This window comes from Macaca nemestrina, chromosome X (assembly GCF_043159975.1).
Source record: "Macaca nemestrina isolate mMacNem1 chromosome X, mMacNem.hap1, whole genome shotgun sequence".
NCBI classification, from domain to species: Eukaryota; Metazoa; Chordata; class Mammalia; order Primates; family Cercopithecidae; genus Macaca; species Macaca nemestrina.
Window position 1 is genome coordinate 34,783,830 of NC_092145.1, and position 144,179 is coordinate 34,928,008.

The 144,179-nt window shown below is 39.6% G+C and overlaps 3 protein-coding genes, 1 long non-coding RNA gene and 2 pseudogenes across 6 annotated transcripts; 4 read left to right on the forward strand and 2 right to left on the reverse strand.

Moving 5' to 3' along the window:
• Positions 1-28,210: 28,210 nt before the first annotated feature.
• On the reverse strand, positions 28,211-71,907 carry LOC139360859 (uncharacterized). Its single transcript, XR_011618410.1, has 3 exons — positions 71,850-71,907; positions 29,051-29,179; positions 28,211-28,294 (listed from the first exon to the last, which is right to left on the reverse strand). It is a non-coding gene; the product is annotated as an uncharacterized lncRNA (long non-coding RNA).
• An 8,457-nt stretch (positions 71,908-80,364) lies between these two features.
• Positions 80,365-83,869, forward strand: LOC105468555 (cancer/testis antigen family 47 member B1-like). The gene is made up of 3 exons (XM_071088482.1): positions 80,365-81,537; positions 82,420-82,575; positions 83,699-83,869. The coding sequence occupies exons 1-2, from the start codon at positions 80,628-80,630 to the stop codon at positions 82,542-82,544; spliced, it is 1,035 nt and encodes a 344-aa protein (XP_070944583.1). The 5' UTR covers positions 80,365-80,627; the 3' UTR covers positions 82,545-82,575; positions 83,699-83,869.
• A 1,490-nt stretch (positions 83,870-85,359) lies between these two features.
• LOC139360719 (cancer/testis antigen family 47 member B1-like) lies at positions 85,360-88,862 on the forward strand. 2 transcript variants are annotated; one of them, XM_071088576.1, is made up of 3 exons: positions 85,360-86,537; positions 87,418-87,573; positions 88,701-88,862. In XM_071088576.1, the coding sequence occupies exons 1-2, from the start codon at positions 85,619-85,621 to the stop codon at positions 87,540-87,542; spliced, it is 1,044 nt and encodes a 347-aa protein (XP_070944677.1). In that variant the 5' UTR covers positions 85,360-85,618; the 3' UTR covers positions 87,543-87,573; positions 88,701-88,862. The 2 variants fall into 2 exon arrangements, with proteins under 2 accessions (XP_070944677.1, XP_070944678.1); XM_071088577.1 differs by having other exon boundaries at positions 87,421-87,573.
• Positions 88,863-90,354: 1,492 nt separating this feature from the next.
• LOC139360621 (cancer/testis antigen family 47 member B1) lies at positions 90,355-93,766 on the forward strand. 2 transcript variants are annotated; one of them, XM_071088407.1, is made up of 3 exons: positions 90,355-91,424; positions 92,308-92,460; positions 93,592-93,766. In XM_071088407.1, the coding sequence occupies exons 1-2, from the start codon at positions 90,626-90,628 to the stop codon at positions 92,427-92,429; spliced, it is 921 nt and encodes a 306-aa protein (XP_070944508.1). In that variant the 5' UTR covers positions 90,355-90,625; the 3' UTR covers positions 92,430-92,460; positions 93,592-93,766. The 2 variants fall into 2 exon arrangements, with proteins under 2 accessions (XP_070944508.1, XP_070944507.1); XM_071088406.1 differs by having other exon boundaries at positions 90,360-91,424; positions 92,305-92,460.
• Positions 93,767-96,613: 2,847 nt separating this feature from the next.
• On the forward strand, positions 96,614-97,803 carry LOC105468420 (proliferation-associated protein 2G4 pseudogene; annotated as a pseudogene).
• A 34,347-nt stretch (positions 97,804-132,150) lies between these two features.
• On the reverse strand, positions 132,151-132,843 carry LOC105468419 (large ribosomal subunit protein eL14 pseudogene; annotated as a pseudogene).
• Positions 132,844-144,179: the final 11,336 nt, after the last annotated feature.

Consider the following 144,179-nt stretch of genomic DNA (forward strand, 5'->3'; position numbering starts at 1 on the left):
GGTTTCTGTTGAAATTGTATCAGTTCTTCTTTAAACATCTGGTAGAGGTTGGCTGTGAATCTATCCAGTTCTGGGCTTTTTCTGGTTGGTAGGCTCTTTATTACTGATTCAGTGTCAGAACTCATTATTAGTTTCTTCAGGGATTCTATGTCTTCCTGGTTCAATCTCTGGACATTGTATGCATCCAGAAATTTACCGATTTTTTTCTAGGTTTTCTAATTTATGTGCATAGAGCTGTTTGTAATAGTCTCGAAGGGTTTCTTTTATTTCTTTGGGGTTGGTGGTAATGTCCTCTTTCTCATATCTGAATATGTTTATTTCAATTTTTTCTCATTTTTCTTTATTATTCTAGTTAGCAGTCTACCAATCTTATCCTTTCAAATAAAAAACTCCTGGTTTCCTTTATCTCTTGAATTTTTTTTTTTAACATGTCAATTTCATTCAGTTCATCTCTGATTTTGGCTATATCTTGTTACTGCTAGCTTTGGGGTTAGTTTGCTCTTGTTTCCCTAGGATTTCTTTTTTATTTCTTTCTTTGTTTCTTTTTTTTTTTTTTTTTTTTTTTTTTGAGACAGAGTCTCACTCTGTCACACAGGCTGGAGTGCAAAAGCACAATCTCGGCTCACTGCAACCTCTGCCTCCTGGATTCAAGTGATTCTCCTGCCTCAGCCTCCCAAGTAGCTGGGACTACAGGTGCACGCCACCAGCCCAGCTAATTTTTTATTTCTAGTAGAGATGGGGTTTCACCATGTTGACCAGGCTAGTCTCGAACTCCTGACCTCAGGTGATCTGCCCGCCTCAGCCTCCCAAAGTTCTGGGATTACAGGAGTGAGCCACCACATCCAGCCTGTTTCTCTAGGTGTGTTTTGTTTTGTTTTGTTTTGTTTGAGACGGAGTCTCACTCTGTCACCCAGGCTGGAGTGCAGTGGCGCAATCTCGGCTCACTGCAAGCTCCGCCTCCTGGGTTCATGTCATTCTCCTGCCTCAGCCTCCCGAGTAGCTGGGACTACAGGCGCCCGCCACCACGCCCGGCTAGTTTTTTGTATTTTTAGTAGAGACGGGGTTTCACCATGTTAGCCAGGATAGTCTCGATCTCCTGACCTCGTGATCCGCCTGCCTTGGCCTCCCAAAGTGCTGGGATTACAGGCTTGAGCCACCGCGCCCGGCCCTCTCTAGGTTTTTTAAGGTGCAATGTTAGATTATCAATTTGAGATCTTTCTTAATTTTCTTTTTTAATTTCAATAGGTTTTTGGGGAATAGGTGTTTGGTTACATGAATAAGTTCTTTAGCAGTGATTTTGGATATATTGGTGCACCCATCACCCAAGCAGTGTACACTGTACCCAACATGTAGTCTTTTATCCCTCACCCTCCCGTCCTTTCCCCTGAGTCCCAAAAGTCTGTTTTATCATTTTTGTGCCTTTGCATCCTCATAACTTAGCTCCCAGTTATGAGTAAGGACATACAATGTATGGTTTTCCATTCCTGAGTTACTTCACTTAGAATAATAATCTCCAATTCCATCCAGGTTTCTGTGAAAGCCATTATTTTGTTCCTTTTAATGGCTGAGAAATATTCCATGGTGTATATACACACCACATTTTTTGTATCCACTAGTCAATTGATGGCCATTTGGACTGGTTCCATATTTTTGCAATTGTAAATTGTGCTGCTATAAACATGTGTGTGCAAGTATCTTTTTTGCATAATTACTTCTTTTCCTCTGGGTAGCTACCTAGTAGTGAGATTGTTGGATCAAATGGTAGATCTACTTTTAGTTCTTTAAGCAATCTCCACACCATTTTCCATAATGGTTGTGCTATGTCATTTTCACGATATTGATTCTACCCATCCATGAACATGGTATGTATTTTCTTTTGTTTGTGTCGTCTATGATTTTTTTCAAACTGTACTATAAGGCCATAGTCTCCAAAACAGCATGGTACAAGTATAAAAATAGGCACATAGGGTCAGACACAGTGGCTCACGCCTGTAATCCCAACACTTTGGGAGGCTGAGGTGGGCAGAGCACAAGGTCAGGAGATCAAAACCATCCTGGCTAACATGGTGAAACCCTATCTCTACTAAAACATACAAAAAATTAGCCAGGCATGGTGGCGGGTGCCCATAGTCCCAGCTCCTCGGGAGGCTGAGGCAGGAGAATGGTGTGAACTCAGGAGGTGGAGCTTGCAGTGAGCTGAGATTGCACCACTGCATTACAGCCTGGGTGACAGAGTGAGAATTCATTAAAAAAAATAAAAGTCAAAAAACAAAAGATGCCAGCAAGATTGTGGAGAAAAAGGAATGCTTATACACTGCTGGTAGGAATGTAAATTGGTTCAGCCTTTGTGAAAAGCAGTGTGGTGATTCCTGAAAGAACTTAAAATAGAATTACCATTTGACCCAGCAATTCCATTATTGGGTATCTACCCAAAGGAATATAAATCATTCTACCAAAAAGACACACATATATGTATGCTTATTGCAGCACTATTCACAATAGTAAAGATGTGAAATCAACATAAATGCCCATCAATGAAAGACTGGATAAAGAAAATGTGGCACAGGTCTTTGTGGGGTGTGAAACAAATAAACAAAAAAATGTGGTACAAATACACCATGGAATACTATACAACTGTAGGAGAAAATGAGATCATGTACTTTGCAGCAACATGGATGAAGCTGGAGGTGATTATCCTAAGCAAACTAATGCAGGAACAGAAAATCAAATACCACATGTTCTCATTTGTAAGTGAGAGCTAAACAATGAGAATACATGGATGCAAAGAGAGGAACTACAGATAGCAGGGCCTAGTTGAGGATGGAACTACAGACATCAGGGCCTAGTTGAGGATGCAGGGTGGGAGGAGGGAGAGGATACAAAAACTACCTTTGCATATATACATACTATGTACCCACAAAAATTTTTTAAAAATTTAGAAATGCTGTTCTTGAAAAAAAAAAAAAAACCACTACATATTGGGTGGTATGCCTATTACCTAGGTGATAAAAAAATCTGTAAACGGAATCCCTGTGACACTTATTTTATCTATATTACAAACCCATCCTTTCACCCATGAACCTAAAATGCTGGTTAAAAAAAAGAAATCATCTGAAGGTAGAAAACTCACTGGTAACAGTAAGTACACAGACAAATATAAAATGCTCTAACACTGTAATTGTGGTGTGTAAACCACTCATATCCTGAGTGGGAAACTTGAAAAGTATATCAACACACAAAAATTAAACGATATGTTCCTGAATGGCCAGTAAATCAATGAAGAAACTAAGAAGTAAATTTAAAAATTTATTGAAACTAATGAAAATGGAAATACAACCTACCAAATTCTATGGGATATAGCAAAAACAGTACTAAGGTGAAAGTTTATAGCAATGAGCACCCACATCAAAAAAGTAGAAATACTTCAAAAAACAACCTACTATTGCATCCTAAAAAACTAGAAAAGCAAGAGTAAACCAAACCCAAAATTTGTAGACTAAAAGAAATAATAAAGGTCAGAACAGAAATGCATAAAATTGAAACCAAAGAAACAATACTAAAAAACAAAATGAAAAGTATGTTTTGAAAAGATAAACAAAAGTGACAAATTGTTAACCACACTAATTTTAAAAAAAAAGAGAGAGAGAGAGAAGACCCAAATAAATACAATCAGAAATGAAAAAGGAAACATTACAACTGATACCACAAAAAGTCAAAGGATCATTAGAGGCTACTGTGAGCAACTATATGCCAATAAATTGGAAAACCTAGAAGAAATGAATAATTTCCTAGACACAAACAACCTACCAAGATTAAACCATGAATCCAAAACCCGAATAGACCAATAACCAGTAATTATATCAAAGCCATAATAGGTATCCCATTGGAGGTGGGGTGGAAAAGGTGGCTGAATAGAATGCTCTACTGATCATTCCCCCAACAGGAACACCAAATTTAACATCTACCCAAAAAAGCATTTTCATAAGAACCAAAAATGAGTTAACCACTCAGTACATGATTTTAACTTCATACTGGGGACAGAAACACTGAAAAGGTTAGGAAAGACGGTCTTGAATCACTGATGCCACTCTTCCTCTATCCCCCCAGCAGTGGCCACATGGCATGGAGACACAATCTGCACACTTGAGAAAGGAAAAGCACAGTGACTGTGAGACTTTGTAATAAACTCAGTGCTGCCCTGGCAGAGCGGAAGGCAAAATTGGGCTCAACTCAGCCAACATCCACCCATAGGGAAACCATTTAAATGAGTCCTAGCTTGAGAAGCATAGCTCATTCCAGCAGTTGGAACATTAGTTGTGGCAAGACTCAACACCACAGGCTACAGGGCTCTGGGGCTCTAAGTATACTTGAAAGGCAGTCTAGGCCACAAGTACTGCAACACCTAGCCAAGTCCTAGTGCTGGCCTGGTCTGAGAGCCAGTGGACTTGGGAGGCACGAGACCTGCTGAGACACTAGCAAGGGTGGCTAAAGGAGTGCCTGTGCCACCCCTTCTCCAACCCCAGGCTGCACAGCTCATGGCTCCAAAAGGGATCCCTTCCTTCAGCTTGAGGAGAGTAGAGGAAAGAGTAAAGAGGACATTGTCTTGCATCTTGAATACTAGCTCAGCCTGCCACAGTAGGATAGGACACCAGTCTGAGTCACAAGGCCCCCATTCCAGGATCTAGCTCCCACATAACATGTCTAGACACACCATGGGTCTGAAGGGAACCCTATGCCTTAAAGGGAAAGATGCAGTCCAGGCAGGACCCATCACCTTCTGGCTAAAGAGCACTTGGGCCCTGAATAAACAGCAATGACACCCAGGTAGTATGCCGTAGGCCTTGGGTGAGACTCTGAGACATGCTGACTTCAGGTGAGACCCAGCACATTCCCAACTGTGGTGGCTACCATGAGAATCCAAAAAGTAAGGAAGAGGGAAAAGTAAAGGGGACTTTGTCTTTCACCTTAGGTACCAGTTTGCCCACAGGGCAACATGAAGAACTCTCTTAGGGTCCCGAATTCTAGGACCTTGGCTCTTAAATGGCACTTCTGGACACTCCCTGGGCCAGAGAGGAGCCCACTGCCCTGAAGAGCGAGTCCCAGACATGACAGCATTCATGACAAGCTCATGAAAGAGTCCTTGGGCTTTAAGCAAATATCAGCATTAGCTTGGAAGTACTCCTTGTAGGCCTGTGGTGGTGGTGACCAAGGAGTGAGGTTCCTATGACTGTGGAAAGGGAAAAGAAAAGTGGAAAATACTGCATCTCAAGGTTTGAGTGCCAGCTCAGCTGCAGAACTTCAGAACAGCAGGTAGATTTCCAAGGACTTTTACTCCAACCTGACTCCCAGATGGCATCTATGACCCATCCCCCCACAAGGGCCTGAGGAAACATAAGCCTGGCTGGCTTTACCACATGCTGACTGTAGAGCCCTAGGGCATTGAGAGAACACAGGAGGTAGCCAGTTAGTGGTTACAGCAGGCCTCTGATAAAAATGAGAGCAAAAATAAATGACATTGAAATGAGAAAAACAATACAAAAAAATCAACAAAATTAAATAGTTGGTCCTTTAAAAGATAAGTAAAATTGACACATCTTTGGCAAGACTAAGAAAAAAAGAAAAACCCTAACAAATAAAATCAGAGATGATAAAGGAGACATTACAACTAATACTTCAGAAATTCAAAGGATCATTACTGGCTACCATAAAAAACTATATGCCAATAAATTGGAAAATCTAGAAGAAATTGATAAATTCCTAGACACATACAACCTGCCAAGATTGAACCATAAAAAAGTCCAAACCCTGAACAGACCAGTAATAAGTAACAATATCAAAGCCATAATAAAAAGTCTCCAGGTAAAGAAAAGCCCAGGATCTGATGGCTTCATTGCTGAAATTTGCCAACCATTCAAAGAAGAATTAAGACTAATCCTACTCAAACAATTCCAATAAATACAAAAGAAGGGAATACTTTCAAATTCTGAGACCACTATTACCCTGATACCAAAATCAGACAGACACATAAAAAAACTACAGTTCATATCCCTGATTAATATTGATGCAAAAACCCTCAACTAAATACTAGCTAACAAAATTAAACTACACATTAAAAAGATCACTCATCAGGACAAAGTGGGATTTATCCTAGGGATGCACGGATGGTTCAACATATGCAAAAGTCAATGTGATACAGCATATCAATTCAATGCAGGACAAAAATTATATGACCATTTCAACTGATGTTGAAAATGCATTTGATAAAAATCAACATCTCTTCATGATAGGAACCCTTAAAAAAATGGGTAGAGAAGGTACGTACCTCAATGAAATAAATGTAATATACCACAGACCCACAGCTAGTGTCATATTGAACGGTAAAAACTGAAAGTTTTTTTCCAAGATCTAGAACCTGACAAGGATGTCTACTTTCACCACTTTTATTCAACATAGTACTGGAAGCCCTAGCTAAAGCAATCAGACAAGAGAAAAATATAAAGGGTATTCAAATTAGAAAGGAAGAAGTCAAATTATCCTTATTATAAGATCGTATCGGTCTTATAATTGGAAAAACCTAAAGACTCCAACAAAAAACCATTAGAACTCATAAATTCAGTAATATTGCAGGATACAAAATCAACATACAAAAATCAGTAGCATTTCTGTATACCAACAGATTCACTGCAAAAAGGACATCGCTAAGGTATATAGTAATCAGGATATCTAAAGTCAACATGAAGGAAAGAATTCTAAGACCAGTGAGACAAAAGTATCAAATAACATATAAAGTAAAACCTATCAGATTAAGGGCATACTTCTCAGCAGAAACTTTACAAGTCATAAGGGATTAGGGTCTTATCTTTAGTCTCCTAAAAGAGAATAACTGCCAGCCAAGAATTTTATATTCTGCTAAACTAAGTTTCATAAATGAAGAAGAAATAAACTTTTTCTCAGGCAATCAAACATTTAGGAAATTTGCTGCCACTAGAACAGCACTACAAGAAATACTCAAAGGAATTTCAAATATCAAAATAAAAGGTCTATATACATCAATATAAAAACACTTGAAAGTATAAAACTCACAAGACTTGTAGAACAGTAACAGAATGGAAAAACAAGCAACTAGGTAACAATCAGCTTGGTGACGGGAACAGTATTTCAAATACCAATAGTAACTTTGAATGTAAGTGGTCTAAGTGTCCCACTGAAAGGATGTATATTGGCAGAATGTCTTACAAAAACACAATCCAAATATCTGCTACCTTCAAGAGACCCACTTAACTCATAAAGATCCTTATAGACTCATGGCAAAAAGATGGGGAAAATATTTCACACAAATGGAAACCAAAAATGAGCAGAAGTAGCTCTTCTTCTATCAGATAAAATAGATTTTAAATCAATAACAGTAAAAAAAAAAAGAAAAAGAATGTCATCGTATAATAATAAAGGGTTCAATTCAATAAAAAGATATAACAATCCTTAATATATGTGCACCCAACACAAGAGCGTCCAGATTAATAAAAGATCTACTACTAGACCCAAGAAAAGAGACTGACAGCAATATAATAATAGTTCTGGACCTCAACACTCCACTGGCAGCACTAGACAGATCACTGAGGCAGAAAGTCAACAAATAAACACTGGACCGAAACTGGATTCTAACAGATATTTACAGAATATCCTATAAAAAATTCAAAATATACATTCTTCTCATCAGCACATGGAATCTTTCCAAGATAGACCATATGAGAGGCTACAAAATAAGCCTACATAAATCCAAAAAAATCCAAATCATACAAGTACCTTCTCAGACCACAGGAAAATAAAACTAGAAACCAATGCCAAGGGAAACTCTCAAACCTATAAAAATACATGGAAATTAATCTGATCCTGAATAATCTTTGGATAAATGATGGAATCAAGAAGAAAATTAAAAATTTTTTCAAACAAATGATAACAGTAACCCAAGTTATAAAAATCTCTGGGATACAGAGAAAGCAGTGCTAAGATGATAGTTTATATTGCCAAATGTCTACATCAGAAAGAAAAATCACAAACCAACAACCTAACATAATACCTCAGGCAACTGGAAAACCAAGGACAAACCAAACCCAAAGGCAGCAGCAGAAAAGAAATAACAAAGATCTGAGCAAACCTAAATGAAATTGAACCCCTGACAAATACGAATGATCAATAAAAGGAAAAATTTGTTTTCGAAAAGATAAACAAAATTGATAGTTAGCTAGATTAACCAAGAAAAGAGAGAAGATTCAAATAAACTCAGTCAGAAATGAAAAGGGAAACATTACTACTGATAACATAGAAATACAAAAGATCATCTGAGACTACTATGAACACCTCTATGTGCACAAACCAGAAAATCTAGAGGAAATGGATAAACTCTTGGAAACCTACAATGCTTCAAGCCTGAATCAGGAAGAAATAAAAATTCTGAACAGACTAATTATAAGTAGTGAGATTGAATCAGTGATAAAAATATCCAAACAAAAAAATATGCCCAGGACCAGACAGATTCACAGCCAACTTCTACTAAATATTTGAAGAACTGGTAGCAATTCTACTGAAACTATTACTAAAGCTTGAGAAGTAGGTAATCCTCCCTAAGTCATTCTATGAAGCCAATAACACCCTGATACCAAAGCTAGAAAAGGACATAACAACAGCAAAAATAACTACAGACCAATATCCCTCATGAACACAAAAATCTAGCCAACCAAATCTAACAGTACATCAATAATTCACCAAGATCAAGGGGGTTTTATCCCAGGGATCCAAGGATGGTTCACCATAGAGAAATCAATAAATGTGATTAACCACATATTTTTTTTAAAATATGATCATTTCAATAGATGCAGAAAAAGCACCTTATCAAATGCAGCATCCTTTCATGATAAACATCCTTAACAAACTAGGCATCAAAGGAACATACTTAAAAATAATAAAAGCCATATATGACAAGCCCACAGTAAATATCATACTAAATGGGGAAAAGTTGAAAACACTGCCCCTGAGAACTAGAACAACACAAGGATGCCCACTTTCACTACTTTTATTCAACATAGTACTGGAAGTCCTAGCCAGAATATCAGGCAAAAGAAAGAAATGAAGGGCATCCAAATTGGAAAAAATAATGTCAAAGTATCTGTTTGCTGATATCATCTTCTATCTTAAAAATCCTGAAGACTCCTCGAAAAGCCTCCTAGATTTGACAAATGAATTCACTAAAGTCTCAGATTACAAAATTAACATACACAAATCAGTAGCTCTGCTATACACAAATAATGACCAAGGTGAAAATCAGATCAAATCAATTCCATTTACAATAGCTGCAAAAAAACCTAGGAATATATTTAATCAAGGAGGTAAAAAATCTCTACAAGGAGAACAAAAAAACACTGATGAAAGAAATCATAGATGACACAAACAAGTGGAAAAACATTCCATGCTCATGGATTGGAAAAATCAATACTGTGAAAATGACCATACCGCCCAAAGCAATCTACATATTCAATGCAATTCCTATCAAATTACCAATATTATCATGCACAGAATTAGAAAAAAATCTTAAAATTCATGTGGAACCGAAAAAGAGCCTAAATAGCCAAAGCAATCCTAAGCAAAAAGAACCAAGCCAGAGACATCACATTACCTAACTTCAAATTATACTACAAGGCTATAGTAGCCAAAACAGCATGGTACTGGTATAAAAGTAGACACACAGACCAATAGAACAGAATAGAGAACACAGAAATAAAGCCAAATACTTACAAACAGTTGATCTTTGACAAAGCAGACAAAAGCATGCACTGGAGAAAGGACACTCTTTTCAATAAATGATGCTGAGAATACTGCACAGCCAAGTGCAGAAGAATGAAACTGGACCCTTATCTCTTACCATATACAAAAATTAACTCAGGATGGATTAAAGACTTAAATATAAGACCTGAAACTATAAAAATTCTAGAAGAAAACCTAGGGAAAACTTTTCTGGACATTGGCCTAGAAAAGTAATTTATCAGTAAGGCCTCAAAAGCAAATGCAGCAAAAACAAAAATAAATAAATGGGACTCCATTAAACTAAAGAAGCTTCTACACAGCTAAAGAAATAATCAACAGAGTAAACAGAAAACCTACAGAATAGGGGAAAATATTTGCAAGCTATACATCCAACAAAAGGCTAATACCCAGAATATGCAAGGAAATCAAATCAGCAAGAAAAAGACAAATAATCCCATTAAAAAGTAGGGAAACAACATAAATAAACACTTCTCAAAAGAAAATATACAAATGGCCAAACAAACATATAAAAAATGCTCAACATCACTAATCGTCAAGGGAATGCAAATTAAAACACAAAATGAGATACCACCTTACTCCAGTCAGAATGGCCATTTTAAAAACATAATAAACAGTAGATATTGGTATATATGCAGTAAAAAGGGAATGCTTGTACACTGTTGGTAAGAATGTAAATTAGTACAGCCTTTATGGAAAACAGTATGGAGATTTCTCAAAGAACCAAAGTAAGTCTACCATTTGATCTAGGAATCCCACTACTAGGTATCCACCCAAAGGAAAATAAGTCATTATATTAAAAAGATACCTGCACTCATGTTTATCATAGCACAATTCACAATTATAAAGACATGGAATCAACCCAATTGCCAATCAACAGATGAGTGGATAATGAAAATGTGGCATATCTACACTATGGAATACTACCCAGTATAAAGAATGAAATAATGTCTTGTGCAGCAACTGGGATGAAACTGGAGACCATTACACTAAGTGACATAATGCAGGAATGGAAAACCAAATACCACATGTCCTCACTTATAAGTAGGAGCTAAGCTATGGGTATGCAAAGGCACACAGAGTGGTATAATGGATATTGGAGACTCAGAAGCGGGAAGGATGAGGAGAGAGATTTAAAAATCACCTACTGGGCATACTGCACACTATTTGGACGATGAGTGCACTAAAAGCTCAGACTTTACCATTATACAATTTATTCATGTAACAAAAAACCACTTGTACCCTCCTAAAACTATTGAAATAAAAATAAATTTTAAAAAATTTGCCAGGGTGTGGGCACTATTTAATCTAGTTCAGGCTATAATAGAAGTTAAGCAAGTTTTAGAAAAATAATGTCACTTGCCTTAAAAAATGATCTGAAAAGAATTTCTCAAAAGAAGACAAAAATGGAGAACAGGTATATGAAAAATGCTTATCATCATTAATCAAAGAAATGCAAATCAAAACAACAATGAGATATCATCTCACCCCAGTTAAAATGACTTTTATCCAAAAGACAGGCAATAATGACATCCTGGAGAGGATGTAGAGAAAAGGGAACCCTTGTATACTGTCTGTGAGAATGAGAATTAGTATAGTCACTATGGAGAACAGTTTGGAGGCTCCTCAAAAAACTAAAAATAGAACTATCATATAATGCAGCAATGTCACTACTAGGTATACATCCGAAAGAAAGGAAATCAGTATATTCAAAGAGTTTATATGCACTCTCATGTTTACTGCAGCACTATTCACAATAGCCAAGATTTGGGATCAACCTAAGTGTCCATCAACAGATAAACAGATAAAGAAAATGTGGTACATATACACAATGGAATATTATTTAGCCATAAATGAAGGAAATCCTGTCTTTTGTAACAACATGGATAGAATTAAACGACATTATGTTAAGTGAAATAAGCCAGGCATAGAAAGACAAATTTCACATGTTCTCTCTCATATGTGGGATCTAAAAATTAAAACAATTCATTTCATGGAGATAGAGAGTAGAATGATGGGTTACCAGTGTCTGTGAAGGGTAGAGGAGAGTGGTAGAAATTGGAAATGGTTAATGGCTGAAAATATATAGTTAGATAGAATGAACAAGATCTAGTATTTAATAGCACAACTTGATGACTGTAGTCAATAATAACTTATAGTATATTTTTAAATAAGAAAAAGAATGGAATCGGAATGTTCCTAACACAAAGAGATCACAACTTGATGACTATAGTCAATAATAACTTATAGTATATTTTTAAATAAGAAAAAGAATGAAATTGGAATGTTCCTAACACAAAGAAATGATAAATACTTGAGGTGATGGATACTGCAATAACCTTAAGGTAATTAATATATCATATTTTATGTCTATATAAAAACATCACATGAACCCCACAAATATATACACCTATCATGTACCCATACAATTAAAAAATTAAAAGCTTTTTAAAAGAGAGGAAATGAATAACCTATAGATATGTGCGACAACACAAAATGCTCTTGGAACATAATTCAGAGTGAGCAAAACATCTCCCAGAAAAATATATGCAGTATGATACAACTTTTATGAAGTTTGAAAATAAGCAAAAAATAACTAGTACATCATTTAGGGATATCTACATATATGTAAAGCTAGAAATCGTGAATGTAGAATTCAGGACAGTAGTTGCCTTTGAGACACAGCATTGGTATGAATCAGGGAAGAACACAGGAATTTCCATGGTATTAGTAACTTGCCAGTTCTAAGGTTCAGAGTTGTTTATTATTGCAATTAATAACTTCTATTTGTGTTACATATATTTTTGTGTGTGTGAATCAAATATTCCATAGGGAAAAAATGGAAAGAAGTTAATATGACCACATTTCATCACAGATTTGTGATGAACCCTAAACACATCCTAGGTAGACACAGCTTGGTTAATAGACTATTAGAAACTCTATTATTTTATACATTTAAAAACATGTTTATTTTCAGGTACATAGCATGCCACTAGGGGGGAAAGTCTACACAAAGTCTCCTAAGAGGTCTCACAGGAAGGTGCTTATTACTTATAGTGATTTTACCATAGTTCTGGGTTCTGCCCGCTGACTCACAACCTGTGAAAACAGATATTGTTAGCTCACCAAGAGCAAATCTACCTCTCAGCAATGCATGCACACTAATTAAGCTCCACAGGCTAAGACAGACACCGAAATGCCAATTCATTTACTGAAAAAGCAAAATATAATCCTCACATGGATGAAATAATCAAATCAATATGATGAGAGAATTCTCTCCCAGCAAGGTTGCAAGAACTATCTGTGGGACTTTTTAAATATTTAGATATATTTATTTTACAAGAATATCTTGTGCTCTTGTAGAAGAATACAAGAAACATAGTTCTTCATTAACATTCTAGATACTCAAAAGATTACTCAAAATAGCTTACTTGGGGAGAGGACAGTATTTAGGGGGCTTTTTGATAGAAGTTATCTGTGAGACTTTGGAAGACAAATTACCTAACTGGTCCCCACAAAGATAAAAATATTAGCCATGGCTTCATTAGACCCAAGGTGAGCAAACCACTGGCTGGCCATTAACTCACCTAAGCTCTACAGCAGTGAATCTCAGTTGAATACACCACCCAAGCGGACTCCACAGTTTTTAGGAGCCCACAGACAGTGAAGGTTTAGAAAAGCTCAGAGTTAGATGTAATGCACACTATTCGAGTGATGGGTACAGTAAAAGCCCAGACATCACCACTACACAATACATACCATGTGGGGGACCAAATCAAAAAGTTAAAAAAAATACACTGAGAATTAACTCAGGCACAAAATTATTCACGGTTTAAATGAACAGTGTATTGTTTTCCCCTGCAGTCATGGTGCATGGAAAGTCACATCATACACAGAAGGTGACATAGTTTGACTATGGGTCCCCACCCAAATCTCATATTGAATTGTAAACCCCAGTAATGAAGGTGGGGCCTGGTGGGAGTGATCGGATCATGGGGGTAATTTCTCATGAATGGATGGGTACTATCCCCTTTGTACTGTCCTGGAGATAGTAAGTGAGTTCTCACAAGATATGCTTGTTTAAATGTGTGTGGCGCCATCTGATCTTTGACAAACCTGAGAGAAACAAGAAATGGGGAAAGGATTCCCTATTTAATAAATGGTGCTGGGAAAATTGGCTAGCCATAAGTAAAAAGCTGAAACTGGATCCTTTCCTTACTCCTTATACGAAAATTAATTCAAGATGGATTAGAGACTTAAATGTTAGACCTAATACCATAAAAACCCTAGAAGAAAACCTAGGTAGTACCATTCAGGACATAGGCATGGGCAAAGACTTCATGTCTAAAACACCAAAAGCAACAGCAGCAAAAGCCAAAATTGACAAATGGGATCTCATTAAACTAAAGAGCTTCTGCACAGCAAAAGAAACTACCATCAGAGTGAACAGGCAACCTACAGAATGGGAGAAAATTTTTGCAATCTACTCATCTGACAAAGGGCTAATATCCAGACCCTACAAAGAACTCAAACAAATTTACAAGAAAAAAACAAACAACCCCATCAAAAAGTGGGCAAAGGATATGAACGGACATTTCTCAAAAGAAGACATTCATACAGCCAACAGACACATGAAAAAATGCTCATCATCACTGGCCATCAGAGAAATGCAAATCAAAACCACAATGAGATACCATCTCACACCAGAAATTCTCTGCCCTTCACATCCTCTCCAACCCCAGGACTGTCTCTACCCATGTGACCACAGCCTTCTTTCCTCCTATTGCTTTGCAGAGAGACGACTGTGTCAGACACAAAGTTGGAGGTGAGGGATAATGTGGCCACTGAGATTCCTTAAGTTTCAAGTGACAAAAGACCTGCTCAAAATGCAACTTTATTGGTTCACGTAAAAGGTAAAGTCTAAATTTTATTTTAGGAATGATTAGAGCTATGGGTTCAAATTATGTCATGAGGGCTTGATCTCAGTCTATAGTTCTGATCATTGTTCATCTTCTCATTGTCTCTATTCTCAGGCAGATCTCCCTTTGGAGTGCCAAGACAGCTACAAGCAGCTGCAAGTTACTCCCTGTCATCAGCATACCTACCAGAAACAGCACACTTTTATGCCCAGTAGATCAAGAAAAGTCCAAAAATTGAGACTCTAGCTATTTTGGCCTGGCTTGGGTTATATATCTATCACTAAACCAATTAGTTACTGAGGCCATGATAATGTGATGCTATGATTGATTGTAACTGGTTCACAAATTCTCCCCTAGGGCTGTTCTGCTGTTATCAGAAGAAGAAGGGATAGATACTGAGCAGTCAAAAAATTGTAAGATAAAAGAAGAAGGAGAGGAGGATTAATAAGATCTCAGGCTTTTGAAGTCACTACATCTTGTTCAAAGCAGAAATGCTTTATTCTGCAACCCAAATCGGTAGACTCCCAGCAATCTCTCTAAAATTACAATAAGAAGGTTTTCTATAACTCGTGGTGCTCCCTTTTACTTGAAATTATAAAATCGTTTCTTATGTTGAGCCAATATGCACCCTCATGACACATCCACACATTGGTCACATTCCCATCAGGAACAAAACAAACTTAATTTTTCCACATATCAGACCTTAACATTTTCAAAGATAATTATCACATGTGTCCAGAAATCTTTATTCCTTAAAATATATCTGGTTCCTTCACTTTTTGGCTCATCTCACATATTTTCCAGACTCATCAGTAAATTAAAAATTATATAGCAATATACATTTGATAAAGTTAATTCTTATTTATTTTCAATCCTCAAAATCCTGTTAGATATTGATATTATTACCCCCATTGTACAGATAAGGAAGCTGTGTCTCAAAGAAACTAATTGTCTAAGGTCATATAGGAGCTAAACAGCAGGGGCAAAACTTGAATTAAAGTCCTCTGATTTCAAATTTCACTTACTCTATGAAACACTGAAACCTGGAAATCCTACTCTGGATGAGTCTCAGGTTTTCTATGTCCTGCTTAAAGTACAGTTCCCAGAAGCTAATACAGTATTCTAATATGTGACTTATTTAATTTTCCCAAAAGTGTTCTTAGTATGTTCTACTTCCCAGGTAATATGCATTTCAAAGGAGTCTTCAATGCTTTAGCGGAATGTTTTCCAAATTGTGATTTGTGGAGATGCTTCAGCCAGAGAAGCTGTGTTTTCATCTGTTTTCTACATTGGGTTTCCATACAAGATTTCATCTGACAAATCAAACCATTTATCTGGTTAAAAATAAGTTTTAAAAGTACTGCCTAGACCAAAGGAATGATTAACAATTGGTGTTTCTTATGCTAGGAAAGACCAATAAAAAAAAATATTTCAGGATCTTTCTATGCCCCTTAAATCCCAGATTTCTTCCCTTTTCTCATTGGTCTGTTGCTGCTTCAGCATGCCTGGTGACTCACTCTTTAAGGGGTATGACTGTGACTTAGAGCAAGCAACTCTGAGATGAGTCCATTTACAGAGCAAACATGGTCCTTACTGAAATCTCTCATTGAAATCTCCCAATTTCTCAGAGAAGTTGACTGTGCTAAAACCTGAGTGAATAAACCAGTTTTATGATGTCTTTATACTTGTACACTACTTTTTTGGAACATATACTTCTGTTTACTGATTATTTCTTTCTTTCTTTCTTTCTTTTTTTTTTTTTTTTTTTGAGACAGAGTTCCACCTCCCGGGTTTAAGCAATTCTCTGCCTCAGCCTCCCAAGTAGCTGGGATTACAGGCGCCCACCACCACACCTGGCTAATTTTATTTATTTATTTATTTATTTTTATTTATTTATTTTTTTTTTTTAGTAGAGATGGGGTTTCACCATCTTAACCAGGTTGATCTTGAACTTCTGACCTCGTGATCCACCCACCTCGGCCTCCCAAAGTGCTGGGATTACAGGCATGAGCCACTGTGCCCAGCCTGTTTACTGATTATTTCTATATGAAAGAGTCCCTACCTATCCAGCTTTGAGAATTGCTGTGTTACTTTCTCACTTTGGGCTTCAAACTGCTTTTTCCTGGTTTCCCTTTTTTAAAAAAAAACAAAAAAATACCATTTACTTTTCTATTCCACTGAAGAATAGTTGATATGGTTTGCTCTTAAAATTCTGGCTGGCCAGGCATGGTGGCTCACGCCTGTAATCCCAGCACTTTGGGAGGCCGAGGCAGGTGGATCACGAGGTCAGAAGTTCGAGACCAGCCTGACCACATGGTGAAACCCCGTCTCTACTAAAAATACAAAAATTAGCCAGGCATGGTGGTGTGCACCTTTAATCCCAGCTACTCAGGAGGCTGAGGCAGGAGAATTGCTTGAACCCGGGAGGCGGAGGTTGCAGTGAGCCAAGATCGTGCCATTGCACTCCAGCCTAGGTGACAGAGCAAGACTACGTCTCAAAGAAAAAAAAAAAATCTCTGCCCAAGGTGGAGACCAAAAGGTAGTTGTTACCAAGCTAGGAGGGAGGTCAGGTTTCAGGAAAAGAACTAGAATAAACTTCTTGAAAGCTCTAACCATGATCCGCACCCTTCACTGCTTGTACACTAAAAAAAGAACAGAAGAGTGGGAGAAATAAAGCGAAGAAAGCCTGAGAAGAAGAGCAGAAGGAACTGGGGTTCTAAGGGATAATAAACCTGAAATCCAGCACCCAGACCAATTTATAATGTATAATATATTTATATTGACAAAGCACTATAACCAAAGGTTTACACACATGAATGAGCATGTGTAACATATTGGGACATTTTTCTCAAATATGCCAAGATTTATGAAGTCTGGCAACAATCCCTTTGCTTTTTCTTATAACAACAGCTGCTAATTCCCTCTGTGACTTCTAACTGCCCAATTTTGTGAAAGTTGGATCAGTTTAAATTTAGAAGACACTCTTTTCCAAGAAATAAAGTTCAAAAATGGAGTCATCTTTAAGTTAAATATGCCCAGGCCAAAATGTTGTCTTTCTGCTTCTGTTTCTTCTGCATTTCCTTCAGAAATGAAGAATTACCAGTTCACTCTAGGTTTTAGCACCAGCTTTGAAGTAAGTTGCTGTTTGAACTACAGCAAGCTACTGCTCCCTTCTCTTAGTCTTCTCCTGTGTAAAATAGGTAAATAAAACTAGATAATTTGCAAAGGTCAACCCAATGCTCCCATTATTTGTTCTATACTTCTAATGTTTAATAATTACCCAGAGCTTTGGATATATGCAATTCTGCAAAACAAATCAAAAGGAGTCAGAAGGCAATTTTATTTCCTAATAGACCCTTAGTTAGAAATTAACTTAAAAGCCATTTTTAACAGATGTAAACAATATCTCCCCTCCCCTCCATCAAAGTCTGACTGTGACAAATGAAAAGATTTTTTAGAAGAATAAAACTATATCAAGACAAAAAAAGAAAAACTAAGAAAAGGTACCATCAACAATCTTTACAGAACTTCTGGAAAGTAAAAAGCAAATGGTATTGGCCTGGGGAATAATCAAAGAAAATGAAACCTCCACCCAGGAGGCAAAGGTAAGTGCACTTCTTCCAAAGACAGCCCTGAGTGAAATTTTAAACAGGAGTGAACAAAACAAAACGCAGAGATTGGGCCCTAGAGTACTCATGGCCTTATTTCATTTAATAAATTGCATCCACAACAACTGGACCAGGGGGATCCTGCCCCCTCTCAGATAAAAAAGAGCAACTGCCAATGACAGCTTTTCCCCCTTGGACAATGGTTCTCAAACTTGAGCATGCAACAGAATCACCTGAAGCACTTATTAAAACACAGATTTCTGAGATTCACTTGCAAAATTCCTTATTCAGCAGTCATGGAATGATTCACCTAACAACATGAAAGCATCTTAGAAGCTTTGAGTTAAACTATCAAATTATTTGCAAGAAAAACAACAAAGCTACCAAAACATACAACATAATGCATATTAAAAATCACAGGATCTCTTATTATGAAGAACAAGGCAAAGATGTCTACTTTTACCATTTTTATTCAACATAGTATTAGAAGTTCTAGTCAGAGGAATTATGCAAGAAATAAAAAAAAAACAGAAAAAAAGTAAAATTACCTCTGTTCACATATGGCATGACCTTATGTGTAGCAAACTCCAAATATTATACAGAGAGAGAGAGAGAGAGAGAGAGAGAGAGAGAGACAAACACACACACAGAGGTAATAAACAAATTTAACAAAGTTGCTGAACACAAAATAAACACAAAAATATCAGCTACATTCCTATATGCTATGAATTAAATATCTAAAAAGTGAGCTAATAAAACAATTCAATTTACAATACTATCAAGAAAAGTACTTAGGAATAAATTTAACCAGTGAGGCAAAAGACTTGTACATTGAAAACTACAAAACATTGCTGAATGAAATTGAAGGAGGCATAAATAATGAGGAGACATTCCATGTTCATGAATTAGAAGACTTAAAATTATTAAAATGGATAATACTTCATAAAAGTGATCTATAGATTTAAAGCAATCCTGATAGGGATCCCAATGATGTTTTTGGTTTAATAAAAAAGTCTATTCTAAAATATATATGGAATTTCAAGGGGCTCAGAGTACTCGAAATAATTTTGAAAAAGAACAATGTTGGATGATCCAAATTTCCTGATTTCAAAACTTACAACAAACCTGAAGTAATCAAAATAGCTTGGCACCAGTGTAAGGACAGACATAAACAAATGAAATAGAATAGCCCAAAAATAAATATTAAACATATAATCAATTAAATTTTTTAAAACTTTTATTTATGTTCAGGGGTACATGTGTAAGTTTGTTATATAGGTAAACTCATGACATGGAAATTTGTTGTACAGATTTTTTAGACACCCAGGTACTAAGCCTAGTCCAATTGTTATATTTTCTGATCTTCTTCCTCCCACCCTCCCCACTCTGGTAGGTCCCAGTGTCTTTTGCTCCCTTCTTTGTGTCCATGAGTTCTCATCATTTAGTGCCCACTTATAAGTGAGAACATGCAGTATTTGGTTTTCTGTTCCTGCATAAATATGCTAAGAATAGTGGCCTGCAGCTCCACCCATGTTCCTGCAAATAATACAGTCTCAGTCTTTTTTATGGCTGCATACTATTTCAGGGTGTATATGTATCACATTTTCTTTGGACAATCTGTCATTGATGAGCATTTAGGTTGACTCCATGTCTTTGCTATTCTGAATAGTGCTGCAATGAACATTCGTGTGCATGTGGTTTTTGTTTTTGTTTTAATTTCAATAGGTTTTGGGAAAACGGGTGGTGTTTGGTTACATGAATAAGTTACCTAGTCATGATTTCTGAGATTTTGGTGCACCCATTACCTGAGCAGTATACCCTGTTCCCAATATGTAGTCTTTTAGTCCTTGCCACCACCCACCAGTTCCCCCATGTCCCCAAATTCCAGTGTATCATTCTTATGCCTTTGCATCCTCATAGCTTAGATCCCAATTACGAGCGAGAACATACAGCGTTTGACTTTCCATTTCCGAGTTACGTCACTTAGAATAATAGTTTCCAATTCCATCCAGGTTGCTGTGAATGCCACTATTTTGTTCCTTGGTATGGCTAAGTAATATTCTATGGGATATATATATATCTCACAATTTCTTTATCCACTCATTGATTGATGGGCATTTGGGCTGGTTCTATATTTTTGCAATTCTTTGAACTGTGTGATACAATAATTGTGACACAACCTATCAAAACCTCTGGGATACAGCAAAAACTGTGCTAAGACGAAAGTTCATAGCATTAAATACCTACATCAAAAAGTCTGAAAGAGCACAAATAGACAATCCAAGGTCACACCTCATGGAACTGGAGAAAGAAGAACAATCCAAACCCAAACTTAGCAGAATAAAAGATATAATAAAAATCAGAGAAGAACTAAATGAAATTGAAGCAAACAAAAAATACAAAAGATAAGTGAAACAAAAAGCTTGTTCTTGGTAAAGATAAATAAAATTGACAGATCATTAGTGAGATTAACCAAGAAAAAAAGAGAGAAGATCCAAATAAGCTCAATTAGAAATAAAACAGGAGATTACAACTGATACCACAGAAATAGCAAAGATCATTTAAGGCTACTATGAAAACACCTTTATGAGTATAAACTAGAAAACCTTGAAAAGATGGATGCATTCCTGGAAATACACAACTCTCCTACATTAAACTAGCAAGATATAGAATCTCTGAACAGATCAGTAACAAGCAGCAAGATTGAGATGGTAATCAAAAAATTGCCAACAAAAAAAGGGACCTGAGGACAGGCCTACTCAGCCTGATTCCACCCACTAGTGCTGAACATGCCATCAGGTGGTCTGGGAATCGTCCTGCCCCATAAACCACCATTAACACCAGAGCACTCTTTCCAGGGTCCTGGAAATGAGTCCACCCAACCTGATGCTAATACCACAGCAGGCATCCACTCACACATGCCACATGCAGGCCTGGGTACTAGCCCACCCAACCCACTGCAGTCACTGCCAACACTAGTGAGGGCCAATGCAAGGCAGAGGACTGTCCTGCCACTGTTACTGCCATCACCATGTCACACCCACTGCCAAGAGGACTGAGGATATGGCCACCCATTCAGCCCACTTCTGCCACTGCCAACACCTGAGCAAGCTACCTGAAGCCCCAGGAATCAGCCCACCTGGACCAACTAATGCCAATGCCAGCTTATGCCACCCAGAGGCCCAGTGACAGGCATGCTCAGCCTGATGTTTTCACCAATAAAGCCTGAGCACTGGCCAACCTGGTATACCTGTGACCAGGAAAATGTCACAGCCTGCACTAACAGCTGCACCCTATGCCACTGAGAAAATCACAGGCACCACTGACACTGCTTACAGCCAAAAAAAAAAAAAATCATATGGAGACTGCAATACTGCACATACACAAAATCAAAGTACCCAACCAATATCATAATATATCTTCAGGAAAAAGTTCTTTCCTACCAAAGCAAATTCAAAAAATTGGAAGAAGCAACTGTTACACCAGATGCACAGACATTGGTGAATGAGCACAAGAAACATGGAAAAGCAAGGGAAGATGACACTTCCAAAGGAGTATAATAATTCACCAGCAACAGATCCAATCAGAAAGAAATTAACAAAATGCTGAATAAATAATGGAAAATACAGACTTTTAAGAAGCTCAGTAAGACACATGAGAACTCTGAAGAACTATACAAAAAAATCAGAAAAACAACTTAGGATGTAAATGAGAAATTTACCAAACAGACAGATAACACTTTAAAAAAGAAGCAAATAAAGTCTAGAAGTGAAGAATTTATTGAATGAAATATAAAATACATTTGAAAGCATAAATAGGCTAAATCAAGCAAAAGAAAGAATTTCAGAACTTGAAGACTGCGTTTTTGAAATAAACCAGTGAGACAAAAATAAAGAAAAAAATAATAAAAAGAATGAGCAAAGCCCATGTGAAATATGGGACACCATACAGCAACCAAATATTTTGGATTTTTAGTGTCCCAGAAAATAGAAAGAAAATAAAAGGGATAGAAAACCTATTTAATAAAATAATAGCTGAAAACATCCCAAGTCTAAAAGGAGATTTAGACATGCGGATACAGGAAGCTCAGAGATCCTCAAATAGATATAATTCAAAAGGTTTTGTCTTTTTCCCCAAAATGAATGACTAGGGACATTGGATGCCAATTCTCCTCAGAAAGATCAGAGTTACTGGTGAATGCATGTTCCAAATAGAAAACTGTGGGAAGAGAGCCAGAGCCTGTCAAAAACTCCCAGAGGAAGAAGCTGGAGTGCAGAAACAGAAAGCAGCAAGATTCGGACAGAGATTGACCCCCAAGGAACTCAGATCCCTGCAGAAAGGGTAGGTAGGAGTGCTTCTCTGCTTCCCCCTCCCCTGTAACAATCTGCTGACTGCCAAACCATTAGAAAGCCCCTCTGCCCTTATGGCCCTGGGCAATACTGTTGGTGGTGATTTGGGAGCTTCCTAGGGACAGAGAACTGAAAGGTCATCTCATGTAAGCATGATTGCATACTGCTCAGACACAAACTGAGACAGTAGGTGCCATACCAGTTGTAGCTGTGGTGCGCCACTGCCCTGCCCAAGGAATCTCTGCCTTGAGTCACACCACCAGTTTCCCTTCAAACATACCCTACAACCCACTCTGATTTTGGCAAACACAGAAGACTGGTGCGTCACCAGGGAGTTATATAGGACTCCTAGAGATCTAACCCTCAGCGTGGGCCACCTCTAATGGAGGCGAGAGTGCAGCCTGCCCCAGAAGCCCTTGAGATAAAGAATACACAGGCACAGCACCAATTTCTGAAGGGAGTAGCACCAGTAGCCAGGGATGGATGCAGAGTCTGTCATCTCTTACCCTACTCCATCCACTGTTGCTGACAGAGCAGTTTCTCCCCTGCTGGGGGCCAGCACACATTCAATTGGAGAAAGCATTCTTTTTTAAAAATACTTTGATCTTTTTTAAAAAATGTTCTGGGATACATGTGCAGGTTTGTTACATAGGTATACATGTGCCATGGTGGTTTGCTGCATGTATCAACCCGTCATCTAGGTTTTAAGACCCACATGCATTAGGTGCTTGTCCTTATGCTCTCCCTCACTTTTTCCCCCACCCCCCGACAGGCCCCAGTGTGTGATGTTCCCCCCCCTCCCGTGTCCATGTGTTAACACTGTTCAACTCTCACTTGAGTGGGAACATGCGGTGTTTGGTTTTCTGTTCCTGTGCTAGTTCGCTCAGAATGATGGTTTCCAGTTTCATCCATAACCCTGCAAAGGACATGAACCCATTCTTTTTTATGGTTCCATAGTATTCCATGGTGTATATATGCCACATTTTCTTTATCCAGTTTGGGTTGGTTCCAAGTCTTTGCTATTGTAAACAGTGGTCCAATAAACATACATGTGTATGTGTCTTCATACTAGAATGATTTATAATCCTCTGGGTATATACCCAGTAATGGGATTGCTGGGTCAAATGGTATTTCTGGTTCTAGATCCTTGAGGAATCGCCACACTGTCTTCCACAATGGTTGAACTAATTTACACTCCCACCAACAGTGTAGAAGCATTCCTATTTCTCCATAGACTTGCCAGCATCTGTTGTTTCCTGACTTTTTAATGATCGCCGTTCTAACTGGCATTAGATAGCATCTCACTGTGGTTTTGATTTGTATTTCTCTAATGACCACTGATGATGAGTTTGTTTTTTTTTTTTTTCATGTTTCTTGGCCAAATAAACGTCTTCTTTTGAGAAATGTCTGCTCATATCCTTCACCCACTTTTTGATGGAGTTGTTTTTTTTTCTTGTAAATTTGTTTAACTTCCTTGTAGATTCTGGATATTAGACATTTGTCAGAGATAGATTGCAAAAAAAAATTTCTTCCATTCTGTAGGCTGCCTGTTCACTCTGATGATAGTTTCTTTTGCTGTGCAGAAGCTCTTTAGTTTAATTAGATCCCATTTGTCAATCTTGGCTTTTGTTGCAATTGCTTTTGGTGTTTTAGTCATGAAGCCTTTGCCCATGCCTATGTCCTGAATGGTACTGCCTAAGTTTTCTTCTAGGGTTTTCATGGTTTTAGGTTTTATGTTTAAGTCTTTAACCTATCTTGAGTTAATTTTTGTATAAGGTGTAAGGAAGGGGTCCAGTTTCTGTTTTCTGCATATGGCTATCCAGTTTTCCCAGCACCATTTGTTAAATAGGGAATCCTTTCCCTGTTGCTTGTTTTTGTCAGGTTTGTCAAAGATCAGATGGTTGTAGATGTATGGCATTATTTCTGAGGGCTCTGTTCTGTTCCATTGGTCTATATATCTGTTTTGGTATCAGTACCATGCTGTTTTGGTTACCGTAGCCTTGTAGTGTACTGTAGTATAGTTTGAAGTCAGGTAGCGTGGTGTTCCCCAGCTTTGTTCTTTTCACTTAGGATTGTCTTGGCTATACAAGCTCTTTTTTGGTACCATATGAAGTTTAAAGTTTTTTTTCTAATTTTGCAAATAAAGTCAATGAGAACTTGATGGGAATAGCATTGAATCTATAAATTACTTTTAGCAGTATGGCCATTTTCACGATATTGATTCTTCCTATCCATGAGCATGGAATGTTTTTCCATTTGTTTGTGTCCTCTCTTATTTCCTTGAGAAGTGGTTTATATTTATCCTTGAAGAAGTCTTTCACGTCCCTTGTACCTTGTATTCCTAGCTATTTTATTCTCTTTGTAGCAATTGTGAATGGGAGTTCACTCATGATTTGACTCTCTGCTTGTCTACTATTGGTATATAGGAATGCTTGTGATTGTTGCACATTGATTTTGTATCCTGAGACTTTGCTGAAGTTGCTTATCAGCTTAAGGAGTTTTGGGCTGAGACAATGGGGTTTTCTAAATATACAATCATGTCATCTGCAAAGAGAGACAATTTGACTTCCTGAGGATTGTTCTGAATGGAAAGTTTACTGTACTGAATAGTGCACATTATGTATGCAAGTAACAAGTGACAATTCAAAGGTCCCTTATGAGATTGTTTCACCCCAGCACATTCACAAATCTCCATACAAAAATGTGTTTAGTTATTCTCCATGGTCTGGATTTGCACATGGATGTATTTTAGCTCCTGACCCAAACTCTGTATGGTAAAATTAATCCTTGGAGCTACTGAATTATAAAGCTGGAAGTTTCCAACAGAGGTCCCAGTGTTGGTCACGGCTTCAGATTTATGAACTCATAAAATGTTAACTGCATTTCTCTGTGATTTGTGTCTCATTCTGTTTTTCACATATGATGTATAAGTGAAGTACGCTATCCCCAGATGACATCAGTGCCCTGATAAACTTATAAAATGCTCTTGTGTTTAACTGTCTTCATACCCTAGCAACATAAAAATTTAATGATATGAAGATGAATAGAACATCTATAGATTTCTTAAAGCTACTGATTTTACTGTCCTAAGCTGAAAAAGTATTAAGTGGGTCAAAGCCCAACATGAGCTAACTAGGCTCTATCAGCAGAAGTTCTGGTAGGATGATTGGGCTTCCTGGGTGATCTGCAAAAACTTTTATTTTCTCACATTTCTTTCAGGGACAGTGGTACACACTAAATTTCATGAAGCCTTATGCTATAGTCTGAGTGTTTGCGTCCGCCTAAAATTCATATGTTGAAACCTAATCACCAGTGTGATGGTATTAGGAGGTGGGGCTGGTATTAGTCTACTACTTGGATATGTCTGGGCACATATGGAAGGATTATGAATGAATAATAGGATTAGTGCCTTTATAAAAGAGGTTCCAGAGAGCTGCTTTGCTTCTTCTGCCATGTGAGGACACAGCTAGAAGGCTGTGAACCAGAAAGTGGGCTCTCACCAGACACTGAATCTGCTGGCACCTTGATCTTGTACTTCCCAGCATTCAGAAATATGATAAATACATTATTGTTGTTTATAAGCTACCCAGCTTATGGTATTTTGTTATAGCAACTCAAATGGGCTAAGAAACCTTAGTTCTAAAGACATTACATAACTGATGTGAAAGGCTGACCCTAATAGAATAGATAGGTGATTCCTCTTGTTTGGGCAATTGGCCATCAAATTCAAAAATGGCAAAAGGACATAAAAATGAACCAAACATCAGAGTCATTGCAGCTTGAAACAAAGCCAGTCTCAGGTTAGACAATCCCCATGGCCAAAAAAGGGCCACAGACATAAAGAACTTCCCAAGAGTATGAATGAGAAAAGAGAAAAAGGCAAAGAAGCACATGGAAAAAGAGAAGTTTAACAGAAAGGGAGTGGAGGATATTGGATGCCCTAGACAAGGTAAAGCAAGTGCCAGTTGAAGGACCAGCCAGCAGAGCAGCATCCAGAATTCAAAAGGACAAAGCAATCTCATCTAATCTCCTTGCGATATAATTTATGATACGAACCAGGAGACTTTTGGGAGTAAAAAGAGGGTGCTCTTAATAATTATGCCAGACGTACAGGTGCACGTTGGACTTTCCTCTGGCTGACTGGTCAACCTTTCCATAAGATCCTCTATGATCAGGCTCCTAGCTACCTGCCTTCTCACACTCTGAAGCAAAAGCCTGTTCTCAGGTACCTCTGCTATTCTAAGAGAAAAAGCCAACTTCTTTCTCACAGAGAAGCTCCTATTTATGTTTCATATGCCGCACACAAGAGCCCTAGCTGGTTAGCTCAAGTTCCTAGGCCCACTATACTAAAAAGACTAAAGTAAAATCAACAGACCTCACCACCACCTTCTCATAAGTTATTCTAATTCAAGGACAAACGACAAAGCTATCTCATTCTGGGCCCTAAGGTTTCATCCTGTGGATCAAGCCAGAGAGTACTTTGGTCACATGCATGCTTCTAGAAAGAGCACAGTGCAGAGGATTGTTAGAAGGACCCTGGAACTCAGTCCTCCAGTGTCTATCATTTCCTCTCTTGCCATAGCTCTCTACTTATCCCTCACAAGGTGATTTTTGTCTCTTATTTTTCCCTAAAATTCCAAAATAGGCTGTTCTGGCCTGCTCTTTAGACCAAAGTGCTCCAACTGTCTTTTTGCTTTGAGTTCTAAGGATCCTTTTCAAGGCTTTACCATTTATTTTACCATAGATTCCTAGCTCTCGTCCTGTGATAAGCTCATGTGCCTGAAACCTTTTGCTTAGTTAGGAGTTATCTTCCAGGAGGCTCTGTGGTCCTTTATAACAATGGACTCCTGACAAATCTGCCTCATAGTCCTTCCATATGTGCCCAGACATATCCAAGTAGTAGAGTAATATCAGCTTAGTTTCAAACTGGGACTATTAGCTACACTTACCAATAACCCTATGAGTGAGGAAAACCAAGTGTTATCCCTAATTTTATGAATTAGTTAACAGAAACGTAGAGGGTTTACCCAAAGACGCATATAAGAAAGTATACAGGCAGGATTGCAGTCTAAAGTTATTAGTTCAGGACACTCTGTACTCACCAATACAGAAACTGCAACAAATAACCAGTAAATCTTGCAAAAGAAACACAATAACAAAGTCAGTAAACCAGTTTTATGCAGACATAATCTAGATGTTTAACATTTTTATATCTTCACTCATACCCCACAGTATTAAATACAGTTAGTTGACCATTGAACAATGTGGAATTAGAGATGCCAACCCCCTATAGAGTCAAAAATCCACATATAACTTTTGACTCCCCATAAATTTAATTACTAATAGCCTACTGTTGACCAGAAGCCTCACTGATAACATAGTCAATTAACATATATTTAGTATGTTATATGTATTATCTATTATGTTCTTATAATAAAGTAAGATAGAGATAAGAAAATCATAAGGAAAAGAAAATGCATATACTATTCATTAAGTAGAAGCAGATCATCATAAAGGTCTTCATCCTTGTCTTCACATGGAGGAGTCTGAGGAGGAGGAGAAAGAGGAGGAGCTGGCCTTGCTGTCTTGGAGGCTGCAGAGGCTGAAAAGGTAGAGGAGGTGGAAGGAAGGCAAGAGAGGCAGGTACACAGAGTGACTAACTGAAAAAGAATTGCATATAAGTGGACCTGTGCTGTTTAAACTTGTGTTGTTCAAGGGTTAACTGTACTTAGTAGATGTGCAATACATATCTGTCAGCTGCTTTATGGGTATGTTGGCTACAGCAGGACTTTATCTCACTTTAAACACTTTGCAAAAGACACCACGGGGTGTGTCAGACTACACATCTTCCTTTAACTTTAGATAACTCCTATTAATGGTCAGAGATGCATTTAATGAATGAAAATGAGCTCATAAATAGAACATTTAAAAGAATATATTAGAAACATACCAGAGCTAAAAACCTCCAGAGCAAGCAAGGGAAGCAATGCACAAATTCAGCCCTCAAACAGCCAAAGCTTCACAGTCCAGTGCTAGTAAAAATTGGTCAGAGACTCTAGGATAATAGGAATTATCAGGCCTGTGTTAAGGCTATTAAAACATACTATCTTTTCCAAGAAAGCACTAGAAATCCAAGTCTCCACCAGCCTATGCCCATGGAAATAATTCTGCCTGCAGAAATTGTTCCACCAGAGAACAAGCTAGCACAAGTCCAAGTTGCTCCTTCGAGCAAACTGTAAAGTCAAAAATGACTTCTCCAGCCCTATGACTCATTAGTGTTCTATGATTTAAACATTTTCTTTTTTTCAATCACCTCCTTACCCAATCCCTAAGGAGAGGAAAAAATTAAACTTTAGACCTTCAAAGCAAGTCAAATGATAGGTGAGTCTAACCGAACAAACAAGTGGTGATTCATTGGCTGATATGTCTTCCCAAAGTGGCAGAGGGAGGAAATTTATTGCTTGTCTCACGCATCCTTCAATATTACCTGCAAAGCAAGCAGATTTAAAGTAACCTTAGCTTGGTGCTGAGGATTTTTTGGCCCAACTCCAAAGCTACTTCCATTATATGCATTTTGCACATACACATACTCATATATACAGAGACAAATGTCTTTGCCATACCAAGATCATTCAATATCAAGACAATTAAATACTCTCTAAAATAAAGCCCCATTTTTGACTAATTAAATAATGTCCAAACACACTGAACAGTGCCAATGCTTTAGAAATGCTTATTCACTGTTCTAGCACTCCTTAACAAAAAGATAGTTGTCAACAAGGAGAAGTAATTTGCATCATCAGGTTAAAACCTTTCCTCTCTCCTCCAGCCCTGCTATCACTTACACACCCACACCAACCACCACCACAAACTTAGATCCAGACAATTTTGGAAAGGCAATTTTAAAGTCTATCTAAGTGTTTATTTTTTTTTTTTTTTGCAGCCATTGGCATTTTAGCTTTAAAGTGCTTCTCTGTCATTTTCCAGCAGTCTCTCTGAGCCAAAGTCAGTTCCCATTCCACAGTTCCACAGGGCTGCATCATTATGCATGGCTTATAGTACATTAGGGAAAAGGAATGTAAACATTTCCATCCAAGCACACATTATCAAACTGAGCAGGCAGTGTAGGTGGGTGATGCACAACCTTAGACATGACATCAGTATTTAAGGCAGGAATTTCTCCCACAAAATATGGAATGGAAGGAGGAAGACAAGGAACTGTATATAATATCTCACAAATCCAAGGCTGGTTAAAGTCTCACTGCTGGTGCCACCATGCTAGTGTTAAATTTTCACAAGATAAAAGTATATTCATCTCCCTTATCCACAGTTTTGCTTTCTGTGGCCTCTCTTGGGCAATCTCAATCTGAAAATAGGTTAGCACAGAACAATAAGATATTCTGAGAGAGAGAGAGAGAGACCACAGTCACATAACCTTTATTACAGAATATTTTTATAATTGTTATATTTTATTTATTCGTTATAGTTGTTAATCTCTTCTTGTACCTAATTTATAAATTAAACCTTATCACAGGTAAATGTGTACAACTATATAGAATATGTAGAATATATATATAGTATATATAGGATTCAGTACATCCATACTTTCAGGCATTGACTGGGAATCTTGGATTATATGCCCCACAGTTAAGGGGGAACTACTGTAACTCCCTTCAAACAAATTTTTGAAGTCCAGGAAGGAGGCCTCTCTGCCTACCTAATGCCAATACAAGTAGGATTAGTCCATTTTCTTTCTATGACTTGATGATCTTAATATTCTATGGCTATAGTCTAAACAGGTTGATCCACCATATATTGCCTACAATGAAGAATATCAGTAATGCATTCTACTGTTCAGGTTTTCAGTGAATTCAGGTAAAATGAGAATACCATGACAAAAAAAAAAACAAAACAAACAAACAAAAAAAACAATCTCAGCCTCCAATTCTCTCCTACCCCACTACTCAAACAATTTTAATCCTTCACTATTTTATTAATGTCACAATTAGTCATAAAATGCCCCATAAATACCACCTTCATTCTGTGCCTTATTAATTCTGTTTCATGAGTCTCCTTTTCAAAAGTCCATCTTACTCTAGTATTTAGTTCATCTCACCTTCTACACGAAGTCTTTCACTACTCTTCGATAAACAATAATCCCTCATTTCCTGAACTTCTAGAGCAGTAGTTTTCAAACTTCAGCATGATCAGAATGCCCTAGAGAGCCTGTTAAAACAAAAATTACTAGGCCCCTCTGCCAGAGTTTCTAATTCAGTAAATCTGGGGCGGGGCCATAAAATTTGCATTTCTAACAAGTTTTCAGGCAATGTTGATGCTGCTGGCCTAGGAACCACACTTTAAAAACCAAAAATCTATAGTATTTATTTTTAGCATATCTAGCTCTTGATTATAGATTATCATTTATTATTCTTCAGTTGCTTTATGAATATATGTTTGTATCAGATAAGACTTTATGCTACAAAAAAAAAAAAATCCAGTGCGAACTGACTTAAATGAAAAGGACATTTATGGCCGGGCGCAGCGGCTCACGCCTGTAATCCCAGCACTTCAGGAGGCCAAGGCGGGCGGATCACAATGTCAGGAGATCGAGACCATCCTGGCTAACATGATGAAACCCCGTATCTACTAAAAATACAAAAAATTAGCCGGGCGTGGTGGTGGGCGCCTGTAGTCCCAGCTACTTGGGAGGCTGAGGCAGGAGAATGGCATGAACCCAGGAGGCAGAGCTGGCAGTGAGCCAAGATTGTACCACTGCACTCCAGCCTGGGCGTGAGAGGGAGACTCCATCTCAAAAAAAGAAAGAAAAAAAAAGGAGATTTATTTTCTCACTTAACTGAAACATGCAGGTACTAGTTGACGTAGCAGCTCAATGATATCTTCCAGGACTCAATATCCTTATATCCCTCTACTCCACTATCCCAGTGTCAACTTCGTCCTAAGACTGGTACATCTCTTGACAATCATATAACTGCTAGCCACAATCAAGACTACATTATTACAATATCCAAAGAGACACAGAACTTCTCACCAGCATTCCAAATAAGAGTACTGAAATTCACCCTGATTGGGTGGTCTGAAGCAAGTAACCTGTTAAGGAGAGGGGGGAATATCAGAAGGAAAGTCTAAATATAGTTAGAAAGAGGGTTAGAAAATGGATCCTGGAAAAACACTCTATATAAGCCTACTACCACACAACCCAACAAAAGTATAACATCAACTAGAGTAGCGACGGTATCATCTACCTCCCTTATATTACAGAGGGAGCACTCAATAAACACTGGATGATTCATTGCTTTTTTTTAAGAAAAAATTCTACCAATTGATTTAGATGTAGCCTTATAATATAGACTAGCTATCTATATAATATATATGTATCATTTAACTAATTAAATTTCATTTCCATTTGAATTTCATGCAGAAAATGTTGATAAGAGCTTTCTGTATTTTTCTTGTATACATCTAAATAAGCCAGCACCATTTTAGACTTTTATTTTTTGTGACCAACATGAAACATTATTTTTCCCATTTATCATGAGAATAATTAATTTTCTTTAAAATGAGCTTTTATCTGAAACATTCATGAGAAACTAGTTACACTGCCTCAAAAAAAAAATGTCTGGCGTATGAGTATCGAAACAGGTCTCACTGCCACAGACCATTGTGATTGTTAGAAAGCCTCATTTTATATATTGAGGTAAAAAATCAGTTTCCTTACAACTTTTACTCATAGATCCTAATTTTACTATTAGGGGCCACACAAAACAAGTCTTTCTTAGGATATTGACCATATTTTTGGCATATAATTGAATGTAGATGTCTTATACACTAGAAACTAACAAGACCATCTTTGATATGCTACTTCAAAGAAAAACCAAGTGGAAAAAAATACATGGCAAGATTTTGTATTAGTTTCCTAGGCTGCTGTAATAAAAATGCCGCAAATCAAGTGGCTTGGAACAATGGAAATTTGTTCTATCACAGTCCTAGATGTCCAAAATGAAGGTGTTGGCAGGGCCATGCTCCTTCTAAAGGCTCTAGGGAAGAATCTTTCCCTTGTCTCTTTCTAGCTTCTGGCGGCTGCCAGCAACCCTTGGCATTCCTTGACTTATAGCTGCATCACTTCACTCTCTGCTACCATCATCACATGGCCTTTTCCCTTGTGTTTCTCCACTGTGCCTCTGTGACAGAATCTGCCTTTTCTTTCTCTTATAAAGACACCAATCATTGAACTTAAGCCCACTTTAATCTAATATGACCTCACCCTAACTTTATTAATATATGCAAAGACTCTATTGCTAAAAAGGTCATATTCACAGGTACTAGGGGTTAGGATATGAACATATATTTGGGGGCAAGCACAATTCAACTCATTACAACTGTATAGGGCATCAATATTCTCGAAAATTATATAAGTCTGTATGCTTAAAATATTTCATGACTTCAAAAAATTTTAAAGAGGAATTATGTGAGTAGAAGGTAAGATAAGTTCACATAAAAATTCCGAAAACAGTAAAGGAGAAAACTCACATTTTGCGGCTAATAAGTAATTCAAATGTTAATAACACTCCAATTGAGTGTTTACTACATATCAGAACTATATTGAGCTCTTTACATGCATTAGCTCATGCATTCCTCACAACAGTCACATGGTAGGCATGGCAGATAGACAGAACAATAATGCTACCTTTCCATTCCCCAAAAAGATGTTCACATTTGTATCTTGGAACGTGTAAATACATTACTTTGCATGGCAAAAGGGCCATGTACAAATGAGATTAAAGTTACAGACCTTAAAATAGGGAAATTATTCTGAATTATCTGAATGGGCCCAATCTAATCACATGAGCCCTTAAAGTAGAGAACCTTTCCAGGCTAGAGAGAGAGAGAGAGACAGACAGACAGATACAGAGTGATGTGATGGAAGAAGCAGCAAGAGAGATTCAAAGAGTGAGAGGGATTCAATCCATCGTTGCTGAATTTGAAGATGAAGGACGGGGCCATGAGCCAAGGAATGAAGTTGGCCTCTGCAAACTGGGAAGATCCCAGTGGACAGCCAACAAGGAAATGGAGACCTTAGGCCTACAATCACAGAAAATTGATTTCTGCCAACAATCTGAATGAACAAGGAAACAGATTCTCCTCTAGAGAGTCCAAAAAAGCATGCAGCCCTGCCAATAACCTGATTTTAGTCCAGGAAGGACCCTGTCAGACTTTTAACCTATATAACTATAAGATAATAAGTTTATATTGTTTTAAACCACTAAGCTTATGGTAATTTGTTACAGCAGATAAAAAACTAACACAGTAGGTAAATATTATCACTGCCATTTACAGACCAAAAAGCAAGCAATTCATTTCAGAAATATTAAGTAATATGCCTAAGGTCACACAAATACTAAGTAGCAGAACAGAAATTTAAACAGAAATATTCCTCAAAGTAAAGCTCATGTTTTTTTTTTATCACAATGTTATACTGTTCGTCTCAAGAAATAAGATCCCTGAGAAGTTAGTTTTAAAAATAAAAGAAACAAAAATTATGTTGACCTCAGTGCCTTATGACTCAGTGACTAAGTGTCTTACCTTAACTTTATTGGCAAGTACTTTCACTCATGCCAATAAAGTTAAGCAGGCAACTTTTATGGCCTAAAAAATACTGGACTACAACAGCAGAGTTGACTTTCAGAATATTTATACGTGAGCAAATATATATTTGTAAACCTTTTTCTCTCCTCTTCTTTTCCCTCATCACTCCCTCATCCCTCCCCCTCCAATATCCCACCAATCTAAAACATTGTTATACCACAAACAGCCAAGGATAGCCAAGATGTTCCTGAAAAACAAGTTTGGGAGACTTGTTCCTCTCTTTAAAACCTCAAAACTTCATACAGCCACAGTAATTAAGATGGGAAAAGAAAACAGACCAATGGAATGAAACCGAGAATCCAGAAACAGATTTATGCATATATGAAAATTTGATAGGTTGCCATTGATAATCACAGGAGAAAGAGCAGACTATTTTAGAAATGGTTCTGGAATAATTGACTATTTATACGGAAGAAAAAAAATAAAATTGGATCACCATGTCACTCCATAAAAAATCAATAGCAGATCAATTAAATAAGACTCCATTTTATTTGTGAGTATTCTCAATGACAGTATAGTTATTTGCACACATGCAATAAGAAACTGTTTTCTTTTGTAACAGGACACAATTGAAGAAACTGGTTATGTCACCAATGCTTTGACTGGAATAGCATGCTTTCATTCTAGTTTTCAATCAAAGTTGACTTGTAGAGCCAATAAAAGCCCCTTGGGAAATGTGGCCTCATAACTTGTCTATGTCATCCCTGTACAAGATTCCCAACTTGTGGTAAGTAAAGAATGTCAACTTTCTAATAGGCCCAGGAGCCCCAAGCTATCTTGGAACCTCAAGAGGAGAAGAGAGAAATGTACCCAACTCATAGGTATTTGAGGGTACAAACCCATGGCTAGGCTCAGCTTTATAAAAGTCTTATCTAAGATTCCTTATGGAACAGAGTTCCATCAAAGCCAATTTTTAAAGCCTATGTGAAAAATCATTATTCTTGCTGTACTTTATGCAAACAATCAGGCCAAGTACAATAAAACTAAAGTATATGTTGTAAACAAATCAGCTATATCATCATGTGTTTTTAATAAACATGGGGACTGGAGAGAGAAAAATTAGGGTTCGAAAGAAAAACTATAGTATACCTGTTGTTAGCTGTTCTTGAGGTTTTTTTCCTGCAGTTTGGACTAAATCCTTGTGGGCTATAAGTCCCCAAACTAATACTTTCAAATCTTTACTTTTAAAACTGGGAATTGCACCCCTTACCCTAGTACTTAATATTTACCTTATAGTATGCTGTTCTCTTAAATGTGGTACTAAAACTATAGATGACAATACTAACATCTTTGCCATGCAAACCTTGGAACCCCAAGCAGGCCTGCATGAGTATGCTCAGACAGTTGCAAAGTGGTTCCACTCCTCTCACCTTGGGGTCAACACCTACCCCCACTATACCCCTGATCAGCAGGAAGAAATTAGAGTGGTCTTCACACTTTTTCCATCTTATTAGCCAACACCTTAAGATTAAGGTGTTATAAAATCCAAAGAGAAGGATTGAAGCGACCATTGCAAAATTATAACAGTGAAACAGATCTGGTCTAACCAATGCCATCTTCTAACCTCCAAACTGTCCTTGTTCATTTCTGGGCAAAGGCTGAACTAACTTTGGGAGGAACTTAGTTTATAGTTCAAAACAAAGACAATAACAGCCCTTTCCCAAAACAAACCTCCTTCTTGTCTGGCGACTAAACTGCCTTTGTAGGACTAACAAATTAGCCACAGGATTAAAAACTATGATTTAGGAGTCATGCAGCTAGAGGCCACAAGATTCTGACCCTCCCTAAACTGCTCCCAAGATCAGTGCTTGAGATATTTTGCAGACCCTGCATTTGATAGATCAGCTGGCACCACCCAAATCGATAAACTGACTCATCTGATCTTGTGGCTTCCACACAGGAACTGACTCAGTCCAAGAGAACAGCTTCAATTCCCTATTATTTCATCTTCGACCCAACCAATCAGCACTCTTGACTGACTGGCCTTCCCCCACCCACCAAATTATCCTTAAAAACTCTGATCCCCAAATGCTCGAGGAGACTGATTTGAGTAATAATAAAACTCCAGTCTCCTCCCAGCGAAAAAAAAAAAAAATACTCCACTTGAAAGTCCAAACCTAAAAATAAATAAGGGAAAGTATCCTTTTTGACTTCAGGTTAGGAAAAACATTTTAAGCATAGCAGAAAAACAGTAAAGAAAAAGATTGATACATTTAATCCATCAAATTTGAGAACGTCTGTTTATCAGAAGACACCATGAAGAAAATTAAGAGGCAACCTACAAACTTATGGAAGATAACTGAAAATCATATAACAAAGAATCAATATTGGGGGTATATAATGAACTCATACAAATCAATAAGGAAAAGACAAATTGTTCAACAGAAAAAATGGTCCAATAATATGAACGGGTATTTTTTTAAAGAGAAATTATTAATGGCCTATAAAACATGAAAAACTGCTCAATCTCATTTGTAATCAGAGAAACACAAAATTAAAAACATAATAATAAGAATTTTACAACCACCAAATTGGTAATAAATTGAAAGTCTATTAATATGAAGTATTGGTCAAGATGTGGAGCAAAAACTTTTATACTCTGCTGACAAATTGGTAGGAACACTTTGGAAATGTTGAATACGTTTATTCTCTATGATCTTGTAGTTCCAAACGCATATATACACCCTAGAAAAATTCTTGAACATGTACAACAGACATATACAAGAATGTTTCATTCTTTCTGTCTCTCCAAATCCCTAATATCAATAGTAGTGTCAACAGTAGCACCTGTAATTGCAAAACCTGGGAATAAACCAAATATTCCCCAACAAGACAATAGTTAAATTATAATATATTCATACAATGGAATACACTGCTGAAAATGAATTAAATACAGCTACATGCATTAACATAAAAAATCTCAGAAATATGTTAAGGGAATAAAGGAAGTCATGGTATCTTTTCATCCATAGAAATGTAAAAACATAAAACTAAACAAGATTTTGTATAAAGGTATATACACACAATTTTTAAAACTGAAAATAGCAAGATAATGAGGAACACAAAATTTAGCATAGTGCTTTTCTCTTGTTGGAGGTGATAACGAGTGAGGGGGTGCTGCAGGGCTTGCAAATGCACTGATAACACTCTATTTCTTAAGCTAGAGATGGGTACTCATCTATTATTCTTTTGCACATATGATATAGTTCACTATAAACAGTTTATACATCAGCATAGAAAATACATATTTTGAGGAGTGGTTTTCAAGCTGTGCTTCTCTGAGCTGCCTAAATAATCACTGGAAGAGAGAGTAATTGGGGTGGCCAGAGCAGTAGGAGTGTTAAGGAGGTAAGACTCTGGGCTCTCCCACTTCAATTTCACTCAGAGCAGCTGCATCCCTCTGAATATAGAGAAGGTTTGACAAGAACTTCAAGCAGGATTATTCTGCAGAAAGAAGCGTACACACTGAATTACAAGGTCCCCTTGTACAGTTAGGTATTTGTTTATATAGCATTAGCTATTTAGCAGAGGGCCAAATATATCAAAAACTCAAGCATCAGCAGCCATTGCCCAGTGATGACAAATTCAAACTTAAGGTAAAACAGTTGTGAAATGATATTATAGGTCAGGGTGAGAAAACTGCTACCTATTTACTTGCAACCTTTCAGGAACCCATCAACAATGAAATGGATAAAGAGGGATGGCTTTTCTCTAAGCTTCTATCCTTGGTTCCTTCTTCCAATCAGCTGTAAGTTTCATAATGATTTCCAACATCATAAAATGGTCTGTCTCATTCTTTTTCCCCCTACCTCAGCTGTTCCCTCTCTCTCATGCATTCTCTCCAATAAAATGTTCCATGTGACTATAAATTTTTTATTTTATAAAATATGTCAGCAAATGTGAAAAATTTTCAACTTCTCATTATTACAATCTCTCCAAATCCTTAACATCAATCATATGGTATTACTGCAAAAATATCCTAATCTAGCTGTATGATTCAGCAATTCCAGTATATAAATGGATACCATCAAAAATGTTTTTATGGCTTTTAATTTATTTTTTCTTTTCAATATAGCATTTTCAACCTGGTGCAACATCCCTGTTTTGTCTTTTTGTCTGGCAAAGGTCAGTTTTGACTGTGCCTTCGTGTTTCAGCAGAAATGAATAATCTGCTTCAGGAGGGCAGTTTTATGCTCTGAGTTACCCTTTAATTACTTTTTAATCATATATTTGGTATATTTTTGCATGGCAGTTCATCACTTTCTTTGCAAAGTTTCCTTGTAAGTGAGAATGAAAACACTTATTCTGAATAGTATTGAATGAAGCTATTACAGAGAAGGTACATCCTCACCTCACAATAGGCATAGGTTACCAAAAGGTGGGTACAGATGAAATTTCTGTAAATCCAGCCTTATCTTTCCATTAACAAATATGTTCATTTCTAATATGCTTTCTATTCATATTTGAGTCATTATCACTGATTATTTGCCCTTTAACTTATTATTTTATTTAGGTCTCTCCTCCAAGTTGTTAATATTCTATAAAGACACATCAAATGCACCAAGAGAATGTAATATTTAAAGAACCAAAAGGAGAAGTTTTGGGATATGGGAAGGCATTTTGTAATGCAACTAATCACCTTCCTAATTTGTTGAGGCTTTTAGCTTTCAACTTTCATTTACAGATAAATACTCTTATAAACGAATACCTATGTGAAGGATACTGTATAAAAAAGGATTTCTAAGTCCTAATGGAAGATCTTGTACTCAATAAAGGAGTTACTCTATGCACTGCATCACAAGCTAGTGTACCAGTACACAGACGGGAGATATAGCAGTGTTCTATAGAATTTGGCACACATCCTGGCACATCTTCCTAGGATTTCAATATTAGTCAGAGATTTCAGGAAAATACTAGTAAGTTAACTAAATAATTAAATGCAGTATTTTTCATTAAAACAGACATTCTGCAACAGAAAGTTATATTCATATGTGAAAGTAACATACAAGAATTCCAAAAATTGTTTTGCTTTAGAAAGTACTTAGAATGTTGCTCTCTCACCCTCACAGTTACAAAGTTAACTCTTCTCTGCCATTAGGGGTAATTTGCCAGAAAAGTTTGAGAGGCCAGATCTACAGCATTTCTGATAGGAAGGTATCCAGTCTCTATTTGAAAGTTTCATAGCGTGTGTGGGCTTTCACCACAAAAACATAGAGGATTCCACTGTTCAAAAAGCCTTTAAGGGCAGGCTGGCCACCTTACCTGCCTCCATGTTATTCCTTCAGGTACTAACATGCCTTTGTTCCCCATCTTCTTCCCCCATTCAAGGTTAGTTTCTTTTTCCACAGTTAAAGGCTACATTTTATTGAACCATAAGAAAAGCAGCCTTAGCAACCTCAATAACGAAGCTCGTCTCATGCCCGCTGTTTATCCCTCTGCCTGACTCCCTCTCTGGAATGGGGTAGGTAAGAAGATAACAGAGCAGAGGCGACCTGGTCAGACTCCAGCCTGCCGGGCTGGAGAAGGGAGGGCGAATGCGCTCCCTGGGATTCCAGTGCAGTACACTTCAGCTCCCACTGTGCCCTGCGAGCCAAATCACAGAGGACGCTGAAGGATTCGACCATAGCAAAGAACCGTATAATGACGGTAGAGGGGGAGAATCATTTAGGAATCAGCAAAGATGGCCAGGCGCGGTGGTTCGCGCCTGTAATCCCAGCACTTTGGGAGGCCGAGGTGGGTGGATCACTAAGTCAGGAGATCGAGACCATCCTGGCTAACACGGTGAAACCCTGTCTCTACTAAAAATACAAAAAAATTAGCCGGGCATGGTGGCACATGCCTCTAGTCCCAGCTACTCGGGAGGCTGAGGCAGGAGAATGGCGTGAACCCGGGAGGCGGAGGTTGCAGTGAGCTGAGATCGCGCCACTGCTCCCGAGCCTAGGGGACAGAGCGAGACTCTGTCAAAAAAAAAAAAAAAGAAAAAAAAAAAAAGAAAGAAAGAAAAAGAAAAAAAAGAAAGAAATCAGCAAAGATCTATTGAATAACTTTGGGGGGATGTTCAAGTAAACATCTTGGGTGAAAAAGATGATACACCAGTCCATTTATGCAACAAATGTGAATTATCAATTAAAATCTATGGACAGATGATTACATGTAAGCATGTTTTTTCGCTAGGTCGGTGCCATTTTATATGGAAAAGGAGGAGATAAGGGGTGTCCAGGCTGTAGCAATCCTGTGAAGCAAATTGACAAACATACACAAGGTTCTATCTTCCTAGCACGGTTCAAGGGTTCAAGAGGGACCTAGAGGCTCATATCAACTACTGTCATATGAGAGTGTAAAACCCTGTTGCTTGTGCCTGACTAGAAAATGTTCATCCTCCATGATATCCCATCACCAGTTGAAATCCCTAACCATTTTATGATGTGGTCAGACAAGCACCATGTGAGCCAATATTCCCCCAAAGCAGCATATGATGATACCTACCTTCTTTGCAGTATTTGCCACATGAGCTACATCATTAGCCCCAAGGATATTCATGCTCCTGCAGCAGAATTTTTCATGGCTTTACCTTCATCTCCTTCAGTAAGTCAAGGAACCTTTTTATTTTGATTTTTATTTCAACAAGAAAACATGGCAATTTCATAACTGTCCCTATTCAAAAGCACTCCAATTCAGGTGCTTGAGAACCACACCTACTTACTCCACATTTGGTCACCATCATCCTGAATATCAAGGTCAACCAGTAGTATTGAGTTCTTATAATACTCTGCCTCCACAGCTACATTCTGTACCATAGCACCTCTTCTGCCACCAACAAGCCATGCAATGCCACATCTTCCTTGGGCTACAGGTACTCCTCACTTGGTTCATAGCTAAGCTTCAAGTCCAGCAATGACCTCTACTCTACCACCCTCTTCACGGACATAGTATTGTCCAGATGCCACCTCATATAAGATATATTCTTCCAGGACCTGCCTCACAAAAACATGTAAAAACACACCCTTCTCACCATTATAATCATAACTCTTTACCCAAGTTCACTGAATATCAAGGAACTCTGAGTTCTCCATTTATACAACCAGGGGAAATGGTTCATGACATGTGGCCTGTACCTGGATGGCCACCCCTTCCTCTATGAATGCAGAATCTGCCTTCTCAAACCCTACTTCTTCGGGCACATCATCCAGGTCAGACAAGATACAGAACATATGACCAATGAAAATACTATTTTGAACAGACTATATGATAAGGGGAAAAAAGTAAATATTGTCAACCTTCTAATCATGCTTTTGACTGAGGAAGGCAAAGCATCTCTTACAAAGATGCCTGTAAAACACGACGTCTTATCTCTTAAAATAGTTTTAAACTATGATCTCGGGAATGATTACAAGTACTTTACTATAGTGTAGATAAATGGTTTAGTTGAGCATAGCTGTATTTTATCAACTTTGTTACCCTAATGTGGTAAATTGACCCAAAACTGACCATTTGCAATATTATTTTCTTAAAAATATGTGTGTTCTGCTTCAAAAGTATTGTTTCTGTTAAACCCAATGTTTAGTTGTTATTGTGACATATTTTGTTAACCTGGGTAAAAGGAGTAAATTTCATTATGGTGGTTAAAACAACAATATGAGCTTTATACACAAATCTCAGTGTAATTTAGAATGTCCTTGTTTCTAGGGCCAAATTGTTCTTTCTCAATGTAGCTAGGCTCTGTGGTCCAAATCATCTGCAGGCTGAGCACTGCCATGGATTTTAGAACCCATACAAATGAGGCCGGGCACAGTGTCTCACGCTTATAATCCCAGCACTTTGGGAGGCCAAGGCAGGTGGATCACCTGTGGTCAGGAGATCGAGACCAGCCTGGCCAAAATGGCAAACCCCATCTCTACTAAAAATACAAAAATGAGCTGGGCATGCTGGTGCATGCCTGTAATCCCAGCCACTCAGGAGGCTGAGGCAGGAGAATCACTTGAACCTGGGAGGCGGAGGTTGCAGTGAGCCAAGATCATGCCACTGTACTCCTGGGAGGCGGAGGTTGCAGTGAGCCAAGATCATGCCACTGTACTGCAGCCTGGGCCACAGAGCGAGACTCTCTCTCGAACAAACAAACAGAAACAAAATAAAACAAAACAAAACAGAACCTATGCAAATGAGAAGCATTTAAGCAGCTCTAGCCCAAACCTTTCAAACCCAGCATCAAATTCTTCTTGCTACTCCAACTCTGACCTTATGCCCTAGTTATAATGGGACACCTCTACTTTCTTGAGAGTCAGTGTTCACCTCATACTCTGGATACAGTTACTAAGGCAACGCCTTTTCTTCTTCCTATGCATGACTCTCTATCCAGGAAATTTATTAGGCAGTATTACCCCTCTAGGACTGTGACCTTGACTTGTCTTTGCCAGTATAAGGGTACATAAAATTCTAAAAATTAATCTAAAATTCTTTCTGGTATAAAAAAAGTGAAGATAACTTGCTCTGTTTTCTTTTAGTATTTCCTTCAGAAAACTTGAGATTATAGATGTTAGCTCTGTCTCTTTGAAATGTATATAAATTTTTTTCAGAGCTAATAAACCTCTTGCCAGTTTTGCAGCCAAGTGTGCCAATTCTTAGGTGTCATTCTTAGGTGCCAAGGAGCCCTTCGAACACCAAAGTGAACACCAAAAAGAATGATGCCCTATCTCCCTGCCTGTGGGAATCAGCTCCAAAATGTAACTTCTTACTTGTCAAAAACATGAGAAATCTTATTTTTCCTTTCACTAAATACAGTGAACATGTATGTAATGAATTAACATATACATAAAACATAAAAGGTTGAGAATGTTTTTGTCTTTGCAGTTGTTTTAATGCATTACCTGTGATGCATATGGTTTAGTGCTTATTCAATGACAAAACTATTTCGTTCTTTCCTATGTTTTATATATAGGTTGCATTGGGTTGGCAGGAGATGTTATGTTTAATTATTTCCCCAACAATTTAGCAATAAGGATAGGATCTTTCTGGCAATTACTGAATTGGGTAGATCATCTGAAAGACTTGTGGTCACACAACAGTCAGGTAAGAGACCTTGAATTGTAGAAAGTCTCCTTTCTAGCTCTTCACTTTTTGGAAGACTACCTGAGCCATCCACTCCAAATTCAAGATTTTATTATTGAGTGAGGGTGGCTGATACCAGATCTAAAATCCCATCAGGATCACTATTAGCTTTGATGGTAGAAAAATATGGGAAGCCAGAATTGTTGCCTGCAGGTCTTTCTTTTAAATCTCTTAAATTTGAATACCTTTTTGTCACATTTGGAATGAGCATACATGTAAGAATCTAGTTTTACAGTTTCTTTAATTTGGGCAAATTATAGTTGGCCCTCCATATCTGTGGGTTCTGTATCCAGAAATTCAACCAACCACAGATCAAAAATGTAGTGAAGCCTATGATGGTTGTGTCTGTGCTGAACATTTACAGACTTTTTTTCTTGTTATTCCCTAAACAATACAGTATAACAGCTGTTCATATACCATTTGCATTGTTTTAGGTATTAGTAATCTAGAGATGATTTAAAGTATACAGGAGGATGTGTATGGGTTATATGAAAATACTATACCATTTTATAGAAGAGACTTAGGTACTCAAGGATTTTGGTACTTTAAGGGATCCTGGAGCCAATCCCCCATGTATATAGAGGAACGACTGTAACGTATCTGGGGGGTTCTTATCTTAAAAATGCCTCACTTCAGCCATAAGAATTATTGGTAGTTATGAGATGACTGCCATTTTAAGGGGAAAATAAAATAAATGATTTAATAACAAGAAGGAAAGATTGAGGAAAATGGAAGAGGAAATACAAGAATTAAAGCGACTTTCTCTTTCACATAAACCTCTTCCTTTCTCTGCTGTCCCAACTATCTCTGATCCCCGTGCACTTCTCTCTTTCCCTGCATCAAATTGACTCCTGGCAAGAAGGAGGCACTGATCTTTTAGATAGCTGCTTGGGCTCCCCTGAGCTGTGGTAGCAGCCACCACTCTTATTGAAAAGGCTCAAGTCCTTACATTGGGTCACTAGATTTATTTGGGTATTCTACATACGATGATAGTTATAAGTACATAAAACAGCCTTTGTTGGTGTGCCATCAGAGTGACTATGAACAAGCATTGTTATCCAATTCTAATATCATGCCTGGGAGATGCAATTTCCTAGACCTTTGTACTCTTTTGCCAGATCTTAGTCAAAAATATCACAACCGTAAAATGATCATAGAGGCAAATGCTAGGCCCCAATCTGATTATCTTATACTCCTTTTCAAAATGCAGATTTCATAATGTTTACTGATGAACCATGTACTTGGGATAAAAGTGGCCAACTGAAGGTTTCTTATGCTGTGGTGACTGATCATGAGATCTTGGAAGCTTATGTTTTGTCTGTAATTAAGTTGGCACAAGTAGGTAAGTTAATAGCCATCACTAGTGCTAAAATTATTGGTCTGAACTTAGAGTGAATATATATGCCAGTGATAAATATATGTTTGGTGTATATTATGCAACAAGGCAAATTTGGAAAAATAGGAGATTCTTGACTTCAACAGGAACTACAACATCTCATGGATAATCAAGAGATTATTTGTTAGCACAGAATAGAATGATGAAATTACTGAAGGCAATGATTTTGCCGACAGCTGCAAAAGTCGTTGTTAAAACATGTCAGACTTCAAACTTAGAAGTCCCACTTTTAATACAAAGAACCTGTGTTTATTTTCAGAAAAATAAGATTCATGAAGGGAAACAGACAAATATTAAAAAGGGATTAAAAGAAATTCAACTAGTCTATAGGAATTATCCATAAAATAATTCCTATACCACAGTATTTGCTTCATTCGTTTTTGTTGCATTATCTAACAAAATGATTTAGGTAACAGAGGGATGTTAAAAACACTAGACTCTAGCCAGGTGTGGTGACTCACACCTGAAATCTCAGCTACTCTGGAAGATAGCTTGAACCCAGGAGTTCATGGCCTGCAGTGAGCTATTATCATCCCGCTGCTCTCCTATCTGGGCAACAGAGAAATACTCTATCTCTTAAATAAATACATGAAGAGGCACTAGACTCTTACTACACCAATCAAAAAGATGAAATTATTCAAAACATATTAAAGAGACTTGTTATTTGCGAGCAAAATACTTTACAGGCTATTTCCAAATACCGCAGAAAATTTTCCTCAATCAACTTTACGAGGAAAGTGATGGCACTTAGATTTCATAGAATTAGTGACTATAGAGGGAAATTGATTTCATAGAATTAGTGCCTACAGAAGAGATTTTGCCTGGTTATGGTGTATATGATATCTGAATGGCCTAAAGTCTTTCCTTCTTGAAACGCTTATGCTCAACCTTATGCTAAAGGTTCTCTTAATGCACATAACCTCGCTTTTGGTATCTCAGAGCTTATTCAGTCAGAAGAGGAAATAATTTTATGTGCACTGTTGTCCAGGAATTGTGCAGATATTTGCAGATTACTATAAGCTATCATCATACTCCAAGTAGAATAGATGATTCAAACAGTAACAAACTCATTGGCTATCATTCAACAATCCACTATGTTAAAATGGCCTGGATATTTACCAATGGCTTTGTTAAAATTGGTTTTGTTAAAAATTAGAGTGACTCTTGCAAGTAATAATGTTATCTCTCTCTTTGAACTTATGTTCGGCAAGCCTGTGAATTTAGGTCTGAAACCACTTACTCTGCTTGCTTTAACAATTCTCTCATAATCATGTTCAATAGCTAAAAGGGTTTCTCTCTTTTCTAGAAATCTTGAGACATAAAGTGAAAAGGACCTGGAAGGAACTACTGGAAGAAATGTCACCCCTATCAAACTGGGCAATTTTGTTTAAATATGAGTGTTCTAGAGGAAAGATGCATTGTCACCAGGCTGGATGGGACCGTTTCAAGTGTCACTGATCATTCATATGGGTATCAGAGTGAAAGAAAAACCAGATGGCTTCATGCTTTCCATGTGAAGTCAACTCCTCAGGAGGACTAGACTGCAGTTTCCACAAAGGATTTGAAGTTTAATTTCCTACTAATATTGATAATGAACTCAACTGAAAGGAGGTATTCTAAGGAATGTATTATTCTGACTACCTTGCTGTCCTAGTTGCAATAGTTTTTTGTTCAATTACTATAAGAATCACATTTTATTAGAAAAACATGTTATTTGTTACACCGTTTTTTCTTTCTGTATTCCCAATAATGGTCCCTACAGTCACATTTCCTCTCTCCTCTAAATTGTATTCCCAGTACAGAAATGCTGGGCCTGCATTTATGAATCCAACAATCTGATTATTGGCCAAATAAACACGAGACCATGTTCATTACTAGTTTTTATTATCAAAGCAAAAGTAACTACTATGCATCCAGAAACTGAAGCCCTAAATTTCACACAAAAAAATTTGTTAACTGGTTTGATTGGAAATATAGTATAGAAAAGAAATGCATCTAATTAAGTGTCTGGCATTTATGGATAGAGACCTCAGAAGACAGATCTAATGTCAATCGATTAACTTGAGGATAGAAGTTTTCTCCAGTCCTACTACGGATAGATAAACAAAGGTGGATATGCCTGTTATCTATGGATATTTACTTAACTGTTATAATAATATAACTACTAGTTTGGGCCGAAGTAAGAAATGGCCCAAAAGTTGGGTTTGTCCTCCAGACTTAAAACTATTAGAGCCATGTACACTAAACACTGAAAATTCAATGTGTCCCCTTCAACGGGTACTTCATAATAAGACTTGGATACTACATCATGGCCATGAGTGTCTTTGCGTTTTGCATCTGGGAGAAATTATTTGGGAAGATGGGATAATTACCAAAGGGCCTAGTTTATCCTATAAATGCAATATTACTCCTGTGACTGATGAGAATTCAGAGGAAATTCATTGGGCCTTACAAGAAAAACTCAGTTAAAAAATGTATATTATCAGGCTCCAGAGTTTAGCTATTAACTCGGCCAATAGGGATTTCTTTTGTTTGTTTGTTTGTTTGTTTGTTTGTTTGTTTTCTGAAGATAGAGTCTTGCTTGGTAGCCCAGGCTGGAGTGCAGTGGTGCGATCTCAGCTCACTGCAACCTCTGCCTCCCGGGTTCAAGTGATTCTCCTGCCTCGGCCTTCTGAGTAGCTGGGATTACAGGTGTGTGCCACCATGCCAGGCTAATTTTTGTATTTTTAGTAGAGACAGGGTTTCACCATGTTGGTCAGGCTGGTCTCAAACTCCTGACCTCATGATCTGCCCACCTTGGCCTTCCAAAGTACTGGGATTACAGGCATGAGCCACCGCGCCTAGCCGGATTTCATTTTTTAAAACTACAAAATAATACTCAAGTAGTTAATCATTTGAAAGCAGAAACAAAGACATGACCACAGTTTATGAAATTAATGTATGATTAGGATAATTTTTGTGTATGGCTAATCAAAAATCCGCTTTAACCATTCACAACTGGTATGTTATATTTAAAGATTCCCCCAAGAAAAATATTGTACTAATTTTTGATTCATCCTATTATAATTCTGATAATTGCTTTATTTTGTATTTTACCATGGACTTGCTGGATATAAATATCTCAAGACTGCTGCAAACTGCCCAGAGAAAGGTTAAAATGTCAAAGTAAATAACTGGAAAACTGTAGTTTCAGTAGAAAATAGTAACAAGGAAAATTGTAAGGATAAATACAAATCTAAAAATGAATTTTAATTTAAAATTTTCCTCAGTGCAAAAAGGAAAGAACTATTCCCCCTCCCTTTTCTTTCAGCATTTCCTTCAGAAAATGGGATTATAAATAAGCTTCTTGACAGTTTTGCATCCTGGGAATGTCATTCTTAATGGCCAAGGAGCCACCTCTTTTAAAAGTGAACACTAAAATAGGTGGTGCTCTCTTTCCCTGTGGAAATTTAGCTCCAAGATGTAACCTCCTGCTTATCAAAAAGATACGAGAGGTTGTATTTTTCCTTTGGATAAATACAATTAACATGTATATAATAGATTAACATATACATAAAACAAAAGGGCAGGAGTTCTTTTTTGTCTTTGCAATCTCTTTAGGGTATCGCCTGTGCATCATGGTCTGGTTTAATGCTTATTCATTGTATTTCATTCTGTGTTCTACATTCTGTGAAGATATTTTAGTGGATTGGCAAGAGATTTTATTTAGTCATTTTTCCCCACCACCAGTCACATACTATGGACAAAAGTTTTTCCCTAGACCTCCAGCCCAGTGACTAAAATCCTGAAACACAGTGATCTGTGGAATTCACTTGTTGCAGGCTGCTCAATAGCTGCCTAGATTTTCTAGCTAATTTAATCAAACTCTACTTAAGTGACACTAATGAGGTTAAGTGAAACCCTTAGTTTCATCTGGAAAACATACTAATACCCTCAGCATCCTAAAAGCACATCGATATGCTCTAGGATGCATTCACACTTCAGTTCCCACCAGTTCAATTGTATGCTTAAGAAGAGTCTAATGTTTTAGTTCCCAAATCTGTTGTATGCTGCTAGTGCTTATAATTATAATTATGAAATGTAATTGAAGCTTGCATAAAACAATGAAATACGACTACACAAAAAGTTGTTTCTATCAAAACTAATCTGTGTTGCGTTAGAAAGGCTTAGTGACATTTGGTGGTCCTTAATAAAAAGCCAGCTGTCACCCAATAGTGAGGCCCACAAAGAGATAAGCTCCATTTACCTATAAATAATTTCAAATCAGCATTGCTTTCTTTTTAAAATTAATTTTATTGGAGTATAATTCTCAGAGTAAAATGCACCCACTTAAGTGTAAAGTTAAAAAAGTCTTGACGGCCAGGCGCGGTGGCTCACGCCTATGATCCCAGCACTTTGGGAGGCCGAGGAGGGCAGATCACTTGAGGTAAGGAGTTCAAGACCAGCCTGGCCAACATGGTGAAACCCCGTCTCTAGTAAAAATACAAAAATTAGCCTGGTGTGGTGGCATGCACCTGTAATCCTAGCTACTCAGGAGGCTGAGGCAGGAGAATCGCTTGAACCCACGAGGCAGAGATTGCGGTGAGCTGAGATCCCGCCATTGCACTCCAGCCTGGGCAACAGAGCAAGACTCCATCTCAAAATAAATAAATAAATAAGTCTTGACAAATGTGGATACTAGCGTATATATCACAATCAAGATATAGAATATTTTGATACAACAAAAAGTTCCCTCTAGCAGCTTTGTAGTCATTCCCTAACTCATCACTGGCCTCAGACAACCACTGGTACTATAGATCAGTTTTGTTTGTTCCAGTAGTTCATCTTAATGGAATTATACAATATGTATTGTTTGGTGTCTGGTTTCTTTTGTTCGACGTGTTTTGAAATCAACCCATGTTGTTGCATGTAGTAGTTTGCTGCATTAGTAGTTTACTCCTTTTATTATGAAGTAATATTCCATTGGATTAATGTACTATATTTTTTGTTCTTTTAAATGTTGATAGCTATTTTTATTGACTTCCAGTTTGGGACAATAATAAATAAAGTTATTAAGAGCATTCATGTGTAAGTCATTTTGTGACCATATGTTTCCTTTTATTTGGAATGTATAAGCACGTAGAAGTCCAAAATTCTGGGTAATATAAAAGTACATTGACCTTTATAAAAAAACTGCCAAAAGTAGCTGACCGTACCATGTTACACACTCACCAACAATATATGAGTTCCAGTAGTTCCACATCTTCCTCAAAACCTGAGATTATCAGTCTTTTTTAGTTTTAGTCATTCCATTGGGTGTAGAGTGGTATCTCATCGTGTTTTTTATTTGCATCTTTCTGTTGACTAATGACGTTAAGCATCTTTTAGTGTGCTTAATGGCAATTCATATCTCCTTTTGTGAGGTGTCTGTTTAAATCTTTCTCCCATTAATATTGCATTGCTTGTCTTCTTACTAAGATATAATAGTCATTTATATATTATGGATAAAAGCCCTTTATCAGATGTACGTTTTGCAAAAATTTTCTCTCTGCCTGTGAATTGCCTTCTAATTTTCCTTTTGAAGAGCAGAATTTGTCTTTTTTTATGTTTAGTGCAAGGCTGTCAAGATTTTCTCCTGGCTGGGCACGGTGGCTCACGCCTGTAATCCCAGCACTTTGGGAGGCTGAGGTGGGCGGATCACGAGGTCAGGAGATCGAGACCATCCTGGCTAACATGGTGAAACCACGTCTCTACTAAAAAATTACAAAAAAATTAACTGGGCATGGTGGTGGGCACCTGTAGTCTCAGCTACTTGGGAGGCTGAGGCAGGAGAATGGCAGGAACCCAGGAGGCAGAGCTTGCAGTGAGCCAAGATCATGCCACTACACTCCAGCCTGGGCGACAGAGTGAGACACTATCTCAAAAAAAAAAAAAAAATCTCCTATGGATTATTTTAGAAATTTTTATAATTTTAGTTTTGTTTAATTCTACAATCAATTTAAAGTAAACATTGTATATGATGTGAGGCAATGGCCAGTGTCCATTTTTTCCCATATGGTTATCTATTTTCTCTAGTACCATTTGCTGAAAGGCTATCTTTTCTCCAGGAATTACTTTGGCAGTTTTGTCAAAAATAAATGGAACATATGAACATATATGTGCATTTTTAACTCTATTATTGGGCAAGTCCTAGTGGTGTGCTGGGCTCAGAGCCAGTGGATTTGGGGGAATGTGGCATAGTGAGATACCAGCCAGGACACCCAAGGGAGTGCTTGCACCACTCTTCCCCCAAAACCCGGAAGTACAGCTCATAGCTCTGGTAAAGACTCCCTCCCTCTGCTTGAGGAGAGGAGAGGGAAGAGCAAAGAGGACTTCATTTTGCAACTTGCTCAGCTACAGTATTTTGCTCAGCTACAGTAGGACAGGCCACTAGGAAGAGTCCTGAGGCCCCCATTTCAGGCCCTAGCACCTGGGCAACATTTCTAGACACACCCTGGGCCTGAAAGGAACCCATTGCCTTGAAGGGAAGGACCCAGGTCTGGCAACATTCATTACCTGCTAACTAAAGAGCCCTTGGGCCCTGAATAATGAGCAGCAATACCCAGGCCATGGGCCATGGGTGAGACTCTGAGACATGCTGGCTTCAGGTGTGACCCAGCATATTCCCAGCTATGGTGGGTATGGGTAGAGACTCCTGCTTGAGTAAAGGAGAGGGAAGAGTAAAGGGGACTTTGTGTTGCAGCTTGGGTACCAGCTCAGCTGCAGTGGAATACAGAACCAAGTAGAATCTTGGGGTCCCTGATTCTAAGCCTTGACTCTTAGATGGCATTTCTGGACCTTCCCTGGGCCAGAGGGGAGATCTCTGCCCTGATGAGAGAGTCCAAGACCTAGAAGCATTAACCACAAGCTGACTGAAGAGCCCTTAACCCTTGAATGAGCATTGCCAGTAGCTAGGCAGTACTCACCACAAGCCTGGGGCAGTGGTAGCCATGGGAAAGAGTGGTCTGCTTGTGAAAAGGGAAGAGAAGAGTGGGAAGAAACTTGTCTTGTGGCTTGGATGCCAGTGCAGCAGCAGTAGAATAGAGAACCAGGTAGATTCCTAAGGTTTCTGAATCTGGGCGCTGGCTCCTGGACAGCATTTCTGGATCCACCCAGACCTGGGGGAACTCACCACCTTGAAGGGAAGGAGACAAGCTTGACTGGCATGGCCACTTGCCTACTGTAGAGTCCTAGATCCTTCAGCAAATATAGGGAGTAGCCAGGCAGTGGAGACTGTGGGCCTTGCGCAAGACCCAGTACTGTGCTGGCTTCAGGTCCATAGTCCCAGTGGTAGTGGCCACAGGGGTGCTTGTGTCACCCCATCCACAGCTCCAGGCAGTGCAGCACAGAGAGAGAAAATCTGGGAGAAATAAGGGGAGAGAACAAGAGTCTCTGGCTGGTAACCCAGAGAATTCTTCCAGATCTTATCCAAGACCACAAAGGTGGGTAGATCTGTGAGTCTACAAGAGCCACAGCATTGCTGAGCTTGAGATGGCTCCCAATACAGATACAACTGCAGAGACCAGAAATTTAGATTACAACCACCAAAGTCCATTTCAGTACCTGGAAAGTCTTCCTAAGAAGAATAGGTACAAACTTGAAGATTTTGTCTTGAAGATTAAAATCAATACTTAAATCTTCAATGCCCAAACACTAACAAACATCCACATGCATCAAGATCATCCAGGAAAACATGACCTTACAAAATGAACGAAATAAGTCACCAGAGACCAATCATGGAGAGGCAGAGATACATAACTTTTCAGACAGATAATGTGAAATAGCTGTTTTGAGGAAACTCAAAGAAATTCAATATAACACAGAGTAGGAGTTGAGGAACCTATCAGTTAAATTTACCAGAGAGACTGAAAAAATTTAAAAGAATCAAACAGAAATTCTCGACTTGAGAAATGCAATTGACATACTGAAGAATGCATCAGAGTCTTATAAAAACGAAACTCATCAAGAAGAAGAAAGAATTAGTGGGCTCGAAGACAAGCTATTTGAAAATACATTCAGAGGAGACAAAAGAAAAAAGAATAAAAAAGAATGAAGCACACCTGCAAGATCCAGAAAATAGATTGAAAACAGCAACTCCAAGAGTTGTTGGACATAAAGAGGAGGTAGAGAGAAAGATAGGGGTAGAAAGTTTATTCAAAGGGGGCTGGGCACGGTGGCTCATGCCTGTAATCCCAGCACTTTTGGAGGCCGAGGCAGGCGGACCACGAGGTCAGGAGATCGAGACCATCCTGGCTAACACAGTGAAACCCTGTCTCTACTAAAAATACAAAAAACTAGCTGGACGTGGTGGCAGGCACCTGTAGTCCCAGCTACTTGGGAGGCTGAAGCAGGAGAATGGTGGGAACCCGGGAGGCAGATCTTGCAGTGAGCTGAGATCGCGCCACTGCACTCCAGCCTGGGCGACAGAGCAAGACTCCTTCTCAAAAAAAAAAAAAAAAAGAAAAAGAAACTTTGTTCGAAGGGATAATAACAGTAAATTTCCCAAACCTAGAGTAAGACATCAATATTCAAGTACAAGAACGTTATGGAACACCAAGCAGATTTAGCCCAAAGACCACCTAAAGATATTTAATAATTAGGGCCAGACGTGGTGACTCACACCCGTAATCCCAGCATTTGGGAGGCTGAGGAGGGCAGATTACCTGAGGTCGGGACCAGCCTCACCAACATGGAGAAACCCCGTCTCTACAAAAAAAAAAAAAAAAAAAAAAAAAAATTAGCTCACCATGGCGGCTCATGCCTGTAATCTCAGCTACTCAGGAGGCTGAGGCCGGAGAATCACTTGAACCGGAGAGACATTCAACAGGCTATAGTAACGAAAACAGCATGGTACTGGCACAAAAAATAGACACATAGACCAATGGAACAGAATAGAGAACCTAGAAACAAATCCATGCACCTACACTGAACTCATTTTCAACAAAGTGCCAAGAACATACATTGGGGAGAAGACAGTCCCTTCAATAAATGGTGCTGGGAAAACTGGGTATCCATATGCAGAAGGATGAAACTAGACCTTTGTCTCTTGCCATATATAAAAATAAATCAAAATGGGTTGAAAACATAAATCTAAGACCTTGATTTACAAAACTAATAAAAGAAAACATGGCAGAAACATTCAGAACATTAGACTGGGCAAAGATTTGTTGAGTAATACCCCCAAAAGCACAGGCAACCAAAGCAAAAATGGATAAATGGGATTACAAATATTTGCAAGCTATCCAGGTGACAAGGGATGAATAACCAGAATATATAAGAAGCTTGAGCAATTCTACAGAAAAAAAAATCTAAAAATCTAATTTTCAAATGGGCAAAATACTTGAATAGATATTTCTCAAAAGAAGACATACAAATGGCAAACAGGCATATGAAAAGGTGCTCGACATCATTGATCATCAGAGAAATGCAAATCAAAACTATGATGAGATATCATCTCATCCCAGTTAAAATGGCTTTTATCCAAAAGACAGGCAATAACAAATTCTGGTGAGAATCTGGAGAAAAGGGAACCCTCCTACATTCTTGGTGAGAATGTAAATTAGTACAACCACTATGGAGAACAGTTTCTTCAAAAAACTAAAAATAATCCAGTAATCCCACTACTAAGGATGTACCCAAAAGAAATGAAGTCAGTACATCTAAGTGATATCTGCACTTCCATGTCTATCACAGCACTATTCACAATTGCCAAGATTTGGAAGCAACCTAAGTGCCCATCAACAGATGAATGGATACTGAAAATGTGATATACACACACACACACACACACACACACACACACACACACACGTGTATATACACTACATGTATAGAGTATATATGTACTACTTATCCATAAAAAGAATGAGATCTTGTCATTTGCAATTGAAGCAGCCTCATTGTCTGAGGTGTTATCCAGAGTTCTTTGTGTCATGACCAAGAAAAATAAGGAGCGTATACACCAAGGGTGAGGTTGGAGCGAAAGTTTAATAAGCAAAAGAGGAAAGCTCTCCACAGCAGAGAGGGGGTCCAAGAGGGTTGCTGTTTTACAGTTGAACACAAAAGCTTTTATTAGAAAGTTCCCCTGTCTGTGTAGCTGCCTGTGTAATTGCCCTTATCTGTGCAGTCACAGGCATGTCTCAGGCAAGCCTCCGGCTACCTGTACAAGTTCGCATGGAACCCACCATGTACATGTCCACAGAAGGGGAGGAAACTTTCCTGGGTGCCTGCTGATTACACAAAGAACAAAGGCGTTTCTATGTTTGGACTTGCTCCCTTATCTGTGCAGCTGCAGCTTTATTTTTCAAGCTATTCCTCTGTTTAAAAGAATTCTACCAAGGACCTGCCTTAACCGTCTGTGTTTTTTTGTTTGTTTGTTTGTTTTTTCCTTTCTTCTCCCTCACAACAGCATGGATGGAACTGGAGGTTATTTTGTTAAGTGACATAAGCCATTCAGAGAAAAACAAACTTCACATGTTCTCATGTGTTTGTGGAAGCTAAAAATGAAAACACTTGAACTTATGGAGATAGAGAGTAGAACAATGGTTACCAGAGGCTGGGAAGGGTAATAGGAGGTTGGGATGGAGGTAAGAGTAGTTAATGAGTACCTAAAAATAGAAAGAATGAATGACATACTATTTGATAGCACAACAGGGTGACTATAGTCAATAATAACTTAATTGCACATTTTAAAATTACTAAGTGTAATTGGAGTGCTTGTAACACAAAGAAAGGATAAATGCTTGAGGTGATGGATACCCCATTTACCCTGATGTGAATATTACACACTCTATGCCTGCATCAAAATATCTTGTGTACCTTATAAATATACACACCTACTGCGCACCCACAAAAATTAAATATAAAAATTGTTAAATAAATAAAAAGGTAGTTGAAGGTCACTGAGTTTCACTGACTAACATGTGGTGGTTTCCTGACTAAAGCCCCTTAATTTGGAAACACTGCCTGCTCGCTTGCTTACTTGTTTGCCTGTTCTTTTATGTATGTGTGTCATCATACATAAATTAGGAAGAAATTTTCCCTTTGTATTCCAAAAAAGGTAAACAATTTGTCATTAGATTTCTTCATGGATACAGTGTTTCCTCTCTGGGGAACAGAGGGTACAACACTTGTCTAGTTAGAATTATCATCTAGAACTCCCCACAGAAGTTTGGCTCTGGACTGCAAACAAAACTGTTCTTTCATACTCAATCATATGAGTCATTCTAGCGGTGGTGTTCAGTACCATTGGGGCAGTTGAAGAGTCACACCTTCAGACAGAAGACAAGAAGTATGGCTAATATCAGGATATTTGGGGGCATTGTATTTAATAGAGAATAAATAGTATATAAAACTTGCAAATGAATGTTTTAAGTTAAAATTAGATATTTAAATATATGTATTTACAATTCCCTGATGTAATTGATTTTTTTTAGTTAAGTCTAGTCCTGATCATATAAGAGAGCCTTTATTGTATTGTTTACTACTAATTTGTTGCAATTGCCTCAATCCATCTCATAGACATAGAAACGCACATGCATGTACACTCATACACAGTAAACTACTGGCCTAGACTCTGACATACTGTCTGTTTCCATGTTTAGGGCTAACCTGCACTGTGTGTTCTGCTGTGAACTTCCTCCTAAACTCTGCAGCTGGATCTGTGCCTTCCTCAACCCAGTTAGGCCAATATAGTTGCAGATATCAGTCTTTTCAAGTGTGCCTCTTTTTTGTTTTAAGATATGATACTATTTATGACCTCTGGAGTGTCTCAGGCTCTTGAAGAGAGTAAAGCTCCTATCCACATTTTTTCTGCTTTGTTTTATGTGCAAATTCACTTCAGAAAAGCTGTATTTAACTTGGCTTTCTCTCCAAGAATGTAAGTAGTTACTAGATTCATTTTAGCCAAATGTCATTATAGCAAAATTAACTCGGTTTATCATGGGGTTTGAACTTACAATGCAATGATTTTCCGACTTTAGCGTACATAAAAATCTCCAGAGAAGTAGCTAAAAACATGTATTCCTGAGCCCATCCCCCCAGTCCAAGAGATTCTGAGTTAGTAGGTCTAGGGTGGAGTCCATGAATCTACCTTTTATATAAGCACTAAGGTGATGCTAATGTCAGGGGTGCTGTGGACCACACTTTGAAATGTCATGCTTATTAGCTTGTTAATAAAGCCCACATGAATCCACTCAAGTAATAGAAACACAAATCTTCCTTTCAGTACTTTCAAGAATATGCATCTGGAAGCCTGCATTTTCTCCTCTGATAGCATTAAATGCACAGAAGGAACTCAAGAGCTAAACTTCCAGCACTGTTCCTTTAAAGAGCATCATTATTCTAAAAATGGAATGTTTGCTTGCTTCCTTCACAAAGAAAACATTTTGTTTGCTGTGGGAGTAAAAGGTGTTATGACTGTGAAATTTTTCACAGTCAAATTCCAGTCACCAGACAAATTCCAGTCCTGTCACATGACTTTAGACAATGCTCTCTCTTAGCTGTTTGTATAGCACTTCAAAATCCTGAGAAGGTGGTTTCCATGTAGGCCAATGTCAGTGTTATTTAGAGGACACACAAACAGAATCAAGACTTAGAGCTACTTAAAGGGACACAACAGTGGCCTCCCCAGAAATAGGACTTGCACTTGCTGAAGTCACTGAGTCACCCTAGAGCACAGACCACCCACTTCTTTTAAAGGTGTGGGAAGTGAATTACTTCTCAAGCTCAAACTTCAGAGTCTGGCTCAAACACCCCTTGGGATGCCCTTTCCATACCTGGATGCCAAGCTCCTATAAGGCTTCAGGCAATGGCAGAAATATGAGGATTCTGTTTCAGCTCTGACACTTGACTAAGACCTTGAGCAAATCATTTCACTGTTACGGGCCTATAGAATTAGGATATCAATATTGACCTCAAAAGATGATTATAGAAGTTGAGTTTAGTTCATAAAAATATGTAGCATAGTACCTGGTAGTAAACCATTGCGACATTCGTTCTTTCATTTCCACCTCATAATTTGGTCTGGAGTCATTGCCACGCCAATCGCTCAGTAGCAGTGAGAGTGTCTCCAGCCACCAGCTAGCTCAGGGCAGCACCCTTTTGCAATTGACACTGTGTGCCATTTAATATGGTTGATTTCATGGGCTGGCAGTTATCTTAACAGTTGAGGTGCGGTCATCAGTTACCAGTATGACAGAGTAGCAAGCATGTTATGAGTTTTAATGCTAATTGAGGATATTTCTTTTTCTTAAAATCTCATTTTAATCTATTTATTTTCAGAGTACTTTCATGAAATTTAAAAAGTAAATACAGCACTATTTGGGTTTACCTAACAGATCAAGAAGGGAAGGACTCGCAGAGGTGCAAAGGAGGCTATGCAATTTTCTGAAAACCTGATGAATGCTATGAATGCTGTCTCCTGGGGAGAAAAACACACATACACATCATATTTTGCATTCACTTTATGAAGGTTCACAGACCCCCCCACAGATCATCAACAAAACCCAGACTAAGAAGCTCTTATATGAGTATTGTCATTTACCATTCTTTCTCAAGTAAACAAGGATTCTGGGTCAACTCTGAGCCCCTCCTATCCCTAATAATAACATATGAACTTCTTCTCCGTGAAGGCTATTAAAACCCCACAGAAAACTTTTGTGGACTTCTTTAACAAACACGTGGGTTCTCAAAAGGACTACATGCAGCATATGTCTAGGCAATGATGGGGTTGCCATGGTGAGGTGATTAGAAACTCAATTAGTTTAGAAAATATGTTTTCCAGCTTCTATAAATTTGGCAGAGACAGAAGGCAGGATGAGGGGAATAGTACAAGGAAGACTAAGTTTTCTCCAAAGGCCCCATTCAAATTTTAGGAGTCATGTTATCCACATTGCTCACATGATATTGCAACTATGTTGGGAAATGCTTCCGCTCCACTATCAAGCACTGCCTCCCACCTTCCCCATTCTGCTTTTTCTAGTGGGGATTTCAGAATATCAACTTGCCAATTCTCTGATTCTCAGATATAAAGGTCAAACAGTGAGAGATCTGTTTTTCAGGTGACAATCAGCTGGGAGAGGCAAGGATAAAACAGACTGCATACAGTAAATAACAGGAATTAGACATCAGGCAAAAAGCAAGTGGTAGCTATGTTCAATTAGCTTTTACTATTATATATATTTTAAAACTTTCAGTGTAGGCGTGGCATGGTTATTCATAACCCAGTTTCCTCCTACAAACAGAGACTATGTTTTAAGGGTCAGATTGTAGCAACATTCAGATATAAAGGTAACAATCCTGGCCTTGCTTCAACAAAATGTAAATGCAGAGTTGTTTTTCCATAACAATCATTCCCACTTTCCCTCAACCACTGTGATTAAAGATATGCTTTTGAGAGGAAGCTGCTCAAATCAGTAGTGCAAGCTGTGGCTAAAGAATAAGAGATGTTGTGGTTTACACGCACATCCTTGACTTCATTAGCACAGATCTTTGTCCTCCTCAGACCCATCTAAAGAATCACTAAGTGCAGAGAATTTGTTACTTTTTCTAGACAAACGATATTCAAGGAAAAAATTAAGGAAGTCAGTGAGAGGCTGGGAAGAAAATGATCTTGAAATTAATAGGCAAATAAAGACTTTTCAAGAAAACAAAGAAATTGAAAGAAATCTTCAGAAATGAAAAAATAGGACTCATCCCATTCTAATACTCAGCTAATACAGAAAAGCAGTTCTCACTACTTGAGAGAACCAGTGAGGACCAGTGAAGATACCCAAGTCACAAGTTATGTTGCCCATTCACAAGACTTAAGGGGAAAATTCAAAATTATCCATCAAAGGAAGGGTTATTTAAAGTTATCAGGGGTTGCTACTGCACCATCTGCTCTTCTCTGGCTATATTCTCCTTCAAAATACCTCATCTAGCCCCACAGATATAAATACCATGTATACACCAATTATTCTCAAATTTATTTCTCCAGCCCTGCCTTTCCCCAGATCTGTATGCTCCACTGACTATTTACTTGCAATTCTCAAAGTAACCAATTAAAAAATAACTAAAATAATACACAAAAGGAAACGACGAGGGCATCAAATGGTATAATAGGAAAAATACAGAAAAGAAGGCAGAATTAGAGAAATTGCAGAATAAAAGTTATATAAGAAATATAGAAAACAAATAGCAAAATAACAGAAATGAGTCCTTCCATATCAATAATCACTTTAAATGTAAATGAGTTAAACTCACCAATCAAAAGACACAGATTGGCAATGTGGATTAAGAAACATGATTCAATGACATGTTTTCATTCATATACAGGAGCTAGAAAAGTTGATCTCATGGAGGTAAAGGGTAAAATATTACCAGAGGTAAGGAAGCAGAGGAGGGATGAAGGGGGTTGGTTAATAGGTACAAACACACAGTTGAATAGAAGGAGTAATTTCTGCTGTTCAGTGGCACAATAGGGTGACTATAGCTGACAATAATTTATTGTATATTTCAAAATACCTAGAAGAAGAGATTGGAATATTCCCAACATAGAGAAATGATGAATGTTTCAGGTGATGAATATTGTAAATACTCTGATGGATCATTACACATTATGTGCCTTTATCAAAATATCATATGTACCTCATAAACATGTTCAATTACTGTGTATCAATTTAAAAAATAAAAAATACTCTCTCTCAAAAGAGAGAAATGATTCATTTGTATGCTGTCTAAAATAGACTCAGTTTAGACCCAAAGACACAAATAAGTGGAAAGTAAAAGAATGACAGCTACTCGGGAGGCTGAGACAGGAGAATGGCATGAACCCGGGAGGCAGAACTTGCAGTGAGCCAAGATCGTGCTACTACACTCCAGCCTGGGTAACAGAGCAAGACTCCATCTCAAAAAAAAAAAAAAAGAGAGAATGAAATAAAATATATTCCATGCAAACAGTAAATAAACAAAAGAGAGTTTAAGTGGCTATGTTAATAGACAAAAAGGATATTTAGCCAAAAACTGTTACAAGGGACAAAAAAGAGATGATATACCAATAAATGAATCAATTAAGAAGATATAACAATTATAGATATAAGTGTACCAACAAAAGGGCCCCAAAATATATGAAGCAATTATTGACAGAATTGAGAAGATAAACAGACGGTTCTACAATAATACTTGGAGGCTTCAATGTCCCATTTTCAATAATGGATAGAACATCTAGACAGAAGATCAATTAAAAAATACAGGACTTAAACAACACTATAGACCAAATATCCAACAGACACATAGACATTCTACCAAACAATGTAGAATATATATTCTTCTCTAGTGCATGCAAAATATTCTTCAAAATGTATTGCATGTTAGGATACAAAACAAATCCCAGTAAATTTTAAAATATTGTAACCATAAAAAGTATCTTGTCTGGCAGCAAAGAGATGACACCAGAAATCAATAACAGAAAGAAAATTGGAGAATTCATAAATGTGTGAAAGTTAAACAACATACTCTTAAACAACTGTGCAAGTTAATCATATAAATTGGATTATTCTTGTCATACCCAACTAAAACAGAGTTGAGAGGTCAAGGGGAAAAAAAGCACTAAGGGCACATAACATTGCTCCAAAAAATGTAATTCTTTGCAAGCCTGCTGTGACTTGAAATCAGTTTTATTTAATAGCTATTGAAAGAACACTTTGCAACTCTAGGACTGGTTTTACCCACTGCTGTCACTCACCAATCACAGTTTTCCAGCATCCCAAAACCTTAATACTGTCAATGAACTTTCCTGACAAGTAATACATAACATTTCTCTCTTTTTTTTTTAATAAAACCTCTAACCTTCTCTTTATTCTTCAGACATACCAGAGACCACGTGGTCAGCATGTATGCTCCAAATTGTGATTCCTTTTTCCCAAATAAAATGTTTTAATTTCAGATATTTATCTCATATTTTATTTGATTTTGACATACTTGACAGAAGTGGGGTCCAAAGCTGTCTAACCTTGGAGAAAAATCACCAGCCCTTGGAACTACAGCATAAGGAACCCACACTGGGGCCCTATGATCCCCCTACTTCTGCAGATTGCCTCTTTTCCACTTGGCAAGTCTCTCTTGGACTGAATTCCTGATTTGGGTTGAGTTCTGTTTTATTTAGGACTTGTTTATGCCTGATCTACTTGCGAGGAGCTACTATTCAAGAGTACTCTTCTCCTTGGAGACTCTGGCTTTGGAATCTGGGCTAAGGGATTTTTCCCCTTCAGGTTGAGACCTTGGTAAAGGGATCTTTCCTTTCCCTTTCAGTTGGAGAAGGCAACTTACCATTATTCTTGGTAAGCATATACTTTTCTGTCTGTGCTTGAGTTTATTTGCCCATTGAGTATTCAGCACTTGCATTTAATTGGCTTTTGTGTATTTGGCATTAAATCAGAGCACTCACAAAATGGGCTCTCAAAATTCAAAGGTATGCCAAGATATTTTCTGGGACTCATGTTCAATATTATAGGAATCATTCAGTCTGTTGTTCTTGACACTAAACCAAAAGACCATGTCTGTAAAAGCATATACTGCAAATAAGATATGCATATCTCACTGATATCTGATAAAAGAGAGAAAATCATTCAGAACTCAAAGATTGTCTCACTACAAAATATTGTCTCAAAGCTGGCTGAACTCTTTCCTCTCTGCAGTTTTCCCCTCCCCTTCTTAAAATTCCTCTTTATGCTTCTCTAAGATAAACTCTCTTTTTCCAAAACTCCTGAGCTATTCTGACATACTATTTAAGTAAAACACTTGAAAACCAGCAGGTATAAAAAAATCATTATGACCTTCATGCTGTTTCCTTTGCAATAAAAAAAAAAAAAGAAATTCCCCTGTGAAGACACACCTATCCTATACTAAGGGGAATGGCAACATTCTTATCTTCAAGGACAAAGAATTGAGACCAAAAAATAATACTGCATTGACTCTGTTAGAATAACTCCTATCTTTGGGGCCTCCTCCCATAATTCAGTCACATTTTCACAGTTAACTATTCTTTGTCCAATCCAGTATATTGTTAACTGATTCAAACTGCTTTACACAAATTTTGGTTCACAGCCTTTATAAGATTGCCATTTTAAAAAATCCTAGTTTAGCCTTGCCTCATTTCATCAGATAAATAATTTGGATCCAACAGATTTTCATAAACTGATGAGTCGACGTGTTTTACTATCTCATGACTAGAATTCTAAAATAAATGCTATGAGATTTTTATTTATATGTATATGTATTTAGGTGTGTTTATACATATATACATGCATTATGCTGTATGTTGTGTCTACATAATAAAATCTGGTGTAGTTAGCCAAAATCCCTAAAAGAATTTTATTCCAATTGGTTTAAATAAATGAGTACTCATAAAATATATAGTAATTAATCTAATTTTTTAAAGTTCACGTGACTTAAGTAAATCTTTAATAAATAGCTTGGATTTAAAATTATTGGTAAAATAGTCTTCAAAATTGTTAGCATATACTTTTGCCTGGGTTTACAATTCAGACAGTCTTATAAATGTTACGAGTAGATATTTTGAAGTGTCAGGGTTTGACATAAAGGTCATAAAGCTATAAAATCAGCCTAAAACAGAAGGATCTTTGCATAATTTTTTGATAAATATTATTAAATTTAATGTTGTTGATTTAATCTAAAAAGTTGCATCTTCAGAGATAATAAGATATCCACATATTTAACTCTAAAGTTTATAGCCTATTAAACCAGGCAAACACCTGATTAAATACATGGATAACCAAGTTTATAGCCTATTAAATCAGGTAATAGGCAATAAACTTGGTTAGTAAAAAAAACTTGAAATAAATACCTAGCTCCATCTAATATCTTAGTTTTCATAGGCAATCTATATATAATTGTTAAATTAGATAACTTTAAATGAAATAAATGTTTATAAATGGACTTTTCATGTAATTTAAAATCTTAAAGTTATGTTGTTTTAAATTGAAATATAATACTCATTAAATGTCTGGATCATTTACAATTAAGAAGGGAAATTTTATGTTATAATGAAACATGTTTCTAAAAATTATAAAATTGTTCTCATCTATAAAATACAAATGTGGCCGGGCACGGTGGCTCACGCCTGTAATCCCAGCACTTTGGGAGGCCGAGGCGGGCGGATCACAAGGTCAGGAGATCAAGACCACGGTGAAACCCCGTCTCTACTAAAAATACAAAAAAAAATGAGCCGGGCGCAGTGGCGGGCGCCTGTAGTCCCAGCTACTCGGGAGGCTGGGGCAGGAGAATGGCGTGAACCCAGGAGGCGGAGCTTGCAGTGAGCCAGGATCGCGCCACTGCACTCCAGCTTGGGCGACAGAGCAAGACTCCGTCTCAAAAATAAATAAATAAATAAATAAATAAATAAATAAATAAATAAATAAATAAAATAAAATAAAATAAAAATAAAATACAAATGTATGACAGATAACTCCAAATTTCTTACTTCCTAGGTTTTCACTAAAATTTAAAGTTACCAAGTGTCGAAAATTCTAATTAATATATATAATTCTGTATGTAAAGTGTGCCAAAAAGAGATGTTTTTAAATGAAAAAAATATGACAGGAATAAAAATGTTCATTATTGAGAGAAAGAAAATTTTGTATAAGAAAAAATCTTGTGGTAAATATTTTTGTGTGGAAATTAAATGACTGGTTATTTAAGGAAGAGGAAATATGAGACAGAGCAATCTGACCATGTTTTCAAAGTTCTGAGTAACATCCTAGTAAGATTTGTGTAAAGAAAATTTATAAAAAGAATTTTGTATGTGATCAAGTTGGCTATAATTAAGATAATGTATAAAGTCTTTCTTTTTTTTTTTTTTTTTTTTTTGAGACAGAGTCTCACTCTGTCTCCCAGGCTGGAGTGCAGTAGCACGTCCGCTCACTGCAAGCTCTGCCTCCCAGGTTCACGCCATTCTCCTGCCTCAGCCTCCCGAGTAGCTGGGACTACAGGTGCTGGCCACTATGCCCGGCTAATTTTTTTGTATTTTCAGTAGAGACAGGGTTTCACCGAGTTAGCCAGGATGGTCTCGATCTCCTGACCTCATGATCTGCCCGCCTCAACCTCCCAGTGCTGGGATTACAGGCATGAGCCACCACGCCCGGCCTGAAAATATGCATAAAATGCCTGACTTCAAGTATCCCCAGCCCTATAATAAATAAATAAATATTGTCACTTCCTGGAATGCTTGGGGACCTTAAGACTGTAAACAAAATCTAAAATCTGCATTGGTTTGGCTTCTTAGCCTCCAGACGCTTGTAAATCTGAGATTCCTATATGATTAATATAGGAAAAAGTTATGTTTCCAAAGAAAAACTATAATATACTTATTATTAGATTAAAACACTGTACATTGTTTTTGAGTTTTTGTTATATATCTATAGATTAGACTACATCCTAAATTTTTCTGGGTTACTCCAATCCAACATTCTTCCAAAGCATTACTGAAACGTAAACTGTTCTGTTTCTAAAGCCCTATAAGCTGAAATTAGATAAATTTTAAGGTGCTTGTCTTGTGCCTGATTTATAGGCCACACAAAAGGTTCACCAAGCTCCCAGAAGCCATATCAAGAGACATTCAAACTGAAAACAAGGATAAGAGGTTGATATTTTCCATGCTGTAAACAACTTTTCTTAAGACATCAGAACAAGACTCCATATCATAATGAGACTCTTACCCCTCTTAATGATGCCTATTTGACTTGGCAGAATAATTCTGTAGTTAAGATTTCACAGTCAGTAACCAATATAGGTAACTTGACAAAATCCAATCTAAGAAATCTTTTGAGTCCACCTAGTGGGTAACTGACAATATCGCTAACACAACTTTTTGTTCAAATTGTACTGGCGACTCCTTTTGCAAAGCTTGCATTCTCTGCTTTAATTCAACCCAATCATAAAATACCACAGGTCTCAATGGGTCTCACCCAGTTTCCCCAGTGGTCTACTGATTTTTTAGTTTGTTGTCCTCGGACTTGATGCTTAGTTCAAAATCACTGTACAAACTAAATTTTTTATATTGTTAATTGTTTACATTATGATTTTTAAACTTCATTCTCATTGCCTGACTAATCTGTGTAAAGCCAATTCTCCTAACAGGATAATGTTAGCTCAACACTTCAAGATGTTTGCTGATGCCTATAGAAACTGATAAGATGGAATTCAGTGCTGGACTCCAAACAAACCTACCCTGAGACTTTTTCTTCTGGCTTCTTTGTTACTTAAATACGTCCAAGATCCCTGACATACACCTCCCATACCTTCCCCCTGACATGGGATAGAGACAATCAGGATAGGCCCATCCCAGAGCCAAGGGACGATTAAAACTAACTGCAAAATTGTTGATCATCAATGTTTTCACAGAAAGATCTTGATCAAAAGGGGGAAATGTGAAAGTCAATTATACAAATTGGGTCATTCTTATCGTACCCAACTAAAACAGAGTTGAGAAGTCTGGGGAAGAAAGCACTCAGGGCACATAACATTGTTTGAAAAATATAATTATCTGCAAGTTGGCTGTTGAAACTGCCTGCTGTAACTTGAAACCAGTTTTATCTAACGGCTGCTGAAAAACCTTCTGCAACATAAGACTTGGTTTGCTCATTGCCATCACTCCCAATCACAGCTTGTCAGCTCCCCCAAACCTTACCAATTGCAATGAACTTTCTTGAAGAGCAATATATAACATTGATCCTTTTTATAAAACCTCTAACCTTCTCTTTGTTCTTCAGATATACCAAAGACCATCCAATTTGTGAGTGTGCCCCAAATTGCAATTATTTCTCCCAAATAAAATGTTTTAATTTCTCCATATTTTATTTGACTGTGACACAACCAATGGGTCAAGTAAGGAACCACAGGGAAATCAGAGAATACTTTTATAGAAATGAAAATGAAAACACAGCACACCAAAAACTTGTAGAAGGAAGTAAAAGCAGTGCTATATATAGCTCTAAACGTTACAATAGAATACATTACAATAGAAGCTGTATCTCAAAATCAGTTACCTAACGTTACATATTAAAGACTAGAAAAGTAAAAGTAAACTAAACCTAAAGCTAGTAGAATAAAGGAAATAAAGTTTAGAGAAGAAATAAATGAAGTAGAGAACAGAAAACAAAACAGAATCACCGAAACCAAAAAGTTGGTTCATTGAAAAAAGATCAACAAAACTGGTAAGTCTGTACCTAGATTACGGAAAAAAGAGAAGATGCAAATAACTAAAATCAGAAATGGAAGTGTGGTATTACTCCAAAACTTGCAGAAATCAAAAGGATTATAAAAGATTATGAACAATTTTATCTCTATAAATTGTCAAAGTAATAAAATGACCAAAAAGAAACAGAAAATCTGAATAGATCTATAACAAGTAAGGAAATAGAACTGTTAATCAAAAACCTCTCAGTGAAGAAAAGCTCAGAATCAATAGCTTCACTGGTAAATGCTGCCAAACATTTAAAGAATTAACAGTATCAGTATGCTCTTTACTCAAATATTATTGATCTTCTTTCAGTTGTAAGAATGTTCAAAGTTCTTCTCTGTCATTCATTCCAATTCCTAGAATTCTCTTCTCAGATTTTTCAATATCTTATTTATATCTTATTTAAATATCTTGCATCTCATTCTTATCCTCAAACTTCAACTTAACTGTTTTTCCTTCATAGAGGCCTCCCCAAATCATGCTACCTAGTAATTTCCCTCTATTTTTTATCATAGGATGGTATTTATTTCAGAATGCTTATCCTGAAATTAACCTTATTTCTTTACCTTTTTGATCCTCTGTCTCCACCTTCCACACCCACTAGATTGAAATCCCATGAATGAAGAGTTCTTGTTCATCTAGTTTTCAGTAATATAACCACAGCCCAGCAAGGTACCTGACACAGAGTAGGCACTAAATACACTTAGTGAATTAATAAATAATGGAAAAAACACTTTATAGAGCCTTATATCTAATTCAGTGACTGAAAATTTGGCACAGAAAATAACTAGGTTTCATGTTGCTATTTTGGCAAACTAAAATATACTTATCTGATCTCTTCCATCTTTCCCTACTGCAATCTTTTAAAAATATTTATCTTTAAATATTTTCCTAAAAACTTAAGACAAAGAATATTTTTTTAAACTATGGCTACATACAGTCATGTGATGCATAATGATGTTTTGGTCAACAGCAGGCCACATACATAACTCCATTGTAATAAGATTAGAATAGAGCTGAAAACTTCCTATTGCCTAGTGACTTGTAGCCATTATAATGTCATAGTACAATGCATTACTCATGTGTTTTTGGTGATATTGATGTAACTAAACCTATTGTGCTGCCAGTTATATAAAAGTATAGCACACACAATTATGTACAGTATGTAGTACCTGATAATTATAATAAAAAGCTAGGTTCTTTATGGATTTACCATAGTATACTTTTCATTATTATATTACAGTGTACTCCTTATACATATAAAAAATAAAATTTAACTGTAAAAAAAAGCCTCAAGTAGGTCTTTCAGGAGGTATTCCTGAAGACGGTATTGTTACAGATGATAGCTCCATGCATTATATTGCCCATGAAGGCCTTCCAATGGGACGAGATGTAGAGGTAAAAGACAATGATATCTATGAGCCTGACCCTGTGTAGGCCTAGGCTAATATGGGTATTTGTCTCTTAGTTAACAAAAAAGTTTGAAAAGTATTTTTAAAAAGATTATAAAATAAGGATATAAAGAAATAAAATATTTGTGTGCAGCTGTAAAATGTGTTTGTGTTTTAAGCTGTTGTTACAAAAGAGTCAAAAGTTTAAAAAATTAAAAAGTTGGCTGGTGGCTGAGCATGGTGACTCACACCTGTAATCCCAGCACTCTGGGTGGCCATGGCAGGCAGATCACTTGAGGCAAGGAGTTTGAGGCCAGCCTGGCCAACATAGTGAAAACCTGTCTCTACTAAAATACAAAAATTAGCTGGGCATGATGGTGCACACCTGTAATCCCAGATACTCGCAAGGCTAAGGCAGGAGAATCTCTTAAACCCGGCAAGTGGAAGTTGCAGTGAGCCAAGATTGTGCCACTGTACTCCAGCCTGGGTGACAGAGTGAGACACTGTTTCAAAAAAAAAAAATTTAAGTTAATAAAATAAAAAAGTTATAGTAAGCTAAGTTTATTATTGAAGAAAGAAAAATATTGTACATTTACTGTAAAAAATAAAAATAACAAATTTAGTGTAGCCTAAGTGTACAGTGTTTATAAAGTTTATAGTAGGGTGTAGTAGTGTCCTAGGCCTTCACATTCACTCACTACTCACTGACCCACCCAAAGCAATGTCTAGTCCTGCAAGCTCCATCCATAGTAAATATCCCATATAGAAATACCATTTTTAAAAATTTTTATACTGCATTTTTACTGTACCTTACCTATCTAGACACACAAATATCTATTTAGATACACAAATACCATTGTGTTACAATTGCCTATAAAGAAGTCAGTACATTAGCAAGCTGTACACGTTTGTAGCCTAGGAAAAATAGACTTGTACCACATAGCCTAGGTATGTAGTAGGCTATACAATCTATGTGTAAGTACACTCTGATGTTCACACAATAATGACAAATGCCTAATGATGCATTTCTCAAAACATATCCACATCATTAAGTGATGCATGACTGTACTATCCTCTGGCATTATTTTTCAGATAACCATCATATCCCCTTTAAGAAGGCTAAAAAATGATAAATATGCAATGTATTTTTGGATGTTAAGTTACAATGATAAGCAAAAGTCATTCCAGATGGTATTAATAAGTAGCAGTAAATAGGAATCAGTATTCCCTTAAGGGAGATTCTGAATAGTAAGATACTGATATACGTAAGTACAGGCATATCAGCTCCAGATATATATTCTCAGTCTACAGTCTCACAAGAGACCCATATCAGAATGAGATGAGAGGGAAGGGTGACACCTTCATCTCAACCACATTTTCTATTTGGTTTGCCTGATTTTTTTTTACACCAGGTTAAATCCCTAAAATTATTACCTACCAATGGCCAGACTTTCTGGACAAATAAGTTCCTCACAATCCCACAAGTTTTCATAATAAAAATGAGCCCAAAATTTTGTTGAGGCACTTGTACTGCAATGAAGCACCTGAAAACTGAGACACTATCCAACTATATACTTATTCAGAGGTCAGAAGGGGAGAAAACAAGGGCCAATAAATACTGTCAGCAGCTGAGATCCATCCACATAACTACATGTGTTCTCCTGAAAAAATGTTTGTTATTTTAGCTAACGTGTATTGAATGCCTATAACGGGTCAGCTTTCTCTAGGGATTCATAATTTTTATTGCAGCTAAATCTCACAATAACTCTATGAGACAGGTGCTGCCAAGATGCTCAATTTACCACTGAAGAAACCAAGCCTCTGAAAAATTAGATAATTTGCCCCAAGTCTCACAAATAGTTAAATGACAAAGCTAGAAATTGAAGTCATGCAGTCTGATTCCAAGATTACAGTTCTTAACAGTTATAATGCTCAAGGGAAACAATTAAGTGAAAAAAAAATGTATTGAGGAATACCATCGCAAACTCATTTATCTGTTTTAAATCACGTAATTTATAAGTCAGTTTATTAAGCCAAATATTAGACTCTCCTTATTCGTTGCCATTTAAATCTGAGAGTTCTCTCCATGGACTTTGACAGTATTAACTAAAGGATATGTGTACTGTATATCGTACACAATTAACATTTACTCAATAGGCTCAGTTAATTTGCATAACTCTAGGTAGGCTTCCTCTGTCTCTAGTCTTCTGACCTGAGTCTTCTGTCCCATTTCCAACTGAGAGTCCTGAGCAACAGAAGTTAAGAGCTGGTGGCAAAAGCTATCACTTCATGTTGAAAGAGAAGGGAGGAAAATTCCACAAACAATAGTGATTACTTTTCCAGAAAAGTGGCAAGTCATTTACCCATAGGTTACCTTGATGTAATCATAAATTCTGCCACTGAAGACATTATTTCAGTAACTTTTGTTGCCTTAGACTAAAATTTACTATCTATTGACTTCATGGCTAATCACTATCTCTGTCTCCACTCTAATGAAAGCCACTTCAGGGTAAGTATAAGAGCTAAGGATTCATTTGTTGCAAGAATAAATCAGATGCTACAGGCTCCCAACTTCTGTTTCTATTTCCACCTTGGTGTAAATGCCATCTCTTTTCTCCTCAGATAATCAGATGAGCCATTAATGGGCACTATCTAAGGAGGAACCAGAGAAAGATTCAACGGAAGGTCTCTTCTGCAAGTATAAGGGAACCCCGTTTATCTTAAGCAGTTCTGCTTTACTTCAGAGAGATAAAAGAACTTCCACTTCCAAGGAGGTCAGGGATAGCATGAAGTAAGAGGCAAAAATGATCTTGTGTTCACTACCTAGTAATAAAAGTATTCCCATGTTTTAACATAACTGTTCTGAAGTTATTCCAAAATAGCTGCATCAAAATGTCTCCAGTGCCTAAAATGGTAATATTTAAAAGATGGAGGAGTAGATGCACTGCTTTACATTTCTCCCAACTACAATTAACAACTCTGGACATTATATACAAAAAAAACATGTGAAGATTCTAAAAGGTGGAAAAAAAGGGGAATGAGCAACTAGGGGACTTGGGACCTAAGGAATGTCATGGTATTAAATTCTGTGGTTTTATTCTTGCCTCATATATTTTTTAATTGGGTTATATAGAAGCCTGTAACCAGGAAACACCAATGAGTGCAGACTTAAAATGTTTCAAGAAAAACCTGCTCTGTCGAGCCAAAGGACCAGGAAAATGGCAGCCTGAGACAGAAAACTTTTAGAAAATAATCACCCTACTTCAGTGTCTTAGTTTATGTTTGCTACTACAACAGAATACCACATACTGGGTAATTTATAATAAACAGAAATTTATTGACTCACCGTTCTGGAAGCTGAGAAGTCTGAGATCAAGGTGCTGCCATCTGGTGAGGGCCTTCTTCTTGCATAATAATATGGCAGAAGGCATCACATAGTGGAAAGGCAAAGAGAAGATGACAGAGTGAGCAAGACTGAGCAAGAGAGTGAGCAAGAGGGGGCAAACCCGTTCCCATGATAATGGCATTACTCCATTCATGAGAGTGGAACCCCCATGACCTAAACACCTTTTAAAGGTCCCACTTCCCCTCATGCCTGTAATCTCAGAATTTGGGAAGGCCAAGGTGAGTGGATCACTTGAGCCCAGAAGTTCGAGACCAGTCTGGGCAACAAAGAGAGACTCTGTCTCTACAAAAAATAAAATAATTAGCTGGGTGTGGTGGCATGCACCTGCAGTCCAAGCTACTTGGGAAGCTGAGGCAGGAGGATCATTTGAACCTGGGAGTTCGAGGCTATGGTGAGCTATGATCACACAACTGCACTCCAGCCTGGGTGACAGAAAGAGACACCATCTCAAAAGAAAAAAAGGGTCCCATTTCCCAATGTGATCACAATCGAAATTAAATTTCAACATGAGTTTTGAAAGGGACAAACATTTAAACCATAGCATTCAGTCAAACACCGTGGAAAAAAAAATAAAAACCTATGGTCTCATCCCAACCCATGACAGCACAGGCCAAGTGGTAAACCTAGACTCCTACCTTCACAAAGTTGTAACAAGGCACCTCTTCCCCTCTCCCTCTCCACTGCCAGGGTGGTGACAAAGAAGGCTGAATGGGTAGCCAGAACTTTCATTTTAACCTGGCCTAGTGGTAAGGAGGCCCTCTTCAAGGGTGATAGTGGAGGCCACGTGAAAAAGCATAGCAAAGCACCCTTTTCCCTCCCAGCCAGTATCTGCAGAGTACTACTGGGGACTTGAAATTCCATCCTTGCCCGGAAGTAATGAGGGTCTCCCCTTTCTAAGATGTCAAAGGAGACCTAGTGGGAAATAGGGATGGAACTTTCATTCACAACTAACAGTAATGAGGCAGTATACCATTCATTGTGCTGGTGTAGTAAATAGTCATTATCTACTCAATGATAAATACTGTATGCTTTAAAGAATAATCTTGGGTGTGGCTGGCAAGATGGCCGAATAAAAACAGCTCCAGTCTGCAGTTCCCAGAGAGATCAACGCAGAAAGCGGGTAATTTCTGCATTTCCAACTGAGGTACCCGGCTCATCTCACTGGGACTGGTTAGACAGTGAGTGCAACCCACAGAGGGTGAGCTGAAGCAGGGTGGGGTGTCACCTCACTCAGGAAGCACAGGAGGTTGGGAAACTCCCTCCCATAGCCAAGGGAAGCAGTGAGGGACTGTGCTGTGAGGAATGGTGCATTCCAGCCCAGATACTACACTTTTCCCATGGTCTATGCAACCCACAGACCAGGAGATTCCCTCGGGTGCCTACATCACCAGGGCCCTGGGTTTCAAACACAAAACTGGGTGGCTGTTTGGGCAGAAACCGAGCTGGCTGCACGAGTATTTTTTCAGACTCCAGTGGCGACTGGAACACCAGCGGGACAGAACCATTCACTCCCCTGGAAAGGGTGTTGTGGCCAGGGAGTCAAGTGGTCTAGCTCAGAGGATCTCACCCCTATGGAGGACAGCAAGCTAAGATCCACTGGCTTAAAATTCTTGCTGCCAGCACAGCAGTCTGAAGTGGACCTGGGATGCTCGAGCGTGGTGGGAGGAGGGACATCCACCATTACTGAGGCTTGAGTAGGCAGTTTTACCTCACAGTGTAAACAAAGCTGCCTTGAAGTTTGATCTAGACAGAGTCCACTGCAGCTCAGTAAAGCTGCTGTAGCCAGACTGCCCCTCTAGATTCCTCCTTTCTGGACAGGGCATCTCTGAAAGAAAGGCAGCAGCCCCAGTCAGGGACTTATAGATAAAACTCCCATCTCTCTGGGACAGAGCACCTGGGTGAAGGGGTGGCTGTAGGCACAGCTTCAGCAGACTTACATGTTCCTGCCTGTTGCCTCTGAAGACAGCAGTGAATCTCCCAGCACAGCGCTCAAGCTCTGCTAAGGGACAGACTGCCTCCTCAGGTGGGTCCCTGACCCCTGTGCCTCCTGACTAAGAGACACCTCCCAGCAAGGGTCGACAGACACCTCATACAGTAGAGCTCGGGCTGGCATGTGGCAGGTGCCGCTCTGGGACACCTGCTTCCAGAGAAAGTAACAGGCAGCAATCTTTGCTGGTCTGCAGCCTCTGCTTATGATACCCAGGCAAACAGGGTCGGGAGTGGACCTCCAGCAAACTCCAGCAGACCTGGAGAAGAGGGACCTGACTGTTAGAAGGAAAACTAACAAACAGAAAGGAATAGCATCAATATCAACAAAAGGACGTCCACGCCAAAACCCCATCTGAAGGTTACCAACATCAAAGACCAAAGGTAGATAAATCTATGAAGATGAGGAAAAACCAGTCCAAAAAGGCTGAAAACTCCAAAAACCAAAACACCTCTTCTCCTACAAAGGATCACAACTCCTCGCCAACAAGGGAACAAACTGGACAGAGAGTGAGTGTGACGAATTGACAGAAGTAGGCTTCAGAAGGTGGGTAATAACAAACTCCTCCGAGCTAAAGGAGCATGTTCTAACCCAATGCAAGGAAGCTAAGAACCTTGATAAAAGGCTAGAGGAATTGCTAACTAGAATAACTAGTTTAGAGAAGAACATAAATGACCTGATGGACCTGAAAAACACAGCACAAGAACTTTGTGAAGCATACACAAGTTATCAATAGCCGAATCAATCAAGTGGAAGAAAGGATATCAGAGATTAAAGATTAACTTAATGAAATAAAGCATGAAGACAAGATTAGAGAAAAAAGAACGAAAAGGAACGAACAAAACCTCCAAGAAATATGGGACTATGTGAAAAGACCAAATCTACGTGAATCTAAAGTGAAGACTTTAACTCACACGATGTAAGAAGACAGGAAGTTGGCTTACATGTGAATTATCTGACCTCCAAAAGTTGCAATTTGGCATGAGGTAATCACAAAACAAAACAAACACATTTAACGCTAGTATAAACCCCTCTATTCTTATATATACTGGCCCATTTTAATTGTTGTCAAATGAAAACAATTTATTTCCTCTGAAGTTACTTTATCAATCTAAAAACAGAGATGTCTAAGGAAATTACCAATACTTTACAGAAATTCAAAACAACCTTAATCTTACTAACCCATTGGAGGCTCATCCAATTCATAAACATGATCTTGCAACTTAACATTTGGTTTTGCACCTTGTACACCTTGAACAGTTAACCAATGTAGAGAAAACAGTCATCTAATAAGTGTTTATTTACTATGTTCCAGGCACTATTCTAGGTGTTTGGGTCAGTATCAGTGGAAACAGACAGTAATTCCTTTCCTTATGGCATCTAGAGTGGTGGTAGTAGGGATACAGGATAAAAACAAAGATAAAATTAGTTAAATTAGTACAAGGGCTAGAAAGGAAATAAAACAGGGTAGTGACATAATAGTGATTGGGGTGGAGGTAGGTGACAGTTTTAGTCAAGGTGGTCAGGGACAAACCCCATGAGAGCCCTTTGACTAAAACCTGAATGCCAAGGAGGCAGTCATTGGACAACCTGGGAGGAAGACCTATGAAAATAACTAAGAACATAAAAATGAGGGTGAAAACTTGCAGTAATACTTCTGGAAATGTCTTCTATACAAAGGGAAAGCAGGCAAAGCGGTTTCAGGACAAAGGGCAAACTCAGTGAATGATTCAATTACTAGATTCTGGAGTATTTGCCCTGCAGCTTCTAGTGGACAGCCCGGCCCTTTCAGGCCAAAGGGCAAACTCTTTAGAGAAGCATTAATTATTAATTGCCCCATCTGCTTTATTTTTCTATTTCTTTTATTCTTAATTTTTTAGGTACATAGTAGGTGTATTTATTTATGGGATACATGAGATGTTTTGGTACACATATGCAATGTGAAATAAGCACGTCATGGAGAATGGGGTATCCATCCCCTGCCCCATCTGCTTTAAAGGCCCATCTGCCACTCTGCCCAATGCTCCACCCATTTCATTGCCTTGGACCAATACGCACACACCCCTGCCATTATCCATGCAGCTTCCTTTACTTGCAATGACTTCCCCCCAATCTTTATTGCTGGTTGAACTCCTAGTTTCAGGACTCAGCTGAAATACCTCTTCTTGAGCACCTTCCCAGGCACCAACCCACTTTCCCCTCCATCCCCTCAACTTTAGCTAATCGTTCTCTCTCCTGAGATCCCATAGTACCTTGTGTTCATCCCTGTTATAGTTCTTGACACCTTGTGTCATCATCATCCAAATGTTTGTCTTCCCCTCTAGACCATGAACTAGATAGATCAAGCCATGGACCTTAAGCACCAATGCGTCCCCAGCCCTTGATATAACTCCAGACCTATAGTAGGTGCTCAACATATGCTCACCGGATGATTGAATGACTAGGGTCTGAAGTATTTGTCCTACAGCTTCAAGTGGACAGCCCAGCTCTTCATGACCTAGGAAGACACTTCTGTGGTTTTTGGTTTGGGTTTTTTGTTAACATGCTCCTCTAAAGTGACTAGTAATGGTCCTATTGAAAGTTGTGAAGCAAAAATGGATGGACATCGACAGAAAGAAGGGAAAAGAAAAAAAGTAGGAATACTATAAGTGTACAAAAACCATCTACCTGACTGTATTTGTTTTCACTAAGAAAGAGTGGAGCCAGTCCTGGTGATAGCATTGTAGCAAGAACAGGGGTGCCCCACTGGGCACCTTCCTCACCACAAGACTTCCATCAAATTCCCTATGTCTATTTTCTTGCCAGAGGCAATATCACTTCCTTCCCCAAATCCAAAGCTTAGAATATGTGGAAGTTTTGAACAAAGTGGGGATTTGCTCTAGATTACATGCTATCGGAAAGTCGGTGCAGTTCTGATTAGTATTTCAATAAATCTTATTTATAGAGAGGGGATATTAGAGCCAGGATAAAGCTGTAATTGGTAAAGAAGTGGTACTCATTTTAATCAAGAGAAGCTAAGTTTAATATTTTGTTTGGTATTTCGTGACTTCATTTTTCTCTGCTTGAATGAAATTATAAAGTAGCCTTGCTTTGTCTCTATTTATCATGGACACAGAGTGATCCTGTCTGATGTTGGTGTTCTATGCTATTGTTTATATCCAGTAGGAGAATAAGATGGCTTAGCTGTGAGTGCCAGGCCAGCTCTGAATGTCAGGTGCTGCTTTTTTACCTCCATTCTCAGTATACAATCCTTTCTCCCAAATAGACTGTGAGATTCTTGTGGCCAGAGGTGGTGGCACCTGCTTCTCTGTCCCCGGCAAGGTCTTACACAAGGCATTTAATGTCGGTGTTCAGTAAATATTTGCTGATTGATTCAGAGTCAGGAGGACAGGCTTGCCTGAATTTCAGAGACCCTCAACTCATAACCATTTATTTATTTGGGTAATTAACCTTGTGCTGTCAAATTACCCCTGAAGCTGTATGTACAATAAGCATGCCTGTCTCAATTTCAGATTAAATGTCAGAGGATGTTGGTTCTACTCCTGGCTCCTCCATTGAGTAGTATGACTTTGGAAAGCCAGTTAACTACTCCAGGCCTTAATTTTTCCACTTGAAAAAGAATAAACTTGGACTCAATAGCTAAAGACCATTTCATGCTCTGAGATTTAGGGAAAATGAGTTTTTTCTCTTGCATTTTTTCTACCTTTAGAGAAAGTGCTAAAGAGTACATGGCCACACATCAGTATACAGGGGAAGAGTTACTCAATAAGTGGTGGTATAGGTGAGCTGTTCAAAATAAAAATCATCTGAGACTTTAATCTCACACTATGCATTAAGGAGCTAAAGGTAAACATTAAGAAGATCCCCAAAAAGAAAATATAAAATAAAATTCTCCATACAAGAAGGCTTACAAATTTACAATGAAGTCAAAATGATTAAAAATAAAATATTGTTAGACTTTTGGAACACATAAATGAAAAACTAAATACTTGGAAACATTAATCAACTTAGAAGGTAAAATCAATCTGGGAAATATTTTCAACAAATAGTTAATATTGTAAATATAATCCCATCTCATTCCATCTACCTATCCCACTCAAATCTTGACTGAAGTCAGGGTATTAGCCAGGGGAGTATATAACACCATGTAACTAGGAAAAAACTAATTCCTCTAAATCCAAATTAGAGGGTTCTCTGAAGGCCTGAGAGACTACAGTCACCCCTAGTTACCCATGGGGAACTTATTCCAAGACCTCCTGCAGATACCAAAATCTGCAGATGCCCAAGTTCCAGATATAAAATGGCATAGTATTTGCATATAACCTATGTACATTATCATGTATATTTTAAATCATCTCTAGATTATTTGTAATACCTAATACAATGTAAATGCTATCTAAATAGTTGTAATACTATATTGTTTAGGGAATAATGACATGAAGAAAGTCTGTATATGTTCAGTGCACATGCAATTTCTGAATATTTTTGATCCACAGTTAGTTGAATCCACACATGCAGAATCCATGGATACAGAGGGCCAAATATACCTGATAGCTTCACTCCAATAATTTAAGAACAGTGAAAAATTATTTTTGATGTAATCATATACATGTATAGTACTTTACAGTATGAAAAGGGTTTTCATCCCATTATTTTATTTGATTCTCAGATTAACCTTGGGAGGTAGCTAGAGAATCATTATCCTAATTTCACAAATGATAAAACTGAGGCATAGAAATAAGTAACTTTCGCAACTTCACATCAGGAAGCAAATATTAAAACCAACTCTAGACCTCACATTGGGATTCTGCCTAGGTTTTGCTGTTTTAATAGTAAGTATTTTGTATTAGAAATTTTCCACATTGCCTTCCAGATTTAAACCAATGACTTATGACAGCACGATGCCCCTTTTTTAGGTGAAACTAGAGAAAAACAGAAGCACGGAAATTTGATGAGGTGATGAAAGCTACAAAAACTACCTACTCGCCTTGAAAAGATTGAATGGTATTAGTATTCTTGAATTTAATACATGAAATATGCTACCTACAACTTTTTTCAAAGAGTAGTTGTAATGTGACCCAAAAAATTCATACAATGAATATAAAATAACAGTTGATTTCTCCAAAATGTTCAGAAATAATTACTACTTGAACCTTCATTAAGTAGGTCTTGAAATCAACAAAAAGTCCTGGGTTATTGCTTGAAATAGCCTAGGAAGCCTGTCCGTTGGGTGTTTTTATTTCTTTATCTTTTTTTTTGAGACTGAGTCTCGCTCTGTCACCCACGCTAGAGTGCTGTGGCAACATCTCAGTTCCCTGCAAACTCCGCCTCCCGGGTTCCAGCAATTCTCCTACCTCACCCTCCCGAGTAGCTGGGACTACAGGCGTACACCACCACACCCAGCTAATTTTTTGTTATTTTAGTAGAGACAGGGTTTTACCATGTTGGTCAGGCTGGTCTCAAACTACTGACCTCAGGTGATCTGCCTGCCTCGGGCTCCCAAAGTGCTGGATTACAGGCGTGAGCCACCGCGCCCAGGCCCATTTGGTGTTCTTTATGCTTAGATCATATGAGATAAAGTGGTCCTTTTAAAAAAGGATCTTTTTTTGTTTCAATATTTGGAGGTTTGAAGTGAATTTGGCAGGATTCATTAAACACCGTGACAGTGTCTGTCATTTACCACCTCAGCATTCAGTGATGACTGCATCCATGTCAACTCTGCACGTTCTTTTCTAAGTAGCTTTAACTACATTAAATGATTGAAATTCTTATGTCTCTTGTTGGGAGGTTTTCACAACTGCTAAGGTCTGAACTAGGTAACAGTTTCATGACACTATCTCTACTGGCATGAGCCATTACTAGGTGGAAATAAGTGAACTCTGTGAACATATTGCATTTCCCATGCTCCAGAATGCCTCCACATTGGACTACTATAGTATTGCTAATAATCCTAAAATTAAAGGCCAGGACTTGTTCGGACATAAAGGGTAGCCCTGGACACTAAGGCCTCAAAGAAAAGTTAGAGCTCAGAGGGGCACAGGAGTTCAGGACTGTAAATGCAGCACTTTGGGAGGCCAAGGCAGGTGGATCACAAGGTCATGAGATCAAGACCATCCTGACCAAAGTGGTGAAACCCTGTTTCTACTAAAAATAGAAAAACTAGCCGGGCGTGGTAGCCTATGCCTGCAGTCCCAGCTACTGAGGAGGCTGAGGCAGGAGAATCACTGGAACCCAGGAGGTGGGGATTGCAGTGAGCCGAGGTCATGCCACTGCACTCCAGCCTGGGTGACCGATCAAGACTTCCGGTCCCAAAAAAAAAAAAAAAACTCTGGATTCTTGAGTTGTCATACAGCTAAAGGGCCTTGATCATTCATTGGACACAGAACATGTCAATCTGAAGTTTTCAGCAAATGGGCTTAGAGCTCGCTGAGATCCACTCATTGACGCTTCCGGTCCCGCCCCCTGTCGCCTGCCAACCGGAACCTTTCCCGCCTTGTCTAAGTCCTCTCAGGCCAGCCTTGGTGGGAGGCTCCTGGGATTCGCTCCTTACCCTTCCCACCGTAGGGTGTCCTCTGAGACAGACTCTTATTCCCTCAATAAGGAGACAGACTCTTACTCCCTCAGCAGCCAAACCCTCGCCTCCCCTCAGCCGTAGCCACCTCATTGGCCACCGTCTTCACCGCAGTCACCTCAGCCTGCTCGCAACCCCAGTTGAGGTACTGACCGGTGTCATGTCTGCCACAGGGGACCGACACCCGACCGAAGGGGACCAGGAGGCCCCGGTAAGCCAGGAGGGAGCGCAGGCCGAGGCGGCCGGAGCTCGTAACCCGGAGGGTGGCGACTCCGGGCCCCACAGTAGCGACATGGTGCCTGCGACCGAGGTGGTCGGAGTCGCAGGGCCCATGGAAGGCCTCAGGGAGGAGGAGGGTGAGCAGGCGGCAGGCCTGGCCACAGTCCCCGGGGGCGGGAGCGCAGAAGAGGACCCGGACGTCGGGTCCACGGCAGAGGAAGAGGAGGAGGAGGAGGAGGAAGAGAGGAACGTGGCGGGCAACCTCGACCTGGCGGAGGTCACCCGTCGCTTCCCTGCGGCGGGCATTCGCTTTGTGTTCCTGGATCTGGTCCACTCCCTTCTCCGCCGCCTCTATCACAACGACCACATCCTGATAGCGACCCGTCACCACAGCCGCCTGATGGTGGGGCCCCGCGCTGCTGCACCCAACCGCAGGGTCGAGCCCTCCCTGCTGCTGCTGCTCCAGAGGCTGGGCGCGGGGGCCGCAGCCCTGGAAGGCCAGGGCCTGGGCCTGATCCAGGAGGCCGCGTCGGTCCCAGAGCCTGCAGTGCCAGGCTACCTGGCCGAGATGGCCAGTGAGCCCACAGAGGAGGCGGCAGAGGAGCTGGTGGAGGAGGCCACAGAGGAGGCGGCTGCGGAGGAGGCCACAGAGGAGAAGCCCACAGAGGAGGCCACAGAGGAACCGGCCACAGAGAAACCGGCCGCAGAGGAAACCACAGAGGAGGAGGCTGCAGAGGAGGCCACAGAGGAGGAGGCTGCAGAGGAGACCACAGAGGAGAAGCCCACAGAGGAGGCCACAGAGGAACCAGCCACAGAGAAGCCGGCCGCAGAGGAGGCCACGGCCCCTGAGGGTGAGGAACGGGCTACCGGCAGCAGTGGGGAGGCGGGGACCCGTGTGTCCAAGGGCTCTGGGCAGGGCCGTGGTGCGGACACAGCTGGTGAAGTGGGTGGCGAAGGGATAGTCGGGGCCTCGGGTGATGAAGCAGCAGTCGGGGCCCTCCTGAAACTTAAGGCCGAATGTTTCCCAATGAGTCGAAACCCAATTCTCTAACGACCTCTATGGTTTTGAGAAAACTTGCCGCCCTCTACCAACCTGTATTTGATAGGAGATCTGAGATCATCGATGCCATTTGTGAGCGCGGCAGATGAATGGCCTGGTAGATAGGGGTTCAGGAGGAAGCTCCGCAGGAAACAGAAGGGATACCGGCACGAAGAGAACAGGCAAATGGCAGGCATCCTTTTGGATTCATGGCTTTTCAAAGTGCAAAGATTCATAGAAAGATGATCCCTCAAATGATGAAGTGATACAGGAGCCCTTGGTAAAACTGACACAATTTAGGGAGGTGAGGTACCAATGAGCTTCACCATAAAATTTGTTTTTTGAGGCAAACAAATATTTTCCCAACAAAGTTCTGACCAAAACACCGTAGAATGAGACCAGACCTGATGATTCAGATCTCTTCTCCAAAAACGAGAAATAATCAGCAGCTTTGGGTGGGAGATTTACTAGAAAAAAGGGAGATAGTGTCCCTGTGGAAATGATCAAGCGGGAGCAACGCCAGGGCCATGGAACTGTTGTGAAAACCAGTAGGAAGGTGCCCAGCTGTTCCTTCCTTAGTTAACTCTATCTTGCTTCTCCTGAGGGTGGGGTACGGGATGCCGCTGCTAGTTGTAAATTGGGCTGTATTTTCTGTGAATGTCTGGTCCCAAGTGTGTATTTTTCTTCACTAAAGAAGTCACTAAATCTCAGCCTGAAAAGTGGGATGAAGAGGCCCAAGATGCTGCAGGCGAGGAAGAGAAAGAACAAGAAAAAGAGAAGGATGCGGAAAACAAGGTGAAGAACTCCAAGGGGACCTAGATGCAGCAGAGGGGAAGCCGAGAAAATCCAGGTATCTGTGTATAGCTTTGAGAATCACTCGACTATTCCTGGCATTTACCTGTTGCTGACAGTTTTATTTAACAACAAAAAAGATTCCCAGTAAATTAATTAAGAAAATGTTTAAAAGTAGTTTAAAAATTCAATTTGGCTTACGTAAAATATTACTAGAATATTCATGTATCTAGTAATACGAACTGCAGTGTGTTCTGAAATATACTTCATGGCTACTCATTTGTTCATGTTTGAGGTGTTTTGTCTTCTAGCTGCAAGACTACTAACAAGTGGTAAATGTATCAGACCTACTACCAAGACCAATATTTGTGTAGAAAACAGTCGCCAGACACAGCCACTAACTTGGCTGGGCCACACACATTAGTGGGGCCGTCATTACTTGACCACAGAAATGCAGGATCCCATAGTAACTAGGAGACTACTCAATGCCTTTTACAAAGTGATAACTAGCAAAAACCTAAGAATTTCAAGTAGGAACACATTTAATGACTAATACCTAAATATTTACTTAGCTATATATTTTTGTATTTTATGTCACAGATGAAAAGAATGTGTGTTTATCACTGAATTGGTAATTAAGTCTTAAGGTATATCTGTCTTTGAGTATATTTAAATGGTTAACATTTTTCTTTCTTATTTATTTATTTATTTGCATTTTCACAGCCGTGCATTTCTTAATAGCTTCTTTCCCACATGGTAGATAGGAAACCAAGGGTCTGGGAGGGTAAGGGAGGTTCATTTGTGGAACCAGCACGGGCTGTTGAAGCTTGAGAGATTTATTTAAATCTCAGAATGGCCCCTCATGTAGAAAGAAAAGCAACAAGCTTTTATAGTGCTAGGCACACAAGGTTGGTGTGACCCTTTGACTGAAACCTTCAGTTCCACAAGGACCCTGATATCCAAGCTTGTGAGTTACAAAAGGAAAAGGTAGTTTTCTCTACTTGTTTAGCATATAGCACACAAACCTTGCAGATATACACAGAGCTGGCCATTTTCTTCTATTTAGAAAGTCACTGGTGCTGGTTAATGTTGTGCTGTTGTTTATTTTCTCTCATTTCATCCTGCAGTTGGGAAGAATGGAAAGAAGTCTCTGTTGTTCATTGTTTTTATTTTTTTTGCAGATGCCTGTGGGAATTTTAACACACGTCATTGCAAAGTTGGTTACATCAAAAGTGATATCCAGTGACATCTAACTTTCATGCATGTATTTGACAGTGTTTGTTCAAGTTAAAAATAAAAGTTTGTTTTAAATGAATAAACCGAAACATGGGAAGATTTCTCAATAAATAATGCTAACTCAAATCTCTCCTTTACCTCTTTGTTTTGGCCCACCATACCTTCATTGAAAGGTATTACTTTCCACCATTTGGTAAGATTGTTTGAAATTCTTTTACTGCAGCCAAAAATCAAGTAAAATGTCAAGTTTAAAACAATTTTTGGAAAGAGTGATGGGGCTCCTCTTTAGATCTGTGTGTTGTGGCCACTGAGCACTTGTCATATAGCTAGCCTGATTTAATACGTGCTGTAAGTGTGAAAAAATTATTCCATGTCTTACTATTATTATTACTATTTTTTTTTTTTTAATGAGACTGAGTCTCGCTCTGTCACCCAGGCTGGAGTGCTGTGGCACCATCTCGGTTCACTGCAACCTCCACCTCCCGGGTTCCAGCAATTCTGCTGCCTCACCCTCCTGAGTAGCTGGGACTACAGGCGTGCACCACCACACCCAGCTAATTTTTTGTGTTTTTAGTAGAGACAGGGTTTTACCATGTTGGTCAGGCTGGTCTCAAACTACTGACCTCAGGTGATCTGCCTGCCTCGGCCTCCCAAAGTGCTGGATTACAGGCATGAGCCACCACGCCCAGGCCCTTTTGGTGTTTTTTCTGCTTAGCTCTTTTGAGTCCCTTTAAAACAGTATCTATTTTTTTTCATTATTTGGAGGTTTGAAGTGAATTTGGCAGGATTCATTAAACACCTTCCAGTGTCTGTCATTTACCACATCAGCACTCGGTGATGACTGCATCCATTTCAACTCTGCACATTCTTTTCTAAGTAGCATTGACTACATTAAATTATTGAAATTCTACGTCTCTTCTTGGGAGGTTTTCACAACTGCTTAGGTCTGAACTAGGTAACATTTTTATGACACTATCTCTACTGGCATGAGCCATTACTAGGTGGAAATAAGTGGACTCTGTGAACATCTTGCAGTTCCCATACTCCAGGGTGCCTCCACATTGGACTACTATAGTGTTGCTAATCCTAAAATTAAAAGCGCAAGACTTGTGTGGACCAAAAGGGTAGCCCTGGACACTAAGGCCTCAAAGAAAAGGTAGAGATCGGCCGTGGACGGTGGCTCAGGCCTGTAACCCCAGCACTTTGGGAGACCAAGGCAGGTGGATCACAAGGTCATGAGATCGAGACCATCCTGGCCAATGTGGTGAAACTCTGTCTCTACCAAAACTAGAAAAACTAGCGGAGGGTGGTAGCCTGTGCCTGTAGTCCCAGCTACTGAGGAGGCTGAGGCAGGAGAATCACTGCAATCCAGGAGGCAGGGATTGCAGTGAGCCGAGATAGTGGCACTGCACTCCAGCCTGGGTGACCGAGCAAGAATCCGGTCCAAAAAAAAAAACAAAAAACCCTGGATTCTGAGATGTCCTAGAGCTAAAGGGCCTTGATCATTCATTGGACACAGAACATGTCAATCTGAAGTTTTCGGCAAATGGGCTTACAGCTCACTGAGAGCCCCTCATTGATGCTTCCGGTCCCGCCCCCTGTTGCCTGCCAACCGGAATCTTTCCCGCCTTGTCTAAGTCCTCTCAGGCCAGCCTTGGTGGGAGGCTCCTGGGATTCGCTCCTTGCCCTTCCCACCGTAGGGTGTCCTCTGAGACAGACTCTTATTCCCTCAATAAGGAGACAGACTCTTACTCCCTCAGCGGCCAAACCCTTGCCTCCCCTCAGCCGTAGCCACCTCAGTGGCCACCATCTTCACAGCGGTCACCAGCCTGCTCGCCACCCCAGTTGAGGTACTGACCGGTGTCATGTCTGCCACAGGGGACCGACACCCGACCGAAGGGGACCAGGAGGCCCCGGTAAGCCAGGAGGGAGCGCAGGCCGAGGTGGCCGGAGCTGGTAACCCGGAGGGTGGCGACTCCGGCCCCCACAGTAGCGACATGGTGCCTGCGACCGAGGTGGTCGGAGTCGCAGGGCCCATGGAAGGCCTCAGGGAGGAGGAGGGTGAGCAGGCGGCAGGCCTGGCCACAGTCCCCGGGGGCGGGAGCACCGAGGAGGACCCGGACATCGGGCCCGCGGCGGAGGAAGAGGAGGAGGAGGAGGAGGAGGAGGAAGAAGAGAGGAACGTGGCGGGCAACCTCGACCTGGCGGAGGTCACCCGTCGCTTCCCTGCGGCGGGCATTCGCTTTGTGTTCCTGGATCTGGTCCACTCCCTTCTCCGCCGCCTCTATCACAACGACCACATCCTGATAGCGACCCGTCACCACAGCCGCCTGATGGTGGGGCCCCGCGCTGCTGCACCCAACCGCAGGGTCGAGCCCTCCCTGCTGCTGCTGCTCCAGAGGCTGGGCGCGGGGGCCGCAGCCCTGGAAGGCCAGGGCCTGGGCCTGATCCAGGAGGCCGCGTCGGTCCCAGAGCCTGCAGTGCCAGGCTACCTGGCCGAGATGGCCAGTGAGCCCACAGAGGAGGCGGCAGAGGAGCTGGTGGAGGAGGCCACAGAGGAGGCGGCTGCGGAGGAGGCCACAGAGGAGAAGCCCACAGAGGAGGCCACAGAGGAACCGGCCACAGAGAAACCGGCCGCAGAGGAAACCACAGAGGAGGAGGCTGCAGAGGAGGCCACAGAGGAGGAGGCTGCAGAGGAGACCACAGAGGAGAAGCCCACAGAGGAGGCCACAGAGGAACCAGCCACAGAGAAACCAGCCGCAGAGGAGGCCACGGCCCCTGAGGGTGAGGAACGGGCTACCGGCAGCAGTGGGGAGGCGGGGACCCGTGTGTCCAAGGGCTCTGGGCAGGGCCGTGGTGCGGACACAGCTGGTGAAGCGGGTGGTGAAGGGGTAGTCGGGGCCTCGGGTGATGAAGCAGCAGTCGGGGCCCTCCTGAAACTTAAGGCCGAATGTTTCCCAATGAGTCGAAACCCAATTCTCTAACGACCTCTATGGTTTTGAGAAAACTTGCCGCCCTCTACCAACCTGTATTTGATAGGAGATTTGAGATCATCGATGCCATTTGTGAGCCCACAGACGAATGGCCGGTCAGACAGGGGTTCAGGAGGGAGCTCCGCAGGAAACAGAGGGGATACCGGCACGAAGAGAACAGGGAAATGGCAGGCATCCTTTTGGATTCATGGCTTTTCAAAGTGCAAAGATTCATAGAAAGATGATCCCTCAAATGATGAAGTGATACAAGAGACCTTGGTATAACTGACACATTCAGGGGGGTGAGGAACCAATGAGCTTCACCATAAAATTTGTTTTTTGAGGCAAACAAATATTTTCCCAACAAAGTTCTGACCAAAACACCGTAGAATGAGACCAGACCTGATGATTCAGATCTCTTCTCCAAAAACGAGAAATAATCAGCAGCTTTGGGTGGGAGATTTACTAGAAAAAAGGGAGATAGTGTCCCTGTGGAAATGATCAAGCGGGAGCAACGCCAGGGCCATGGAACTGTTGTGAAAACCAGTAGGAAGGTGCCCAGCTGTTCCTTCCTTAGTTAACTCTATCCTGCTTCTCCTGAGGGTGGGGTACGGGATGCCGCTGCTAGTTGTATATTGGGCTGTATTTTCTGTGAATGTCTGGTCCCAAGTGTGTATTTTTCTTCACTAAAGAAGTCACTAAATCTCAGCCTGAAAAGTGGGATGAAGAGGCCCAAGATGCTGCAGGCGAGGAAGAGAAAGAACAAGAAAAAGAGAAGGATGCGGAAAACAAGGCGAAGAACTCCAAGGGGACCTAGATGCAGCAGAGGGGAAGCCGAGAAAATCCAGGTATCTGTGTATAGCTTTGAGAATCACTCGACTATTCCTGGCATTTACCTGTTGCTGACAGTTTTATTTAACAACAAAAAAGATTCCCAGTAAATTAATTAAGAAAATGTTTAAAAGTAGTTTAAAAATTCAATTTAGCTTACATAAAATATTACTAGAATATTCATGTATCTAGTAATATGAACTGCAGTGTGCTCTGAAATATACTTCATGGCTACTCATTTGTTCATGTTTGAGGTGTTTTGTCTTCTAGCTGCAAGACTACTAACAAGTGGTAAATGTATCAGACCTACTACCAAGACCAATATTTGTGTAGAAAACAGTTGCCAGACACAGCCACTAACTTGGCTGGGCCACACACATTAGTGGGGCCCTCATTACTTGACCACAGAAATGCAGGATCCCATAGTAACTAGGAGACAACTCAATGCCTTTTACAAAGTGACAACTAGCAAAAAGCCAAGAATTTCAAGTAGGAACACATTTAATGACTAATACCTAAATATTTACTTAGCTATATATTTTTGTATTTTATGTCACAGTCAGATGAAAAGAATGTGTGTTTATCACTGAATTGGTAATTAAGTCTTAAGGTATATCTGTCTTTGAGTATATTTAAATGGTTAACATTTTTCTTTCTTATTTATTTATTTATTTGCATTTTCACAGCCGTGTATTTCATAATCGCTTCTTTCCCGCATGGTAGATATGGAAACCAAGGGTCTGGGAGGGTAAGGGAGTATCATTTATGGACGAGCACAGGCTGTTGAAGCTTGAGAGATTTATTTAAATCTCAGAATGGCCCCTCATGTAGAAAGAAAAGCAACAAACTTTTGTAGTGCTAGGCACACAAGGTTGGTGTGACCCTTTGACTGAAACCTCCAGTGTCACAAGGATCCTGATATCCAAGCTTGTGAGTTACAAAAGGAAAAGGTAGTTTTCTCTACTTGTTTAGCATATAGCACACAAATCTTGCAGATATACACAGAGCTGGCCATTTTCTTCTATTTAGAAAGTCACTGGTGCTGGTTAATGTTGTGCTGTTGTTTATTTTCTCTCATTTCATCCTGCAGTTGGGAAGAATAGAAAGAAGTCTCTGTTGTTCATTGTTTTTATTTTTTTTGCAGATGCCTGTGGGAATTTTAACACACGTCATTGCAAAGTTGGTTACATCTAAAGTGATATCCAGTGACATCTAACTTTCATACATGTATTTGACAGTGTTTGTTCAAGTTAAAAATAAAAGTTTGTTTTAAATGAATAAACCGAAACATGGGAAGATTTCTCAATAAATAATGCTAACTCAAATCTCTCCTTTACCTCTTTGTTTTGGCCCACCATACCTTCATTGAAAGGTATTACTTTCCGCCATTTGGTAAGATTGTTTGAAATTCTTTTACTGCAGCCAAAAATCAAGTAAAATATCAAGTTTAAAACAATTTTTGGAAAGAGAGAGATGGGGCTCATCTTTAGATCTGTGTGTTGTGGCCACTGACCACTTGTCATATGGCTAGCCTGATTTAATACGTGCTGTAAGTGCGAAAAAATTATTGCATTTATTATTATTATTATTATTATTATTATTTTTGAGACTGAGTCTCGCTCTGTCACCCAGGCTGGAGTGCTGTGGCACCATCTCGGTTCACTGCAACCTCCACCTCCCGGGTTCCAGCAATTCTGCTGCCTCACCCTCCTGAGTAGCTGGGACTACAGGCGTGCACCACCACACCCAGCTAATTTTTTGTGTTTTTAGTAGAGACAGGGTTTTACCATGTTGGTCAGGTTGGTCTCAAACTACTGACCTCAGGTGATCTGCCTGCCTCGGCCTCCCAAAGTGCTGGATTACAGGCATGAGCCACCACGCCCAGGCCCTTTTGGTGTTTTTTCTGCTTAGCTCTTTTGAGTCCCTTTAAAACAGTATCTATTTTTTTTCATTATTTGGAGGTTTAAAGTGAATATGGCAGGATTCATTAAACATCTTCCAGTGTCTGTCATTTACCACATCAGCACTCGGTGATGACTGCATCCATTTCAACTCTGCACATTCTTTTCTAAGTAGCATTGACTACATTAAATCATTGAAATTCTACGTCTCTTCTTGGGAGGTTTTCACAACTGCTTAGGTCTGAACTAGGTAACATTTTTATGACACTATCTCTACTGGCATGAGCCATTACTAGGTGGAAATAAGTGGACTCTGTGAACATCTTGCAGTTCCCATACTCCAGGGTGCCTCCACATTGGACTACTATAGTGTTGCTAATCCTAAAATTAAAAGCGCAAGACTTGTGTGGACCAAAAGGTTAGCCCTGGATACTAAGGCCTCAAAGAAAAGGTAGAGTTCGGCCGTGGACGGTGGCTCAGGCCTGTAACCCCAGCACTTTGGGAGGCCAAGGCAGGTGGATCACAAGGTCATGAGATCGAGACCATCCTGGCCAATGTGGTGAAACTCTGTCTCTACTAAAACTAGAAAAACTAGCTGGGCGTGGTAGCCTGTGCCTGTAGTCCCAGCTACTGAGGAGGCTGAGGCAGAAGAATCACTGCAACCCAGGAGGCGGGGATTGCAGTGAGCCGAGATAGTGGCACTGCACTCCAGCCTGGGTGACGGATCAAGACTCCGGTCCCAAAAAAAAAAAAAAAAAAAAAAACCCTGGATTCTGAGTTATCCTAGAGCTAAAGGGCCTTGTTCATTCATTGGACACAGAACATGTCAATCTGAAGTTTTCAGCAAATGGGCTTAGAGCTCCCTGAGAGCCCCTCATTGACGTTTCCGGTCCCGCCCCCTGTCGCTTGCCAACCGGAATCTTTCCCGCCTTGTCTAAGTCCTCTCAGGCCAGCCTTGGTGGGAGGCTCCTGGGATTCGCTCCTTGCCCTTCCCACCGTAGGGTGTCCTCTGAGACAGACTCTTATTCCCTCAATAAGGAGACAGACTCTTACTCCCTCAGCAGCCAAACCCTCGCCTCCCCTCAGCCGTAGCCACCTCAGTGGCCACCGTCTTCACCGCGGTCACCACAGCCTGCTCGCCACCCCAGTTGAGGTACTGACCGGTGTCATGTCTGCCACAGGGGACCGACACCCGACCGAAGGGGACCAGGAGGCCCCGGTAAGCCAGGAGGGAGCGCAGGCCGAGGTGGCCGGAGCTGGTAACCCGGAGGGTGGCGACTCCGGGCCCCACAGTAGCGACATGGTGCCTGCGACCGAGGTGGTCGGAGTCGCAGGGCCCATGGAAGGCCTCAGGGAGGAGGAGGGTGAGCAGGCGGCAGGCCTGGCCACAGTCCCCGGGGGCGGGAGCGCTGAGGAGGACCCGGACATCGGGCCCGCGGCGGAGGAAGAGGAGGAGGAGGAGGAGGAGGAGGAGGAAGAAGAGAGGAACGTGGCGGGCAACCTCGACCTGGCGGAGGTCACCCGTCGCTTCCCTGCGGCGGGCATTCGCTTTGTGTTCCTGGATCTGGTCCACTCCCTTCTCCGCCGCCTCTATCACAACGACCACATCCTGATAGCGACCCGTCACCACAGCCGCCTGATGGTGGGGCCCCGCGCTGCTGCACCCAACCGCAGGGTCGAGCCCTCCCTGCTGCTGCTGCTCCAGAGGCTGGGCGCGGGGGCCGCAGCCCTGGAAGGCCAGGGCCTGGGCCTGATCCAGGAGGCCGCGTCGGTCCCAGAGCCTGCAGTGCCAGGCTACCTGGCCGAGATGGCCAGGGAGCCCACAGAGGAGGCCGCAGAGGAGCCGGTGGAGGAGGCCACAGAGGAGGAGGCTGCAGAGGAGGCCACAGAGGAGGAGGCCACAGAGGAGAAGCCCACAGAGGAGGCCACAGAGGAACCGGCCGCAGAGGAGGCCACGGCCCCTGAGGGTGAGGAACGGGCTAGCGGCAGCAGTGGGGAGGCGGGGACCCGTGTGTCCAAGGGCTCTGCGCAGGGCCGTGGTGCGGACACAGCTGGTGAAGCGGGTGGTGAAGGGGTAGTCGGGGCCTCGGGTGATGAAGCAGCAGTCGGGGCCCTCCTGAAACTTAAGGCCGAATGTTTCCCAATGAGTCGAAACCCAATTCTCTAACGACCTCTATGGTTTTGAGAAAACTTGCCGCCCTCTACCAACCTGTATTTGATAGGAGATCTGAGATCATCGATGCCATTTGTGAGCGCGCAGATGAATGGCCTGGTAGATAGGGGTTCAGGAGGGAGCTCCGCAGGAAACAGAGGGGATACCGGCACGAAGAGAACAGGGAAATGGCAGGCATCCTTTTGGATTCATGGCTTTTCAAAGTGCAAAGATTCATAGAAAGATGATCCCTCAAATGATGAAGTGATACAGGAGCCCTTGGTAAAACTGACACATACAGAGGGGTGAGGAACCAATGAGCTTCACCATAAAATTTGTTTTTTGAGGCAAACAAATATTTTCCCAACAAAGTTCTGACCAAAACACCGTAGAATGAGACCAGACCTGATGATTCAGATCTCTTCTCCAAAAACGAGAAATAATCAGCAGCTTTGGGTGGGAGATTTACTAGAAAAAAGGGAGATAGTGTCCCTGTGGAAATGATCAAGCGGGAGCAACGCCAGGGCCATGGAACTGTTGTGAAAACCAGTAGGAAGGTGCCCAGCTGTTCCTTCCTTAGTTAACTCTATCCTGCTTCTCCTGAGGGTGGGGTACGGGATGCCGCTGCTAGTTGTATATTGGGCTGTATTTTCTGTGAATGTCTGGTCCCAAGTGTGTATTTTTCTTCACTAAAGAAGTCACTAAATCTCAGCCTGAAAAGTGGGATGAAGAGGCCCAAGATGCTGCAGGCGAGGAAGAGAAAGAACAAGAAAAAGAGAAGGATGCGGAAAACAAGGTGAAGAACTCCAAGGGGACCTAGATGCAGCAGAGGGGAAGCCGAGAAAATCCAGGTATCTGTGTATAGCTTTGAGAATCACTCGACTATTCCTGGCATTTACCTGTTGCTGACAGTTTTATTTAACAACAAAAAAGATTCCCAGTAAATTAATTAAGAAAATGTTTAAAAGTAGTTTAAAAATTCAATTTGGCTTATGTAAAATATTACTAGAATATTCATGTATCTAGTAATATGAACTGCAGTGTGTTCTGAAATATACTTCATGGCTACTCATTTGTTCATGTTTGAGGTGTTTTGTCTTCTAGCTGCAAGACTACTAACAAGTGGTAAATGTATCAGACCTACTACCAAGACCAATATTTGTGTAGAAAACAGTCGCCAGACACAGCCACTAACTTGGCTGGGCCACACGCATTAGTTGGGCTGTCATTACTTGACCACAGAAATGCAGGCTCCCATAGTAACTAGGAGACAATGCATTTTACAAAGTGACTACTTACAACTAGCAAAAAGCTAAGAATTTCAAGTAGGAACACATTTAATGACTAATACCTAAATATTTACTTAGCTATATATTTTTGTATTTTATGTCACAGTCAGATGAAAAGAATGTGTGTTTATCACTGAATTGGTAATTAAGTCTTAAGGTATATCTGTCTTTGAGTATATTTAAATGTTTAACATTTTTCTTTCTTATTTATTTATTTATTTGCGTTTTCACAGCCATGTATTTCATAATAGCTTCTTTCCCGCATGGTAGATATGGAAACCAAGGTTCTGGGAGGGTAAGGGAGTATCATTTATGGAACGAGCACAGGCTGTTGAAGCTTGAGAGATTTATTTAAATCTCAGAATGGCCCCTCATGTAGAAAGAAAAGCAACAAGCTTTTGTAGTGCTAGGCACACAAGGTTGGTGTGACCCTTTGACTGAAACCTCCAGTTCCACAAGCACCCTGATATCCAAGCTTGTGAGTTACAAAAGGAAAAGGTAGTTTTCTCTACTTGTTTAGCATATAGCACACAAATCTTGCAGATATACACAGAGCTGGCCATTTTCTTCTATTTAGAAAGTCACTGGTGCTGGTTAATGTTGTGCTGTTGTTTATTTTCTCTCATTTCATCCTGCAGTTGGGAAGAATAGAAAGAAGTCTCTGTTGTTCATTGTTTTCATTTTTTTTTGCAGATGCCTGTGGGAATTTTAACACACGTCATTGCAAAGTTGGTTACATCTAAAGTGATATCCAGTGACATCTAACTTTCATGCATGTATTTGACAGTGTTTGTTCAAGTTAAAAATAAAAGTTTGTTTTAAATGAATAAACCGAAACATGGGAAGATTTCTCAATAAATAATGCTAACTCAAATCTCTCCTTTACCGCTTTGTTTTGGCCCACCATACCTTCATTGAAAGGTATTACTTTCCACCATTTGGTAAGATTGTTTGAAATTCTTTTACTGCAGCCAAAAATCAAGTAAAATGTCAAGTTTAAAACAATTTTTGGAAAGAGAGAGATGGGGCACATCTTTAGATCTGTGTGTTGTGGCTACCGAGCACTTTTAATGTGGCTAGTCTGATTTAATATGTACTGTAAGTATGAAATAATATTGTATATTTTACTTTTTTTTTTTTTTTTCGAGACTGAGTCTCGCTGTGTTACCCTGGCTGGAGTGCAGTGGCGCGGTCTCAGCTCACTGCAACCTCCGCCTCCCGGGTTCCAGCAATTCTGCCTCACCCTCCCAAGTATGTGGGACTACAGGCGCCTGCCACCACACCCAGCTAATTTTTTGTATTTTTAGTAGAGACAGGGTTTCGCCGTGTTAGCCAGGATGGTCTCGATCTCCTGATCTCGTGATCTGCCCATCTCAGCCTCCCAAAGTGCTGGGATTTCAGGTGTGAGCCACCGCGCCCAGCCTTACTAATGTTTTTTATACTGATTACACATTGAAATAATACTTGAATTAAAATATTAAAGTTTTTGTTGGTTTCTTTTTTTTTTAATGAGGTTACTAGAACATTTAGAATTACCCATGTAGATCACTTATATGTCTGTTGGACAATACTGCTGTAGAGCATGGTTCTGAAGGAAACTTCATGAATGGCCCAGGTTGCCTTGAAGCCACATGTTATTACTGAGCTTGGGCCCAGCTTTTGATCTGAAGCAGTGGTTCTCAAAGTTTGGTCCCCAAACAGCATCATCAGCATTACCTGGGAATTCTCAGACTATACCCAGGAACTACAGAATCGGAACTCTGGGGGTAGGGGCAGCAATCTGTGTTTTAACACGACCCCTAAGAGCTTTTGATGAACACTAAGGTTTGAGAACCACTGGTTTCAAGCAACAGAGGAAGAAGCTGAGCTTCACCTCCTGTCACACCAGCCTTAATTCACTAGCTTGGGTTTGTTTCAGGTAAACTGAAAGGGACAGCAAGGGCTGGGCTGGGGAGGAGAGTAGAACTCACAGGGGCTGAGGCCTAGAGGGGAAAAATGCATAAAGGAAAAAGTCGGGTCCAAAAGGATGCAAACATGATACCATGTATATGACTTCTAGGAAAACATACAAATGACCACCATAAATTGATTGTGGGTAAGTCATGTGCATGTAAGAGATGCATACAAATGTAGCATACAGAATACAGAGAGGTGTGCATTCGAAAGACAAGCATATTTGTGGCTGGGCGCAGTGGCTCACCCCTGTAATCCCATGCATACAAATGTAGCATACAGAATACAGAGAGGTGTGCATTTGAAAGACAAGCATATTTGTGGCTGGGAGCAGTGGCTCACCCGTGTAATCCCAGCACTCTGGGAGTCCAAGGCGGGCAGATCATCTGAGGTCAGGAGCTTGAGACAAGCCTGGCCAACATGGTGAAACCCCGTCTCTACTAAAAATACAAAAATTAGCCAGGCGTGGTGGTGCACACCTATAATCCCAGCTGCTCAGGAGGCTGAGGCAGGAGAATCGCTTGAACCTGGGAGGCGGAGGCAGCAGTGAGCCAAGATCGCGCCACTGCACTCCAGCCTGGGCAACAAGAGCAAAACTGCATCTCATAAAAACAAAAACAAAAGAAGAACATTTGAGATGATGGTTACCTCTCAGGGAAAGAAAGGGAGGAGCATTCTAGTAGAGAAGGCTCCACAGCAGACATCAACTGTATTTGTAATATTTCTTAAGCTGAATAGTAGACACATGGGTGTTTATAGTAATGTTTTCTACAATTTTATGTAGGTCTGAAATATTTCTAAAGCGGGAGGGGGAAGCATAGCAGTTCTTCCCACACCACTGGGCAGGACTTAGAGGAGTCTGAGAATTCTAGAACCCAACCTGGCCTTTGAGGTCATTATGAAGGTACATTTGTCATGGAAGGAGATAAACCATTAAATAAAACATGCTGTATTCGTTGAGCTAAACATTTCAAATATTTAGGCATATGGTATGTGGATCCCAAGTTGAACTCTTGTTCTAAACCCCGAAAATGTTACAGGTGAGCCAGGCTCAATATCTGGCCTGTAACCCCTTTTCCTTCCTCCCTCCATGCCACTTTGTTACCTGAGCATAGTGGGGCCCCTTGCTTCTGAAAAGCGCTTGTTCCAGTAGCCCATCTTCCTATAGGACTTGGACTTCGTCCCTGACCCAGGCTAGAGTGCAACCACCAACCACCTTGTCTCTTCTGCTCGCCCCCAACCACACCCCTCTTTGCTCTCTAGGTGTTCAAATGCAAAACCTCTGCAATGGCCCTTCTCCCACATACCAAATATCAATGCACACCTGAAAGCCATCACTTTGGTCAGGCACACCTGCGTGGACGCCCTTTATTCGCAGCCCCACCTCTTAAGAACAGTTTATTTCTCTGACAACCTTCAGCTCTTGAGTTGTCTCTCCTATTTGATTTCCTTCCCCGTTACAGACAGGGAAGGACTACAGAACAGGTTCCATTGTATTTGTCATGTAGGGAAGATCAAGGAAGCTACAAAGGAGCTGAAAACTTGTCAGAATGAGCCTCTGGGTATTTAAAAATGAAATAAGAAAACCTCTTCATTTAAAAACAGAGCTTTGCTCTCGCCTGCCTACCCTCTCCCTTTCTTGCTCACGATTTTGCTCGCCCTCTCCTCGAGGATCAAGGGGGCTCTGACCACAGCCTGTGGCTGGGAAGGAAGACAGGCGGTGGCTCAGGGAAAACGAGGCTGCAGTGATGGTGGTAGGAAGATGTCCGGCAAGGACAAGCAGCAGGAGCAAACTATCACCAAGGACCTGGTCGTGACCAAGTATAAGATGGGGGAACGACATAGCCAACCAGGTACTTCAGTCCTTGGTAGAAGCATCTAGCTCAGGCGTATCGGTACTGAGCCTGTGTGAGAAAGATGATGCCATGATTATGGAAGAAATAGGGAAAATCTTCAAGAAAAAAATAGAAATGAAAAAAGGTATTGCTTTTCCCACCAGCATTTCAGTAAATAACTGTGTATGTCACTTCTCCCCTTTGAAGAGCAACCAGGATTATATTCTCAAGGAAGGTGACTTGGTAAAACTTGACCTCGGGGTCCATGTGGATGGCTTCATCGCTAATGTAGCTCATAGTTTTGTAGTTGATGTAGCTCAGGGACCCAAGTAACAGGGAGGAAAGCAGATGTTATTAAGGCAATTCACTTTTGTGATGCAGCTGTCCTATGCCTGGTCAAACCTGGAAACCAGAACACACAAGTGACAGAAACCCTGAACAAAGCTGCCCACTCACTTACCTGCATGCCAATAGAAGGCATGCTGTCACATCAGTTGAAGGAGCATGTCGTCGATGGAGAAAAAACCATTATCCAGAATCCCACAGACCAGCAGAAGAAGGACCATGAAAAAGCAGAATTGGCGGTACATGAAGTATATGCTGTGGATGTTCTCATCAGCTCAGAAGAGGGCAAGGCCAAGGATGCAGGACAGAGAACCATTATTTACAAATGAGACCCCTCTAAACAGCACGGACTGAAAATGAAAACTTCACGTGCCTTCTTCAGTGAGGTGGAAAGGCGTTTTGATGCTATGCCATTTACTTTAAGAACATTTGAAGATGAGAAGAAGGCTCAGATGGGTGTGGCACAGTGCACCAAGCATGAACTGCTGCAACTATTTAATGTTCTCTATAAGAAGGAAGGCGAATTTCTTGCCCAGTTTAAATGTACAGTTCTGCTCATGCCCATTGGCCTCATGCAGATAACCAGTGGTCCCTTTGAGCCTGACCTCTACAAGTCTGAGATGGAGGTCCAGGATGCAGAGCTAAAGGCTCTCCTCCAGAGTTCTGCAAGTCAAAAAACCCAGAAAAAGAAAAAGAAAAAAAAAAGGCCTGCAAGACTGCAGAGAAAGCCACCAGTGGGGAAACATTAGAAGAAAATGAAGCTGGGGACTAGGTGGGTCCCATCTCCCCAGCTTGTTGCTCCTACCTCATCCCCTTCCCACCACACCCCAGGCTCTGTGAAGTATAGTTCTTCTTCTCCACCTAGGACCACCAGCAGAGCAGGGGTCTCCCTGCCCCCATCCCATTTCCCCAACCCACTCCCTTCCAACAACCAGCTCCAACTGAATGGTCTTGGGAGGCGTGGCTTCCCAACCACAGAAGACTAAATGAAAAAAAAAAGAAATTGAATAATAAAATCAGGAGTCAAAAAATAAAATAAAAACAGAGCTTTGATTCCAAGTCTTTGCTATCGTGAATAGTGCCGCAATAAACATACGTGTGCATGTGTCTTTATAGCAGCATGATTTATAATCCTTTGGGTATATACCCAGTAATGGGATGGCTGGGTCATATGGTACATCTAGTTCTAGATCCTTGAGGAATCGCCATACTGTTTTCCATAATGGTTGAACTAGTTTACAATCCCACCAACAGTGTAAAAGTGTTCCTATTTCTCCACATCCTCTCCAGCACCTGTTGTTTCCTGACTTTTTAATGATCGCCATTCTAACTGGTGTGAGATGGTATCTCATTGTGGTTTTGATTTGCATTTCTCTGATGGCCAGTGATGATGAGCATTTTTTCATGTGTCTGTTGGCTGTATGAATGTCTTCTTTTGAGAAATGTCTGTTCATATCCTTTGCCCACTTTCTGATGGGGTTGTTTGTTTTTTCTTGTAAATTTGAGTTCTTTGTAGGTTCTGGATATTAGCCCTTTGTCAGATGAGTAGATTGCAAAAATTTTCTCCCATTCCGTAGGTTGCCTGTTCACTCTGATGGTAGTTTCTTTTGCTGTGCAGAAGCTCTTTAGTTTAATGAGATCCGATTTGTCAATTTTGGCTTTTCCTGCCGTTGCTTTTGGTGTTTTAGACATGAAGTCTTTGCCCATGCCTATGTCCTGAATGGTACTACCTAGGTTGTCCTCTAGGGTGTTTATGGTATTAGGTCTAACATTTAAGTCTCTAATCCATCTTGAATTAATTTTCGTATAAGGAGTAAGGAAAGGATCCAGTTTCAGCTTTCTACTTATGGCTAGCCAATTTTCCCAGCACCATTTATTAAATAGGGAATCCTTTCCCCATTTCTTGTTTCTCTCAGGTTTGTCAAAGATCAGATGGCTGTAGATGTGTGGTATTATTTCTGAGGACTCTGTTCTGTTCCATTGGTCTATATCTCTGTTTTGGTACCAGTACCATGCTGTTTTGGTTACTGTAGCCTTGTAGTATAGTTTGAAGTCAGGTAGTGTGATGCCTCCAGCTTTGTTCTTTTGACTTAGGATTGTCTTGGAGATGCGGGCTCTTTTTTGGTTCCATATGAACTTTAAAGCAGTTTTTTCCAATTCTGTGAAGAAACTCATTGGTAGCTTGATGGGGATGGCATTGAATCTATAAATAACCTTGGGCAGTATGGCCATTTTCAAGATATTGATTCTTCCTATCCATGAGCATGGTATGTTCTTCCTTTTGTTTGTGTCCTCTTTTATTTCACTGAGCATTGGTTTGTAGTTCTCCTTGAACCCAAATGTCCATCAGTGACAGACTGGATTAAGAAAATGTGGCACATATACACCATGGAATACTATGCAGCCATAAAATGTGGCACATATACACCATGCAATACTATGCAGCCATAAAAAAGGATGAGTTTGTGTCCTTTGTAGGGACATGGATGCAGCTGGAAACCATCATTCTTAGCAAACTATCACAAGAACAGAAAACCAAACACCGCATGTTCTCACTCATAGGTGGGAACTGAACAATGAGATCACTTGGACTCGGGAAGGGGAACATCACACACCGGGGCCTATCATGGGGAGGGGGGAGGGGGAAGGGATTGCATTGGGAGTTATACCTGATGTAAATGACGAGTTGATGGGTGCTGATGAGTTGATGGTTGCAGCACACCAACATGGCACAAGTATACATATGTAACAAACCTGCACGTTATGCACATGTACCCTAGAACTCAAAGTATAATAATAATTAAAAAAAAAGTAAAAAAACAAAAAACAAAAAACAGAGCTTTGTTGTTAACTGTGGAAAAGAAATTCTTAATGGAGATTTATAAGACTGATAATTACCTAATAGAGATCCACTGTGAGAAAAGGGAGGAAGGAGTGAAATAGCTATGAGGATTACCTGGATAAGGGGCATCTACCTACATGAACTGTTTGCTTTGGGAATGCAAAACAAATCAAATCCAGTCAATTGAAAACCTAGCATTATCAACAAGGCAGATACCATTATCAGAAAAAAAAAAAAAAAAAGATGTTTTACGGCTGGGTGCAGTGGCTCACACCTGTAATCTCAGCACTTTGGGAGGCCAATGAGGGAAGATCTCTTGAGTCCTTGAGTATAGAGTGTAGTGTAGTGTTAGTAGAGTAGAGTATAGTGTTAGTCCACTGTTTCTTTGTTGACTTTCTGTCTTGATGACCTGTCTAGTGCTATCGTTGGAATACTGAAGTCCTATAGTATTATTGCATCACTGTCTCATTTCTTAGGTCTAGTAGTAATTGTTTTATAAATTTGGGAGCTCCAGTGTTAGGTGCATATATATTTAGAACTGTGATATTTTCCTGTTGACTAGTCCATTTATCATGGACTTGTGAGACCCCTGTCTCTACAACAACAACAACAAAAAAAAATTTAATTAGCTGGGCATGATGAGGCACAGCTGTAATCCCAGCTACTCAGAAGGCTGAGGCAGGAGAATCGCTTGAACCTGGGAGGCAAAGGTTATAGTGAGCCGAGATCACCCCACTGCACTCCAGCCTGGGTGACCGAGTGAGACTCCATCTCAAAAAAAAAAAAAAAAAAAAAAGTACATTGTACAAACATAAAGGTTTTTTGTCTACAGCAGTGTATCCAGCATCATGGATGGCCCTTAAATGAGAGCAGAAACTTCATAGGCCATGATGAGGATTCAAGGAAAAAGGGATGTGAAGGCCCTATATAGACAGTCAAGACCTAGGCATGTAGGAAAAAAAATAACATTAATGGTAACAGTTATTCCAAAACCCATGGGATTTATTTAACAAACATTTACCAAACACCTGCCTTGTGATAGACACCATGGGTGTTAGAAACTAGAGGAAGGCCTGGACATTCCCCTTAAGGGGCCTATGCTTTTGGTGGAGCTAAACAATGTCTACACATATCACTGTAAATTCAAGATAGCCTCTAGTGAACGTAGTGATGTGGGGAGATATAGAAAAGAAGGCTTCTTGGAGGTGATGAATTTTGAGCCAGACTGTAAAGGAGAATTTTAGACATTTTTTTCAGGGGTGTTCTCTGCTACTTCCAAAATTAAATGGTAATCTCTTCAGGTTGTATGGCCTTGGGTCCCTCCCCCATCCCACCCTGTCCCTAGTGATGAGTTTGCAAAGAGAAAGGACTTGGCCACTTTTCTTGACTGACAGAGGAAGTCTGGTGGAGAAAGAAAACACATTTCCCCAAGCAAATCTGAAATTCTGGATTGTGCCAACTTCCTTGTTTGGAGAAGATCAGATATCACAGGTGGGATAGCTAGGGATAAATATAGGCACCAACTATACACCAGAGATAGAGAATGTTACATCCTGGTTGGGTTTGCATCTACAGGCAGCAGGCTCAGGCAGATAACCAAGGATATGGAGACTACTATTCCATAGAATTCTGAATCATGTACTTGCCATGAAGAGAGCCCCAATGTGGGAGCTAGGAGGAGACTCTTTCTCAGTTTTACTTCAGGTATTTCTTGAAAATACACCTGCTCAGATTTTTTTTCCTCCTTTGTTTGCTGATGCCAACCAGTTCCCCTCCCAGAGACTTGGAGCCAGTTCCAAGCACCTGGTGAGATAGTGTGCTGCCACTACAACAGAACCATCTCCAGGATCCACTTCACTTCTTTACAACAGCTTGCTCTATGACAAGTCCAGTGCCCAATCCTACCTCCCTGCACAAAGAAGAAGATTCAGGTGCACACTTCTTTGCCAAAAACTTTAATATTGGCAGTAGTCTTTATGTTGTGTTTCAGTCCCACTGATAAGTCCAGGAGGCAACTGGAGAAGAAATGATTGCATATAAACTACAGTCTTGGCAAATATATCAGAATATCAACACTATATATAGCTGGAAGGCATTGGCTTCCAGAAGTCTTGGCCAAATCCCCTAGAGGGGCACAGGAATGATGGCAGGGAGGCACTAGGATGGGGACCATGGAGAGTTCTGCTCTCTTTGGGTTCCGCATGTCAAACAATCACCAGCTACAAATGACAGTTCCAAAAGACTCAGCATTGGTACATTAGAAAATACCCAATAAATGTGGTAAACATAAATCCATGACTTAATAAATGAAGTGAACAAGTTTACATAAAAAGTAAAGACAAAGGAGGGCACTGATTAGGAAAGAGGAAGAGAATGGTGGCAGAAAGTAGTATCTGTTTGTCCTGGGAGTCAGATCTAGTTTACAGGGTAAAGAACAAACTCCCTAGCATTGTATTGTATTCATGACCCCAATATGATTTTCAGACCCATTTGCTACTCTGCCCAGTAATCGAGCCCTTTCCTTAAACACACACACACACACACACACACACACACACACACGCACACACACCTCTACCACCGTTCATACTGTTTCCTTTACTTGCAGTGATCTCTCTGCTTTCCCCACCCCTTTACTCCTAGTGATCTTTCAGGAAGTGAAATGCTTCCTCTTGAGCACCTCCCCAAGTACCAACAAACCTTCCTCCTTTCTTCCTCCTAACTTACCACTCTTTCTCCTGATATCCATAGCACCTTTTGCTTATCCCCGTTTTGGAACTTGACATCTTATGTCATCCTTGTACAAACATCTATCTTCCCCTCTAGACCATGAACTAGATAGATCAAGGCACCATGAGTATCCAGCTTCTAACATAACAACAAACATATAGTAGGTGCTCAATACATGCTGAGTAAATGACTGAATGACCAGGGTCTGAAGTGTCTCTCCTGCAGCTTCAAGTAGACAGCTCAGCTCTTCACAACCTGAGAAGACACTTGTCTGGTGTGGTGGGGGTGGAGTGTGTGTGTGTGTGCGCGTGTGTGTGTGTGTCGTAATATCCTAGGTCATCTAAAATGAATAGTAATGGTCCAGTTGCAAGCAGTGGAGCAAAAATGAATGGACAATATTCCCATGTAAAAGAAGTGAATTTAGCCACAGACCTTACACCCTTCACAGAAATTAATTTAAAAAGGGTCATAGACTTAAATGTGAAACACAAAACTATACAAGTACTAGAAGATAACTCAGGAGAAAATCTAGATGACCTTGAGTTTGGACATGGCTTTTTAGATACAACACCAAAGGCATAATCTATGAAAGAAATAATTGATAAGCTGGACTTCATTAAAATTAAAAATTCCTGCTTTGTGTAAGAAACTGTCAGAGAACTAAAAGACAAGCCTCAGACTGGGAAAAAATGTTTGCAAAAGATAACTGATAAAAGACTGTTATTCAAAATATGCAAAAGATAACTGATAAAAGACTGTTATTCAAAATATGCAAAAAACTCTTAAAACTCAGCAATAAGAAAACTACTAACAACTCAAGGAAAAAACTACAAGTACAAAATTACAGTTAGGATGTATTAGTCCATTTTTATACTGCTATAAAGAACTGCCTGAGACTGGGTAATTTATAATTCATAAAGGAAGAGGTTTAATTGAATCACAGTTCAGCACGGCTGGGGAGGCCTCAGGAAACTTACAATCATGGTGGAAGGTGAAGGGGAAGCAAAGCACCTTCTTCACAAGGTGCAGGAAGGAGAAGTACTGAGTGAAGGGGGAAGAGCCCCATATAAAACCATTAAATCTCATGATAACTCACTATCACCAGAACAGCGTGGGGGAAACCGCCCCCATGATTCAATTACCTTCACCTTGTCTCCCCTTGACATATGGGGATTATGAGGATTACAATTCAAGTTGAGATTTGGGTGAGAACACAAAGCCTAACCATATCACAGGAAGAATAAGTTCTGCTATTTTAATGCACAGTAAAGTAACTAGAGCAAATAACAATGTAGTGCATATTTCAATATTGCTAGAAGAGATTTTTAGTGTCATCACCAAAAAGAAATAATAAATGTTTAAAGTAGTGAATATACAACTAAAAGAAATAGAGAACCAAGAGCAAACCAATCCCAAAGCTAGCAGAAGACAAGAAATAACCAAAATCAAAGATGAACTGAAGGGGACTGAGATGAAAAAAACATTCAAAAGATCAACAAATCTGAGAGTTGGTTTTTTGAAAAAATTAATAAAATACATAGGCCACCATCTAGACTAATAAAGAAGAAAATAGATCCAATGAAACACAATTAGAAATGACAAAGGGTATACTACCACTGGCCCCAAAGAAATACAACCATCAGAGAATATTATGAACACCTCTATACACACAAACTAGAAAATCTAGAAGAAATGGATAAATTATTGGACACATACACCCTCCACAGACTGAACCAGGAAGAAACTGAATCCTTGAATAGAACAATAATGAGCTCCAACATTGAATCAGTAATAAGTAGCCTACCAACCCCAAAAAAACCCAGGACCAGACTGATTCACAACTGAATTCTAACAGATGTACAAAGAAGAGCTGGTGTGATTCCTACTGAAACTATTTCCAAAATTTGAGACGAGACTCCTCCCTAACTCATTCTATGAGACCAGCATCATTCTGATACCAAAACCTAGCAGATACAACAAAAAAAGAAAACTTCAGACCAGTATTCTTGATGAACATCAACAAAATAATGGCAAACTGAACTCAGCAGCACATCAAAAACCATATCCACCATGATTGAGTAGGCTTTATCCCTGGATGCAAGCTTGGTTTAACATACACAAATCAATAAATGTGATTCATCACATAAACAGAACTAAAGAGAAGAACCACGTTATTATCTCAATAGATGCAGAAATGGCTTTCAATCAAATTCAATACCCCTTCATGTTAAAAACTCTCAATAAAATAGATCTTGAAGGAAGATACATCAAAATAATACGAGCCATATACCTCAAATCCACAGCCAATATCAGACTGAATGGGCAAAAGCTGGTGCATTCCCCTTGAAAATCGGCACAAGAAAAGGATGCCCTCCCTTCAACATAGTATTAGAAGTTCTGGCCATAGCAATCAAGCAAGAGAAAGAAAGAAGGGGCATCCAAAATGGGAAGAGAGAAAGCGAAACTATCCCTGTTTTCAGACAATATGATCTTATATCTAGGAAACCCCACAGTCTCAGCCCAAAAGCCCCTTCAGCTGATAAAAACTTTAGCAAAGTCTCAGGATACAAAATTAATGTACAAAAATCACTAGAATTCCTATACACCAACAGCAGTCAAGCTGAGAGTCAAATCAGGAATGCAATCCCATTCACAATTGACACAAAAAGAATAAAATATTATACCTAGGAATACAGTTAACCAGGAAGGTGAAATCTCTACAAGGAGAACTACAAAACACTGCTCACAGAAATCAGAGATGACATAAACGGAAAAACATGCCATGCTTATGGATAGGAAAAACCAATATTGTTAAAATGGTCAGTCATACTGCCCAAAGCAAATTATAGAGTCAATGCTATTTCTATCAAACTACCAGTGACATTCTTCACAGAACTAGAAAAAACTATTTTAAAATTCATTTGGAACCAAAAAAGCCTAAATAGCCAAGGCAATCCTAAGCAAAAAGAACACAGCTGGAGGCATCATGCTTTCCAACTTCAATCTATACTACAGGGCTATGGTAACCAAAACAGCATGGTACTGATACAAAAACAGACATGTAGACCAATGGAACAGAATAGAGAGCCCAGAAATAAGGCTGCACATCTACAACTATCAGATTTTTGACAAAGCTGACAAAAAATAAGCAATGGGGAAAGCATTTCCTATTCAACAAGTAGTGCTGGGAGAACTGGCTAGCCATATGCAGAAGATTGAAACTAGACCCCTTTCTGGCCGGGCACAGTGGCTCACGCATGTAATCCCAGCACTTTGGGAGGCCAAGGCAGGCAAATCACAAGGACAGGAGATCGAGACCATCCTGGCTAACATGGTGAAACCCATCTCTACTAAAGCGTTTCTTGTGGAGTTGATTTCCAGTTTTATTCCACTGTGGTCTGAGAAAGTACTTGATGTGATTTTGATTTTCTTAAATTTACTGAGACTTGTTTTGTAGGCTATCATATGGTCTATCTTGGAGAATGTTCCATGTGCTGATGAACAAAATGTGTATTCTACAGTTGTTGGGCATAATGTTCTATAGATAGCTGTTAAGCCCATTTGCTGTAGAGTATAGTGTTAGTCCACTGTTTCTTTGTTGACTTTCTGTCTTGATGACCTGTCTAGTGCTATCGTTGGAATACTGAAGTCCCATAGTATTATTGCATCACTGTCTCATTTCTTAGGTCTAGTAGTAATTGTTTTATAAATTTGGGAGCTCCAGTGTTAGGTGCATATATATTTAGAACTGTGATATTTTCCTGTTGACTAGTCCATTTATCATTATGTAATGTCCCTCTTTGTTTCTTTTTAACTGCTGTTGCTTTAATGTTTGTTGTGTCTGATATAAGAATAGCTATTCCTGCTCTCTTTCGATATCCATTTGCATGGAATATCTTTTCCCACCTTAAGTTTATGTGAGTCCTTATATGTTAGGTGAGTCTCCTGAAGAAGGCAGGAGAATTGTTGGTTGAATTCTTATCTATTCCGTTATTCTGTATCTTTTAAGTGGAGCATTTAGTCCATTTACATTCAATGTTAGTATTGAGATGTGACGTACTATTCTATTCATCATGCTATTTGTTGCTTGAACACATTGTTTTTTTAAATTGTGTTTTTGTTATATAAGTCTTGTGAGATTTATGCTTTAAGGAGGTTCTATTTCGGTGTATCTTGAAGATTTGTTTCAAGATTTAGAGCCCCTTTTAGCAGTTCTTATAGTGTTGGCTTGGTAGTGGTGAATTCTCTCATCATTTGTTTGTCTGGAAAAGACTGTATCTTTCCTTCATTTATGAGGCTTACTTTCACTGAATACAAAATTCTTCACTGATAATTGTTTTGTTTAAGGCAGCTAAATATAGGACCCCAATCCCTTCTAGGTTATAGGGTTTCTGCTGAGAAATCTGCTGTTAATCTGATAGGCCTTCCTTTATATGTTACCTGATGCTTTTGCCTCACAGCTTTTAAGTTTCTTTCCTTCATCTTGACTTTAGGTAACGTGATTACTATGTGCCCAGGCAATGATATTTTTACCATGAATCCCCCAGGTGTGCTTTGAGCTTCTTGTATTTGGATGTCTAGATCTCTAGCAAGGCCAGTGTTAGTCCATTTTCATGCTGCTGATAAAGACATACCCGAGACAGGGCAATTAAAAAAGGGACTTACAGTTCCATGTGGCTGGCGAAGCTTCACAATCATGGTGGAAGGCTAGGTGGAGCAAGTCATGTCTTACATGGATGGCAGTAGGCATAGAGAACTTGTGCAGGGTAACTCTTCTTTATAAAACCATCAGATCTCATGAGCCTCATTCACTATCACAAGAACAGCATAAGAAAGACTTGCCCCCATGATTCAGTTACCTCTCACCTGGTCTCTCCCACAACACCTGGGAATTCAAGATGAGATTTTGATGGGGACATAGCTGAACCATATCAGCCAGGGAAGTTTTCCTCAATTATATCCTCAAATATGTTTTCCAAACATTTGGATTTTTCTTCTTCCTCAGAAATACCAATTATTCTTAGATTCGGACGTTTAACATAGTCCCAAAGTTCTTGGAGACTTTGTTCGTTTTCTTAAATTCTTTTTTCTTTGTCTTTGACAGTTTGGGTTAATTCAAAAGCCTTGTCTTCAAGTTCTGAAGTCCTTTCTTCTGCTTGTTTGATTCTACTGCTGAGACCTTCCAGTGCATTTTGCATTTCTCTAAGTGTGTCCTTCATTTCCAGAAGTTGTGACTGTTTTTTATTTATGCTCTCTATTTCACTGAAGAATTTTCCTTTCATATCCTGTATCATGTTTTTGATTTCTTTAAGTTGGAATTTGCCTTTTTCTGGTGCCTCCTTGATTAGCTTAAAAATTGACCTTCTGAATTATTGTTTTCCTGGCAATTCAGAGATTTCATCTTGGTTTGGATCCATTGCTAGTGAGCTGGTATGATCTTTTCAGGGAGTTAAAGAACCTTGTTTTGTCATATTACCAGAATTGTTTTTCTGGTTCCTTCTCATTTGGGTAGACTGTGTCAGATGGAAGATCTGGTATTCAAGGGCTGCTGTTCAAATTCTTTTATCCCACAGGATGCTCCCTTGATGTGGTGGTCTCACTCTTCCCATAGGAATGGGGATTCCTGAGAGCTCAACTGTAGTGATTGTCTTTCTTTTTCTGGGTCTAGTCACCCAGTGGACCTACCAGGCTCTTGGCTGGTACTGGGGAGTGTCTAAGAAGTATCCTGTGATGTGATCCATCTTCAGGTCTTGCAGCCATGGATACCATCACCTGCTCCAGTGGAGGGAGCAGGGGAGTGAAGTAGACTCTGTGAGGTTCTTTGGTTGTGTTTTTGTTTCATGCACTGGTTTTGTATTGGCTGGCCTTTAGCCAGGAGGTGGCGCTTTCAACAGTGCATCAGTTGCAGTCCTATAAGGACGCAAACTTGCCCTAGCAACAACTGGTTAAGTGTTCAGGTTTCTCAGGTGGTGGGCAGGGCCATAGAGCTCCCAAGAGATTATGACTTTCATCTTTGGCTACCAGGACAGGTAGAGAATGACCACCAGGTGGGGTTGGGGATTGATGTGTCTGAGCTCAGCCTCTCCTTGGGCAGGGCTTGCTGAGGCTGCTGTGGGGGATGGAAGTTTAGTTCCCAGTCCAATGGAGTTATATTCCCAGGGGGATTATGGCTGCCTCTGCTGAGTCATATAGGTCACCAAGGAAGTGGAGGAAAGTCAGCAGTCACAGGCCTCACCCCACTCCCTCACAGCCTGCAGTCCTAAAGGCGAGTCTCACTCCCACTATGCCTCGCCAACAACACTGAGCCTATTTTCAGGCAGCCAATGACCAGGACTGAGTACTTTCCCAGGACCACGAGCCTCCTCATTGAGAAGGCAAGCAGACTTATAGTTTTTCAGCATCTCAGGGAGCTTGTAGCTTTGATCCAGTTCCGTCAAAGGGTCTGTGGATTCTCTCACCTCTCCTGGTATGTTCCTGTGGTAGTTCTTGGAGCAAAAGTTCACGATGTGAGTCTCCACATGCTGCTCTCTCTGTCCAAGCAGGAGCTGCAAGCTAGTCCTGCCTCCTGTCTGCCATGTTAATCCAACAGTTATCTTTTATCTTTTTGATAATTGCTATTCTGATCGGTGTGAAGTGTTATCTCATTGTAGTTTAATTTGCAATGAAAACCAAAAGTAAATAAATAGGATTACATCAAATTTAAAAAGCTTCTGCACAACAAAGGAAACAATTAACAGAATGAAGAGGTAACCTAAAGACTGAACAAGAAATATTTCAAAGCCATACATCTGATAAGGATATATAACAAACTCAAAACAACTCAATAGCAAGAAAACAAATAACCCAATTAAAAATGGGCAAAGGATCTGAATAGAAATTCCTCAAAAGACATAAATAGCCAACAAATATATGAAAGAAATGCTTAACATCACTAATCATGAGGAAGACTATCTTGACTGTGGAGACAAAACACTGGACTAAATGATCAAAATACTCTGTAAAGCCGTTGAAGAAGAGATAAGATGACTACTTATCTTAAATAGACTAAATATTTACCTGCCTGTATGCAGGAGCTGTGTCAGAAGATATCTTCAGATTCCATCAGCCTCATGACTCCATTATTTCTAATGCCCATTTTAATAGTTTCCTCCTAATGCACATGGGGTGTGTATATAACACAGAAAATCTGGGGAAAAATAGTTGAATCCACAGGGAAGAAACACGCACACACTACAAAAATCAGGTTGTTTAACTGGATCTTTCACTTTTAGTCACGTGAACATTATGTGAGTGCAGCATATAAATGTGTTTTGGTCAGAAAAGGACACAGAACTTATAAAAGACCAGAAAGTGTGAAGAGATATAACCATAGTATCAGGAGGAAGATAAAATTTTAACAAATAATTATTACAGGAGTTGTGGGGAAAGAATACTTTTTAGTCAGAATTTTCAATGCTAAGTACAAAGGTGAATGAGCACATTAAAAAACAATGCATTTCTCTAAGTGTGTCCTTCATTTCCAGAAGTTGTGACTGTTTTTTATTTATGCTCTCTATTTCACTGAAGAATTTTCCTTTCATATCCTGTATCATGTTTTTGATTTTTTAAAATTTATTTATTATTATTATACTTTAAGTTGTAGGGTACATGTGCATAACGTGCAGGTTTGTTACATATGTATACTTGTGCCATGTTGGTGTGCTGCACCCATCAACTCGTCATTTACATCAGGTATAACTCCCAATGCAATCCCTCCCCCCTCCCCCCTCCCCATGATAGGCCCCAAATGTCCATCAGTGACAGATTGGATTAAGAAAATGTGGCACATATACACCATGGAATACTATGCAGCCATAAAAAAGGATGAGTTTGTGTCCTTTGTAGGGACATGGATGCAGCTGGAAACCATCATTCTTAGCAAACTATCACAAGAACAGAAAACCAAACACCGCATGTTCTCACTCATAGGTGGGAACTGAACAAGGAGATCACTTGGACTCAGGAAGGGGAACATCACACATGTTTTTGATTTTTTTAAGTTGGAATTCGCCTTTCTCTGGTGCCTCCTTGATTAGCTTAAAAATTGACCTTCTGAATTATTTTATCCTTTGCCCACATTCTGGACATCTTTAAGCCAAAAAATAACCATTTCCTTTCTTAAAGCTGTACTATATTAACATAATCTTGAATGTGGCCCTAAAAAGGCAAACAGGTGGAGCCACATCATTGTAAAACAGGACAACCTCGACCAATTTGTCAAATTGATATCACTTCAAAAGAAAGAGACAAGAATACAGGACTATCACGGGAATCACAGAGACCATGCTGCTGTGATTCAATAGGACTTTCATCTCCAAATTCAGAAGGCTCCATTAATCTCCTAACCATCTATCTAGGCGTTAAGGAGAAGGAAATGAAGAGTTTTGAACACAAATTTTCTGCTCCTACCTATTGCTCCCAGTGACCCAGGAGACAGAAATAAACATTCTTCCAGAAGACCCAGAAGAAACTCCCCACGCCAATAGAATAGGAGTGGGGAAAGGTTGAGTTTACACCGCGTCAGGCATATGAATGTGAGATATCTCTGAATCAAGGTTATTGGATAGTCCCTGAGCCTCTGTTTTCTGTGATGTGTGAATGGCAATATTAGGCCGTGTCCTCTGCATCCCATTTGTAAAATTTCTTGCCCACAAATCTAGTTGGTTTCTAAGTAATTTACATGTGTAATGTGTTTGCTTGTAAAATTCAACATTGATGACTTACCTACAATTTATCACTCTTCTTTATGGTCATGTTCAGCCTAATCAACTGACCACCCAGCAGTGTATACTATACATTTACCAAGCGCTTAGCGCTGGACCTAATGAGCTCTAGGAGCTAGAAGAGCTCAGGTGAGAAACTGAAGGCCCCTGGTTCACTCTACAGTTTTTGCCAATGGGCTTTCTCTATTTGGGTCTGTGACTGGTTATCTAAGTAAAATGGAGTTCCAAGGTAGTAGAGCTAATTTTTGTAATATATAGTTAAGAGTTTTGCCCTGCTCCTGGGTGCCATGCTTAAAATGGACACCAGTGGTCCAAAGACGTTAAGAAAGAAAAGGCAATAGTGTTGGAATTGTTCACAGTGTGATCTCAGGCCCACCTGCATCACAATCACAATCAGAGGTGAATATTAAACCTACAGATTCCTGGATTCCACCCCAGACCTGCTGAATCAGAATCTACAGATTGGAGTCCAGGTATCTGAATGACAATAAACTCCACCAAGTGATTTTGACACTCACCAACATTCAAGAATCACTAGCTTAGTGCAAACTCATCCCCACAGCTAGGAAACAACTTGTAAGTGCGCACAGCATTCTAGCATGGAATCTCCTCAGCGGGACCTCCAGATCTCAATCAATGAACTAAAAAGTATTTCACTGCCCAAATACATACATGATTCTCTCAGTGAACCTCAATTTCCTTTCTGTAAAACAAAGATAATAATAGCACATACCTCTTACAGGCTGTGGAGAAAATTAAATGATGTACATGTACAAAGCTTCACACACTGCCTAGCACATGATAAATCATTCAATACATCTTAGTAATTCTAATAAGAAAATATTCAAGTTCCTTAGTGAAACCTTTCCAGTTTGTATGTACCCACATTATTTCATTTCCTGCCACAATCTCCTACCTAAGAATTTATACTCCAGACAAACAAAACCAACTGGAGTTTCCTCATACACTATGCTACCTTTTTTTTTTTTTTTTTTTTTTTTTTTTCCTGAGATGGAGTCTCATTCTGTCACCCAGGTTGGAGTGCAGTGTTGTGATCTCGGCTCACTGCAACGTCTGCCTCCCGGGTTCACACCATTCTCCTGCCTCAGTCTCCCAAGTAGCTGGGAATACAAGCACCCGCCACCACACCCGGCTAATTTTTTTTGTATTTTTAGTAGAGACGGGGTTTCACTGTGTTAGCCAGGATGGTCTCCATCTCCTGACCTCGTTATCTGCCCACCTCGGCCTCCCAAAATGCTGGGATTACAGGCATGAGCCACCGTGCCCAGCCACAATATGCTATTTTTTATCTCCACACTGTTGCTTATGCTCCTTCTTTAGCCTGGATGCAGCTCCTTGACTTAGAAAGCTCATACTTGATCTTCAAGGCCTAAATCATTGGCATATTCTCTGGGAAGCATTTATTAGACCCCTAAGCCTAAGTTAGGAGACTCTCTTCCTTGTTCTCTCAGGACTCTTTACCTCTTTATGCCCATCTTTCCCCTATTAGAGAGGAAGCTCTTTAAAGTCATGGACGATGGGTATTTTCAGTTGTTTCTCTAGATGTTCTTTTTGTTGCCATTAATTTTAACACATCCAGAAAAGTACAGAGAATAATAAAACAATCACCCATTTTTCTAACTTTCACAAGTAACTACTATTAACCTTTTGGCACTTTTACTTCCAGTTTTTCCAATTTATTTCATTTAAAAATAACTTATAAAAACACTGTTCATTATTCCAGAATAGAATATTATAGATAAAGCCAAAAGCACCCTTGATCTCCACCCCCATGCTCTATCCCTTCACTGCTTTTCCAAAGGTAACCAAACAGTAATATGAGTTTGATGGTTAACCTTCCAATCTTTTTGTATACATCTACAGACATAACCTGTATCCATATAAAATATACAGTATTGATTTGCACATTTTCCCAAATATCATGTGGCTGTGTACATCATTCTGCCACTTGCTTCTTTCACTCAAAAGTATTTATGAAATATATCCATGATGATAGATATAGCTAGGTAATTCATTTTAATTGCTTTCCATCATATGGATGTATCCCCATTGTAACCATTTTTGTCCATATTGATGGACATTTAGATCATTTCCAAGATCTTGCTATTACAAAAAATTTATCATGAAATTTATGATGAAGTGCTTTACTACGTTCCTATGTGTCTACATGTGTGTTACTCTAGTAAAAAAGACTTAGAAGTGAAACTGCTGGATTATAGGGTATGTGCATATTTTAAAGAGACACTGACAAATTGTCCTACAATGTGGCTGTACTGACTTTTACTCTCATCAGCATTGTTTGAGAGTTGTCGTTTCCCTATCTCCTTACCAACACTTGCTGTTGTCAGCCTTTTAAATTTGTCAATATTATCACAGAAAAGAGTTATTTCATTACTGTTTTTAACCATTTGATTAACTTCTGTGTCCTCAGCTCCTAGCAAGTATTTGGCACATGTTGATTGCTTGGTAAATATTTGCTCATCTCTACTTTTGATAATGTCACATGTGGGTACCAGCTCTGGTCTGCTGATACTTCAGAACACAACTAAGTGTCTCCTTTCAGCAAGAACCAGAGGGAGATCCCAGTTTCCTTACCTCTAAGCAAACCTGTGAGGAAAAGATAACATGAAAAAATGTAGGTGATACAACTTTCTTTAGCAGTTTATCATTAGCTGATATGGTTTGAATGTTTTGTCCCCTCCAAATCTGATGTTGATATGTGACCTCCAATGTTGTTGGTGGGCCTGGTGGGAGGTGTTTGGGTCATAGGGACAGGTCTCTCATGAATGGCTTAGTACCATCTTCTTGGTGATGAGTGAGTTCTTTCGCAGGTATTTAACACAAGGTCTGGTTGTTTAAAATAATCTGTGACCCACCCCCTTTCTCTCTTGCTCCCTCACTTGCCATGTGATATATCTACTCCTTCTTTACCTTCTGCCATGATTGTAAGCTTCCTGAGGCCCTCAGCAGAAATGAATGCCATCACCATGCTTCCTGTACAGCCTACAGAACTGGGAACCAAAATAAACCTCTTTTCTTTATAAATTACCCAGTCTCGGGTATTCCTTTATAGCAACGTAAATGGACGAATATGTTACCTAACATGGCATCCACTAAATGATTCTTGATCTCTGGATCAATCATCTTTCACAATCAGTCAGGTTAGTGTCTAGCTCCTTCCACCTAGAAGTTAAAGACACATCAGAAAAGACAACAGGAGTGGGAAGCAGTGGGTCTGTTGCACCAGTGAAAGGGAAACAGTTAGAAGGAATGGTTTAGCTTTCTAGTGGTTGCTCCAAAGTTAATTATTATAGATACTATCTGTTCATGAAAACCTGTTTCCTTTTCCTTGGAATGGCCATATATCTGAACCATATTTGCCAGTATCCCCTATAGTTAGCTATATTCATGTGATCAATTTTTGCCCAATGGATTATGAATCAAAGTGATACGTATCATCTCCAATCCTGCTCTCCTATATAATATTCTCCATGTTCTTTTTTTCCTTCTAGTTTACTGGAATGGAAACAGAGCCTAGAATGCCATGATAAAGATGGCATTGCCATAAGATGAAAGGAGTTTCAGTCCCTGAATCATTATTTGAAGAAGTGATATGCCTAGCATTTACTCTAACTAACACAGGAATATCACTAGACTGGCAAATCTTTTCAGAAACACGAATAATCCAGCATTTACTATCTCCAAGTAAGGGTAGTTCATATTCTTTTGGGACAAGAGATAGAACTGGCAATGTCACCGTTAGGGTAATTCTTAGCTAGTTTTACAACATGGAAAACAACAAAGCACAATTGTTATCTCTACCAGTGCAAATGCTATACAACAACCATTTTTAAATTACCAAAAGATTTCAGGGCCAAAATAAGCATCATTCTTGTAGGGAAAATAAAAACTGATCTAATCAGCCCTGGTGCCTAGTCAGGTTAAAATAAATGAAAGAGAAAGACACTATTAGCAAGTCTCCAGTACAACCGGTAGGCAAGAATTTAGTTTGATAGTGTCATAAGTGAACAGTACTCAATGACAGCCTACACTGCATTTCTCAGCAGAAAGCCTTCAGGCTACTGAAGTACCTAGAGACTCTCAGGGGATCATGGCATATGGGATGCAGGACTAGATTGCAGCTCCAATTCGGATGGACAGAGCAGCATGCTGAGGCTCACATCATGAGTTTTTGCTCCAGAACAATTGCAGGAACAAATTGGGAAGCTTGAGAGGAGCTACAGACCCCCTGAAAGAAGCAGATTGCTCCTGCAGGACCTGGGAGACAACCCAAATACTGTGAGTGCTCAAACTGAAGAGGTGGGAAAGGGAGATTGTCCACCCCTGAACACATACCCCAACTGGGGAAACGGAAGGCCTAGATTTTGACCTAGAAAAGATTTTGATCTTACCTGTAACTGAGTCAATTTAGAGAGCCGAGCGAAATACAGAGGTAGAGGAAGCAGCAGGAAAAACCGTGGGAGCTCACTGGGTTCCCTAGCAAGCCGTTTTTGTCTGGCCTCACAGAGGCCCTTCAAGAGGGTTGCCAGAGGCACAGGAAAAAGGCCACAGGGAGAAGAAAATCCCCAGCTAAACTTTGTAACAATTTGAACTGTTTGAGAAACCTCCTGGCCAGAACTCAAGGGAGGGCATGAATCCAGTGTACAGACTTCACAGGCAAGGAAGAAGGAAAGACATATTTGCTTTCACAGCTGGGAGGACGGTAGCCTGGGGCAAGTTCTCAGCCCTGCTTGCCCACTGCCTGGAAACAGACTTGGTGCTGTTGGGCGGGGGGCAGGCACGGTGGAAGTGAGACCAGCCCTTCGGATTGTGTGGGAGCTGAGTGAGGCCTGTGACTGCCAGCTTTCCCCCACTTCCCTGACAACCTGCATGACACAGTAGAGACAGTCATAATCCTCCTAGAAACATAATTCCATTGACCTGAGAACCTCACTCTCATCCCCCACAGCAGCCACAGCAAGATCCGCCCAAGGAGAGTCTGAGCTCAGACAACACCTAGCACTGCCCCAACCCAGTGGTCCTTCCCTACCCACCCTGGTAACTGAAGAAAAAAGACATATACTCTTGGGAGTTATAGGGCCTACCACCTGTTCCTTCCCATACTACCACAGCTCATGCTCTCTGGAAAGCACCACCTCTTGGCAGGAGGTCAACCAGCACAAAAATAGTGCATTAAACCACCAAAGCTAAGAATTCTCACAGAGTCCATTTCACACCCCTGCCACCTCTACCGAAACAGGTGCTGGTATCCATGGCTGAGAGACCACAGGACTCTGTGCAGACAACCCTTAGTACCAGCCTGGAGCCTGGTAGACTTGCTGGGTGGCTAAATCCAGAAGAGAGATAATAATCACTACAGCTCAGCTCTCAGAAAGCCACAACCATAGGAAAAGGGGGAGATTACAACATTAAGGGAACACCCCATGGGACAAAAGAATCTGAATAACAGCCTTTAGCCCTAGACCTTCCCTCTGACCGAGCCTACCCAAATGAGAAGGAACCAGAAAACCAACTCTGGTAATATGACAAAACAAGGCTCTTTAACACTCCCAAAAAATCATACTGGCTCACCAGCAATGGACCCAAACCAAGAAGAAATCCCTGATTTGCCTGAAAAAGAATTCAGGGGTTAGTTATTAAGCTAATCAGGGAGGCACCAGAGAAAGGCAGAGCCCAATGTAAGGAAATCCAAAAAATGATACAAGAAATGAAGGGAGAAATATTCAAGGAAATAGATAGCATAAATAAAAAAACATCAAAATTTCAGGAAACAATGGGCACACTTATAGAAAGGCAAAATGCTCTGGAAAGTCTCAGCAATAGAATTGAACAAGTAGAAGAAAGAAATCCAGAGCTCGAAGACAAGGTCTTCAAATTAACTGAACCCGATGAAGACAAAGGAAAAAGAATAAGAAAATAGGAACAAAGCTTCTGAGATATCTGGGATTATGTTAAATGATCAAACCTAAGAATAATCAGTGTTCCTGAGGAAGAAGAAAAATCTAAAAGTCTGGAAAACATATTTGGGGGGAATAATTGAGGAAACGTTCCTGGCCTTGCTAGAGACCTAGACATCCAAATACAAAAAGCACAAAGAACACCAACACCTGGGAAATTCATTGCAAAAAGAACATCTCCTATGAACATTGTCATCAGGTTACCTAAAATTATGATGAAGGAAAGAATCTTAAGAGCTGTGAGACAAAAGCACTGGGCAACCTATAAAGGAAAACCTATCAGATTTACAGCAGATTTATCAGCAGAAACCCTACAAGCTAGAAGGGATATCTTCAGCCTCCTCAAATGAAACAATTATCAGCCAAGAATTTTGTATCCAGTGAAACTAAGCTTCATATACAAAGGAAAGTCTTTTTCAGACATACAAATGCCAAGAGAATTTGCCACTACCAAGTTACCACTGCAAGAACTGCTAAAAGGAGCTCTAAATCTTGAAAGAAATCCTGGAAATACATCAAAACAGAACCTCTTTAAAGCATAAATCTCATAGGACCTATAAAACAAAAATGCAATTCAAAGAACAAAAACCTGAAACAAAAAAACCAAGGTATACAGGCAACAAATTGCACGATGAATGGAATGGTACCTCACATCTCAATACTAACATTAAAGGTAAATGGCCTAAATGCTCCACTCAAAAGATGCAGAAATGGCTGGGCATGGTGGCTCACTCCTGTAATCTCAGCACTTTGGGAGGCCGAGGCAGGCGGATCACTAGGTCAGGAAATCAAGACCATCCTTGCCAACGTGGTGAAATCCCCTCTCTACTAAAAATACAAAAATTAGCCAGGCATGGCAGCATGCACCTGTAGTCCCAGCTACTCAGGAGGCTGAGGCAGGAGAATTGCTTGAACCTGGGAGGCGGAGGTTGCAGTGAGCCAAGATCGTGCCAGTGCACTCCAGCCTGGGCAACAGAGCGAGACTCCATCTCAAAAGAAAAAGGATACAGAATTGCAGAATGGATAAGAATTCACCAACCAACTATCTGCTTCCTTCAAGAGACTCACCTAACACATAAGGACTCACACAAACTTAAGGTACAGGGGTGGAAAAAGGCATTTCAGGCAAATAGATACCAAAAGCAAGCAGAAGTAGCCATTCTTATATCAGACAAAACAAACTTTAAAGCAACAGCAGTTAAAACACAAAACAAAGAGGGACATTATATAATGATAAAAGGACTATTTCATCAGGAAAATATCACAATTCTAAATATATGTGCACCTAACACTGGAGCTCCCAAATTTATAAAACAATTACTAATAGACCTAAAAAATGAGACAGACAGCAACACAATAATAGTGGGGGATTTCAATACTCCACTGACAGCACTAGACAGATAATCGAGAACGTCAATAAAGAAACAATGGATTTAAACTATACCCTGGAACAAATGGACTTAACAGATACATACAGAACATTCCATCCAACAACTGCAGAATATACATTCTATTCAACAGTGCATGGAGCTTTCTCCAAGAAAGAATATATGATAGGCCACAAAACAACCCTCAATAAATTTAAGAAAATCGAAATTAGATCAAGCAATCTCTCAGACCACAGTGGAATATAACTAGAAATCAAACTCCAAAAGGAACCTTCAAAACCATGCAAATTCATATAACCTGGAAATTAAATAACCTGCTCCTGAATAATTGGGTAAAAAATGAAATCAACTTCATCCATGTCCCTGCAAAGTACATGAATTCATCCTTTTTTATGGTTGCATAGTATTACACGGTGTATATGTGCCACATTTTCTTAATCCAGTCTATCGTTGATGGAGATTTAGTTTGGTTCCAAGTCTTTGCTATTGAAGCTGGAAACCATCATTCTATGCAAACTATCACAAGGACCAAAAGCCAAACACCACATGTTCTCACTCATAGGTGGGAGTTGAACAATGAGAACACATGGACACGGGGCGGGGAACATCACACACTGGGGGAGGGATAGCATTAGGAGAAATACCTAATGTAAATGAGGAGTTGATGGGTGCAGCACACCAATACGGTATATGCATACCTATGTAACAAACCTGCATATTGTGTACGTGTACCCTAGAACTTAAAGTATAATAATTTAAAAAAAGAAAGTAAAACAAAAAAAAATGAAATCAAGATGAAAATTAAGAATTTTTTGGAACTGAACAATAATAGTGACACAACCTATCTAAACCTCTGGGATATAGCAAAGCTGGTGCTAAATGGAAAGTTCATAACCCGAAATGCCTACATCAAAAAGTCTGAAAGAGCACAAACAGACAATCTAAGGTCACATCTCAAGGAACTAGAGAAACAAGAACAAAGCAAACCCAAACCCAGCAGAATAAAGGAAACAACAAAGATCAAGCAGAACTAAACGAAATTAAAACAAAAAAATACAAAAGATAAATGAAACAAAAAGCTGGTTCTTAGGAAAGATAAATAAAATTGATAGACCATGAGCAAGATTAACCAAGAAAAGAAGAGAGAAAATCCAAATAAGAAACAACATGGAAGATATACAACTGACACCACAGAAATACAAAAGATCATTCAAGGTGACTATGAACACCTTTACATACATAAACTAGAAAACCTCAAAGAGATGGATACATTCCTGGAAATATACAACCCTCCTAGATTAAATCAGGAAGAATTAGATACCATGAACAGACCAATAACAAGCAGCAAGATTGAAATGGTAAATTAAAAATTATCATTAAAAAAGTCCAGGGCCAGACAGATTCACAGCAGAATTCTACTAGACATTCAAATAAGAATTGGAACCAATCCTACTGACACTATTTCAAAAGATAGAGAAAGAGTGAACCCTACCTAAATCATTCTGTGAAGCCAGTATAATGCTAATATTAAAACCAGGGAAGGACATAACCAAAAAAGAAAACTACAGACCAATAACCCTGATGAACATAGATGCTAAAATCCTTAACAAAATACTAGCTAACTGAATCCAACAACATATCAAAAAGACAATACAACATGATCAAGTGGGTTTCATACCAGGGATGCAGGGATGGTTTAACATACACAAATCAATAAATGTGATATACCACATAAACAGAATTAAAAACAAAAATCACATGATGATCTCAATAGATGCAGAAAAAGCATTCAACAAAATCCCCATCCCATTATGATTAAAACTCTCAACAAAATCAGCATACGAGGGACATACCTCAAAATAATAAAAGCCATCTATGACAAACTCACAGCCAACATAATACTGAATGGGGAAAAACTGAAAGGATTTCTTCTGACAACTGGAAAAAGACAAGGATTCCCACTCTCACCACTCCTCTTCAACATAGTACTGGAAGTCCTAGTCAGACCAATCAGACAAGAGAAAGAAATAAAGGGCATCCAAATTGGTAAAGAGCAAGTCATACTGTCACTGTTTGCTGATGGTATGATCATTTCCCAAGAAAACCCTAAAGACTCCTGCAGAAAGCTCCCAGAACTGATAAAAAGAATTCAGCAAAGTTTCCAGACACAAAATTAATGTACACAAATCAGTAGCTCTTCCATACACCAACAGAGACCAAGCTAAGAATCACATCAAGAACGCAACCCCTTCTACAATAGCTGCAAAAAATAAAATAAAATACTTAGCAATATACCTAATCAAGGAGGTGAAAGACCTCTCCAAGGAAAACTACAAAATACTGCTGAAAGAAATCATAGATGACACAAACAAATGGAAACACATCCCATGCTCATGCATAGGTAGAATCGACATTGTGAAAAATGACCATAGTGTCAAAAGCAATCTACAAATTCAATGCAATTCTCATCAAAATACCACTATCATTCTTCAAAGAATTAGAAAAAACAATTCTAAAATTCATATGGAACCAAAAAAGAGCCTGAATAGCCAAAGCAAGACTAAGCAAAAAGAACAAATCTGGAGGCATCACATTACCTGATTTCAAACTATACTATAAGGCCATAGTCACCAAAACAGCATGGTACTGCTATTAAAAAAAAAAAAAAAAAAAAAAAAAAAAAGGCGCATAGACCAATGGAACAGAATAGAGAACCCAGAAATAAACCCAAATACTTACAGTCAACTGATCTTCGGCAAAGCAAACAAAAACATAAAGAGGGGAAAGGACACGCTTTTCAACAAATGGTGCTGGGATAATTCCTCATCTCTCACCTTACACAAAAATCAACTCTGGTGTCTCACGCCTGTAATCCCAGCACTTTGGGAGGCCAAGGGGGGTGGATCACCTGAGGTCAGGAGTTCAAGACCAGACTGGCCAACATGGTGAAACCCTGTCTCTACTAAAAATACAAAAATTAGCCAGGTGCAGTGGCAGACACCTGTAATCCCAGCTACTTGGGAGGCTGAGGCAGGAGGATTGCTTGAGCCTGGGAGGAGGTTGCATTGAGCCAAGAATGTGCCACTGCAGTCCAGTCTGGGTGACAAACTGAGAGTCTGTCGCAAAAAAGAAAAAAAAAAATCAACTCAAGATGGATCAAGGACTTAAATCTGAGACCTGAAACTAAAAATTCTGGAAGATAACATTGGAAAAACCTTTCTAGACATTGGCTTAGGTTAGGATTTCATGGCCAAGAACCCAAAAGCAAATGCAATAAAAACAAAGATAAATTGCTAGGACTTAATTAAACTAAAGAACTTTTGCACAGCAAAAGGAACAATCAGCAGAGTAAACAGACAACCCACTGAGTGGGAGACAATGTACACAATCTATACATCTGACAAAGGACTAACATCCAGAATCTACAAGGAACTCAAATAAATTAGCAGGAAAAAAAACAAACAATCCCATCAAAAAGTAGGCTAAGGACATGAATAGACAATTCTCAGAAGAAGATATGCAAATGACCAATAATCATATGAAAAAATGCTCAACATCACTAATGATCAGGGAAATGCAAATCAAAACCACAGTGTGATACCACCTTACTCCTGCAAGAATGCCCATAATCAAAAAATCAAAAAATCAAAAAACAGTAGATGTTGCTGTGGATGTGGTGAACAGGGAACACTTCTACACTGCTGGTAGAAATGTAAACTAGTACAACCACTATGGAAAACAATGTGGAGATTCCTTAGAGAACTAAAATTAGAACTACCATTTGATCCAGCAATGCCACTACTGGGTATCTACCCAAAGGAAAAGGAGTCATTACGTGAAGAAGACACTTGCACACGCATGTTTATAGCAGCACAATTCACAATTGCAAAAAGTGGAACCAACCCAAATGCCCATCAATCAACAAATGGATAAAAAAGCTGTGATCTTTCTGCACATGTATCCCAGAACTTAAAGTATAATAATAAAAAAAACACAGACAACAGACATGCCCACCAATGCCATGACACTTTACCATCGCTGTGGCAACACCCAGAAGTTACCACCCCTTTTCTAGAAATTTCTAAATTTCTAGAAAATTAGAAATTTAGAAGTTAGAGAATTAGAAATTACATGCCCCTTAACTTGCATGTAATTAAAAGTCAAGGGGAAGGTGCAATGTCTCACATCTATAATCTCAGCACTGTGGGAGGCTGAGGTGGGCAGATCACTTGAGGTCAGGAGTTTGAGACCAGCCTGGCCAACATGGTGAAACCCCGTCTTAAAATAAATAAATAATAAATAAAATAAAAGTGGGTATAAATATGAATGCAGAACTGCCCCTGAGTTGCTAATCTGGGCACACTACCTATGGGTTAGCCCTGCTCTGCGAGGAGCAGTACCTCTGCTGCTGCTGTACACTGCTACTTCATAAAAGTTGCTGTCTAACACCATAAAAAAAAAAAGAAGAAACTGTGCTATGTACAACAGAATACTACTCATCCATAAAAAGGAATGAGTTAATGGCATTCGCAGCAACCTAGATAAGATTGGAGTTATTATTTTAAGTGCAGTAACTCTGGAATGGAAAACCAAACATTATATGTTCTCACTCGTAAGTGGGAGCTAAGCTATGAGGATGCAAAGGCATAAGAATGACACAATGGACTTTGGGGACTCAGGCAGAAATGACGGGAAGGGAGTGGGGAATAAAAGACTGCAAATAGGGTGCAGTGTATACTGCTCAGGTGATGGGTGCACCAAAATCTCACAAATCACCACTAAAGAACTTACTCATGTAATCAAACGCCACCTGCTCCCCAATAACCTACGGAAATATAAATTTTTTTAAAGTACCTAGAGGCTGCAACACTGTAGCCTTTAATATGAAGGCTGAAGACACACAGAAGATAGCCAGATATATAAAAACAGTCAGGAATGGGGTACATGGAAAAAAGAATGGAGAAGAGGAAAATCTCAAGTGTGTAGCATTAAACTATCTGATTTAGAATTGAAGTTCCCATATATGCTCTAAGATTTTGCTCTCATTTGATAGTGACATTGTTTTAGTTCTGAAGGTTCCTCATCAACAAAAGCTTTTCTGACAAGGAAGGATCTGTCCAATTTATCTCTGCATAGTGTAGGCATATATTAGGTTCTCAAATAATAGAGATGGAAAGTATGACAAAGACAAAATATTTATCCAAATGCTGGGGGAAGTACATTTCTAAGGTGCCCCACAAGGCCGTAGGTAGGAGATTGTGACATAATATTTGAATCTTTGCAACAATAAAGTCTTCCATACATCCATCAAGCAAATATTTATTTTGCACTTCCTTTGTGTGGTCACTGCATCAGAAAACAACCATACAGTCCCTACCCTTAAGGGTGTTACAGCAGAGATACAAGTCACTTGGCAGGTAGAATACAGTGTAATCAGTACTCTGTACTGTGATTGATGAAAGGAAATGTTGGGTGCTATGGGAGTAGAGAAGAAAGACCCCAACCCAGTTTGGAAACTCAGAATAGGTTTTTTGAAGAGATTCATTGAACACCCACTGTTTGTCAGGCCCTGTGCTAGATGCTGGAGTTAACAGAGATGCCTGAGACACTTGCTCCTATTCTAGAAACTCTCTAAGAGCTTATGGAGGACACGAGAGAGACACACATCCACCCAATAACCCTAAGGCAGTGGGAAATGTGCTAAACAGAATATTTGCTATAGGAGCACAAAGGAAGCTGCTGTCTCTGAATGTCGCCCAGCCTATCTCTCCTAACTCGACTCCATTTACACTACAACTACAACAGAACAAGCAGCATCACGTGGCAATGCCTCAACATGCCCAGGATGAGGGCTCCCTCTTCCCAAGACTTCCTAGAGATGATGTTATTCAGTCTCAGAAGGAAACCGCAGTGACTTCTGAGTTCCTGTTCATCTCAATGGTGCTGGACTTAGACATTCCCCTTGGAATGCCATTCCCTAAGGAATCTAATCCACACCATTAAGCTCCAAATGCTTTTTCCTTTTCCTTCAAAACTGGGTTATTTGTTCTTCATTTAGCAAACCAAGTTTATGGTTAGGGGTCTAAAATAATTAGTTCTGTTTACTGTATCTTACAGCTCATAGGCAAAAAAAAGCTCAAAAAGACTCATTGTTTGTGTCAATACAGGTACCAAATACCTGCTGGACTAGTCTCTGGGGGACTCAATGATGCCTTCCACTGGACATGAAGAAGACTCATGAATTTAGATCCAGAAAGCCGGAGAGCCAGAGAGCTTGAAGGAGTCTTAGAAATCTATAATTTATGCCAACTCCTTAATTTTACAGATGAGCAAAGTAAAGAAAAGGGAACCGCTCAAGACCCGACAGGTTCTCAGTGAGAGGATTGGAACTGTATTACAGGCTTCTCAACTACTTTTGAAAACATAGTAATCACGCCAGTATAGGAGTAGCAGGCCCATTAAGAGCATAAAAGATATGCTAAGAGAAAGAAAATTGAGAGCTCTAGGATCAAAGCTGGCTCTCCCACCCCACATGGAAATCCTCCCTCCATTGCTAACTCTGAAAAATAAATGGGTTAGATTTCATTAAAGGAACTTTCAGATTTCCTTACATTCCTCCTTCATCTTTTCCCTTCCACCCCACTCCCACTCCCTCTCAAATTAACAACCACCAATACCTCCAGCTTGGAGGAAAAACAAAACAACGACATTGGATTGCTCTCTTTGAGAGTAACCCTATTTACTTACACTATAGCATGGCATATAAGGAATGAGAGCGGCCCTAAAGTTAAGAGAAGCAGTCTTTCTTTTAAGACTATCCTCCTGGCTGTATTGCCCATACAGCAGTAAATGCACACTGATGCACTGAGTTCCTCCAGAGGAATTAACAAATACAATTCCCAAGTGCTTCTCTTACTTCAGAGAGGCAGTATCTCACAATGGAATGAATAGGGAAATGTTGACTCATCAGGGACAGCAGTGGGAGAGAAGTAGACGGCACCCTGTGGGCAACAGACAGCTCTTGCAGCGGGCAAACAAAATAGTGCAGTGATGAGGAATAGCCTGATCCTCCTCCTGTCAGCCCCAGCCACTCTTTGGAAGTTGTCAGAAAATGGAGAGAAGAAACCAGAGGACAATTTCAGACCTGAAAAATGAAAGTGCAAGACCATTGCATCAATATTTCTCCTCTTTCCCTTTTCAGTCCCTGAAATAAAAAATGCCTAGGCCTAGATACCTAGAATTATATTTCTAAGACACGGAACAATTGCCACATTGAAATGATGGAGCCCCAGAGAAATCTAAACAGATAAATTCTGTCAAACATGGCTTTAAAACCAACAGTTATCACTAGCCAAACTCTTCTAAAAAAACTTTGCAAGAATCCCAGTTGAGTATTGCTCTTATCTCAAGAGTTATCCATTCAACCAGAAGAATTACAGGTCTCTTATTGATACCCCTGTTCTACTTCCAAATTCAGCTAGTATCAAACAAGGGAAAAGATGAGAGGGTAGGGAGCAATGAGAGAATAATTTGTCTCCACAAAACCAAGGTCTTATAGGACCCTTTAGGACACAATTTACACAGATGCTTTTGCCTTGAAACTCAAATTGCACTTGGGATTCTTTTTCACCTAGATGAGAGAAATTATTTTGAAAGTGCTAAGCTTAATTGATTTGCAGCCACATCAACTCAGACCCCCAAAGACTCCAATTATATATTCCATGATACCCAGGGCCCGCAGGAAGCAGACTTTCCCCTGAGATTGGTAGATGGGCTTCACAGTCAAGTGTTATGATTAACCCAAAATTCTTTTTTCAGTACAGATGAAGGACATCACAATACTCTCATCCTTATTCAGGCTTAAAGGCTATTAGAAATGTGATACCACAGCCTTACTTACACGAAAGTGAGTGGAATTCTAGAAAAGTCAAATGACTTGATAAAATGCTTTACTGTTTGAGCTTATTTATGCCAGTATGCTAATGAAGCAAAAGATGGGAGGTCATATTTTCTTTTCTACAGGCTAGAAGTTAATGACTTTGAAGCACCAGGGATAGGCTCAGATAGACCACTTACACAAGGTTGTGTATCCATTTTTAGGAGCCTGGAAAGCTATAAGCACTCTCAAGTGCTTTCAAGCACATTTGTTCTGCTTTACACAAAGCATAATAAGCCTGGTTGATGGTAGAGAAATAATAATGTTGTTAATCCAAGCAGCTTAGAGGTGAATCATCTACTCCGACAATCCAGATTGATTTAATGCCCTTTGGACAGTATGACTCAGTTCTTTCTTGGAGGGCTAATAGACAATCACCATCTCATTTAGGCCCCATTCATACTCTTTTCTGATTCTGCATGAACAAAACAGGCCAATGGTTTCCTGGGATGCAGCCTGAAATACTGGCCTTAAGTAATTGTGCCTCAGTGGGAAGAATTCAGCTATTATGCAAAACTCAGGCCTACACACCTTTTCTTCCTGAATTTATCAGCTCTCTTTGGTAATTGATATTACCTAGAGAAGATGGTAAAGATGAGGTCAGTGTCAACCAAGGAAAAATCCAAATCATAAGACAATTTAAAAGAAACAAGTTTTATTACTCTCAAATAAAAATAACTCAAACTGGACTCAAAATGCTTTAAGGAAGTATTGTCCCAGAATGTCCCTAAGAGACCTATTTAATGAATAATTGGAATTATTTGTAATTGGTAAGTCAATTACAAATTGAAGGGGAGCTTCTAAACTAAAATAGTTTAAAAATGTAAAGGCACCAAACAATCCTATGGGAGACCAAGATTAAAATTCCAATGAAGAAAAGCTTTGCTAATATTGGCAAAATGGTAATAAATGTTGAAGCTGGATGATGGGTGTATGGAAGTTCATTATACTATTCTATTTCTGTGTATGTTTAACTGTTTCTCTAATAGTTCTTTTTGAAGACCTTTTCTGAACAAAGGTAACTTTTAGGTCAGCCCTCTGAATTATGGCAAATTTGAAATTACTAGGATTAATATTAGAGCTTTGACTCTATTAAAAATTTTTATCAAAGCTCTCAGACCCTTGAACTTCCCTGTCCCAAACTCAGCCTGCCTATATTCAAGCTACAGGCAAGGGTAATTGGGATCCTAGAGGCATACCTTGTTCTGCTCCTAGTGAAAATATCAAGGGAAGCATGACAGAAGGGAAAAAAGGAGATACTGGGCCAGGAGATGAAGGGCTAGCTTTGAAAGCCAAAGCCTGTTTTGATGGCATCACCTGCTGTCCATTTTCCACTTTCAGAGAGATTTGTTATGGAGAGAAATTGTCCTACATTCTCTCTCTCTCTTGCTTTGATTCTGTCAACCACCATAATAAGTAGGCCACTTTCTCCTGGCCGGGATAAGCTCAGCTAGATGGAGAACCCATGGGGGACTATGCCTTCAGTCCATTGCTTTACACTAATGAGGGAAAGACTTCAGGCTCTGGAGTGCCTCCCACACTGGGGCCATTCTTAGTCAAGCACATTTCTCATCTGCCATTGTTCCACTAAACATATTCTTGAGGTAGCTTGGAGGGGCTAGGTAGTGAAGCTTGGAAACCTCCCGCGTGTAAATTTTTCATTTTACCAAGAGACTATTTCCAGGCAAGAAGCCATAACTTCTATAAGCAAACTTCACTCTTCCAATGACAAAGTAAACTAAATTCAAGAAAGAAGGTATCCTACACAGTGAATTCTATGCAAGTCACAGTACAGTAGGCTTTTTCAAGACTTCTGAACTGTAAAAAAGAAAAAAAGGAAAGAAAGAAATACTGGATAAACTGCTGCAGTTAGTTACTTGCAATAACTAGCACACTCACAAACCTACCCTTGTTGTGTCAGCGACAAAATAGTGTCGAATCCTAATTACCAAGGTGCTTTTGAGAATGCCCATGCATTCTTTGGGTGTTGGTTTATCCATCTGTTGAAAAACGTTAGTGATACATGTTTTCTCTTTATTACCAAGAAGTTTCTTACAAAAATTAACTCAAGATGGAGACAGCTAGGCCTAGCAACTACCTAAATATTAAACTACAAGGTATTACAGATAAGTGTCAGGGGGCCTGGGGGAATACTGTAGGTAAAAAGAGAAACATAACAGGAAAGACCAAATAACATATGTATTACCCAATTCACACCTACAAGTTAAGGTTTAGATCTAAAACCATCTCAGATATAATTCTACCACTCAGGAATAGGGCACTTGTTGTCTAGATTCTGGATATTAGTTCTTTGTCAGATGTGTATATTGTGAAGATTTTGTCCCACTCTGTGGGTTGTCTGTTTACTCTGCTGACTGTTCCTTTTGCTGTGCAAAAGCTCCTTAGTTTAATTAGGTCCAAGCTATTTATCTTTGTTTTTATTGCATTTGCTTTTGGGTTCTTGGTCAAGAAATCCTTGCCTAAGCCAATGTCTAGAAGGGTTTTTCCTACAACGAACTCAAACAAATCAGTAAGAAAAAAAACAAACAATCTCATCAAAAAGTGGGCTAAGGACATGAATAGACAATTCTCAAAATAAGGTATACAAATGGCCAATAATCATATGAAAAAATGCTCAACATCACTAATAAGGGAAATGCAAATCAAAACCACAATGTGATACCATCTTACTCATGCAAGGATGGCCATAATCAAAAAATAGTAGATGTTGGCATGGATGCAGTGAAAAAGGTACACTTCTACACTGCTGGTAGTAATGTAAACTAATATAGCCACTATGGAAAACAGTGTGGAGATTCCTTAAAGAACCAAGAGTAGAACTACCATTTGATCCAGCAATCCCACTACTGAGTATCTACCCTGAGGAAAAGAAGTCATTATTTGAAAAAGACACTTGCACATGCATGTTTATAGCAGCACAATTCACAATTGCAAAATCATGGAACCAATTCAAATGTCCATCAATCAATGAGTAGATAAAGAAAATGTGGTCTAAAACCACATTAGATCTAAAACCTTAAGAAAAAGAAGTTTCTTACAAAAATTAAGTCAAGATGGATTAAAGACTTAAATATTAAACCCAAAACTATAAAACCCTGGAAGACAACCTAGGCAACACCATTCTGGACATAGGAATAAGGAATAAGCAAAGATTTCATAACAAAGACGACAAAAGCAACTACAACAAAAGCAAAAATTGACAAATAGGATCTAATTAAACTAAAGAGCACAGCAAAAGAAACTATAAACAGTGTAAACAGACAACCTACAGAATGGGAGAAAATTTTTGCAAACTAAGCATCTGACAAAGATCTAATATCCAGCATCTATAAGGAACTTAAATAAATTTACAAGAAAAAAACAAACAGCCCCATTAACAGGTGGACAAAGGACATGAACAGACACTTTTTAAAAGACATACATGCAGCCAATGAGCATATGAAAGAAAGCTCAACATCACTGATCATTAGAGAAATGCAAATCAAAACCACAATGAGATACCACCTCACAACAGTCAGAATGGCTATTACTAAAAAGTCAAAAAATAACAGCTGCTGGTGAGGTTGCAGAGAAAGGGAATGCTTATATACCACTGGGAATGTAAATTAGTTCAACCATTGTGGAAAGTGGTGTGGCGATTTCTCAAAAAACTTAAAATATAAATACCATTTGACCCAGCAATCCCATTATTTGGTATATCCCCAAAGGAATACAAATCATTTTATCGTAAAGACACATGTACTTATACATTCACTTCAGTATTATAAATAAGAGCAAAGTCATGGAATCAACCTAAATGCCCATCAATGGTAGACTGAATAAAGTAAATGTGGTACATACATACCATGGAATTTTATGCAGCCGTAAAAAAGAATGAGATCAGAGATGGTTGGCAAGATGGCCGAATAGGAAGAGCTCTAGCCTGCAGCTCCCAGTGAGATCAACACAGAAGATGGGTGATTTCTGCATTTCCAACTGAGGTACCTGGCTCATCTCATTGGGACTGGTTAGACAGTGGATGCAGCCTATGCAAGGCAAGCTGAAGCAGGGTGGGGTGTCGCCTCACCCAGGAAGTGCAAGAGGTCAGGGAACTCCCTCCCCTAGCCAAGGGAAGCTGTGATGGACTGTACCGTAAGGAATGGTGCATTCCAGCCCAGATACTATGCTTTTCCCACAGTCTTCGCGACCTGCAGACCAGGAGATTACCTCAGGTGCCTACATCACCAGGGCCCTGGGTTTTTCAAGCACAAAACTGGGCTACCATCTAGGCACACAAAAAGCTAGCTGCAGGAGTTTTTTTCATACCCCAGTGGCACCTGGAACACCAGTGAGACAGAACCATTCACTCCTCTGGAAAGCGGGCTGTGGCCAGGGAGCCAAGTGGTCTAGCTCAGCGGATCCCACCTCAAGGAGCCCAGCAAGCTAAGATCCTCTGGCTTGAAATTCTTGCTGCCAGCACAGCAGCCTGAAGTGGACCTGGGATGCTCAAGCCTGGTGGGGGGAGGGGCATCCACCATTACTGAGGCTTGAGTAGGCATGTTTTCCCCTCACAGTGTAAACAAAGCCTCTAGGAAGTTCGAACTGGGCGGAGTCCACTGCAGCATGGCAAAGCCAGTGTAGCTAGACTTCCTCTCTAGATTCCTCCTCTCTGGGCAAGGCATCTTTGAAAGAAAGGCAGCAGCCCCACTCAGGGGCTTATAGATAAAACTCCCATCTCTCTGGGACAAAACACCTAGGCGAAGGGGTGGCTGTGGGCGCAGCTTCAGCAGAGTTAAATGTTCCTGCCTGCTGCTTCTGAAGAGAGCAGCAGATCTCTCATCACAGCGCTCGAGCTCTGCTAAGGGACACACTGCCTCCTCAAGTGGGTCCCTGACACCCGTGCCTCCTGACTCGGAGACACCTCCCAGCAGGGGTCGAAAGACACCTCATACAGCTGGCATCTGGCTGGTGCCCCTCTGGGACAAAGCTTCCAGAGGAAGACACAGTCAGCAATCTTTGCTGTTCTGCAGCCTCTGATGGTGATACCCAGGCAAACAGCGTCTGGAGTGGACCTCCAGCAAACTCCAGCAGACCTGCAGCAGAGGGGACTGACTGGTATAAGGAAAACTAACAAACAGAATGAAATAAAATTAACATCAACAAAAAGGATGTCCACTCAAAAAACCCATCCAAAGGTCACCAACATCAAAGACCAAAGGTATATAAATCCATGAAGACGAGGAAAAAACAGCACAAAAGGCTGAAAATTCCAAAAACCAGAATGCCTCTTCTCCTCCAAAGGATCACAACTCCTTGCCAGCAAGGGAGCAAAACTGGATGGAGAATGAGTTTGACAAATTGACAGAAGTAGGCTTCAGAAGGTGGGTAATAACAAACTCCTCCGAGCTAAAGGAGCATGTTCTAACCCAATGCAAGGAAGCTAAGAACCCTTTTTTTTTTTTTTATGTCAAAAAGAACCTTTATTACTTTTTTTGATTGCCACTTATGCTTTCTTGCCAGATGCCTTTGGAGCAGGTGCTTTCTGGGCTGGAGCTTTCTGACCCTTCTGAGCTTTTGGAGCAGGCGCAGCCTTCTGGCCTGTGGCTTTCTGGGCAAGAATCTTCTGGGCTGGAGCCTTTTTACTCACGGTAGTCATCTCTTTTGCTGGAACTTTAGCAGCAGCTACAGCAGCTGTAGCAGCAGCAGCAGTACCCTTAGTACCAGGGTGCTTTTTTGGGAGAAGCTTTCAGGAGAGCTGCCTTTTGAAGCTTCTTAACTTCATTCTTGATTATTCTGTTCCTCATTTTCTTTGCCTTCATAACTTTAAAGTGATCAAAATCTGTCATCTAGGCTTTCCTTTCTCTGGCTTCAATCTTCTTGGCCCATCGTGTGGCTGCCCATTTTGTATTGATGTCTGCCTTCTGCCAGGCTTGTCAGACATACTTCTAGAGGGCACCATGTGAAAACTTGAGGATGAAATCAGTGAGCTGCATGCACTTGAAAGGCATGGCCTGTCTCCTCACTTGAGTGCAAGGTCCATCAACCAAAGCCCTGTTCTGATCAATAACATCTGCAATCGCAACCAATTTTCTGGCATGAGATCCAAAGGAGATGTAGGCCACCCGGCCAACCTCCACGAAGCACCTGAACACCATGTTGGCAGCATTAGGTGAGAAGGAAGCTAAGAACCTTGATAAAAGGTTACAGGAATTGCTAACTAGAATAACCAGTTTAGAGAAGAACATAAATGACCTGGTGGAGTGGAAAAACACAGCACAAGAACTTTGTGAAGCATACACAAGTGTCAATAGCTGAATTGATCAAGTGGAAGAAAGGATATCAGAGATTGAAGACCAACTTAATGAAATAAAGTGTGAAGACAAGATTAGCGGAAAAAGAATGACAAGGAATGAACAAAGCCTCCAAGAAATATAGCACTATGCGAAAAAAACAAACCTACGTTTGATTGGTGTACTTGAAACCGATGGGGAGAATGGAACCAAGTTGGAAAACACTCTTCAGGATATTATCCAGGAGAACTTCCCCAACCCAGCAAGACCGACCAACATCCAAATTCAGGAAATACAGAGAACACCACAAAGATACTCCTCGAGAAGAGCAACCCCAAGACACATAATCGTCAGGAACACAAAGGTTGAAATGAAGGAAAAAATGTTAAGGGCAGCCAGAGAGAAAGGTCAGGTTACTCACAAAGGGAAGCCCATCAAACTAACAGCAGATCTCTCTGCAGAAAACCTACAAGCCAGAAGACAGTGGGGGCCAATATTCAAAATTCTTAAAGAAAAGAATTTTCAGCCCAGAATTTCATATCCAGCCAAACTAAGCTTCATAATTGAAGGAGAAATAAAATCCTTTATAGACAAGCAAATGCTGAGAGATTTTGTCACCACCAGGCCTACCTTGCAAGAGCTCCTGAAGGAAGCACTAAATATGGAAAGGAAAAACTGTTAACAGCCACTGCAAAAACACCAAATTTTAAAGACCCTCAACAATATGAAGACACCACATCAACTAATGGGCAAAGTAACCAGCTAGCATCATAATGACAGGATCAAATTCACACATAACAATATTAACCTTAAATGTAAATGGGCTAAATCCCCCAATCAAAAGACACAGACTGGCAAATTGGATAAAGAGTCAAGACCCATTGGTGTGCTGTATTCAGGAGACCCATCTCACTTTCAGACACACATAGGCTCAAAGAAAAGGGATGGAAGAATATTCACCAAGCAAATGGAAAGTGAAAAAAAGCAGGAGTTGCAATCCTAGTCTCTGATAAACAGACTTTAAACCAACAAAGATCGAAAAAGACAAAGAAGGGAATTACATAATAGTAAAGGGATCAATGCAACAAGAGCTAACTATCCTAAATATATATGCACCCAATACACGAGCACCCATATTCATAAAGCAAGCTCTTAGAGACCTACAAAGAGACTTAGACTCCCACACAATAAAATTGGGAGACTTTAACACTCCACTGTCAATATTAGACAGATCAACAAGACAGAAAATTAACAAGGATATTCAGGACTTGAACTCAGCTCTGGACCAAACAGACCTAATAGACATCTACAGAACTCTTCACTCCAAATCAACAGAATATACATTCTTCTTAGCACCACATCACGCTTATTCTAAAATTGACCACATAATTGAAGGTAAAACACTCCTCAGCAAATGCAAAACAATGGAAATCATAAAAAACAGTCTCTCAGACCACAGTGCAATCAAATTAGAACTCAGGATTAAGAAACTCACTCAAAACTGCACAACTACATGGAAACTGAACAACCTGCTCCTGAATGACTACTTGTAAATAACGAAATTAAGGCAGAAATAAATAAGTTCTTTGAAACCAATGAGAACAAAGACACAAAGTAGAAGGATCTCCAGGACACATTTAAAGCAGTGTGTAGAGGGAAATTTATAGTACTAAATGCCCTCAGGAGAAAGCCAGATAGATCTAAACTTGACAACCTAACATCACAATTAAAAAAAACTAGAGAAGCAAGAGCAAACAAATTCAAAAGAAATAATTAAGATCAGAGCAGAACTGAATGAGATACAGACATGAAAAACCCTTCAAACAATCAGTGAATCCAGGAGCTGGTTTTTTGAAAAGATTAACAAAACAGGTAGACCACTAGCCAGACTAATAAAGAAGAAAACAGAGAAGAATCAAATAGACACAGTAAAAAATGATAAAGGGCATATCACCACTGATCCCACAGAAATACAAACTGCCATGAGAGAATACTATGAACACCTCTATGCAAATAAACTAGAAAATCTAGAAGAAATGGATAAATTCCTGGACACATACTTTCTCCCAAGAGTAAACCAGGAAGAACTTGAGTCCCTGAATAGACCAATAACAGGCTCTGAAATTGAGGCAATAATTAGTAGCCTACCAACCAAAAAAAGTCCAGAACCAGACGGATTCACAGCCGAATTCTACCACAGGTACAAAGAGGAGCTGGTACCCTTCCTTCTGAAACTATTCCAATCAATAGAAAAAGAGGGAATCCTCCCTAACTCATTTTATGAGGCCAGCATAATCCTGATGTGAAAACCTGGCAGAGACACAACAAAAAAAGAAACTTTCAGGCCAATATTCCTAATGAACATTGACACGAAAATCCTCAATAAAATACGGGCAAATCAAATCCAGCAGCACATCAAAAAGCTTATCCACCACGATCAAGTTGGCTTCATCCCTGGGATGTAAGGCTGGTTCAACACATGCAAATCAATAAATGTAATCCATCACATAAACAAAACCAATGACAAAAACCACATGATTATCTCAATAGATGCAGAAAAGGCCTTCAACAAAATTCAACAGCCCTTCATACTAAAAACTCTAAATAAACTAGCTATTAATGGAACGTATCTCAAAATAATAAGAGCTATTTATGACAAACCCACAGCCAATATCATACTGAATGGGCAAAAGCTGGAAGCATTCCCTTTGAAAACTGGCACAAGACAATGATGCCCTCTCTCACCACTTTTATTCAACATAATATTGAAGTTCTGGCCAGGGCAATCAGGCAACAGAAAGCAATAAAGGGTATTCAAATAGGAAGAGAGGAAGTCAAATTGTCTCTGTTTGCAGATAACATGATTGTATATTTAGAAAACCCCATCGTCTTATCCTAAAATCTCCTTAAGGTGATAAGCAACTTCAGCAAAGTCTCAGGATACAAAATCAGTGTGCAAAAATCACAAGCATTCCTATATACCAATAATAGACAAACAGAGAGAGAGCCAAAACATGAGTGAACTCCCGTTCACAATTGCTACAAAGAGAATAAAATACCTAGGAATACAATTTACAAGGGATGTGAAGGATCTCTTCAAGGAGAACTATAAACCACTGCTCAAAGAAATAAGAGAGGACACAAACAAATGGAAAAACATTGCATGCTCACGGATAGGAAGAATCAATATCGTGAAAATGGCCATACTACCCATTTCCTCATCAAGCTACCATGGACTTTCTTCACAGAATTTAAAAAACTACTTTAAACTTCATCTGGAACCAAAAAAGAGCCCATATAGCCAAGACAATCCTACATAAAAGGAAAAAAGCTGGAGGCGTCACGCTACCTGACTTCAAACTATACTACTACAAGGCTACAGTAACCAAAAAAGCATGGTACTGGTACCAAAACAGATATATAGACCAATGGAACAGAACAGAGGCCTCAGAATTAACACCACACATCTACAATCATCTGATCTTGGTAAACCTGACAAAAAACAAGCAATGGGGAAAGGATTCCCTATTTAACAAATGGTGTTGGGAAAACTAGCTAGCCATATGCAGAAAACTGAAACTGGATCCTTTCCTTACACCTTATACAAAAATTAACTCAAGACAGATTAAAGACTTAAATGTAGACCTAAAACCATAAAAACCCTAGAAGAAAACCTAGGCAATACCATTCAGGACATAGGCATGGGCAAAGACTTCATGACTAAAACACCAAAAGCAATGGCAACAAAAGCCAAAATTGACAAATGGGATCTAATTAAACTAAAGAGCTTCTGCACAGCAAAAGAAACTATCATCACAGTGAACAGGCAACCTACAGAACGTGAGAAAATTTTTGCAATCTACCCATCTAACAAAGGGCTAACATTCAAAATCTACAAGGAATTTAAACAAATGTAGAAGAAAAAACAACCCCATCAAAAAGTGGGCAAAAGAAATGAACACACATTTCTCAAAAGAAGACGTTTATGCGGCCAACAAGCATATGAAAAAAAAGCTCATCATCACTGGTCATTAGAGAAATGCAACTCAAAACCATAATGAGATACCATCTCATGACAGTTAGAATGGCGATCATTAAAAATTCAGGAAACAACAGATGCTGGAGAAGATCTAGAGATATAGAAATGCTTTTACACTGTTGGTGGGAATGTAAATTAGTTCAACCCTTGTGGAAGACAGTGTGGCAATTCCTCAAGGATTTAGAACCTGAAATACCATTTGACCCAGCAAACCCATTACTGGGTATATACCAAAAGGATTATAAATCATTCTACTATAAAGACACATGCACACATATGTTTATTGCAGCACTATTCACAATAGCAAAGTCTTGGAACCAACCCAAATGCCCATCAGTGATAGACTGGATAATGAAAATGTGGCACATATACACCATGGAATACTATGCAGCCATAAAAAAGGTTGAGTTCATGTCCTTTGCAGGGACATGGATGAAGCTGGAAACCATCATTCTCAGCAAACTAACACAGGAACAGAAAACCAAACACTGCATGTTCTCACTCATAAGTGAGAGTTGAACAATGAGAACACATGGACTAAGGAATGGGAACATCAACCACTAGGGCCTGTTGGGGAGTGGGGGCTAGGGGAGGGATAGCATTAGGAGAAATACCCAGTGTAGATGACGGGTTGATGGGTGCAGCAAATCACCATGGCACGTGTATACCTATGTAACAAACTTGCATGTTCTGTACATGTATCCCAGAACTTAAAGTATAATAATAATAACCAACAATAATAATACAGAACAAGATCATGTCCTTTACAGGGACATAGATGGAGCTGGAGGCCATTATCTTTAGCAACCTAAACAGGAACAGAAAACCCTGCATGTTCTCACTCACAAGTGAGAGCTGAACAATGAGAACACATGGACACAAGGAGGGGAACAACACACACCGGGGCCTGTTATGGAGGTGAGGAGAGGGAGAGCATCATGATAAATAGCTAATGCATGTGGAGCTTAATACCTAGGTGATGGGTTGATAAGTGCAGTAAACTTATAAGTGGGAGCCAAATTATGAGAATACATGGACACAAAGAGGAGAACAACACACACTGGGGCCTATCAGAGGGTGGATGGTGCGAAGAGGGAGAGGGTCAGGAAAAATAACTAATGGGTAATAGGCTTAATACCTGAGTGATGAAATAACATTTAAGAAAAGAAAAAGCAAACTGGCTATGTCATGCTTCTATTAAGTCTTTACTTCCTTCATAATAACAACAAACCCCCATGACACAAGTTTACCTATGTAACAAACCTACATGTGTACCCTAAACTTAAAAGTTAAAAAAAAGAAAAAGAAGTTTCTTTCATGACCCTAGGAAAGGTAGCTCTTCCAGGAAGGAAGGTCTACTAAAAGGCCTATGATCCTGAGAGTTATTAATCCTGATCTGACTTTGAAAAATTATCACTTGATTAGACTGCTTTATCAAGCTCCTGTTCACTCTCCCAGTCTCCAATCTCCCCATTCCAGTTCATCTTCCACAGTGTCACAAGATTAATTTCTTTAAAAAAAAAAAAAAGAAAAAAAGAAAAGAAAAAGCAACTTGGCTACATCATGCTTCTATTAAGCCTTTACTTCCTTCATAATATATAGTACAAACCCTCTCAGCATGGCATATAAAACTCTACTCTGTTTGGTCCTCATCTACTTCTCATACAACCATCTCTCATTGCTCCTTCTCATAGTCTATCCCCTATGCAAACAATGTTCCAGCCACCTTTAATTTGTTACCATTCTGTAAATATAGTACATTGTTTAATGTGCTTTTACCTTTGCACATCCTATTTCCTCAACCTAACATACCTGTCCCCTCCCTTCCTCTTCTAAAAATTCCTACTTTTCCTTTAAGACTCAGTTTAAATGTTACCTCTTCTGTGAAACCCTCCCTATGCTTACCATGAAGAATTCATCCTTTATACTTCCACAGCATCCCGGGCATACAATTATCATAGTACTTATCTCACTTATAATAACCACACTGTATTGTCAGTTTGTCTGTCTCCTAAGTTTCTTGAAGGGTAAGTCTGTATCATTTTCATCTCTGTATCCAAAACATATAACCTGGCCCAGAGTGTTACTCATTAAGTGTTTATTAAGTAAATGAATGGATGAGCTATGATAAGAACTGCTATTTGTAATCAACATATAACATAATATATACAGTTAACAAATAAGGCATGACTAGTCTTCTTTGATGCCCCATTCTTTATTTGAAGCTTTAATCTAAGGATTTAGGGAATTTAGAATTGCCAGCTGGAAGAAAAAAAAGTTTGTCTCAACTATATCTTTCTTGGGGAGCTGTTGACCATTTTGTGGATATAGGGGAAGGAGCTTGACCATCAAAGTCCACTTTTCAGTCTTTTGGAAGCAATGAACTTCTCATTGTACCACTCCACTTCTAATTTTGATTTCAATTTCCTGACATTATAGCACAACTCCTAACATTTAGAATTTATTTTCCCTTTTTCCTCTTAATCCTCTTATTTTTTCCCCAACTTTATCCCTCACCAAGAGCTGATTTTCATTGCATGTATTTAAATAAACTGCCAACCCATTATGCCATTTACACTAGAAGCCTGGTAATAAAGTAGGACCTTCTCCAAGGTCATTCATATACTCTCTGATATCTGGGAAAGTGCTGAGAGAAAAACAGGTAGATAACTCAATCTGTCACGTGGATCTAAGGAGAATGTACAAATACCTCATTTCCATAACGACATTGTACTTGGTGTCCCAACATAATGAATGACATGCTATGACTGAAAACTAAACAGAGTCTAATGGTAAATGCATTAATTAGTGACCTGTTTACACTTCTCCTGGGAAGGATGGCCATTTGTTACAGCTGCTGTCATGCAAGAATACTGACTGTTGTTGGGTCTCCACTCTGGGAATGCATAGAAATTTGTGAGATTCTCCCACATTATAATTTGCTGACAGGTGTTAATGACACTAATGAAAGCAGGAGAGCTTGATTCAAACACACAAATAATTAGAATTGATAATAGATATGTGAACAGGGCCTTCATTAATACATTTTTTAATGATGCAGAGATGGAAGTTAAAAAGCGGGTGTCTAGACATATATTTATAGCACCTCCACCTCCTTCAATCAAAGATAATTCTTCTACCTCTTTGATTTATCCATCTTTTAGTTATATACCTAAGAAAGCAGAATACTCATGTTCTGGTAAGAGAAATACAGAGAAAAGAGAGTAGATCCAGCTCTATTCAGTTAATGACAATTATTAACGAGAATAGTGCCTGAAATCAAAAGATCACCAGCTTTTGTCTTAGGAAATGTTTGATGATGGATGTAAATTAAAGGGTTTATTCAGAGGAAAAGGAGCATTTACTAATGATGTTCAAGCCTAGTTGAAGTCTTCTAATTTAGAAAAAGATGAGTGTATTACCAATTTGCCTCCAATATCAGTGATTTCCCAGGTAACAATACCCTTGACAAATAGTCACATTGTAATGAGGAAAATAGTATGTGTTGACAACATTCTGTTAATAATTTACACTTTCATTGTCTTTTTTTATCATAATTGAATGACCAAATCTCTCTATTTCTGATCAAGAGAGGACAACAGAACGCCAATGTTTTCGGAAGTCATGCCCATAGCCATTCAGATGTTTGCATTATATAAGCAACTGGTTTGACCAACTTGTAGCCTGGTTTTATTGGGAACATAACTACAGAGTTCAAAACCAAATGGTAGGGGCAAACGATTCAAGAAAACAACAGGTTTGTTCAGTGTAGAGGTGATGAACAAAGTCAGCTGCATTATTAAATCAGTCTTTTACTAATTACTTTACTGAATAAACCCATCAGTTTAAGTATAGTGCTCAGATCAAAGTTCCTGAATAGATATAATCATATTAAGCAGTGAATGACACATTACTTCTACTAAGTTGCATCATCAAACTGAGAATACCAATGATTCCATTGTAAATATAGCTATGTACTCTGAAGACTAAGATAGACAAGTAAATCTCTGCCATCTTTTCAATGGAAACTTACTCGCTTAAAACTTTAAAAATTGTATAATGCCATATAAGGGCCCCAGAGTGGAGGCAGTGAGATTTCATTTTTAAGAGAGTGATTACCCACTTAGGCTGTTAAGCTTTATTAGGAGTCTGTTTTAATAGGAATCTGGTTTGAATTAAGAGTAAAATGAAACTGTAACGCACAAGAGGCCTAACACTAGCCTTGAGTTTGGTCTCAGAGCTAAAAGACAGATGGCTTCCAATTGCCCCTCAGAAGCTTTTATGTTTTAAGCACGTTGATTATTTTATCCTGCTAATAATCTGTGTGCTCTGTGATCACAGGATCAGTCAGTCTCCCTACCCCGACAGAGAATACACAGGATGTGAATAGTTTCCAACTGCCTAATGTTGACTCTGTGGTACAGATACATATTTTTAAATCATAACTTGGACTCTCTCCACCCAGGGTCCTGATGCCTCAGGCTCCAAACAATCACAAGTCAGCAGGTGGCATCTAGGGTTCAGCTGGGATTCAGAACCAGGAGATTCACTTTAGTAGATCTCCAACGCTGCAGAGTAAAACTGATGATGTGAGCAAAGGGTAGTTAGGCACAGCTCTAATTGCCCAAGTGCAAATTGGTCCCATTTGCAAGAAATTTCACTATTACTAAGTAGCTAGCTGGTAATGGAACAGCTCAGTCCACACAGCCACACTGAATATGCATCACAAATCAAATTTATTCACTTATTTATTACTTAATTAATGTAATAAATATTTATTGAGTATTTATTATGTGCCAAGCATTATACTGGGTCCTAGGGATACAGCAGTGAACAAGACAGACACAGTTTCGGACTTCACATGGTTTATTTTGTTTGTGCTAGCAGAAGTATAGTGCAGAGGTTAAACACTTAGCAGCCAGGCTGCCTAGGGTGTAAATCTTGGCTCTTCTGCTTACTAGCTTTGTGAATGTGGCAAATTACTTTCCTCCTCTGAGTGCCTTAGTTTCCCATCTAAAAGACTGTGATAAAACCATTATCTAACTCATCGAGTTGACATAAAAATTAACTGGGTTAATGTCACATGGTAAGCACTACATAAGTGTTGGACATTTTTGTTAGCTATGTTCTGCAGTGTCTGCTGATCATTCTGGAAACAACAGTCTACAACCCATGAATTATTGCTTCCAAGGTACAGCGTGGCTCCTTTTACCACTCACAATGGGGATTTTCCTAAATCTGAGGTAAAGAAACCAGTATAACTTCAAGACCTACTACCATAAACTCCAAAAACAAATCTCTGTCATCTCTTGGCCTCAATTTACCTCATCGGTAAATTAGAGCTTGTAACTAGATGATCTGGTACTAGTAGTGATTAAAAACACTGGTTTTGAATACTGACTTCACTACTAACTAGCTTTATGATCTTGAGCAAGTTAATTTTAAGAGCTTTTCTTTGTTTTTGGTGCTCTGCAATTTTACTATGATATATCTAGAAGCAGACTTATTTTTACTCATTCTACTTAGGACTTGTGCTTTTTGAATTTCAAGACTCCTATCATTCATCAATTCTGAAAAAAAATTCATTATCTCTTTAAACATTAGTTGTCCCCCATTCTCTCTAGTACTTCCATTAGAAATTCATTTTAGACATATATTGGACCTTTGTCTATCGTCCATGTCTTTTAACCTCTCTTCAAGGATCTCAAATAGTGGTTTAAACACAAAGCCCTAAAATATCAAGACATGCCCTCAGTAACTTTAACTGCAAAACTCTTGCCAATTAACCTAATCAAACACACAACTCACTCAAATAAATAGTTCAGCTAAAGTTTTTTAACTTGACTAGTCATCTGAGTGAACTAACTTAAAACTTTTTTTTTTTTTTTTTTTTTTTTACTTTAAGTTCTGGGATACATGTGCAGAATGCACAGGTTTGTTACATAGGTATATGTGTGCCATGGTGGTTTGCTGCATCTATTGACCAATCATCTAGGTTCCTTCCCCTTACCCCAACTCCCATGGGCCCCTGTGTGTGTTGCTCCCCTCCCTGTGTCCATGTGTTCTCATTGTTCAACTCCCACTTAGGAGTGAGAACATACAGTGTTTGGTTTTCTGTTCCTGTGTTAGTTTGCTGAGGATGATGGCTTCCAGCTTCATCCATGTCCCTGCAAAGGACATGATCTCATTCGTTTTTATGGCTGCATAGTATTCCATGGTGTATATGTACCACATTTTCTTTATCTAGTCAAGCATTGATGGGCATTTGGGTTGGTTCCATGTATTTGCTATTGTAAATAGTGCTGCAATAAACATATGTGTGCATGTGTCTTTATAGTAGACTGATTTATATGCCTTTGGGTATATACTCAGTAATGGGATTGCTGGGTCAAATGATATTTCTAGTTCCAGATCCTTGAGGAATTGCCACACTGTCTTCCACAATGGTTAAGCTAGTTTACATTCCCACCAACAGTGAAAAAGTGTTCCTATTTCTCCACAGCCTCGCCAGTGTCTATTGTTTCTTGACTTTTTAATAATCGCCATTCTTACTGGCATGAGATGGTATCTCATTGTGGTTTTGATTTGCATTTCTCTAATGATCAGTGATGAGTTTTTCACATGTTCGTTGGCCACATAAATGTCCTCTTTTGAGAAGTGTCTGTTCATATCCTTTGCCCACTTTTTCATGGGGTTGCTGCAGAGAGACACATACACACACGAAAAATTCAGGCCAATATCCCTGATGAACATTGATGCAAAAATCCTCAATAAAATACTGGCAAGCCTTGTGGAAGACAGTGTGACAATTCCTCAAGGATCTAGAACTAGAAATACCATTTGACCCAGCCATTCCATTACTGGGTATATACCCAAAGGATTATAAATCATGCTGCTGTAAAGACACATGCACACATGTGTTTACTGCAGCACTATTCACAATAGCAAAGAGTTGGAACCAACCCAAATGTCCATCAATGATAGACTGGATTAAGAAAATGTGGCACATATAACCAACCCAAATGTCCATCAATGATAGACTGGATTAAGAAAATGTGGCACATATACACCATGGAATACTATGCAGCCATAAAAAAGGATGAGTTCATGTCCTTTGTAGGGACATGGATGAAGCTGGAAACCATCATTCTCAGCAAACTAT

What these genes read in the sequence shown, in the direction of transcription:
- LOC105468555 (XM_071088482.1), top strand. Translation starts at nt 80,628, where the DNA reads ATGTCTGCCACAGGGGACCGACACCCGACCGAAGGGGACCAGGAGGCC. An exon ending in GGAGGCCACGGCCCCTGAGG is followed by an intron (nt 81,538 to 82,419) that starts GTGAGGAACGGG and finishes TCTTCACTAAAG; the next exon opens with AAGTCACTAAATCTCAGCCT.
- LOC139360719 (XM_071088576.1), top strand. Translation starts at nt 85,619, where the DNA reads ATGTCTGCCACAGGGGACCGACACCCGACCGAAGGGGACCAGGAGGCC. An exon ending in GGAGGCCACGGCCCCTGAGG is followed by an intron (nt 86,538 to 87,417) that starts GTGAGGAACGGG and finishes TCTTCACTAAAG; the next exon opens with AAGTCACTAAATCTCAGCCT.
- LOC139360621 (XM_071088406.1), top strand. Translation starts at nt 90,626, where the DNA reads ATGTCTGCCACAGGGGACCGACACCCGACCGAAGGGGACCAGGAGGCC. An exon ending in GGAGGCCACGGCCCCTGAGG is followed by an intron (nt 91,425 to 92,304) that starts GTGAGGAACGGG and finishes TCTTCACTAAAG; the next exon opens with AAGTCACTAAATCTCAGCCT.